The 144179-nt window shown below is 37.4% G+C and overlaps 4 protein-coding genes and 2 long non-coding RNA genes across 16 annotated transcripts; 3 read left to right on the forward strand and 3 right to left on the reverse strand.

Moving 5' to 3' along the window:
* Positions 1-2064: 2064 nt before the first annotated feature.
* Positions 2065-8032, forward strand: LOC117671424 (uncharacterized). Its single transcript, XR_004592856.1, has 3 exons — positions 2065-2147; positions 3115-3238; positions 7609-8032. It is a non-coding gene; the product is annotated as an uncharacterized LOC117671424 (long non-coding RNA).
* A 5388-nt stretch (positions 8033-13420) lies between these two features.
* SDE2 (spliceosome associated SDE2) lies at positions 13421-21386 on the forward strand. The gene is made up of 8 exons (XM_034427932.3): positions 13421-13616; positions 14230-14414; positions 14973-15090; positions 16150-16261; positions 18100-18269; positions 18811-18919; positions 19482-19833; positions 20387-21386. Exons 2-8 carry the CDS (start codon positions 14307-14309, stop codon positions 20600-20602), a joined length of 1185 nt encoding a protein of 394 aa, XP_034283823.1. The 5' UTR covers positions 13421-13616; positions 14230-14306; the 3' UTR covers positions 20603-21386.
* Positions 21387-37118: 15732 nt separating this feature from the next.
* LOC117671369 (left-right determination factor 2-like) lies at positions 37119-44642 on the reverse strand. The gene is made up of 4 exons (XM_034427254.3): positions 44331-44642; positions 41879-42122; positions 40570-40809; positions 37119-39522 (listed from the first exon to the last, which is right to left on the reverse strand). Exons 1-4 carry the CDS (start codon positions 44596-44598, stop codon positions 39183-39185), a joined length of 1092 nt encoding a protein of 363 aa, XP_034283145.3. The 5' UTR covers positions 44599-44642; the 3' UTR covers positions 37119-39182.
* A 6498-nt stretch (positions 44643-51140) lies between these two features.
* LOC117671765 (uncharacterized) lies at positions 51141-58880 on the reverse strand. Of its 6 annotated transcripts, XR_015731500.1 has the most exons (5): positions 58817-58880; positions 57401-57476; positions 56199-56253; positions 55386-55534; positions 51141-53229 (listed from the first exon to the last, which is right to left on the reverse strand). It is a non-coding gene; the product is annotated as an uncharacterized LOC117671765 (long non-coding RNA). The 6 variants fall into 6 exon arrangements; XR_015731498.1 differs by lacking the exon at positions 55386-55534; XR_015731499.1 differs by lacking the exon at positions 55386-55534 and having other exon boundaries at positions 56199-56256.
* On the forward strand, positions 58802-99964 carry TMEM63A (transmembrane protein 63A). 6 transcript variants are annotated; one of them, XM_034427931.3, is made up of 23 exons: positions 58802-58957; positions 61707-61898; positions 62429-62502; positions 62903-62957; positions 65395-65432; positions 66741-66883; positions 71449-71500; positions 72639-72747; positions 74035-74105; positions 77078-77158; positions 78586-78709; positions 79097-79230; positions 79925-80062; positions 81524-81677; positions 82370-82476; positions 85783-85869; positions 89117-89176; positions 90908-91070; positions 92301-92406; positions 95426-95593; positions 96142-96257; positions 96447-96512; positions 99010-99964. In XM_034427931.3, exons 2-23 carry the CDS (start codon positions 61713-61715, stop codon positions 99169-99171), a joined length of 2394 nt encoding a protein of 797 aa, XP_034283822.1. In that variant the 5' UTR covers positions 58802-58957; positions 61707-61712; the 3' UTR covers positions 99172-99964. The 6 variants fall into 6 exon arrangements, 5 of the variants coding, with proteins under 5 accessions (XP_034283822.1, XP_087739271.1, XP_087739270.1 ...); XM_087883145.1 differs by having other exon boundaries at positions 58820-58957; positions 61704-61898; XR_015731497.1 differs by having other exon boundaries at positions 58950-59689; positions 95426-95523.
* Positions 99965-111395: 11431 nt separating this feature from the next.
* EPHX1 (epoxide hydrolase 1) lies at positions 111396-141920 on the reverse strand. Its single transcript, XM_034427926.3, is given in 10 exon segments — positions 111396-112081; positions 114431-114556; positions 117624-117732; positions 121603-121678; positions 121680-121818; positions 124117-124246; positions 125082-125309; positions 126418-126598; positions 129757-129944; positions 140981-141920. Coding segments are annotated over 10 exon segments (1419 nt in total). The 5' UTR covers positions 141009-141920; the 3' UTR covers positions 111396-111867.
* Between the last annotated feature and the right edge of the window lie 2259 nt (positions 141921-144179).

Genomic DNA, 144179 nt, shown 5'->3' on the forward strand with positions numbered 1-144179 from the left:
CTGTGGAGTCTTAACTCTTATGATACTGTTGGAAGAAATATCCATCTGGTTCAGTTCCAAGTGGGGAGAAAGACATGTAGGCTGGTTGGAAAGATGGTTTAAAGGTGAAGCAGAACCACCAAGCACGTGTGATTCTGGGTAGCTGACTACATGGAGTGGAGAGTGAGGATTATTTATACCCTCTCTTGGGCCTTGCCCTTGAGCTTCCTGTTTCTGTGGCAAGAGTATGTATACTATTGGCTGTAGTCAAACTCCCATGGGGCCATGTGGAGTCAAGTTTGTCTGAATCAAGTTTGGTTGAACCTTGGATTGATGCAGTGTCCCTCAGGTGATTTTGTAATGTAGTGAGCCCTCCTGCTAGATAATCCTATTATGTCCTGGGGAGTCATGTCTTAACCCCATCACCCTGGAGCTGAAGGTCTTTTGTTTTATAGATAGGCTGACCCAGTCCTTCTCAATGGGCACCAAATATCTGCTGGGGGCAGGGAGCTGAGGCTCTGAGTTTCTGTCTCCCTTAAGATTTCTATTTCTCTTTTAGGGGAAATATAATATTCTGCCTTTTTAATATTTCCTAAAATATTTCATTCTTCTAGGAGAGAGGAGGGTGCTAACTTTCTGCAATACATTAATGACTTACAGCACAATCCTCCACAAATCTACTCAGAAGTAATTCCACTGAATCCAGAGTATTATTCCCAAGTAAATGGTTATGATCCTAAATACACCAGGAAGCAAATCCTGTAAGTTATAAAGGCACTTATTACTCAATATATTCATGACTCTACTTTAGTGTACAACATAAGCTCAAGCTTCAAGAGCCTTGGTAGTACAGTGGTCTAAAGCACCCTGTTATTAAGACCAGCTGCCTGCAATTACTGCAGATTCGAATCTCGCCAGGCTCAAGGTTGACTCAGCCTTCCATCCTTTCTAAGGTAGGTAAATTGAGGACCCAGTTGTGGGGGCAATAAGCTGACTTTGTATAAATATACAAAAGGATGAAGGCTATTGCTTAGTGCATTGTAAGCCGCCCTGAGTCTCCGGAGAAGGGCAGCATATAAATCGAATTAAAATAAAAAAATAAAATAAATAAGCTTCCTGCAGCTGATGTAGATGCTGGTCTATGAAAGCACTTAACACTAAACCAAGATGTTCCTGGATTCTTGACAAATATACTATCTATTTCTTCTTTACAAACTGATCAGATGTGTATTTATTGGGGGGAAAGAGGTAAATGCAAATCAATGTCTGTAAAAATAGGAGTGTTTATGAATATGTCTCTCCTTATGAAGCTAATCACAATTTAAATCTATCAAAATAAAATAGGATGTCTTTTAAAAGAATACATCCTGAGCCTTTTGCATTTAATATTCCTCTTGGTGATGGAAAGAATCCAGTTTATAAAACAGTGCCTTTTAATATCCTGGTCTCCTTAGATATCCTCTTGCTTTTAGAGACTTTGTTTAGCCTAGGACAACTGTAGCCTTAAAGCTTCCTAGCTGGCTTGATGCATTCATAGTAAAGCGTAGTAAGGAGTGAGATTTAAAAATAGAAGAATTCCTGTGGGAAGACATCCCACTACAGCTCAATCTGCCAGCTTCCTTCTATTGTCAGGGAATGTGATTCCTCCCCCCGCTCTTTACAGTCTTCACGGGGGGTGCCTCTATTCGAGATTCCCGCAGTCACATCTCTTCAATTTGCAGGCCCCTCATTTCCTCCCCTTGGTTGACCTCTGCAACGAAGCCGTCCAAAGCTCCTGGAACAGTCTTTCCCGACTGCCAAGCAGCCAGTCATTCAGCAGAAAACCTGCCCCACATTAGAGCACAGCGAGCCCATGACGTCACCCGAGGGGTTACTTTCCATATTAGGACATCGCCCTGGGCGGAGCTTTTCATTCCGTAGTTGCTCCAGCGTTCGGCAGGAGTTTAGCGCAGGCGCTTGGAAGCCTCTGCAGCGCACGTTTATGTCTGCCTCAATAGAGAAAAAAAAGCGATCTCTGACAGGCTCAGAGGAAGTAATACAGCCTCCGTTTATCCTTGAATGAAAACCGTGGCGCACAGGCTGAATGCAATCGTTAGTTTTCCGACATTCCGGGTTTGCCGGAGATGGAAAAGAACTGCTAAAATATTTCAGCAGTAATTGTAATCAAAGTATGATTAAAAAACAAATAAGCTCCCTTTCTATCTCAGATCTCTGAAGTTCCACTTCACAGAAAGGGAATGTCTCCATATTGCTGTTGGAAGCTTCTTCGCCCTCATAGCTTGAATTATAAATTACCGAGGGGAAAAAGTCTTGTCTGTTTCTGACCTACACCAGAGGTGTCGGCCATTCTAGCTCAGTCCCGTTTCTCAGCTCTGCCAGAAACGGGAAGGGCTGCTGGTTCCAGATGCACAGAGCTGATTGTAAGGGAAGGTATTTAGTACTGCAGGGAAAACAATCCCACGTGATGCTGGTATAAACATGAAAAAAACAACAACCCCGAGCTGAATGTAAAAGCTGAACACAGAAAGGATAGTTGCAATCTGGTGTTGCACAAACTCAATTCAAACAGCTTATTTCCACCTAAAGATGTATAGGTAGAGTTAATGTGGTATAGTGATAAGTGAGATAATTAACATTAATAATTTTAAGCATATCTAATCTCACAAGGGATCTGCACTTGAACTCCTGAAAAATGAGGCATAGTACATTTATTCCTGAGAAGAGAAGGTTAAGGGGGAATGTGACACTGTGAATGTAACACATGTGAAAAAGAGTTTCAGACAGACACTATCTATTCAGTATCAGCCAAGAGCAGGATTCTAAATAATAATTCTGGGTTATTAAAAAAAAAAAGACATATTCTGTTTGAATGATGGGGAAAATTTCCAGGCAGTTGGGTGTTTAGAACCTAGGAAGAAGGTGGTTTGGTTTTTTTATTTTATTTTTTTGCTGGCTGTGTACAAGCTGAGGTTGGGCAGCCATCAGGCTTTGATGCTTTAATTTGCACTCCTGCATTGAATAGTAACTTGGACTTTGTGGCCTAAATGATCTCTTCCAGTCCTATGATTCTGTAATATAGGGGCTTCCTCCATACTGTACCAAAATATAATTAGACTCATCCAATAACTTTTTCAGACATACACAGCTGAGGAGAACACCTATAACACTGGAATGAGTTCCAGAAAATGCAGCCGCAGTCTCAGAAAACATAGAGATTCAAATGTTGACCAGAAACTCAAGGAGAAAGAATAATTGAACTGTAAGTTGTAACAATGAACCTATGGTTTAGGTACAGTACTGTATTTTGAACAGATGATGTGAAGTTAAGAAAAATTGGAAAAGATTGGAAAAATGGAAAGCCATCAGAAATACAACAAGGTAGCAAGATGACCCTTGCTATCATAACAACCCAAGCAGAAGCTTAGATGTATTTGAAACAGTCATTCTTCAGAGGTAATCTTGGCAAAATTATTTTCATGTGACAGAGTTGAAAGAGAATGAACCATTGAGCAACAATTAACTGTAATTTAATTTAATTTAATTTAATTAATTTAATTTATATGCCGCCCTTCTCTGAAGACTCAGGGTGGCTCACAATACATTTTAAAAAATCATTATAAAAAAACATTGAAAAATTAAAAACATTAAAAACTCATTCATTTATTTTATTATTCAAATTTCTATACCGCCCTTCTCCTTTCGGACTCAGGGCGGTGAACAGCCAAAATAAAAACATCTATACATAACATTACAGTTAAAAATAGAGTTAAAATAATTTATAAATTGGCCCATGATTTAAAACCTGTCAATTTAAAATCAATTCATGCCATTTATGGCCGGATCTCACCAGATCACAAGAGCGAGATCCTCTGTATGTCAGAGGATAGAGACAAAAAAGTCAAGATAGAGGCTACAATCACCTAAGGGTGTCAATAAGAAGTAACCCCCACTGGCTCCCCACAGAGTTTAGGCCTCCTCCCCAACCTCTATCATCCATTGCGTTCTTACCTTTTGAAGATCCCTGGAGCTTTCCTCAGCACTCTACTGACACTATTAGGGAATCAAAATGGAATAATTCATCCATAGACATGGCATGGGGCCTCCTAAAAGTGGCTGCCATTTCAGAGCAACTGCAAGTAATTGTCGATAGACTGAAAATGACAGCTGTTTCTGGGAGACAGCTACGCAACCAAGAGACGAGTGGCCTGCTCTCCTTCCCCAACATGAAGTCCACAGAAGTTCAAAAGGTAAGTGTGCAATGGGTGTTGGGGGAGTGCGGAGCAGGCCCAAGGCCTGCAGGGACCCAGCAAAGCAGGATGAGGTTGGTGAGGTGGGGGATGCGAGTGACAGTAGAAATAACTTTTAAACAGGGTCATAAGTAGCTTTTGGGTGAGCTGTCATAAGTTTGAATGGCCGCTGAATGATTGTTAAATTATGACTATCTGTATTGTATTTATATGGAAGATAGGATCATGTCCAGCCATTTTATATTTCTATGAAGTTGGTATTCACCAGATTTTTTTCACACATAATTCCATATATGGAAATTATTTGCACATTGAGAATTGTATAATCTCTCCAATTTCAGTATAAAAAGTGCTATCTTGTAGTCCTCACTTAATTACTGCTCAGAGTTACAATGGCTTTGGAAAGAGTGCTTTTTAATATGTAATAGTATTCTTTTTTGCAGTCATTACAATGTTTGTGATATTACAATATAATCTAATCTTATAGAATATATATTATACAGCAGTGGTCCCCAACCTTTTTATCGCCGCGGACCAATCAGCCTTTGATAATTTTACTGTGGCCCGCTGAGCGCGCGCAGGGGTGGGGGCTTTGGGCCACACGTGCGTACCTGCGCGGGGCTCTCTTCCCTGGAGCCTTTGCGCACGGCCCAGGAGCTTTTGCGCACGGCCCAGGAGCCTTTGCGCTGCAGCGTTCATGTCCCCCGGCCGCTGTGCGGCCCGGTGCCAGGTACTCCATGGCCCGGCACCGGTCCGCGGACCGGGGGTTGGGGACCACTGTTATACAGCATATGTAATAGCATTTAGCCCAAACTAGCTTATTATCAGAAAGTTATGAAAGATAAGATCAATTTGGATGAGAAACCATTAGGAAATCGCAGGGTTATAAACTAGGCTGAGAAATCAGAAAAAACCTTCCCTGAAGAGGACAATAGCGAACCTCTTGTACTGCTGCCAAGAACACTGAATATGACTTGAGAAACTTTTATAACTTTATAAGTTTTAGTTTGTGTTGTTTTGCTGTTTATGACAAATTGCTGGCAGGAGGCTTTCTAACAATCTATTTTCCTTTTCTTATTTGCAATACTAGTCAAAGACTGTAATAATAAAGACATCAAAATTTCCTATGTTTGCCTCATATGAGTGTATTCTGTATACACACAGACATTTATTAGTCCCAATCAATCCACTGCAAGAAGCAGTGGCAAAGCAGTGGTGCCCTAAGCACTGACAAATCTTGGTGCCCCCCTCCTTTAAACGAAGAACCAATCTTAATTGGTTTTTTTTTCTTTCTCAACTTTGTGGTGCCCCCTTTGGGCCTGGTGCCCTAAACATGTGCTTAATCTGCTTAATGGTTAATACACCACTGAATTGAAGGTAATTAATAGTAATATTAATATTTCTGCTTAGTATCATTTAAACTATAGTTATTTTCTGAAAAAACTTTGTATTTTCATTTCTCAACTTGTTTTTATGCTGAAATACATATAAAAGATTGATTGGTTATCATCCCATCAAGCCTATTAGTTTTGTAATTCTAGTGATCATAGGGAAATTCCACTTCAAAGGGTCCAGATACTGAAAGAGTAAAGGGAAATTAACTGACCTGTCCATCCAGGCTTGCTCGCTCATTCACTCATACAACCCACTCCAGTCCCAAAGAACTATATACAGCATTTAACAACAGAAGCAAAATGTAAGAAGAATATAACGTTAAGAGGAAAGGAGGCCTCCATGTTGCCTTTGTCCTTTTAGTCTTGTATTTTTATTTCCTGTGAGGCTGCCAAAAAGCAAGGGAAAAAAAACAGGGCTAAAAGTCGTGAAGTTGGGCAAAAAGCTAGAATCGCTTACTTGGTATTCATTCTGTTTTAATTTATGAATTGAAATATGGGCCTGTAATCCTGTTTTTTTTTGGGGGGGGGAGGAACTAGGGATTGAGGAAATAGATAGACCTTGAGCTAAAAGCAAAATTAACTTTATCAGATAGCAATTGATCATCCCTTGTTTTTATTTTCAAATTTCTTCTGAGTGTCTGACTGTATTATTTATAACTAAGATGTAAATTCTTAATGAACTAGTGGTGTTCATTCTGGGAAAGGGATCTAGCCTGTAGCATGTGCCTTCCTGCAGGGTCAGGCTATTAAAAGAAAAGTGGGGGCACTTACCTTTTCCCTAATAAAGTGGAAGTGATTATTTATTTGAAGTAAAGTGATTGGTAAAACTTTATTTAGCCAGTTCTGCTCAGGAATTGCAGGAAGGGAACAGCAGAATTGTAGGAAGATTTGGAAATAGGAAATGCAAGACTCCAGGTCATATCTCATCCATGTGTATACTCCGTTATAATAACATTATTAAAAAACAATTGTGTTTTTAAAAAGTCAGCGTTGTATTCAGATATGCCAAACAGCCAGGGGGATGAGTCAGAAGCAGGTAACAAACTATTGCCTCCAACAAGTACAAGTGAGCTGTTGCAAAGGTTTGGCTGCTTGGAAATGGATAATAGCTGAAAGGAAGTCAGTGGCTGATGTGGGAAGGAAATCAAGTCCTCCCACCATATAGTCTTCCTGCCTCAAAGAGGAGAAGATTTAAAATCACAAATTAGAATAAGTCTAGACAAAGATTTAAAAATGCAACAGGAAATACCAATGTAATCAGGTGAACTTTCCTCTCTCTCTGATCTTAATCTGAGATCTCTTTGATCAAATAAGAAAAAAAAAGGCCTTTCCTCAAAGTGATTACAGTTTTCAATTGACAAATGCTGAAACCACAATTCAGCAGGATGTCTGACTGCAGAGTGCCACCTCTGAGAATGCCAGCTAAGTGCACTCTCATGGAATTCCTAGAGTGTGCTTTTGCACACTTTTGAGGAATAAAGGCAAGTTGTCTATATACTACTAAAACTCTTGTGTTTGTACAATCTTTAACTGGGCGAAATGGAGCAAAACATTTCCAACTAAGGTACTTCAAATGAGCTAACTTACTGAATGCTGAGAACCATTATACCTGTGGGAAATAAATTCTGGAAAGCTGTTGCCATTTCAGTGTCAGCAATGTGCTGCCAGGGTCACATGATACTCATTTACAACATTCCCTGATACCTTCCCACAAGTCAATGAGGAAACCTAGGAAGCTGGCAGGGAGAAAGTCAATGGGGATCACATGACTGTAGCTGATGGCAAGAGCACAGTGGTGAGTTTGGAATAAGAAATATATCTAAAAGGATGACCAAACAGATCATGGGTTTATAGGTCATCATAGTCCTATATAAAAGGCTTATGGGAGACGACTCGCCACAGCCGCCTCCAATAGCTGATTGTGTATTGCAGTCTCGGAATAAACTTCACCTCTGATTCAAGTAACTGCCTGCATTCTTTATTTCCAGCTTGGAAATGAACCAGGTAAGATTTCTTTCTAACATTGTGTCATGGCTATCTCAAGACGAAGAAGATGAAGAAGAACATCAGCCTCAGGAAATTCAGCTGGAAAAGTTGCCTAGCAACCAGGAGAGGCAGCTATTGCTGGGCTCAGAAGATCAAGAGGCGGAGCTAATATTTTCCCCAATGCAAGGGCCCACTGAACAAAGGTGCTCAGTAAGACTATTGGCCAGAAAAAAATCTGCCCCATAAAAAGGAACATATCAGTGTCACATATCCCCTATATAAGGAGAGCTGTGTGCCTCACAGATCCATTAGTGACTACTCTGTTTATCTCATTGTATTCAACTCCTTAGCTGTCTTCTTGTTTGTTCAAACTTTGTGCCATTAGAGTTCTGTTTCAAAACCTTTGAAATAAAGATAAAAGACTTACCTGTGTCTGTGGTTTCTGTGGACCAGGAAAGGACACGCTGGAATCAGATTGGGCTAAAATATAATTGTTGAAGCACAGTTTACTGAATACATCATAATTCAAAAATCTTGTTTCAACTTCTAAATTTAATCATCTTGAATTCAAGATGCTTCTGAAAGGATTGAAACTGCATCAGAATATTTTGGTAAGGTTAGGACAATTTATTTGATATCCAAAGATCTATTTTGAGAAATTTATTTTGCACACCTCATGCTATACTAACCATAGTGATTTAGTTCATGTAGTATACTGTGCTCTTAAAAAACAATATGATAGAATCAAGGTTTTGCAAGAGGCCATTTTGATTATCAAGTCTAATTCCGCTTACTGTAGGAATCCAGATCCAATCCCATGCCAGTTTGGATAATCATTATTACTGTAGTATGTCATATGAACCTGCCACCTGTTGAATTCAGCAGTCTTTCCAACTTCTGTACTACATTCATCTAAAAATAAACTTCATTGAACTCTTATTTCTGAATAATCTACTTCATTTAGGTTATTACATCTCTAATGATGAATACAGTGCTATTAGATGCATGCCCAATTTCTCCGTTCATAAAGATGATGCTTTTTCAATTTACATGACAATGAAGAACACTTTTTAAAACTTTAACCCCCAATTTAGAAAATCTTTGATAGTCAAACAAGTCCAACTATGTTTGATGGGACTTACTCCCAGATAGGTGCACCTTCAAGCTAAACATTCCTTTTTCATAACTTCAATGTAGACGAGTTTTTTACATCATAGTCTTTGATTTTTTTTGGATTCTGAGTTACATTTCATTAGGAAATTATAAATTACGCTTAGCAAATATACAATATTTTATAGATGTTTCAAATTCAATGACATTTATCAATGTTCTACCTTTTGCAGCTATGCTGTGTAAATATTGAAACCATTAAGTATAGAATACTGTGTTAAAAAACTTGATATTTGTCTCATTAACAATAAAATTTTGCACGCTAAGTAATTGTCTCTTTACCTGGTATATTTCTGCTTAATCTCTGTAAAGATAATTCAAAAGCAAAAGCAAGAAGGGAGAGATCTAAACCTTTCATGTAGTCTTGGTTATAGAGAATAATTGGGATTGGCAATTCTGTTAAGTGCTGCAGTCACTAAGGTAAAAAAAATCATATGACTGCATTATATTATTTTTTTCTGTTAAATGAATCACTACAGTTGTTAATCAAGACAACATGTGACTGCAATTTCTGACTTCACTTTTGTGTTCTTCATTAATTTGTTGTCCAGTCACTTTATAGGAAAAATGGGTGGCAAAAAACAATAATTAATAAATAAGTCTGCTGTTGGAAGTTGGTTGTGAAGATTGCAAATGGTGATCACATGACCGTGGAATGCTGTGATGGCCACAAGGATAAGCTGCAAAGATTTTGTTTTCCATCATTGTTTCAGACAGTCATTAAACAAGACAGTTGGTAAGCAAGGACTACATGCATTTATCCCAAGCAATAGGTTATTAAGTATTACTTAACTTAACTTAACTTCTTACAAATAGTTTTTAGTTGTATGAACATAAATGGATGTATGCAGCCTTTCTAACAAATAGACCAAAGGTGCTGTTTCAAGAGGCAACTGGACCTTCTTACAGATACTTTTGCTGTTTCCACAGAAATAATGGAACATAAGGAAATATAATCCATTCTGAAATTCATGTCAGGCAGTCAGTATGATGGTCCCAAAGGTGCTTTTTCAAGAGACAACTGAACTTTCTGGATTTCTTTGAAGACATTTTGCTTCTTGGATGAGAAGTGAAACTTCTTCAAAGAAACAAAGAAATACTAGAAAGTCCAGTTACCTCTTGAAAAAGCACCTTTGGGACAACCATAACCTGGATGACTGAGAATCTCCATAGACATTTAGCCAATATGATAGTACATCTGAAGTTCAGACCTGCTAGATCACGTTTTGAATCCTGAAAATTATTGAATTTAACCCTTGACCTTTTAGTGGATCATATATAATTCCTTCCTTGTTTATGCCAGTTCAATGTGATGAATTTTAAAAGGTTTCATTTAGTTATTAGTGGACACAAGCTGACAACCCCCACCCCCCCATAAATGAAGCCGTGTGCAATTAGAACATTTAAGCAGTCATATATTGTAATTATTTTCTCCACATCAAACTTACAGGAAACCAGTTTGTAAAGTTTGTAGATGAAGTTCCTTTGTACAATACTGTTCATTGGTCATTGAATTACTGTACATATATACTTTCATGCATAAGCATACACTTCTTGGGTCAGTTTTTCAAGAAAAGGTGAAAAGATTTAAATGTTTTAAACTGACAGGCAAACCCAAAATTCAATAATTTATTTATTCAATTTATATGCTGCTCCTCTCATCAATAAGGCCATTCTGGATTGCTTAGAAACAGTACTTTAAAAAAGATAAATATTGAATCAATTAAAATTACACTTACAATACTATATAAAAACAAGAACCATGGAGATGGTGACATGGGGATGAGCTCTTAACTCATCAACCATTTCCACCCTTGGGGCCCCAAGCCAATTGGGAAATCCAAGTTTTGATACTGTTCTGGAAAAACAGAATGATGGGAGCAGTTCTCAGTTCTGGTGGTAGAATATTCCACAGGGCTGGTGCCACAGCTTTAACAGTAACAGAGTTGGAAGGGACCTTGGAGGTCATCTAGTCCAACCCCCTGCTCACACAGGAGACCTGTACTAGGGATTTGAACCGCCGAACTGCCAATCTTTCTGATCGACAAGCTCAATGTCTTGATTCTAGCCGGAATTCCTTACTGAATAGGATCCACAGCAGGCCCCTTCTGCTTGAGTGAGTGGAGCAGGCTAATCCCTTGGGGTGTCATGGGCTCCTCAGATACACCATTTAAGAAAGATTAGTGAAATTATATCTCCATTAAACAATTCCTTATTTTGGAGACTTCTACATGCAGGGAAGGAAGGATGATAAGATACTCCACATGTTTATGTATAATCTTCCCTCACATAACTTCTCATAATAGCTAAGTAGTTAGGACATTAGCAATTCATTTTTTTTTTTTGGTAGAAAGGGGATGAGGTTTAATTATTGGCTTATGATTGCGACACTGATTACTTTTGCAAGTTAGTCAACTGACTAACAGGACTGAAGGAAATGAAGGAAAGAGTTGGCTCTTGGCAATCTCTACATGTACTCAGCGTTTGAAGACTGGGAGCAATTATTGTACCAACTTCAAACAGCTATGGAGGGCTAGTAGTGGTAATGATGTGGAAGTGATCTATGAGGTGCGAAGAAGGCTTTTTTCAGATATTTCTGGAACAGAGAAGCAGAGTGAAGTTATTTACAAGGCTATTGTGTTTTACCTTACAATTTTAGTAACTTTAAATTGTGTGGATTTCAACTCCCAGAATTCCCTAGCCAGCATAAAGTTTAGCAACTTGGTCTTACTTAGTACCCTGTTTCCCTCAAAATAAGACATTCCCTGATAATAAGCCCAATCGGGCTTTTGAGCATATGGCAATAAGGCCAAGCACTTATTTCAGGGTTCAAAAAAATATAAGACAGGGTCTTATTTTCGGGAAAACACGGTAGTCAATAAACTAATATAACATATTATCTATAATCTCTCTCTCTCCCATTAATTCTTGTGAAAAGACAGTTATGAAGCTCGCAAATGGTGATCATGTGACTGTAGGATGCTGCAACAGCCATAAATATGGGGATTGGTTGCAAAGCTGTTTTGTACGATCACCATTTGTGAACTTCATAACTCTTCAGATCTTCCTGAAATGTCTGATATTGTCTGATATATTTTCATGGTAATAAAATACATGACATGCAAATCCTTAGATCAGGGTTGTCAAACTTGCACTGTCACGGCAGTGTCATGTGACATATCGGGACTTTTTCCACCTTTGCTAAAGTGGCCGTGGCCAGCATGATGCATCTGGCCCATGGGCCGCGAGTTTGACAGCCCTGCCTTAGACAGACTGAAGAACCAGCCCCAGATCTTTTATTAAACACCTCAAATAGATAATACAGTATTCCTGAGATGTATAGGTACTCCTATACAACTTCATTTATTCATATCAAACGTAACTTTTTAGAGACTTCTTGCAGTTACAATGACACTGAAAAAAGTGACAACTAGTCCTTGTACATATGACCTTTGCAGCATCCACTTAGACCAGGGGTCAGCAACCTGCAGCTCTGGAGCCGCATGTGGCTCTTTCACCCCTCTGCTGCAGCTCCGTCGCTCAAAATATGTGTCACAACCGCCAATGTGTGACACCCACCGGAACACTATTTATTGAGCTTTTCAACCCCCGGTAGCCCAACCATGAATAAATCCAAGAAAAGTTTCAGAAGAAAACAGAACATTTAATTCAACTACATATGCTAGTTTTGTGGCTGCTCAAGAAAGTCAGGCACAGGAAGGGTGCCTTGTGGCTCCTGGTGTTTTCTTTTCTGTGGGAAACGGGTCCAAATGGCTCTTTGAGTTATTGGCTCCCTGACTTAGACACATGATCAAAATTTGGGCACTTGGCAACTAGCATGTATTTACAATGGTTGCAGAATCCGGGGGTTAGGTGATCACTATTTATGACTTCCCAGTCGGCCTTGAACAAGTAAAATCAATGGGAGAAGCTGAATTTGCTTAACAGTATGATTTATTTAACAACTGCAATGATCTGCTTAACAACTGTGGTTAAAAAAAAATCTTAAAATCAGGTGTGACTTGCTTAAATGCCTTACTTAGCAACCGAAATTCTGGTTCCAATTGTGGTCATAAGCACAGGACTACCTGATTAGATTTGGAAAGATTAATAGCAGGTCAAGATTTTCAGAGTCATAGTATTTATTTTATATGACATATTTATTGTTGATTAGATTTGGAAGGATTAATTCTAAAATGATGTTTTCAGCATTAGAACTTGAATCTTTCCTATATTTGGTAACTAGACTGGCTGTTTTGAATAAGTGTATCATTGTTTCTTCCTACACAGTACTCAGCAATATAACAAGTCTTCATTATTTTAAGATCAACTTTTAACTGCAGAGAGGGCACCCAGCCACACCTCACTAAAAGTAGTCTTTAGAAAGTTAGTCTTTTATCTGCATATTGTTCTACTGCCCTATAAAACTGCACACTACCGTGCCCTGCTTCATTGTTTTAAAACCCGAATGGCCGGGCTTTACATGCTCGGGATTTGCAAAGAGGAAAAATGACGGGATGAAGGAGGCTCATCTTGGCGAGCGCAGCTGTGTAATTCGAGTTGTACGCTTTCCCCCATCTGTTTACTTCTTCGTGCCTTGGCGTTTAAACTGCCTCCAGGAAAGGCGGTTAGTTAACACACGCCGACAACTTCGAGTCAGCAGAGCATATGCATGGCCTCCCAGACGAATGCAATCATTTCTCCTGTCGCCGTTGCAACTGGCAGAGTGACACGAGCCGCCTCATTCGCTATGCTACCGCCTGAAGAGACCGAGAGTGGCTGCTCCCAAGCTGACATTGGTAGAAAATATGGCGTTCGCAAACCAACATAACACAATGAAGTATGTGGGCGCAAGGGCGGTGGGGAGGGAGGAACAGAGCGCTCCACTGCAGGTTTATAAATATCACAACTGCCCTAATTTTCTGCGCCTGAAACCAGGGGGAAAAAATTACAAACGTTCGTACGCTGGGTTGCATTTTCAATTCAGCCTCAGCTTGGTCACTTTTAAGAAGCAAAACGTCAATGACGATAACGGCACCGAGGGACTTTCCCGCCTTCTGCCTCATAAAGCAATGCGAAGTAATTTCCCTGCGTTGTAGAGCAAAGGAACGAGAATGTAAAACAGAGAAGGTTGATGAACCGAATCTGCCAAAGAAAACCAGGCGGATAATATCCTGTTCTGAGCTCAGAAGGGCAATAACTTGAAGCGGAACGGTGAAGCAAGAAAAGCGGTAGCTCCAGACGCTCAGCAGCGCCATTAACCCCCCCCCCGCTGTTAACATTCCCAACCCCCACCATCTTTATTACTCTCCTTCAGGCAGGGTCCACGGAAAGTCCCTACGCATGCGCATACGCAGCCCCACCGCTCCCTGTCACGTGGTTTGAGGAGAACCTGGAAAGGAACTCTTCTGTTGGCAAAATTTGTAATGCCCGACTTCCTGTTTACTTCGTAGACGTCACCGGGTTTTTCCTTTCTTGCGTCTTGCCGAAAAGCAGGGAGTTTGCTCGTGTCGTTATAGGAAGTCAGAAAATGGTGGTGTTGGTGAGGAATCCGTTGACCTCGGAGCTGCAATGTGTGACGTTGCCGGCTGAAGGCTGGTCGGTTGGGGATTTTCTCCGTTCCTGGTGCCAAGCGCAGGTAAATAATGAGCGTTCAAATGAAAAAAGTGGGTGGCGTGGGCTCCCCACTATACAAGAAGTGGGTGTCTGGTTTCTTATAATTGACGTCTTTAGAACAAACAAGTTGGGAGGAGTAGTTTTGTTTTCTCCTTCGCAGGTGAAGCGGATGCATCAATCACCTTTCCCGAGCCTAGTATTTATATATTTGTTTAGCAAATGAATATAGATATTCTCGATCCGTGGCCATAGTGATCGTTGTTGATGGGACACTGCTTTTTATGGATTGTATACATAAAACTCAAACGTTTTCGAGGGGGTTTCCTCCCCCCCCTCTTTTTGTGATTTGTGAAACGTGGCTTTGTGTACAAAATGTATTGTTCACGGTGTTCTACGTAGGTGAACTAGGTTTTGTACAATAATCTTTCTTTTACTGTTTAGTGATTTGCCAATGTGCTATTTAAATAAACAGTTTGAAATTAATGCAGTTGCTCTTTCCTATAGATTAAATAGGTCTTGAGATAAATATTCTAATTTTAGTATAATTCTCTTTTCCTTTTTAAAAAATAATTGTTTTTAGGCGCTTCCTCAAGATCACTTTTATGTAAAGTGTAATGGTCGATGTATTAATTCTGAAGGTGTACTACAAGATGGAGCTCTTTACAGCGTGGAACCAAGATTATGTGGTGGAAAAGGAGGTTGGTTCACTACTGCTTCTGCATACTAAACAATATTGTGTGTTTATTTGTTAGACAACTATCTCATCTTTCTTATAGATGACAGATAAAACAACTCCAATGTTTCCACATCAATAATTATGTGAAATTGGCTTGGATGAAAGTTAGTGACTGACTCCAAATTATCCACTGAAGTTCCATGATTGAGATTGAATTTGTTTCTTTTAATTATAATGCACTCAGTCCTGAAAAATATAGTAGTGGATCCAGATTGTGGATCCCCATTTAATGGCTACAGACTTGGAAACAATCCAGACTCGCCAATATATAATACATTGTACAATACATAAAGGGTGGAAGATACAATGCATCAGTGCAGTGAGGGAAAAAGAAATAAGTTAAAAAGGGGAGAGGGAAATATATTGCCCATATTTTTATGCTAAAGGTCTTTTATGCTAGGTTTTTATGCTAAAAACCTGTGTAGTTTGAGATATTATGACAATAAGAAAACAAGATGATAGTCTTGTACTGGCTAGTTTGCCTTTATAACTTCCCATTGTCGATTATTTTCTAGTAATTAGTGCACAGTTCTAAAACGTTTAGAATCATCTGAAGTGGACCTCTAATGGGGTTAAAAGCTTCCCTTTCATTTGTATCTTTGACTTTTTTTTTTTAATTGATTTATATGCCGCCCTTCTCTGGAGACTCAGGGAGGCTTACAATGCGTTAAGCAATAGCCTTCATACTTTTGTATATTTATACAAAGTCAGCTTATTGCCCCCACAAACTGGGTCCTCAATTTACCTACCTTAGAAAGGATGGAAGGCTGAGTCAACTTTGAGCTTGGTGAGATTCGAACTTACAGTAATTGCAGACAGCTGGTGTTAATCACAATGCTATTAGTCTGCTGAGCCACCAGGCCCTTGATTTTATCTAATGAAGGATTTTTGAATCTGGATAAAACAGACTAACAACATATAAAAGGATTTATTTTTGTGTTGCATCATGTTGTGATTCTTGGAGAGTCAATGTTTCTTACACTTAGATTCCTGTTACTGATCTATTTTAATTACCTCTCAGGTTTTGGATCTATGCTTCGAGCGCTTGGTGCTCAAATTGAGAAGACAACAAACCGAGAGGCTTGTAGAGATCTCAGTGGAAGGAGACTTCGAGATGTTAACCATGAAAAAGCGTGAGACATTTAACTAAGTAGAAAACACATGTATTTTGCTCTTATTGCATAGATTTATCAAAAATATTTTTATAATGTATCCATCCATAGATACCCATCATGCTATTGTTTGTTGCAGTAAGCAACATTATGCAGATATCGGAAATGGAGTAAAATAAATTGAATCAAAGAAATTAAGATATTGAGATAAAGAAATATAAATGTAAAGATAAGAAATATAAATATAAATGAGATAAGACTCATTTGCACCAATATTATTAACTAATCAGCTTCATAGTCCCTGTCCTTGCAGACTATAATTGCTTTCAACATATTGATACAATACAGTACTTCATGAATTACATTTTGTTCTTTCAACCACTGATATTGGATTTCTTTTTGAGAATCTCAGCTTAATGTAATCACAGCTTTTTCCTTTTCATTATTTTCCCTTTTCTTCAACCCATTCACTTTTCCTTCATATTCTTGTCTTCTTTCCAGTTCTCATTTATTCTGTTTCTTATGACCAAAGCAATTTAAAGTACTGTTCATTCACTTTTGTATTCAATTCACATTTATTCAGCAGCTATTCTGTTACGATTTTATCTTACCACATCATTCCCACTACATTCAACTTACTTTTTTGTCTCCTAACATACTCAAGTTTCACTTCTACATAATAAAATGGGCAAAAGCATACTCTTACATATTGTCATTTTTACTTTTAATGACAATATTCATTGCTCACATACCATATGCCCGTGATGGCAAACCTATGGCATGCATGCCAGAGGTGGCATACAGCTCCCTCTCTGGGCACCTGAGATGTCGCCCCAGTTCAGCTCTGGCCATATGTGCGCATGTCTCTGGTCCATATGTGCGCCCCAGTTCAGCTCTGGCCCATATGTGCGTGGCAGAGACCCTGGTCTTCGGGTCTCTGCCACGCATGTGCATGGGGGCGTGTGGAGGGGCCCCCGTGTGCATGCGGGGTGCAGGGTGCAAGCGCATGAGTAGGGCGCATGGGCGCACTTTGGGCACTCGGTCTGGAAAAGGTTAGCCTTCACTTCCATATGCTATCTTTTCTATTTGTATTTGCATACATTAAAAGTATTAAAAAGTATTTGCATGTATTAAAAATTCTTCACCTGATTTCCCCTATGACTAAAGTATACACATTCATTTATTTTCTGTTTTTACTATATAACTTTAAAATCCATGTCATATCTTAGATACATGAATGTTCATATCATCAGTTCTTGTTTTCAACTAACAGCATTAAATTTACCATTTTCTGTTTCTATATATTCTTGTCTATTTTAGGCTTTGCTATTCCTTGCTTTCTATTATTTTTTTTTACAATTATCTCTCTAGTTGTTGTGTCATGAAGATGGTGTTGACTCGTCATGGCCATTTAGATAAAAGTTTCTCTGTATGTACATTAAACAGTATGTGTTATTTTCATTTTTGCAATAATCATTCTTCAAAAATCTTTAACCTGTCTTTTTCTGAAAATGTTACCATATATATGAGGCATAGGATTTAAATATGCCACATACGATAATACTATAAAGTAAAATAATTGTAATAAATCAAATTAAAAATAACAGTGAAATGAATTAAAATGAATTAATGTGCAGAGCAAAAAAACTCTGCATCTTTCTTTTCAATGCATGCATAAATAACCTGGCACTAAATTGTATTCATACTGTCACTTGTCAAGTTTCAGCATCAAGGACTTTCCAAAGATAGATGATCTCACTCATTGTACTGTACTGTTCGGGCTTCTTTGTTTTAGACTTCATAGTTGAATTCACCCATTGAACTAGATCCAGTTTAATATGGATCCTTCTTTCTTACAGGATGGCCGAATGGGTGAAACAACAAGCAGAACGGGAAGCAGACAAGGAACAAAGGCGTTTAGAAAGACTGAAGCGCAAATTGGTGGAACCAAAGCATTTTTTTACTAACCCAGATTACCAGCAGCAGTGCCATGAAATGGCAGAGAGACTTGAAGATTCTGTCCTGAAAGGTAGCGCTGAAATAGTTTAGACTCTGTCCTGCATTGCACTTTTGGATTATTGGGCCCTTAGATGTTTTAATTAAATGCTCTGTGGATAAGATAACCCTAGACATTGAACATCTTCTGTATTTTTCTCCTTTTGTTTTCAGGCTCTGACCTCTTGTTTTCTCTGCCTTTGATTACTTGCCTGTTTCAGTATCATCTGCTTCCATATTAAAGCAATTTGGCCAGTCTGATATTCTCCATAGATACTGGATTTTAACTGACCCCTGCCATGAAAAGCAGTTGTTAGAAAATTCAGCTTCCCTGAATAATATAATGGAAAACCCTCTCCCACTCCCCATCCCTCAATCATGTTTGCATTATGCAGTCAGCTGTGCAGATGATTAATAATAAATTAAGCAAACAGTCAGAAGTTACAGATAAGCTTAATTTGAGGAATGAAGCAAAAGATTAAAAGTTCATCTTTTCCTTAAATTCCTGGTTTTAATGATTTAATGTTTGTATTTCATTTAACATGCTGAAGTCTGATTGCTTTTACTATTTTTAGGTATGCAAGCTTCTTCCAGCACAGTGGTTTCCCCAGAAAGCAGTGAGAGTCGAAAAGGGCCCGCTGATTCTGGAACCGGACCACCATCAGAGAAGAAAAGGTGTTTATGGTAAGCACCACAGTTTTAAGTATAACCATCTGATAAAAATGACAAGAATAAAAGAGTTGCTTTCTTTAACATTGGTGGCTCTCGCCTTAAAAATTCTAAATGGTAATCTACTTGTGGAATGGGATTTTCTTGCTTCCTCTGCTTGCTAGCATATGTTATTGGAATTGAGGCAATAATTATTCTAAAGCTGTTTAGTACACTGATTTTTTCTGTTGATGTAATGTATTGCAGTGAAACTAGAAGCTAAGCTGTGTTAAAAAACCAGGAGTATTTTACTGATATACTCATTTTCAATATTGGAATTCTCAATTCAATATTGAAATTATTGGAAAGAGTCTTTTGGCATTCTTTTGCCAGGCAGAATGCTTTATCCTGATTGTTTAAAAATATTTTAAAATTCCATATAATGTAAAAGTTTACCACTATTGTACTTAGATGGATTTCTGATATTTGGAATGTCTGCCTCTTCCATAATTACGGGGCAGATTTGTTCTTTTATATCACCAATTTTGTTTAATGGTGAAATTATATTCATGTTTTAAAATTCACTTAAATGTGACAGGTTAGGTATAGAAGGGTTGGACGATCCTAACAGTTCAGAGTCTAATAGCGATGAAGAAGATGAATCTCCTGGGACGTCAGGAAAATGCTCCACATCATCTGGCAGCCATATCAGTGTGACTGACAATTTAAATGAGTTTCCCAGGAATTCAGAGGACTCTGTAAATTGCAGTTCAGACTCTGATGAGAAGTCAGAAGATCGAACAAAGAATGCTAAAAAAGATCTACAAGAAGATTCAACTTTCAGTAAAATTGTAGCCAATGAGAAACATAAAACAACACAGATTCTGAAAGAAGAAAAGCATACAAATGCCTCATGTAGTGAAAAAGCTGCAAGTCCGCTTCAACATGCAGTAAGTATGGTTGTTTTTGATTAAATATATAATTCTTTTTCTTCCTAAATCCATTAGATATCTTTATAAATAGTGCATTTTGAAAACTTCATTCTGGCAGTTCATTATCCATGTCACTTTACAATATTACATCAAAGAGTAACATTAAAACCAAATCAAAGTACAAGAAATGCTGTTCAAAATTTAAACAACCCCATTTCCTCTTCATCTCCCAGTCTTTTCTTTTTCTTTAACAGTTAGACAATATTTTGTAGCCATTGAGCATATACATTCCTCACTGGAAGAGTTTTTCCCCAGTCTCTAAAATGGAGACATAAACTGACTAATTTATCAGTATAAGAATTAACTGAATTATATTTAGTTTAGCCCCATATGCAGGAATATTCTAATTCACAAACTTTTAAAAAATAAGGCATATACACCCTCCAAAGCCATTTTGTTGAAGAAGTGGACATTGCAGAATCACTTAATATTTAAGTCAAGTTAACATTCAAAAGATCACTTTCTTCTTTTGAGATATATATTTAAAATGTTGTATGTTTCTGATTCTTAGGATACTACAAGAGTCAATCTGATGGAATTCAATTCTGTTGCGGAACTGGAAGCCATAGGACTAGACAAACTAAAGTTTGAACTATTGACTTTGGGATTGAAATGTGGAGGTACTTTGCAGGAAAGAGCAGAACGACTTTTTTCGGTGAGAGGTTTGGCTAGAGATCAAATTGATCCTGCTTTGTTTGCTAAGCCTTCCAAAGGGAAGAAAAAATAAAAATGGTGGAATGATTTGTTTTTATACTCCAGGTTTTACAACATTCTTTTCATTCTGCTGCTTTATATAATGTTATCTTTCAAAAGTGAATACAGTGTAAATTTGTATACTCCTTAATGCTTTTAACAATATTTTTTGTGATAATGTTAAAAGTACTTGTTCAAGGACATCTATTTTTTTTAAAATTTGTTATTGTTCAGTAAAATATTAGTATATTTTATATTCATGTTTAAGTGACAAACATAACAGTATACGTTTATTGAAGAAGTCAATATTTTAAGAACATTTTTGCAAGGCTTAATAAAATTGTAATTGTGTTTGATAAAAATTAAATACAATATTCTAATACGGATAATTGAAATCAAACATGGACACTGTTGAACGTATTCCAATCAATACTTAACTTTGTAACTGCTACAAGAATTCAGATGAACAACTTATTGCTATTGGTCTGGGCAATTGCCCATCAGGCGGCTTCTATAGTAATAACATTCAGACTTTGGAAGCAAACATTGTTCAGGCCTTTTTAAACAGTCAAAACTGGATAGTTCTTTCAATAAACTAAATTGGGATTATATATAAACTCTTCTTTTTTGTCAAATGTTTATTAAAATCTTAGTTTGCTCATAACAAAGACTGGGCACTTACTTTTTGAATTATCCAAGGGTTGATTTGCTCACAATCATATAAATGTGGATTGTATTAGGATAAACTACATAAACATTCTTATCTCTCTTCTATTATCTGTTCAATAAAAGCTGGTACCATGTCTAAAAAACAAAAACAATGTGATGAAGGTCTTGAATTAAAACTAGGGATATCCAAGTTCATATCCCCCTTCAATGCTGACTTCAGACCAATCACTCACTATAAGCCCAACGTATCTCACAGGATAATTGTTTGGAGAAAAGTGCAGGGGAGAGTGCTTTATGTGCTCCATGAGCTCCTAGAAGACAGGAGGGTGTAAATAGGATTAAATTATATAGAACAGACAAAGTTTATTGATCCTCTCGCATCCTGTTTTCTAATAAAGTTAGAATTGGGTTACAGGGGTTCTCAAATAGTTTTCCATCCAGCTGCACCCTGATGGTGATTTTGTTTCTCAAGTCATCAATTTGTAGCAGCCGTATCGATAGTTTTTCTTCATGACAATATGCCCAAAGGTGCCTTCTTGCTTTAATTGGGCACCTTTATACCTTGGCTGATCCCGTTGGGAACATACATTTTTGGCATATACTCCCAACATTTTTCTCTCGACCCTCTCAGGAACTCAGTGAGGTAGTATAGCAGGACTTGGGTGGGGGATGCTCCGTATAAGTATGTATGTATATATGTCTGTATAGAATTCTGTTTTATGTTTGCTTCTAATAACAGTGATAAATGTGTACAATTAAGTTTATGTCTTGCGAATTGGCTGTGCAAACAACACGTGTTTCTGAAGCTAGTAGCTGGAAAGCTGCATTCAGAAGAGGCCTACATGCATGTAGATAAACTTGCCAAGAAGAAACCAGCAATGCTTAAAAGAGGCAGACAACCACTGTTGCTTTATAAAAGAAACATGAAGTGCTGCTTTCGTTGGACAAAACTGATTTCCTCAGAGACTGCTAAAATGTGAATTGACTAAAATACTGTTAGCAGTCTCCAAACAATGGTTTGGCACTGAAATAGTTTAGGTGTGGCAATTTATAAAAGCTGTTTGGGAGCTGGATGTGACACCCTTCCCTCTCCCTCATCAAAGGACAAGGTGAAGAGCCAGATCTTCATGGCTCTTCTAAACAATAATAAATAATAAACAATAATAGAACAGAATGGTGGGCCATCCAGATCTTGGGTGATAGGAGTGGAGGAAACCTCATTCCAGGCAGCAGGTGCTGCTACAGAGAAGGTATGCTTCCAGGATTCCAATAGATGATGTTTAATTCAAGGAAATCAGAGTGCACCAACCATGCGGGATCAAGTTGACTATAGTGATATTATGGGAGACAGGTGGATCTTCAAGTAAGGGCCTTATGCCATATAAGTAATGCGTTATAGGTAACAATCAGCACCTTGAATTGCATCTAGAAGCACATTGGCAACCAAAGCAACTTGTGAAGCAGAAATGTTACATGGCATACATGTAACATTTCTAGATGAGAAGGTGTTGTGACCTAGGCTTCCTGAGTCATTAAAACACACGAGTAGTCCCAAAAACCCCTTTTATTGCAATAGCTGTGAATTATGTTCATTCACAGCTGAGTTCCAATTAGTTGCAAAAAGTCCTTCGGGAGAAGTCCTTCGGGATAATCACCAACCTTTATCTCCCTTGACACTCTGCCAAAGATCTATTGGCAAAGCCCCACGGAGTCCAGAATCAAACAGATGCCGACTGGGAACAGAATTAACAATGTTGCTTTCTTGCAAAGAGCCCACATGCCTTTGCTCCTCTTTTAAGCCTTATGGGAGGGGCCAATCAGTCTTACTCCCGAGTTGTCCCTTTAGTTTTAATTGTTCTTTCCTTCTGGCAGCTCTGCATGCGCGCACTAGGAACAGGCTCCTCCTGTTCCTCTGCCTCTCTGATATCCGACTGGAGGCTCCGGAATCCACACATAACTCTCAGATGGCCCTGGCCCCATCTCTGCCTCCGACACAGAGCCCTCGTCCGAACCTTCCCCAGACTCCAGGACTGGCCCATGTTCCTCCCCAGCCTCCTCAGTGTCTGACTCTGCTGCCAGCTCCACAGGCTGCTGGCGGACCACAACAGAAGAGCAGAATATAGGATTAATAAATAAATTCCAAACCATGATCATACTGTTTGTGCTGCTGCATTATGGGTCAGTTGAAATTACTGGGTGGTCTTCAAATGCAGCTCCATGTAGGAAACATTACAGTAGTCAAGCTGTGAAGTGTCTAGGGCAGAGATGTCAAGCTCAAGGCCCAGGGGTCGGATGTGGCCCATGGTGTGCTTAAATCTGGTCTATGGGGCCGCCCTGGAAACAGTGAAGAACTGGTCTGTGGTGCCTCTACCAGCAAAAATGGGAGTTCGGGAGGGCTACTTGCGGCCCTCCTAGGCCCCATTTTCAGCCATGATGGCCTGATGCAGCCCTCTGCCAGTGAAGACCTCCATTTTTGCTGCCAGAGGGCTGCAGGAGACTGTAGCAGCTGTAAACAGGACCTGGGGAGCACACATGCCACCCCCAAGCTCTTTTCGCTAGCAGAGGGCTGTAGGAGGCCATCACAGCCGAAAATGGACTCGGGAGCCCATTTTCGCTGGCAGAGCACTCGGGCCACCACAGGCACTCCCGATACGAGTGACATCAAACTGGCCATGCCCACCCAGGCCCCTGAGGTCAAACATAACTCTGATGCAGCCCTCAATGAAATCAAATTTGACACCCCTGGTCTAGGGCGTGAGCAACTGTCTTAAGGCTCCCCCATTTTGGAAAGGGTCAACTGACATACCAGGTGGAATTGTACAAAGAACTTCCTTGCCACAACTAACATCTGCTTTTGAACACACACACACACACACACACGATTGAAGAGGGAAGTGCAACCCAATCCTGGATAGAAAGATGGAATATTTCATCTGAAAATTTCAAACACCCACAGCCACTCAGTCTTGGTAAGATTGAGTTGGAAATGATTCCTCTCCATCCAAACCCATACAGCTTCCAGCTACTGGGACAGAACTATTATACCATTTGCAATAAAGGTAGATCTAAAACCAATTAGAAACAGTTGGGAAAAAAATTTCAGCAGCTTGTGCCTACTTATGTGTGCATTTTTGATACTTTGTATACATAAATTCAATACACACTTGTATGTACAGGAAAAAGTGTAAATTGACAAAGTTTAAGATCTAAAGATTGGATGAAATGGGTCCAGACATTAAGAAATACAGATAGAATTTTGATTTATAAATTGAAATAAAAATAGAGTTGTATATATTGGAAATTAAGATTTGTGATGATAAAATAGTAAGGTAAATACTTAGATCAAGAGGATAAAATATTTCTTAAATTTGTGTTTTGATATTGATGTTAAAAGAAGTAATGGAGAAAATTTAGGAAAGAGTTAGAATGCACTTTGATTTATATTTGGATATAAAAATGAGTGGAGTTTATTTGGGAATTAAGATTTGTGGTGATATAATAGTATGGCCTAAATTAAGATGTTAGAATTTATGTTAAAAAAATTTGTTTTGATTTGTAATTTTAAAAGATGCAATGAGGAAATTTTGAATGGAGTTTGTTAAAAAATGTAAACGATTGTACCTATTTATGACCGGATCAAGACTTCATTCTTAAAAGATATATTTTATGTTTATGTTTGAAAAAAAAAATATTTTTTTTTAAAAGAAAAAAAGAAAAGAAAAGAAAAGAAAAGAAAAAGGGATTGGCAATTTCTTTCCTGGAATGGAAGGTGGGAGTTCCCAGCAGTAGGAAATTACCTAATTCAAGGATGTGGTTGCCTGCTGTTCAGATCTTGCAAGCTCTTGCATATTGTCTCAATCTACACAAATTCTTAAATTGGGTTAAAGATATCATCAAGCATAGGACAGGAGCAATTTAAAGTAAATGAGAATATGCCTTTGGAAAAGTCCAGAAAAGGAGAAAGAGAAGCATAATGTGAGAGCAACTCAAAAAGCAAACTGTACCCCTTTCTTATGGAGAAACAGTTTATTAGAATCTACAGATAAACCTTGATGTACAACTATTCATTTAATAGCCATTCAATATTATGACAGTACTGGAAAAAATAACATGACCAGTCCTTACAAAACCATCACAGCAGCCTTGCAGTCACATGATCAAAATTCAGGCACTTGGGAACTGACATACATTTATAACAGTTCCAATGTTCTAGGGTCATATATTGTCGTTTGAGACTTTCCCAGAGCACTTCTAACAAGCAAAGTCTATGAGAGAAGCTGGATTCACTTAACAACCATGGCAAGATGATTGTATAATTGAGCACAACTCAATGCATCACTTAGCAGCAGACGTTCTGGTCTCAATTGTGGTAAGTTGAGAGCTACCTTAATTGGTGAAGGATAAAGAAAGGGAAGGTACAAGGCAAAGTAGCTGGAAGGAATAAAAACTGCAAATAAAGACTTAGGAATCACTGCATGAAAAACAGAAGGAACAGAGTGACTGTGGTGACTCACAATAGCAGTTAAGCAGGGGTGGGTTCTAATTTTTTTTACTACCGGTTCTGTGGGCATGGCTTATTTTGTGGGTGTGGCTTGGAGGTCATGTGACTAGGTGGGCATGGCTAGCTGGTCAGAGTCATTTCTGGAAGGTCCTCACATTTATGACCAGTCCTCGCACTTACAACCCGACTCATTTGCTTTTAACACTGATCAGCTGTATGACGGCCCTTTGAAGCCCCACGGCAAGAGTTTAAACAGTTTTTTTCCCTCTAGTCATCAGCTGGGACTCAGGAGGCAGCAATAGATTGGGGGTGGGACCAAATAAAAGGTAAGAATAATGGGGGGTGGAAGGGCGGGGGGAGAACCGGTTCGGTGACGTCATATCGTCACCGCTACCGGCTCGGCCGAACCGGACCGAACCGGGAGGAACCCACCACTGCAGTTAAGTATTTATGGAAGAAATTGTGATCAGAACATACCCAACTATGAACTGTCTGGCAAGGAAAAGACCATTCTCCCCTCCCCCAGTATTTAGCTCCTTTATCAAATTATTGTAATCATTACTGTTTCTCTAATGTTCAGAAAGGATCTACCCTCTATGCTTTAACCACATTAGATCAAGCTCTTTTTTTTTAATTTACTTGCCATATGAAAGCCATTCCAACAGTCTTTGAAAATGTTATCATATTTCCACTCAATCTGACCTTGTTATTCTTTAAGGGGGTTGTGAATCTATAAATTTACTAGTTTGATTATGAAAAACTGGTTTTTTTGGTTAAAAATAAAATATTAACTCAACTACCAATGATTCAGCTGATAATTTTTATTTTCACCTGCATCCTAATACTGTACACAGATCTTAGATCTGACTTTAAATATGATAGCAGTTTTCTGCCATTAGAGGGCAGTCAGCACCTGCTGAAGCAATGAGCTGATATTTGGCTGACAACAGCTTGATCGAAATTTATTTTCAGGGGCGAAAGAGTTTGTCACTTTTCCGTGACAGGACCTGGGTTTTTGGAACCGGTACCTTGTTGAGATCAGGATGGCTCCTATGGTGGGCTCATATCAGAATATGCTGATGGAATTCTTCCGAAGATGTGTGTGCGTAGGTTTTTGTCCTCTTGACTTGGCTTCTGACTTTGTTATGAGATGTTATTGGTTATGGGTTTCTTCTTTACAGTTACCATGAACATTTTACATTATGTATTTATTAACTGCCAAGTATCCCAGTGTATTATGTGATTTACTTGCCAGTCAGTCAAATCAAATAACTAAATAAATAAATTCAAACATTAGCCTACTATTATTTACTCAGAGCTAAACATTTGATCTGCCTGATGAATATCTTTCCCCCTTTACTTATAGAACTACGGTAAGTTGTTTATAGTATAAGACCAGACTATTGCAGGGTAAGATTGATTGATTGATTGATTGATTGATTGATTGCATGTTTAAACTTTCATATTCCACAGGGAAGCTTAGAGGCGAAGAAAAATATTCAAAGCAGAAAAATAATGTCAAATAAAAGGAAAATATTTACAAGTCTGACAACTGATAAATCTCATTTTTATTGTTAAATATGAGTCATTAAAAAGCAAACAAATTGATGACCTAAAAACTACACACATAATTTACACAGTATAAAGACACATGAAACTCAACTTTTCAGTCTAATGAGATCTAAAGATTAAGAGGATTTATCTTCCTCCTACAGTTTCTGTTCCCTTACAGCTATTAGGAATGTTATATCTGGACACTGAAATATCTAGTAATTCTAATGGTATTTTAATTGCTAATTTTAACTGTGTTTACTGATTATAATCTCTTTTGAGTGTTTTTTATGATTGATGAACCAATTCAGCTGCTAGACATTTAAATATCAGACCTACACAAAGAAGTAAGGCCCATTCAGTAATAAATGTTATGTCTTCTACCTACTGCTAACTAGATATACCTTAGGATCCCAGCAACAATGTAGGAGGGATTGCTGGATTAGATGCTCCATGCAAGCACCATACAGTAGAGACAAGAGTCCTGCCATGCAAGGATTCACAAGGATTCCACCGGGGGTGTTATTCAGCAGGTTCTGACAGGTTCTGGAGAACCAGTAGCGGAAATTTTGAGTAGTTCGGAGAACCAGTAAATACCACCTCTGGCTGGCCCCAGAGTGGGGTGGGAATAGAGATTTTGCAATATCCTTCTCCTGCCATGCCCACCAAGCCATGCCCACAGAACCGGTAGTAAAAATATTTGAATTCCACCACTGGATTCCACCTTTCCAGGTTCCCATTCTTTGCCTTTACCAGTTTTTGAGACCACATCCTTATTTTGAACTGTTAGGTGAATGAAGGACATTCTCTTTATTTGGTATATTGGCCACCTCATGGTTGAGTTCCTATCTAGGCTGATGGACTCAGATGTGGTGGAGTCCTCAGAATTTCTTATCTTTAATAATAGCAATAGCACTTAGACTTATATACCAGTTCACAGTGCTTTACAGCCCTCTCTAAGCAGTTTACAGAGTCAGCATATTGACCGCAACAATCTGGGTCCTCATTTTACCGACCTTGGAAGGATGGAAGACTGAATCAACCTTGAGCCTGGTGAGATTTGAACTGCCAAATTACAGGCAGCCAGCAGTCAACAGAAGTAATCTGCAGTACTGCACTCTAACCACTGTGCCACTTCAGCTCTTAATCAGCTGAAGGCTACTTGATGGTGTGATTAAGGATCTTGTGGCTGCCATGGAGTACTTGAAACAAGTCAGACTTTTGATCTGGTGTTAATTCTAGAGGAAAGTGGTTTTTATATGGGGCAGCATTGCCCTAGACAGATTACTTAGTGAATGTTGGTTGCTGCAGCATGCTTTCCTCAGATTGTTCTGCTTCCGAGAAGTTAAGGTTTCCAGTTGGCCTCAGGTGGTCTGAGAATTTGACTTTCCACTCTATCAGTACTCTAGCTGAGATTATAATACCAAAACTGGTTACAGTGGTTTCCAAGTACTGCATGTTTGAAATCAGAACCCTTATGATCTTATGATATACTGTGCAGTTTGGGGTAATGAAATGGGATGAATCTGATCAAACTTTTTGTGGGTGCTATTATTTTGCCTATATTCCAGTGATTAGGTAGGAAAATAAGGAATTGGTTTTCTTTTCTTCTTAATTACATTTGAAGATATCTGGCAGCTTTGTGAGCAGATTGCATGGTTCTTCACAGAAGAAATCACTTGAATCCATGCCAAGTTGATGCCCCTCTGGGTAATTCTGTATATTAAATACCTTATCTAGCATATTGTTATGTTAGAAGCCTAAAATCTTCTCAGTTTTGTAACTTCTCTCTTGAGGTATACATTACCTGAAGTCAAGGAACACATTACCTAGATTCTTTGGCAAACAGCTTGAGTCATTCAGATGAATAATATATACTAAAAGAGAGACAAGAGAAGTACAACCCCTCTCCCCTTCTTTCTTGGTATATGATTGCTATAACTGAACATGATAGATTATGGGAGCACTTCAAAACCTGGAGATTAGAGGCATCGCTTTATGGTGATGCTACTCTTCCCTGTCTAAGAACAATCAGAAGATGGTATTGGGAGACCAATCCTATAGTTGCTGGAAAGAATTTTAAGTGGTTTGGGAGCTAGTTGCCATCCGAATGCTAAATGTCTAGGTGCTAGTTGCCATCAGCTATATTTTTCTTTTCTTATGAGTCCAGGATTGAATATTTGAAGAGCTTCCATATGATAGTAGAATAAGATGAATCTGAACAAATTATAGTTGTTGCTAATACTGGGACTGGAATTCAGGAATTGGAGCTATGTCTATTTTATTTATTTATTTATTTATTTATTTATTTATTTATTTATTTATTTATTTATTAAATTTATTGGTTGCCCATCTTATCATAGGTACCCCCGTCTGAAGCCAGTCGGGCTTCAGACAGGGGTACAGCACGGAAACGGCATTGGTCGCATTGGTGGATGATCTCTGGAGGACTCGGGACAGAGGTTGTTCCTCTGTTCTGGTCCTATTAGATCTCTCAGCGGCTTTTGATACCATCGACCATGGTATCATGCTGCAGCGGTTGAGGGGGTTAGGAATAGGGGGCACCGTGTTGTGGTGGTTCTCCTCCTTCCTCTCCGACCGCTCGCAGTTTGTGTTGGCAGGGGGGCAGAGGTCGACCTCGAGGCGCCTCGCTTGGGGGGTGCCGCAAGGGTCGGTCCTCTCATCCCTTCTGTTCAACATTTATGTGAAGCCGCTGGGTGAGATCATCCATGGTTTTGGAGTGAGGGTACACCAGTACGCTGATGACACTCAGCTGTATATCTCGACCCCAGACCATCCCAATGATGCCCTTGACGTGATGTCCCACTGCCTGGAGGCTGTACAGGTCTGGATGGGGAGAAATAGGCTCAGACTCAACCCTTCCAAGACCGAATGGCTGTGGCTACCGGCGTCCCGGTATAGTCAGCTGATGCCATCGCTGTCTATAGGGGGTGAACATACAACCGAGCTTCTACAGTAAGATAAATTGCCACTTCATAATGGCAACCCCACTCCTTATTATACTTTAAATTACAAAACCATAGCTTTTTTCAAATAGTTTTTTGACAGTTCTATATTGTTTAAGGAAATTATTGATGTTTTACATTTTTGTAAACTGCCTAGAGCCATTGAGATAATTCTTTGTCCCAACCTAGGCAATTTTCAGATTGCTGAACTCTAACTCTCAGATTATGTGTAATGGCTAAACTAATTGGGGAATTCTTGGAGTTGAAGTTGACACATCTGGTCATTGTCCAGGTTGGGTAAAAAATATCTTAAACAAATAAAGAAATGGTCACTTGATAACCTTAATCTGTATAAATTACACAGTGAAATTATGTTGTTGTTAGAATTTTGCAGCATTTCAAATTCCATTCCCCAGAGATTTAGAAATGTGTTTTTGAGCACATCGGGCATGAATATAGTCTTTTTGCAGACTCACATGGCATCCTTCGCAGCTCCTATGAGATCCTGGGAAAAGAGAGTGGCTTTAAAATGTTGCAGACATTGCTATTTTGCAAACTCTAAAAGCAATTTTTTTGAAATCAAATCCAACACATTGTACAATTTTAGTTAAGCAACAGCAGAAAAATAAAAATTCCTAATTTGTACAATTATCAGTTATATCAATTAATGCCTACTTGATTTCTTAACATGTGTATGTACAATACACAAGAGATATGCAGCTCTCTTTCAGGAAAAAAACACATTTTGTGAATTTTAAAGTTTAACTTATTTATTTTGTTATCGTTTATAGCAAAATAATGGTAATTTATTCACTGAGGATAGCAGAGAATATTACTGATTGAAAGGCACATCTTCCAAATGAGATACTGTAGAGTTTCAGCAATTTCATCTTTGAAGATTATACCTTTCTCTGATATATGTGTGGATGACAGTATCAACCCTTCAAGGGTATGGCATGGATTGCTGAATTGACTTTATTGGAATAAATCACATTATGACTTAATATGATATAGGCATCATGTCAGAGCTATATGCTTTTCTTTCATGCTAGTGAACAACATATTTATTTATTTATTTAAAAGGTAAAAGTTCCCCTCCCACATATATGCTAGTTGTTCCTAACACTAGGGGGCGGTGCTCATCTCCGTTTCAAAGAAAAGAGCCAGTCCGAAGCTGAAGACGGCTCCGTGGTCATGTGGCCGGCATGACTAAATGCTGAAGGCACACGGAACACTGTTACCTTCTCACCAAAGGTGGTCCCTATTTTTCTACTTGCATTTTTACATGCTTTCAAACTGCTAGGTTGGCAGAAGATTTATTTATTTACATTCCTTCTATTTATATAGCTGCCCAACTCAAACCAGTGATTCTGAACAGCAAACAACAATAAAAATAATTAAAACATGATATAAAAAGAAATTAAATAGAAATAGCAGCCAAAAGGTATTTTAATCCATTGGTGTCAGCATAATCAGGAAATTGAGTCCTTGGCTCATTCAGGACCCCAGGTAAAGGCATATAGCCAGGTTTTCAAGGCTTTCTAAAAGGCCAGCAGGGTTGAAGCCATCCTAATCATAGCAGAAAGAAAGTTTCAGAGGGCAGACTCTTAGCACAAAAGGCACCCCTCCTGGTCCCACCATCTGACATTCCTTGATTGATAGGATCTAGTAGTATATTAATTCTTAATTTGTTCTAGAACTTAAACAACACATTTGGGGATCAAAATCTGATGCCCAAAATTTGACCTTTATTTGCACTATATTCTTTTTCAATGCCTGAATTTGCACAGTTATTAAGCATAACTTATTGAATAAGCTTCATGGTTGGATGTGTTCTTCTAACACAAAAAGCAATAAACTATAGTTGGCCAGGTATAGCCACTGGCTTCATATAATCTACTAAACTCCAAACAATTGAATCAAGCCCATCACTGGATTGATTTAGAGTCCAGAAAACTGAACTCAGCTCAGGCATCTTGCTGGAGCAACAATTGTCTGTCCCTCTTTGAAGAACTTTACTCCAGTGCTTGGAGGATCCTTGAAATCTTCCAGTTAACAGCATCATCATACGCAGGCATTCTTGCAAGTACATGTTACTATATTCAGTGGCACTCATGCACCAGTGAATGACTGCAGTCTTAATGTGTATGTGAAAACTGAAAGTGACAAATGTCAATAAAGAACCCTAAAGAGAAGGAAATGCTATTTGATGTGTAAAAGTTCAATTAAAAAAGAAAATTGTTCTTTGCAATTCATGACATCCCAGTCAAAGAGAAAAGAGACATGTAGCAATTCTTACTAAACGCTAATAATCTTTTACTAATTGCTTTATTAGTCTATTCACTAAGGCATTATACGTCACTAGAACAATAATAGTTCTCCAAGCAAATCTCAGTGTGCAACTGAAGGATAAAAGGAATTGTAGCCCAAACAATCTGAAGGCACAGAATGAGTTTGCTCATAATGCATTTAAAAAAAAAAAAAACTTATTGAAGGACTACAATATAATCCCCCCTTTTAACTGTTTGAAAGACAATAATATGTCAACTTGACAGCAAAAGATTTTCGAATCCTGAATTAAACTACATATAACATTTACATATTTTAGTTAGGAGAACATTTTAGCTAGAGCAACCATATCTTAGATGCAAAAAAATAGGGTAACTATTGAATAGGAACAAGTTATTTATTTTCAAATATCTTTGCTTCCATTTAATGGTTATCTGGATTTTTACAGCCCAGATTTTACAGCCCTATTTAGCAGATATAGCAGACTGATTCACTCACTTAGGTTAAGCCATGTCTTGTGGTTTAATGTACAGGAATCCAAATATTGGTTTGTAAAATATGGTTTAGCATAATTTCTAAATCATGGTATTATACTTTATCCAACTAAAATGTTTTTAAAAAATAATCCTGATTTATTTATTTATTTATTGGTTCGATTTATATGCCACCCTTCTCTGGAGACTCAGGGCGGCTTACAATACATTAAGCAATTAGCCTTCATACTTTTGTATATACCTGCTTAGTAGGGCTTTCGCCTCCCCCTAAGCGGTGTTCTTTTTTATACAAAGTTAGCTTATTGCCCCCACAATCCGGGTCCTCATTTTACCTACCTCGAAAGGATGGAAGGCTGAGTCAACCTTGAGCCTGGTGAGATTTGAACTTGCAGTAATTGCAGGCAGCTGGTGCTACTTAACAGCACTTTAGTCTGCTGCGCCACCAAGGCTCTGATTTAGTATATCGGCTTGACCCATGAAAACAAAATAGATTAAGAATGGATATTCAACTGGGAGTATTTCCAATGGGAGTCCTTAAATACCTGGAGCCAGCTGCTAATTCACTTTTTGAGGTCTTTATCTTCTGCCAACACCATAACATGTTACTCAACTGGAAAAAAATTTGAGCAAGAAAAATATATTTTTCTCTGTTATTTTGTAATAGAAAATTATTGTCTCCTTTGATCAAAGCAATACCAGCATACATATCTCTCAGACAAGTTCAGGTAGGAATTTTGTAATTATTTTTCTTCCATAAGGGTGTTCTAACTACTTCTAAGAACATTTCAAGACAGTATTTTGAAAAATCCAATAACATGCCTTTTAAAACAAATGCACATCCTGAAATGTGTCCAGCCACACATCTTTTGTTTGCCCTGTACTTTTGCCAGAACTCCAGCTGGTTTAAACAGAAGCCAAATGGAGCCACCCTGATTTCCACGTTTGTTGGGATGTGGATTCAGTATTTGTTTTGTGCTCAAACTACTCATTAGAGCCACTGCTGGAAAGCAGGGTGCCAGACGGGGTTGGCAAGGTTTTGTCAAAGGAAGAGAAATGGGTTGGGGCAACTTTGATAGGAAAAACCTGATGTCCACCTCCTTAAAGAAAGACTAAGGCTTTTGGCAGAAGGGTGAGAACTTTGAAAAAGTAAATTAGCAATCCACTCCACAACTGGAGGTAACTCAAGGACAACATACATATATGCTTCATACACTTCATTCCCATTTCTTCATTACTGTATATTGAAGAAGAAAAAAGAATAGAGACTAAGGCAAAGGCCAGAAACAAGTAACCATGCCAATCCTAAGGAAAGAGTGTTAAGTGGTTGAAAAATATATGTGGCCTTGTTGCTTGTGTTGTTGTGTTAAGTTATTTAGTATTGTAACAATGATGTGAAAAGAAATTCTAATTCTGCCCAACCCTGCTACTGTTTCCTAAAATGTTCATAGTGATATAAATCACTGGGTGTATAAATGGAAAGACTATTTTTAAAAATACACATAGTTTTAGAAACAAATGGTTTGCTAAGCTGCTATACCCTTAGACATAAAGAGCAGGAGTGAAATGCTCCCGGATCGGACCGGATTGCCTGGTCCGGTAGTGATCTTGGCCGTTGGTTCGGCGATTCTTAGTGATGGCAGAGCAAAGCTCCGCCCACCCACCCGGGTGTCATTACTTCCTGGTTTTAACCAGGAAGTAATGTGTTTTTTACCTTCTGCTCATGCGCAGGTTTTGCGCATGCGCAGGTCTGCACGTGCATGTGATACACACACATGCAAGTGAAGCAAGCGTGTGCACGGCGCGTGTGTGGCACGTGTGCTTCTGAACCAGTAAGGAAGATAAGTAGATTTCACCCTGATATAGGGTAACAATTCCATATATAGGATCATTTCAGGAAATGTAGGTCAGGCTAGCTGCCTGGTACACTCTAGGCAGTGTAGTGTATGAACTACAATCCCGAAAATTACTAACTAGCAATATCTTTCTAGTTTGAGAATTGTAATTTTGAAACTGTAGGATATATTTATATACACTGATTACATTTACTAGTAACCCCCTCAGTTCAGTGGTGGGTTTCAAAAATTTTTACTACCGATTTTGTGGGTGTGGCTTGTTGGGTGTGGCAGGGGAAAGATACTGTAAAATCTCCAATCCCACCTCATTCCAGGTGAAGGATACTGTAAAATCTCCATTCCCTCCCCACTCCAGGGGAAAGTTACTGCAAAATCCCCATTTCCTCCCGATCAGCTGGGACTCAGGAGGCAGAGAATAGATGGTGGCAGGGCCAGTCAGAGATGGCATTTACTGGTTCTCTGAACTACTCAAAATTTCCGCTACTGGTTCTCCAGAACTGGTCAGAACCTGCTGAAACCCACCTCTGCCTCAGTTCCCTTGAATGTTAATCCATATAGTCAAAATGGTTCTTCTTTACATAGGAAGGAGTAATGGAAAAAGCGGGAAACAAAAACAGTAGGAAGGAGCAAGAATGGGATGGAATATTCTGAAAAGGAGCTCTATGGGCTGTAGTAGTTTTACTACAATTCCCTTTGCCAGTTTTTGATAGCAAACCCCAGAGTTTATTTCTAGTATGTTCCCCTTTCCTTCAACAGTATACAAGGTTCTTTCCCCCCATTTCACTCGCATGGTGACCTTATTAAGAGAGTGTTACTGAATTCAAAACAACTGGTTAACGGGTTAAGAACATTAGTCTCCGGAGATTTAAGTCCTGGATTTAAACTGCCGCTATAGTAGCTGGATGGCCATATTTTCCTAAGTCATAGAGCTAATTTGCTAGGCTTCAAGGCAGCTTTCTGATTAGGAGATCATAATTTAGGGCCTAGTAGTGCATTATCTGAATGAATTCAATTGTGACTTATTCAAGAAACTATGGTTAACAAACTTGTCAACCTGGCCAATATTGATCAGATATCTTCAATTGTATGCTCTCCAGTTGGTACTATGCTGTGAATTATGGGAGTAGTAACTCTGACACCTTTTTTTTATTCCTTCCTATGTATAGAAGGAACTATTCTGACCATATGGATTAACATTCAAGGGAACTGAGGCTGGAGAATATCAAATTGAGGTCAAGCATACTGTGAGGTCAAACATGTGGCTTTATTATTTTGTTCACTATTTGTCATACTCGGCTGTATTCAGGCAGTCATACTAAAAGTATGGTAGGTTATGAATCAGTCCCAAACAGGAGTTTAATAGTGTCCTTCTCAGTCCAATTTTTAAAGTTTTATAAACATTATATACTTTTCACTAAAAGGAAAACCATCCCTCATAATTATCTGAAGTTCAGTCATAAAGTGAACAGCAATCCAGCAAATGCTCTGTTCCATTGTCTCTGTAACCAAATGTTCTAACCTAATATTTGAAATAGGTGAGGGGATATTTCTCTAGTCCAGCTTTTTAAGAACAGATTAATGTTGGAACTTCAGAGTTACACAGATTAAATTTTGAGGTAAACTGAAAATGCAGTTGAATTTTAGACATAAATAAAGCAAGACAGTTCTGATGTTATTTACTTCTGATTGTGATAATTCATGTTGGCTTTAAAGGACAAGAGCACTCATAGACTATTCAAATATCATCCACCTCTTCCCATTTCCTCCAAAGTCTAGCTGTCTTGATTGATGAAAAGATTTTGAAAGTGAAAATCTTCTATTGTCATAACAAAGAGATTGTTTCAGTGTGGATTTTTTGTCTGATGATCAACATAGTCATATGTTTTCATATTTTTGCTTATTGATACTCTCGGTATGCTGCCCAGAATTATAGTTGAATTGAATGGCCATATAAATGCTTTAAATAAGCATACAAAGCTGTTCTTCTTGAGACACTTTCATGTGACTGTTTACTCCTTGAGTTACTTTTCTGCTAGAACTTACTATAATGATCTACCATTGTAAAATTACTTTACTATTAAATGATACATTCCTTAGATGCTTATGAAAGAGGAAATAAAAAGCCCCATTGTGTTGATTTTATATTTTATTTTATATCATTTCACATATGTACAAATTAAGAAAATTCATCAAACATAATTTGTACATTAAAATAATACTACCATCAAAAACATGCTTAAGCAAATATTTTTTTACATGTCTCACATAGTATTTATGGTTCTATGTTTAGTTATTAAGCACCCGGACTCTGCACAGTCCAACAATAATTCAGAAATACTCAGGATCTCAAGAGAGCATAGCTCTGCTATTCATTAAAGCAGCATAGCTGTTTCAACCTGTTTCAACCTTCTGTGCAAGCCTTAAAAAAGACACAGTAATAAGTTGTCTCTTAAAATCATCTGCACCTTTATTTTCAGTAGGGGGGAAACGTTGGGCTTCTTTAATGAGCAGCAGGGACTGAGAGGCAGTGTGCTTATGCAAAATTGGACACATTTTTCTTTTTTTAAAAAAATATGCTTTGCCGAGATAACACATATTGGTTTCTAAGAAGACACATACATGAATTCTGCATTATTTACAGATAAGTGCTTGTTATTATAGTTACTGATTATGAATCAGATAGAAAACTCAGCTCTCTGTTCAACTGTAGTTTGATTTGTAGTTAATTATATTTCATACTGAGCATATCTTTGTCCTTACTTAGCCAACATTGAATAGTGTTGTCTCATTGACTACAGCCAGAAAGAGGTAAGTAAAGATTTAATTCTTCCTATAAAATCAGTTGGACTTTAAATACTAGATGCCATAACTATTGAGGTCTGTCTGTGACATTTATTTATTTAAGAAATTTATATGGATATACAGTAAAAAATATAAAACAAAGACTATTAAAATTAATTATTATTATAATAATAAATATTAAACATCCATTTAAAGAGAGACATTTCTTAATGAAGAGGACCTTATGGGATGCTGCCCAATGAAACTGAGTAGCTTGATGTAGGTAGTCTCTTCAGATTACCTTAGTGAGTGAGGAAGAGATCTTCCCACAAGCACTGTTCTTTCTTGTAGTATAAACACAAATAATCTCCAGCTTTAAAGGTAATAAATAGCACTGCAGATCTCAGTTGGAAACAAACTGACAGCCAACATAAACCCCTCAGAACAAACATAAGGTGGTTAGTTTTGGTATATCTGGTACTGTATAAAAAGATCTTGTCTTATAGAAGGCAATACAATTCTGGGTCAATTTTTAAACATGATAGAAAATCATGTTAAAGGTAAGAGATGAAAGGAAGGAAGCTTATGGATGATATCCGTTGTGATTCTCCATTACTAAGAACATATAGATTCCAACATCTACTCTTTTGGTATTCTTGAAATGCTCCTTTACTCTTCTTATAGGAAATGAATAGCTGCCATTCATATCAATGGGAGAAAATCATACTGTATGTAGGACAACACAGGTAAACTTGTCTTCTGGCACTTAGGATCTGATCTTTTCTGACAAAGATCATTCAGGAGAGTCTGGTGGGAGAGTATACCCTTGCCCTTGTTAATACAAATGCAAGAGCTATAAAGTAAAAGACCCATCTGTCTCCAATCTTGTCCCAATACTAACAGTTTTACATTAACATTAATAATCTGTTCTGCAACAGGACAGCAGCTCTCCCTAGGAAACTATAGCCTCTGTCAAAATTCAGTTAAACTGTATCTTCTTCTGAATACTGTTATTTGGTCGAATTAAACCAATCTGAAGTTGAACCAATTCTGATAACAGCTGCAATAGTATTTACTGTACATCTGGGAACAATCACTTGCTTGCTTCTTTGTACCAGCCATCTAAGGAGCAATTCTGAAGGAACCTAAAGATCAATAACCCAGAAAGAGCTCAGCTTGAATATTTCCATCTTCTACATTCCATTAAACTCTGATCAGGCAAAGCTTTCGTTTAATTTTCCTTCTCTCCAGTTCCATTCATTTTTTCTAGCATCTTGCCTCATGAAGAAATCTGAAGATCTTTAAAAAGTTTATATCTTTGAAGCTGCCTAATCCAAGCGTTGCCCCAAAAGAGATTTTGGAATTGTGCAATGAATGGGTCTACAAGATTAGCAGCTAGATTCAATATGCCACACGTGGTTTGGATTCTGAGCAATAAGTATTAACGATTGCAGTTATTGTGCTGAAGCAGAAAAAGATTTTCTTGTAACTGACCAGTTGTGAACGTTTATTAGATCACAGCTATATTGTCCATTATACAGCCACATTTTTCTACAATCATATTAGGAAACTCTGCCACTTCAATTTCTGTGTAGTTTCCCTTTTTGACAAGATACATCATGGGAAGAGGAGAACTCTCCACCACAGCACAGGATCTCTCTCCATAGCCAAAATGATGCAGCAAATTCTTCGGCTGCCAGCAGCTGCCCATACAATGGTAAGCTTGATAGCCAGCTGGCTCAATAATCCAGTACTGAGTCCAGGTCAACTCACGGAAATTGATATAATGTTCTTGCCGGCAGCAGGTAGATCTCTCCATCGTGCTTCCTTCTCCACAGTCCCCAGGTCCTCTGTTAAAAAGCAGAATCAATATTCATCTAAGATGTAGGACTGGAGTCACTGGACTCACTTGCTGAAAGTTTTCAGCAAGAAGCCGACTGACACATACAAAACTTTAGGCAAGAACGTAAATATATCTTTGGTTGTTTTAATGATGTTGTCTGTTTATTGATTACATGCTCAACTCTCTTGGCTTTTGTCTCACACACCACTTCAACATGTTCCATTTTTTTTCCTCTAACAGTTGTCCCAAAGGTGTTTTTTCAGGAGGCAACTGGACTTTCTTGTTTTTTTCTTTGAAGATGTTTTGCTTCCCATCCAAGAAGCTTCTTCAGCTCTGACAGGACAGTGGGGAATGGAAGCCAAGAAATTCCAGTTGCCTCCTGAAAAAGCACCTTTGGGACAACCATGACCTGGATGACTCTCTACAGACTTTCCTCTAATAGTTATGTCAGGCAGATTATAATGACTCGTCTAACATTACCTGACTTACTGCTTGATGATCAAGAATTTGTACTGTAAGCCACTCTATATTCTGCATCACATTCATTTAGTGTGTGTGTGTGTGTGTGTGTATACATAAATTTACTATATACCTGTAGCAATTATAGATTATATTCCTCTCTGATAAGGTGTTATTTTAATTAATCAAAGACAGACTAATTCCAGATTTTTCCCCACTAGAAGCACTCCCAGATGCGGTTTGCTGAAGTATTACTGTTCATGTAAAGTGTTTGTACTAGTTGTGAAATGAGAAATGATCTGTATGCCACTGTATGAACATTTATTCCGAAGCAAGCAAGCAAAAATTCAAAGTCATGCCAACTTTCTTGAGAGTCTTGTTGAACATGGACTTACTTGCAATTGAACAAGGTAAAGGACATACTAAACAGCCACTATCTTGAATAACCTAACTCAAAATCCAGTTGACTTTAGCTTCAAGTAAACATTATTCAGTATAGGTTGGAAGCTGCCAAATTTTTGCCTGGCATTTTTTTTTTCATCATGAAAGACAGAAATGAAACAATGTTAGTATGCAGAAATAACATGACACTTACCCATATTCTTCCAAGTTAAGAGTGTAAAGGACCAACTCTGGTTTGCCTAGTGCCTTATCTGAAGGGTCCTGTGATGTAAAACGCACAACTTTGGCCATTTCAGAGGCATAGCTGCCTAATCTTTCTCCTTCAATCCAAATCTCCAGGAGCATTGGTCCAGAGGCTTTTGTTTTCAGCCAGAAATGTACAGCCTGAGTAACATCAAAATTCCTCCAGCCAGACTCCATAATGGGAATTAATCTAAAGTTTAAAAAGCATGAAATGCTTAGCTGAGCTTAGAATATTTTGGTAATGCAAACATACTATGAATAGAATAATAATAATGAGAATGCTAACAACAATAGCTTCTAACATAGACTTTTACTTTAACTTCCTTTTTCTAGAAAATATAAAAAAATTAACATTTGGACAGAATAAAAATATACTATATTCAAATAAATTATGGGCAAAATGCACAAATGGTACTGACATAAATAAATGAATGACAAGTAGAACAGTTATTAAATTAATGCTACAGTATACAAAATAGTATAAAACAAAGAAGAATCTGGTTCCTATTGTAATTCCTGCTACCAATTAAACACAACTGATAAATCCAAAATGTAACATATATTGATCTAGACTGGGAATAAAATATTTTTGTGATCCTAAATTTTCATTATGTTTTTAGAAACCGTGTGAGGCTATCTGAAAACCATTGAAATATCTACGTAGACAAATACCTTATTTTATGGCTGTTATATCCAAACTGCAAAACCTGGATGACCCTTAGTTGGCACTAAGGAGACACAGAAAATTTTAACTCTTTGCTACTGCTGAGTGGTTATTTTGATCTCTGAAGTCCAGAAATAGTAGCTATGCCTTATTTAGAATCTATTTTGTATGGCTAGCCCAATATTGTGGATGCTGTCCTGATGCTCTTGAGATTGAGATACCAGCTTAAACTGTTTCAAGGCTAATATCGTAATTTCTCAGGAGAACAAGTGGCTGCATTCACATATCAGATTGAATCATGGTATTATAGATTACACGGTTTACAGCAACATAGATGCATACATTGCTACAAACTGTAAACCATTATTTATTAACAATAGTAACTGAATTCACACACACTTACATTAAGCCAAACACAGTATGTGAACCAGTTTATATATTATTAAGTTCTTAGAAAGTACTAAAAAAATAAATTGCAGAAACATTCTTTAAATTATATTATGTTGACTATACAATTTTAAACTGGCTATATTAGAGACAAAATAATATTCCCATGCTGTAAAATACTCTGAGACTGTGGACTCTCCTTCCATACCTGGAATCAATTAAAGAGGTCCGGTTAGTGCCATTATCTTGAAGTTGCACCCAGTACACGGTCACCCTTGCATTCATGACTGGCCTTTGTGACTGCCTGCTGGGCAGATGTTTCTTGTCCAGGGGCTTTTTGAAAAGCTTCAGTTCAGCCATGGTGACTTCACTGTTTTCTGGAATCCTGCCCTCCATGTCGAAGATCAGGTTCTGACGGGTGGTGTCTGAATAGAGAATGTCTCCTGAGATATCTTTGTGGATGGAAACAGAAGGAACACTTTTAAATAATTATTTCCAACTGCCATGTCCTAGGAAATACAAGACATTATTTCTCTGGAAGAGTGATGTTTCAATTATCTGGTAGAGATTGTACTGTATAATACAGCATATCTGAAAGACATCTGATTATTGAAGGCTGTTTTAAGTAATAATAACATGAAATAGATCACTTATTGATTTCAAAATTTATATGGCAAGGGAGAAAACCTAGAATAAGATTAAAAACTTTACAAGATACCAGGGACAGAGGTGGAGTAGCCCTTCCGGAATGGGAGATCTATTATCAAGCAGCATGCCTAACATGGTTAAAGGAATGGATGGAGTTGGGCCTGGTGGCTCAGCAGACTGATAGCATTGTGTTTAACACCAGCTGTCTGCAATTACTGTAAGTTTGAATCTCACCAGACTCAAGGTTGACTCAGCCTTCCATCCTTTCTAAGGTAGGTAAATTGAGGACCCAGTTTGTGGGGGCAATAAGCTGACTTTGTATAAATATACAAAAGTATGAAGGCTATTGCTTAACCTCCCACCAACCAATACGCTCTCACAGTGTAGGCCTATTCATAGTACAATCATTAAAACAATGTCATCTAGTAGTTCCAAGGGAGAGAGCCTTCTCTGTGGGGGCACCTACTCTTTGGAACAAAATACCCCCTGGAATACGAATAATCCCAGATCTTCGCACTTTCCGACGTGCCCTGAAGACCTTTCTGTTTCAGCAAGCTGGGCTAGCATAAACATCTAAATTCTATGCCAAGGTCTTAGCAGATACACTAAGTTGACTCAATTTATTATTTACTGTTTATAAAAAAAAATTATTATATGTATATGAAACCTTATTCTGTTCACCGCCCTGAGTACTTCGGGAGAAGGGCGGTATAGAAATTCAATAAATAAATAAATAAATAAATAAATAAATAAATAATAATAATAATAATAATAATATAATAAATTATAATATAAATGACTGGAATGTAAAGATCAAGTAAAATCTAGATGAAATAGAGAAACGTAGATAGCAATATGGAATAAGATAAAGTTAAAATATGTATAAATAGTAAATACTAAGAAATGATCACTATGAAAAAGCTGTAAAAAAAGTTTATGGATATAAATGTTGTATGTTTGTGTTTTTTTTAAATGTGTTTACAATAAAAATTATATTAAAAAAAGGAATTCTAGAGGAAGACAGATGGACATCCAATTCCTTCTATTTTTTGTTAGCATCTTGCACTTTTCAATCCTTCCTTTATATAAACACAGTATAAAAATTGTAAATAGTGATTAGTAAGACCTGTGTCAACCACCCATATTTTAATCAGTGAAAAACTTTATGGTATTTGTTCATGACAATGCTTTCTACTACTAACGTTTCAAATGGAGGTCATATACTGTCATCTGCTATAACATATATTTAGAGAAGATAAATCTACTCATGATTTTTCCCCACAACTTGGTACCCTCCAGATACGTTAGGGAAAGAGTTTCCAGACAGCATAATTGTTTTACAAAATTGCTTTAATCATCAATGTTTTTTTTCTCTCAAAATGCATCTTGTATTTTCAATACTTTAAAAATAATACATGTACAACTTTCATAGCAAATTAAATCTCTTTTCCTTTGCCAACATTTCTCATTGTTTGAGCCACCAAAAATTCTTTCTTTATATAGTGAGAGCCATAACATGGGACTCCCCTTCATTTGTTTTTAAATAGCAATTACATAGTTCGTGATTATGTTTTCATCTGATATTCAACAAAGTAGGGATCAGCCTCATTTAGGAGAAAATGTGCTTAAATAGCAAATATTTTTCTCAGTAATCACATTTAAGATTGTATTACAGTAAACAAATGCAATGTATTCATTCTTTGCAAGGAAAGTAACATAACTTTATGAACAATACTACAATATAATAATATCTAGGTTAAGTTTTAATCTTTAAAACTAGCTATCAACACTACCTCATCTCCCCGTTATGAGAAATAAATTAAATTTCAAGACAAGCTCTGAACTTCAAATTTCACCTTTGTGGATACATTTAGCTTAAAATATTTTAGAAATCCTGTCTTCCTGTGGTTTGGATTAAATCTGTTAAGCAGTTGGCATTGATGAAGTTTCCAGATTTCAAATGGGGATGAAGAATTTGCTTTTAGCTTCATGCAAACATAGACCAAGTTTACCTGCGTTGCCTGGAACTCCTCTCAAGATCCCAGCTAAACTTGGCAATGCTCTTCGTTTCACTCGGTGCCGCTCCAGCATGGACATGTATTTATTCCTTATATTCTCTGGAATCACTAGATTTTCCAGGTCAGTCATCTGGAGAGCAGGGACATCTGGAAGTTTCAGTTTCTCCAGCAATATTCGCTTGAGTCCTTTCTCACTAAATCCAGCAGTGGTGGCAGCTAGGAACAGGGCAGAGGTTAAGGCCCAGCTAAGATTCACAGCCATCCTTTGCCAATCAATCAAATAGGAAAAGACTCCCTAAATCTCTCTTTCTCAGCACAAGTTTTTCTTGGCAGAGAAGAGATTGTGCTTTGAAGCTGCAGGCTGCCTGAGTGGGAAGGAGAACTCATAGGACGTCTTTATATAGTGAGTAGGATATCATTGGCATAACAAATTCCACAAGCTGAAGTGAGGCAGAGGAAGTGGAAGTGTTACATCTCCTTGGATACATCCAAGCCATGGTCACACCTTCCGACGTTTAAGTAATAACATAGGAATATTGAGAAGCTTAGTGTTCTTACTTCATTTATATTTTTCGCCTTAGGTAGCCCCATTCCAGAAAATATATCCATACAATGGGAGTTATGTTAGTCGAAGAGCCTTTTGTTCTTGGAGTAAACACATGGATTTGCAAGGTGGTAGGGGAAGTATAATTTAGCCACCATTCAGAGGAACAGCACACTAATTATATTATATATGTTATATAATTATTAGATCCTATTCCACCAACTGCAGATTGTTGTGAAATCAAATGGAAATTCAAATTCCATATCTATGAAACTTTGGGTACAAACTATGGCATATATATATATATACCCCAAAGGGTGTTCTTAGGCACTACCAAACTGCTATGCAGGCTGAAGATTCTGTACGTTTATTCACAGTACCTCTGGAAAGTTCCAAATAGGAGAAGATTTCTGTATCTGACTAGGAAAATAAAACATATCTTTTGTCAAAAGAGATATGTATTAAAATAAACTTTTCCAAAGTAATCTCTCTGATACTCGGGTGCTGGTAACTATGGGCTGTTATTTTGTTGTTGTTAGGTGTGTGAACATTGTAAATGACATTGTTGCCAAATAGTACTTAATTGTGACACCATATCTTCCAGGCCCTTGCATAATACTTTTTAATTTCTAAAACCTAAAAATATATAGACCAAACCTTTTGAATGTGTATTTGCATTGTGTTTGTTATGGTTTCCTCTAACTTTAAGTATATTATATATACTTAAAAGCATGTTTGTCCTATTTTGCAGATGTAATTTGTTGTTTCACAAAACTCAAGCCTGTAAAAATGTATTATTGCAGTAAGACCAATCACTACAAAATTACAAAAACAAAAAGTAGAGACCCCCCCCTCTACTTTTTCAATTTAGGAAAACTTATCTTTTTGTCTTTGTACTGAAATATCTAAAGTTATTTGCTCTCTCCAACTTTAAGGCATTGAAAAACAATAAGAACAATTTCACATGGAAAGCTACTCTAACATTTTGTTCCTGAAGATGTACTATATATCAAAAGTCATCAAGCATGGCCTAGGCCCTAGGGTAACTGTTACCTCTCCATAATTTTTCCAGGAGCTATGAAATCTATTGCTCATAATACATTATCATAATGACTATTAACCAGAGATTGCCTAAGGTATTACAAATTTCTCTACTTCTTTTTTAAAATCATCCAACTTGGTGACCATCTCATCCTTCATCTAATTGTGTAAAAAGACATGGCTACTTTAAAGTTTCAGAAAACTACTACATTTGATATTTGATCCTGGATAGACTACTGTAGATACAATGATTGTTGTGACTTATGGTACACCAGAAGCCATTGTGGACTTTTGGGGAATGAAATACAATAAATAGATTGCTAATAAAGGATTTAGAAATTTAATTTAGTTATTGGTTTTACCTGTTAAAACATAGGTTTTCACATACTAGATAGATGTCAGGCTAAGTGGGTTAGGTAAATAGTGTTGTAGAAATTTATAAATTGTGTGCCTGCTTCACAAGGGGTGGAGTTATTATCTTTGAAATATATTTATCAGTATTCAACTAGAAGGGACAATTTATGTATATGTCTGTTTTTCTTTGTTTATGCACTTTTTGATGTGGGCTTGTTTAGTGTTTTTTTTTTCTTTCTTGGAGTTTCTATTTGAATGATTTGCTTTGAATAAAATTTAAAAAAATGTTTTGTTTTTTTTAAAAAGAAAACTGTTACATTTACTCTCATTCCAAAGCAGCATTTTGGGAAATATGCTGGATTGGCATATTGTTCCACAATGGTCAGTCACATGTCTAAGAAAAGCTCTCTTCCAGAACATGAGTATAATAGACAATCCCAGCCACTGGCATTTGGAGACAGGAATAATTGTAAATCCTAAAACAGCACAAGGCCATCATGCCTAATCGCTATTAATCCCCTATCAATTTGTTTAATCTTTTCTTAATCCCTACGTCTTTGCACAGGAAATTAAGTCATTAGCATGCTGAATCTACCACCATTCAGTGGGTGGCCTAGCTTGTGCAGTTACAAGAGAGAGAGAGAAATCTTCCTATAGAGTTTCTATAAAGAATACAGTCTCCGAGTTGCATTCAACTCCTGGAGACATCACAAAGACATCAATGTAATTTTCCTGGTAACAAGAAAGGGATTTGCTTCCCTGTAGAAGAGATTTATTCCTGCTTTTTTCCAGAATGCTGGTTTGACTTCCTGGTCTAGCCTGCTATCCTGATATTCCTTGATGGTCTCTGGTCAATTTAATAACCAGACCCAACACTGCTTAGGAGCCAAGTCCAGGTTGCCGCTTCCAGACTGATTTTACCTTTACTGTGCAGAATTTCACAAACTGGTATTCATACCTTTCCATCAAAATAGCCCTAACCTGGCAGATGCTCCTTTCCAAACTTCAGAATACCCATTTTGAAATGAAAGTGCCAATATGCTGAACAAGAGTGCTGTTGTACATGTCTTTTCTTGCTTCTGGATTCCTGGTCTAGCCAAGCAACAGCTGCAGCTGAGCCTGAAATGGAGAAAATAAGTATACAGCAGCATTCAACTCTTCTAAAACCATGATTAAAAATTCAATAAAATATAATCACAGTCAGCAGGCAAATATAAATAATACCTCCGTTTAATATAGCCATTGCCAAGGCTCACCACTCCTGCCAGACCTACAGGCAAAATAGCCTAGATAAATCTCCAGGCCCTTCCTGAATAGGATGTCTTTATATGAATTTCAGTTCACATTTATTACACAGAAATATTTGCCTTGCCCAGAGCATTATCATGGACTAGTTTCAGACATCATGCTATCATGGTGTTTGGCTTTATTTGGGTAAGCATATTTGAAACAAAACAAAGCAATCATTCAACAATATCCTGATCTATTATGTGTTAACTTCATTAGCATGTTCTCCAGTTTCCATACAAATAAAATCTAGATAGGCTTCCAATCTGAAGCAATATATTTCCTTGATTAGAAAAATCAAGATGGGAAATGAAAAGAAAAACCAGACAACACAGATATCAGTTATTAAACTTAAAAGGTTGTTTTTAAAATCTGGTGTGCCTTAGTTATAATCATATATTGTATTACAAATATATTACAATTGCTGTGATATAATTGGATGCTGTTTCATGTATAATTGGTTTCATGTAACTCATATGTATGTGGGGAACATTTTTGTTCTCATGTGAACTCTTTCCATGGGAGGATTTCACACAGTTAAAAAAAGCAATTTTTTTAAATAAAAAATTTATAAATTTTATTAAAACACAAATTAGACATTTACACAACATATGACATATAAATAAATATCTTATCCTTTTTAAGCAAATTTTTATTTGTATAATACCAACAGCACAATGCTGACATTTTAAAATCTGTCTGGTGCTTTGATTTTTGCAAGTAAAAAGCAAGCAATGTTAGAAGAGTAACACTGGCAGGTTCTTTCAGAGAGATGATCAAAGAGCATTTTCAATAAAAAAAATCACTATAGAAAATTTAATACTTAATGTATTCAGAGATATTTAAAATGAGAGATTAATTTGACCTGATGTTTTCTGTAGCTACTGGTATAGTTTAACTGCATGGAGTTATTAATCCAATAGGAGAGAATAAGCATAGCTGAGCCTTGAAGTGTGAGTGTCATGATGTTATCTAATTAAGTAATAAAACATCTGCAAGCAAACAACCAAGCTCAAAGAACACCATAGACTCCATAGAGATTTTGTTTCTTTTTCTTTCAGTCATCAATCTGTGTGTCTTCTGCACCAGATCTGGAGGAATCTAGTAGCACCCTTTCAGACTCACAAATGTTATTGAAAACAGATCAGCTTTTGTCAATCATCATAGACGAACATGTTTTTCCCCCAATAATTCACTTTCATTTATCTAGGCCAGTCCATTCTTTCTTTTTTCTTGTCTTACTAATTTATTATTATATATTTTATTCATTAAACATGAAACTCAGTCAATTGAACATTCAAAAATGTATCACAAATATCATTGACTGGTGCTAATGGTTGATATGGGTTGCTGCTAGGTATCAACCAAGTACCTTCTTAAGATATACGATGTTCCAAGTAGCGTAGTTTTTTGCAGTTCCGCTGGTGTTATTGCAAGAAGCTGCAATTTGTTGATGTATCTTATAAAATTCTTGGACATGGTACCTACTACTACTACTACTACTATTATTATTATTATTATTATTATTATTATTATTATTATTATTATTATATAGTATTACTAAGGTAAGATTACATTTTCTTCTAATTAACCTAGCATATGCTTTGTATAGAATCCAAGAATATCACAATCCATATTTCAAAAGGTAAATTTCAGTTATTGTTTCACTTGCATTTGAGAATTATTATAAAGTGATTTGAATCAATTATCCAACAATCTTTGAAAATGTACATAAGAGAAGCATTTAATACAAAATTGGTAACTTATTCTGAGGAAAAAAAGATGTTTGTGAATTCTAACATTTATAAACACAAGCATTTAAGAGGAAGAATAGTACTTTATATCAATAAAAAATATAAACAAACCTATTTTTATTACTGATAATTAAAAGGCAATTATAGCCTTCTGAACAGATTTTGTTAAGAAACACTGTTAAGAAAATAACAGAAAAAAAGAAGAAAGCAGAAAGACAATAATATCTGCATAATCTCTTGAAAAATACTGCATTCACTGAGGGACAATTGCACAATAGAAGCATTTTCAGAAAATATGCAAACGTAGACCAATTATTGCTGAGAAAAGCTGGTATCTGCTTAAATTACTGTTACTAATATACCTCTTTCCTGGAGTACACAGTTCTAAATTATCTCCCCCCAACCCCCCAATTGGCTTGCACGGTAAGTAAAACCAAGTCTTTGGGGAATGATTTTTGCATCTGGAGTCTCTAGATTAGAGATTGTTTTCTCCTCTGCGTGGTGTCTAGTCTAATAGACTGAAATCTCTTTAATGTTAAATGTGTATTGGAAGCAGATTTATGACCACCACAGGTGAAATAAAATTATTAAACAGACAGCTGAACTCAATTAGAAAAAATAAAATGTGGATTGAAGAGGATTTCACACAATGGTGATTATCTACTCCAATTGCTGGATTTACTATTCCTTTTTTGTCATGCAAACAAGAAAAGGCAAGCATTATGTAGGTGAGCTTTCTGAGCAATGTGGATTGGAACCTACATGGTGGATTTAAAATGTCAGACAAGGGATTTAAAGTGTCTGCTTAGAATGAAATATGAGAGAGAAAACGAGAATCTCATTTTCAACCAAAACTGCAGGTTAAGTTTGCATTGGTCATGCCTGTAAATAAAAGATTATTCTTTGATTGTGTAACTGACACTTATAAAACTCATATGTATTATCTGTTTGTTGCATAATTAACAACATGCTCTTTTATCACTAAACCTAGGTGTTAATAAGGAATTGTGATTGGTTTAAGTCTAATTGTAAAGCTGGTGCAAGATAAGCATGGTGCACATTTTACATACATTTAAAACAATAAATTATCAGATCCCATCGGTAAAAGAATATCATATTGTGGGACCCAGGAAAGGGGGCTTTTTTGTCTTTTAGAACAGTGTTCTAAAGGTCAGCTCTGACCTTGCTGGTTTTTGGTAAAACTCTCAAGATGTGAATGTGTTCCTAGGCATGGGGGTCAGTGAAACCCATTGTGGTTATTTAAATGTTGTTTGATTCCTTGACATGTTTGTATTTCTTGTGATGTTATGGTATTATTTGTAAATGATGTGAACTGTCTAGTTCCTATTATGAGATGGGCTTCTGTCTAAATTGAAAAAATTAAATAAACAATTGTAATCGGGCTATTTTTTAATTTATTGTGTATTTCAGTTTTAGTTTGCTTTTGCTGAAGATTTGAGTTTACCCCCCTTTTCCATTTTTACAATTCTAAAATAGATTAGACTAAAAGAATGGGTTAACTCCACAAAATGTATTAAACCAAAAATTTTGAAGTGATGATTCATTGAACAATGATCTGGATTGCATATAATGTTAAGCCTTAATGGGTGGAATCACATATCACACTAAGCTAAAAACACCCATGAAATCTCATCATGGCTGAATTTTATGTGTGAATCAGATCATACCACTTGGTACCAAAGCTTTCAGTAATCCTCCCATCTGACTAAGAATAAATTCTTCCTGCCCATGTCTGACAATCCCTTGGACCATATATGGTAACCTTAAAAAAAAGAAAAGAAAAGCAACATGAAATTTCTTAAATAAAAGGAAAGCATTTTATTTCACATAGATTCAAGGGTTACCGTTAGTTGGGCTCCCAAGTATTCATTCAATAAACAAAGAATTTACATTTCCATCAACCAAAAAAAGGTCAATGATTAGAGAACAACAAAGAGATAATTTCCATTAAGTGCCCCTTCATATTTATGCAGCACAGATATAGTAACCCTATTTTAAGAGCTCTCAATACTGTAACAAAAAATAGCAGTGTGTGTAAAAGTGACTTAGTGATCATAGAATTCGAAGGAACCAATGAGACCACTGATTCTTCCTGCTTCCCATAGGAAGACAATCAAAGCATTCAGGATAAATTGTTTTCAGCCTTCCTGCTTCCCTCAGTTACTGTTGCTTCCATCTTTATATGGCCTGATAAATAACAGTTTGCCAGGATTACATCTCAGCAACTGTGTATTTTTTGGGGGGTTGGGGGTGGGGTAGGAATTAATGGTTGTGAAACTATCTAGACACATTTTCTGTCGGCCTCTTACATGTGCCCTTCTTTAGGCATCTAAAATTGCCCACACATGGCTGTGTTTTGAACCATCTGAAGCTTCCAGATACTTTTCAAGGCTAATCCCATGTAGAGTGCATTGGAATAGGTTGGAGATGATCAGGGCATGGATGTCTGAGAGGAAAGCCTATCCAGGAAAAGGAGTTACTGTGTACAACATGAAGCTGAGCAAAGACCCTCGTACCCATGGCTGCCACCTGCTCTTCGAGCAAGAGCTGTTAAATCCAGGAGAAGCCCCAGATTATGCATTGGGTTTGTCTGGGGTAGGGCAACCCCATCCAAGACCAAAGATGATAAACTCCTGGATAAAGAGGGGCCACTCATAGCTGGGATTCAGCTAAAGTCTATTGTTTCCCATCCAGCCAGGCCTTCACAGCCTCCAGGCACAGTGAAAATCTTATTTATTATTAAGATTAAGCCATATTTAACTTTAAACAGAAAAAAATCCTTTGATCTCATCAGTTCATTCTATAGCATGTACGGATTGGCTGTGTTTTGGAACAATATAACTCTGTCAAGATTTCTGTGAACACTAGAACTCCTGGATGCCAATGAAAGGTTGGAAATATAGTTCAATTCCTTAGAAATCAAATTAGTTTGTTTTTGACTTCCTTTGAATATTGTTTGGCTCATGTCAGGAGCTAGTTTGATCTAAGTGGTTAAAGCACCAGGCTAGAAAGTGGGAGACATGAGTTCTGGTCAGGGGTGGGCTTCAAAAATTTTAGCAAGGAGTTCTCTGCCCGGTTGCTGGGTGGGCGTGGCCATTGTGGGCATAGCCTAGTCGGCCTCCTGCACCATCAGGGGGGGGGCGTTTTTGCCCTCCCTGGGCTCCGGAGGCTTTTATTGAGCCTCCGGGAGGGGGAAAACAGCTTCCCCAGGCTCCGGAGGCCCTCTGGAACTTCCGAACTTCCTGGAGGCCCGGTTTTTGTCCTCCCAGAGCCTCTGCGCGTGCCCTGCACTTACCTGCATCCAAAAAGGACAGCATGGGGACTCCTGGGAGGGATGGGATAGGTGGGGCCAGCCAGGAGTGGGATTTGGGGGTTCTCCAAATTGCACAGAACCTTAGCTAGAGGTTCTCCTGAACCCCTGCGAACCCCAGCAGCCCACCCGTAGTTCTGGTCCACTTTAGCCATGAAAATCAGTTGAGTAACCTTGGGCCAATAGTTCTCTCTCAGCCCAATTCATCTCACAAGATTGTTGTCATGAGGAAAATAGGAGGAGGAAGATTTGTTGGATACATTTTCTGCCTTGAGTTATTTGTAAAAATAATAAAGGTGGGATATAAATAAATAAATATACACATACATATCAAAACTTGAATTTTATGACTCAGAAATTGTACTGCACAATTAAACTACATAAGAGCATAGGACCGCAAATATACAAACTACAATGTGGAATCTGAACACATTATTAAAACAATACTATGAGACAATATTAAGAGAGTTAAAATAATTAACATTAAACCAATGAAGAGGCTTGAGTAAATCCCCTCCTAAACTGTAGCAAAGAAGTGGCTTGCTTCAGCTCCAATGGTGCTTTTCTCCATAACTTGGGATCCTGCAAAATTAATGGCAGATATCAATTAATCTGAAGTGAGATTCACAAAAGATGTCCTCCCGTGATCTAATTATGTGGTGTATGTGAGAGCAGTCAGTCTTGCAAGTAGGAAGAAACAGCAGTAAGAACCAGGATAACTGAAATATTTGTATCTCCTTTCATAGATCTGCCTCTTATCTCTCTGTCACAGCAGGCTCTATCTCCCACAATAGGAACTGAGATGCCACTATGCATTTATGCTAATGTATTTTAGAATTTCTAGCTCTATCATAGACCTAATGATCCACTGAAATATTTAAAAAGTGAGTAACACAGCAAAATAAAACACCCATCAGGAAAAGGCAAAATAGTTTTACTTAAATTCCACTACAATCAGGAGATTTGTTATACTTCCAATGATCTCTACTCCAATCTTTGATGGAAGCCAAGAAGTTTGTCTTCTATTGTACCAATCTGACTTTCTTGGTTTCTCATTGCATTTTGTAGCTTCAGTTTGCACAATTAATTATGCAGTGTTCTGAAAACAAGCTTTTCCCTATAATTTCAGCTCTGTTGACATTTTATTTCCCCCCAATTTTATTTAATTTAACCATGGGACAGCAGGGGCAGCTATACTTTAAAGCTCCTGCAAATAGAACAGAAGCTTCTACAAGGTGTTATATGAATGCATTAATAAAGACCTTCAAAGGAAATTGCTACAAGCTGCATGCTAATAAAAGACAAGTAATTTGCAATCTCTAGAAGGTGTCTTCTCAGTCAACCTTGAGAAAAAGTTCAGTCAGAAGAAGCATGGCAGAAAATGATCCCTGCTAAAGATCTGTGAAGTATTATTGCAAAACCAGCTTAGCTTCCCTTCTAAGTCTGCAAATTAGAGAAGAGGTAATATTTGAAGTGATCTGGGTGAAAATCAATGGCAGAAGAATATCTACAACAAAAATAACAGTAGTATTTATACTATGTCATGTACAATTAGCAGTAATATCTGTTTATATATATAAAAAATAAACTTATTTATCTATTCTAAGTTGCTGAAAGCAAATAAAACCAATGGATGCAATGAACTACAGTACCAGTAATTATAAACTCCTACCCTATGACACGAAGGCACATATATCAGTAGGCCATGTTGCAAACAATACAATTTATATAGGCACCAGATATCACAGTGCAAATACTAAGCTGTATCCTTTGCACAGCGATCTAATGATGCACCAGTTATTATCTTGACACCATTGTAGTTGGATACAAGGATCAATTATAGTTACTCTCCATATCAAGAATACTGGCATCAGATTTTCCTGTTTCTTAAAGGCTGCACTAGCCACTTAGATACTGATGGGGTGGGGGGGGGAGAAGGCGGAGAGGAGAAAGGAGAAAAATCTACATGAAATGTATATGTTTGTTATTTGATATAATGAATGCAAATGTTAAAATAATCCTAGAATTTAAAAGAAATACAATAATAGGAAAGATAATCAATTTATCTTATCATTCTTAATCACACTCATAAAAAGGCTAAAAGGGCACTTTTCTCTATAATATGGGACACATGGCCATCTTATTTAGATTGGAGGCAGATTCTGGATGCAGGAATATCTATTCAAGTAAAAAAACCTTAAGTATGCATATTTGAAGGTCATTGCCTATAGATTCCACATTAAAAAAAAATACATACAAAAACACTCTGCACTCTGCAATGGAACTCAGTGCAACATGCCAGAATTTTTGTCGAGAAAACTTTGCCACAAAGCAAATACTCAGAGTAGTAAGTATTTGTTTAAATGATTTAAATAAAAAGGTTTTATACCATAGAAATAGTTACTGTTATTACCGTAATTCATTTGAATTAGTTCAAGTATTTGAATATGTATTAAGGCATAAATTGCTGATTGCAAAATATTTTTCTTCCCCTCCTTCTGGCTGAAGTCTGAACACAGATTACTCAACCCAACCAATCTATTTACCATGTTGATTAAAGATATGAAGAAATTCTAAGAATTAAGGGCTTGGAAACACCACAGAAAAAGGAAGATAAGAACAAAGGATTTATTTGAAGGACGTGGAGAAAGTAACAACAAAAAAAGGGAATTTTTCTATACTTTATCAATATAATTCATGTATTAACTTTTGAAAAAGTATAAGCATATTGAACATACAGATGAATAAGGCTTCCTTATTTATTTCAAATCTTCCTGTCCCTTCTTTTTTTCACATGGAAATCTAGAATTATATGAGTTCCTATTAGGTGATCTGGGCGGCATAGATAATTAATATCAGTCTTACTTTGGAATATACAGAAGGAATTCTGTAGATAAATGAGAGTTTAAAACAATTTAATATTTTTGAAAATAAAAATTAAAAATGGAAGAAAAACATTTTCAAATCAGAACCTTAAAAACAGATTCTGTAAAAAAATGTACAGATTATTTAATTCTAATTTAGTTTAGTTTACTTTATTGTCATTGCACCTTGTACAACGAAATTAAATGCTATCTTCAGTGAACATTATAACTATAAAAATAAAACATAAACACATATCCTTCACATTCTACACAATTGAATTGAAAACCCGGTATTGCATTAATATTGCACTATACAGTAGAATTCAATATAGTTATTGTCCTGTTACAGCCCTAAAGCTGTTTTTCAGCCTATTTGTCCTTGTTTTTATTATCCTGTACTGTCTGCCAGATGGTAAAATGTCAAAAAAATTGTGCCCAGGATGAGATGGATCTTTAAGAATGTTTTGAACTTTCTAAAAAGCATAACATGTGAAATAATTTTCAGAGGAGAAACATTTAAAAGGCAGGCACTGTTAGGAAAGTGAATTAATCGTAATAACTAGAATTTTAACAAAGAGGCATTTAACAGATAATCTAATCTTTATTTCACTTTCACCACTGGAAGAAAATCTGTAATGGAAATAATACAACCACAGATAGATGTTATGGGACAACACCTCATACCACCTGCTGTCTCAAGGATATATGTGTTCCTCGGGAAGATTATCCATAAAGGAAAATCCTGCTGGGAAGCAAAAGAAGAAGCTGAATTTACTCTTTAGGAGTGTACCGTGGCTCACTAATTGAAGTCATGTGGATACAATCACACATGTAAATGTAAGTAATTGTGCACCCTAACTCTTGGGTGTTAAGATTACTCAAGTGATAAGTGGATTATACAAAATATAATGAAAGATTTGAATAGTTGATCCGTATAATTAGATTTTGCCTTTAGGTTTCCATTTATTTCTAGGACTATAAAGTAAATGTTTGGTAGTTACTGAACCATCTATATGGCACCACCAAGCTGACTTTTGCCAACTCTGGAAAGGTAAACAAGGCCAAATCTAGTTATACTTGGATGGCAGACATAGATACTTTTGCTATTCTACGCTTGTAGTCTATACTGAGGAATTGAGGCAATGGGAAGGCAATATCAAACCATTTCCAAATCATGCTTAGAGGACTGCAAGGACATGAAGTCACCAAGAACTGATTCAGATTTGAGGGAGATTTTATCTTTTCACTATAAATAGATACTGAATTTGCCAATAGTATAACAAGCCATTCAGTTCAAACTCCAATTTATAAAGTCAGAAATGGAAAAAGACAGATGTATTGGTAGAATTGTTTCATATAAAAGCTTTTATGCACATTAGTGAGAAAAATTCAAAACCAATCCTAACCAAAGTGTTACTTTCACCTTAATAAATAGATAGTAAACTAATGCAATGTTACAATAGCCAAGTAGATCTCTACATGTTCTCTTAGAATTACCATGCTGAGCTTATATTTCTATGTGTTGCTAAGCTTTGAGCTCATACATTAGCATATTCAGTGTTCACTATGGTTTTTGAAGCTACAGTGGTGCTTAAACAATTATAAACCCGTCTGAATTTTCAATATTGTTGCATTAACATGACCTAAAATATGATCTATTTTCCACACAAGTGATAGAGAAGTCAATTAAAGAAATGAAAGATGTATACTTGTTCATTAAAGAAAATATATGGGAAAACAAATGAGTTAGCATTACAATCAGAACGTATCATCTGATCCACAATCCTAGTTTCCACCCCCACTATAATATTCTGCAAATAAGTTACTAGTAGTCAGGTATTAGTTAGGTAAAAAGGTTATTAACGTACGTTGCCTGTTAGTAATAATACCTTTTAAAAACTGTAAAAAGATAGACCAGTTTCTGTAGACTCTTGATATTGTGGCAAATACCAGTATTGTTAATATCTACAGGAAGAGAGCAGCAAATTAGAAGGTGTCTCTAGATATCATCTGTTTCTGCACTAGTGATTTATAGCATCACTTTGCCATCCCTGGTTTAAAATAGGCTTTATGTTGCCACAGAAATGGCTGGGTAACACAATAAATCATTGTGGACAGCTGAAAATGAGTGGACAAACTAGAAATATTAAAAAGATCTAATATGCAAATACAATACACAAAAAATACCTTTTACCTTTTTAAAGGAGAGCTATTTTTTCATTTGAGAAAATCCAATACTCTATGTTAATCTCTTAGCCAACTGTTGATAAATTGCCCATGTTATGGGAAAAATGCTTTTTGAAGGTAATTCTTGATGCATCAGTTGGTGTTTTGATAAAAATCTCTATCAGAGAAAATGATTAATCTTAAACAAGGGACAAATTTCTTTAAATATTTGATTTGTTAGATTTGCATACTGTTCATCTCACAGAGTCTTTATCCCTCTAATATCTCTCTCTAATCTATTGGTGCTGTCTCTGTTGATTTACAACTTTTAGGAAAAACACTATTCCATTATTGTAACATTGCTTAAGCCTTTTAGTTTAAGCCTTACCACAAGGAGAGATTGTGGGAAGGAACCTCTCCAGCCTTTGCTTAACCGTGTTTCTCAACCCAAAGTGCTTTTTCAAGAGGCAACTGGCCTTTCTTGTTTTTCTTTGAAGACTTTTAGCTTCTCATCCAAGAAGCTGAAGAAGAAAGTCCAGTTGCCTCTTGCAACAGCACCTTTGGGACAACCATGACCTGGATGACCAAGACTCTCCATAGACAGGAGTTTCTCAACTTTAGTCTTTTAAGCCCTATAGACTTCAATTCCCTCTCGCCTTCGACTGGGGACTTCTGAGAGGTTGATGTCCACAGGTCTTTAAAGTAGCCGAGGTTGAGAATCACTAGCGAACCAATTTTCAAATCCAACCAAGGGCAGCCAAATAGGGAAGTTGGAAATTTAGAAAAACCCGTGTCCTCCACTTTTGCCCTAGTAAATCGCCATCTGTCCACTGCCTTTCCCTTATCGCTACAGATCGTACCCCGCTGATCTGTGCCGTATTAAAAGCAGCTGTCTGAAACCGGGCTTCTCACGCCGCAACTGAACTATTAAAAGTTTTGCCATCCCCTTGGGCTCTAAATATTTTAGGATTCAAAGACCGCTGACGCCAACGCCGCCTCCTCTGAAGGCTGCATTCACCTCGAAGAGCGTTAAGTTTACGGATTAATCTCCCAAATACGTCGTGGGGGGAGGAGGGGGGAGAGAATATGCCCCACGTGGCAAGCAGGTTGAACCACTGTGGAAACACCGTCCGACGCACCTAATCTTAAAAGGGAGGAAGGCAGTTCCATCTACTCCGTCCTCCGGAACGGCGGCGCATGCGCGGCTTTCCGAGTCGCCCCTCTTGTTTGCTTTAAGAGCGAAGCAGCTGCGCTGTTCCCTATTGGTTTTCCGTAGAACGGTAGGTCGGGGGCTGGGCTGCTGGTGGCCGAAGCCGAGGAGAAGCGGGGGGGGGGGGGGGCGAGAAATACTCTCGTTCAGGCTCTGGTTGGCCGCGCTGGCCAACCTTGGGAAGCGGGAAAGCCAAAAGTACCCAGCAATTAGGAGTGCGGGAGGAAAAGCGGGAGCTGAGCGTCTTTGAAAAAGCTGAGCGAGAACGGCAACAGCTGTTATCGCTCCCCCTTGGCTGCCTCATCTCTCCGCCGACCAGCTGCTTTGGGAGAAGGGAGCGGACGGAGGGAGCGACTGGCTTGGTCTTGGGTCTTCGAGACCTCCCCGCCTCCTTAAGCGACTCCCATAATCTTCCCAATTTGCCAACTGTTGTCGTTGTTTTGTTCCGAGGGGATTTGTCGTGTATCACTTTGCTTCGCCCTCCTGACTGTCATCTTGCCTTGGTCTAAGAGCTTAATTTATAGAGTGCTCCCCGATCCGGGGTGCAAAATCCGGATGACCATTAGATGGCAGCCAAAAAGAAAATCCTGCCTCTTCTCTATCGCCTTAATAGTCTGCCAGATTTTTGCACCCTAGATCTGGTAGGTCCCTGCAGCTTCTCCTGCTGCTCCCTGTTGTCCCAAGTTCAGTTTTGACAGTTGCTTGAAGTTCAGAAAGGAGAATTATTGATGCAGAAGACCACATCTCTTGAACTTCAGTTTAGTGAAAAATGACATTAAGGAAAGAGGAAGTGCAAAGCAAGGTTAGGCCTCTATTACTTTTATATAGTAAGAGAGAATAACGTTCTATTCAATATTCAGATATTTTATGCAGTGATCTTGAGGTTTTTTTTAAGTCTGTCCAAATAAGCACAGGCATTATGAAAACTTTAGTAAATTATCTATACCTACATTCTAAGACTGGAAATATTTCAGTCTCAATTATTGGTGGCAAGTGAAAATGACTCCATTCTGCCATCTGCAGGAATTTTTGAAATTGTTTTTAAGAAACAATTTGAAATTTCAGAAAGGAGAAGTATTAAACTATGTTTTATCTGTTATGGAATTGTGATGACTAAATTATTTTGCTTTATGGATTCTGATTTCCTGATGGAATAGTTGGAATCTTATGTTTTTATGACAGGGAAAAACTGCATTTTCTAATTACATCACCAATCAATTTGCCTATAATTTATTTTGGGCGAATAGCCTTGTTCTAGCCTGATTTATACACTCTTTCAGAATTCACTGCATTAATGTCTGGAAAAACAAATGACTGAATCGGAGGTAAATAAATTGTAATTGCAACTGTAAAATTGGGTTAAAGGAATGATAGTTTGTACCTCTTAGAAATATTTATTAATTTATTTTATTGGGCTTATAGACCAATCTAATTATAGTGTACATCTGCAATGGCATACATCCCAGCTGGTCTAAAAACAATATACACAAAGAATATATCTCTATATCTCTATCTTCAACAGCAAATAATAAAACCAAAAATGGGAAAGGAGGACAATACACTGTCAGAAGGAATAAAATTCTAGCCCCAAAGCCTCCTAAAATGACCATGCTTTAATGGTCCTTCTGAAACTCAGTAGGGAAGGTCCCATTTGCCTATCTGCAGGATGCTGTTTTACATGGCAGCAACAAGAAGGTTCACTTCTAAGATCCCTGGAGATAATGTTCTTTAAGTGAAGGGTCACAGAAGAACACACTCAAACAAATCTTAAAGGGATTGACAGAAGCTATTGGGAATAAGTCCTCTAGATATTCTGGTCCTGAGCCATAAAGGACTTTAAATGTGACAAACAGAAACTTCCATTGTATCAAAGAGCAAATAGGAAATCTGTATAGCACTTGTAGCAGTGTATTATATAAAAAGTCCAAAGCATACCTTTCAAATCTCTGCATTCTGGACCAGATGTACATTTTGACTCTCTCCAAGGGTAGCCCCAGATAGATGACTGTATATTGTAGTAATCCAGTCAGATGATGTCAAAGGCATAAATGACTGGAAGTAAACACTTCTGTTCCAAGAGGGGTCATAACTGGCATACAAAATGGACCTGTGTAAAGGCTCCTCTTGGCACAGCTGCCCCTGCTTATCAAGCATAATTTTGAATTTTTTAAGTGAACAACTCTTTTTCTGAAAGTGGTTTATAAATGACCACTTTATAGCTTTAAAGGCAATTTAATACTTGTAGATGGCTGGAAATGAGCAAGTTTCTTTCATGCTTGAACGGCTATGAAAACTGACTACAAATAGACAAACGCTATTATGTCAAAAATTTTAGTCCTTCAATTTAAATAGATTAGGTAATTACATAACCTAGGTGTCAGAAAGTACACTGGATTAAAGCTGTAGGGCAGGTTGTAAAGCTAAAATATGGAGATCCACTTACTTAGTCTGTCTCATGAGTGTTCTATATCTTTGAAAATATTAAAAGTAAAATAAGAGATTCTGTACCTGTGCCGCCTTCCAGTCATAATTCTTATTAACCCTTATGCAGGAATATTATTAAAATGTTGCCATGCTAAAGGATGTTTATTTTAATCTTTTTTTTTTTTTGAAATATTTAATGAAAACTTCTAAGTATTGCTTAAAGTTAAATACGGTAGTTTTTGCTCAAAGTAATCTTGCTTCCCCCCCCCCGAACTGTAAAATATAAGATTCGCTTCAAAATGAGATGGGCGGCAAATAACTTTAATAAAATAAAACAAAAATAAATAATCTGTAAAAGTGTATTTTTCCTGCTATGCAATTTCTTTTTCAAGTAGGACAACATGATTCCATTCCTGACTTTTGATGTTGGTCATTCACACATGGTTCACTTGTTAAGTAGAAGAAATGATACTGAGTCTCAAAATGGGACCTACTGTTACAGTTCTGCACCAGGAACTACTGTACTTCAAGGAGTAACCTTTGGTGGGGTTCCTACTGTCCTGCTGCTTGATGTAATCTGCTTTTTGGTAAGCTTGATTTATTTTTTTTGTAGCTAACTGATCTTTTTTCTTCCACATTGTTGGCTCATGGCAATTTGAGGAGTGAATAAATAGTTTATTTCATTTTGCTGAAATATATATATAAAAGAAGGGCTTCAATATTCCATTCTCCCTGCTCCACTAGAGAACTGTGCTGGAAAATAGGGCTTGCCATGCTGATAGGAATCCTACTTCATTCTCTTGAATCTGAAAAAATTTGTACTGTTTGCCAAGCTAAAGGGTAGTATTTGTTTGTTTGAGTGTTTTTCTAATGCAATTTAATAGTATTCATTATATTTTTATAATATAATAATATAATCTATGCAACTATAATATTTAAAAAGAGCATTCTTTTAACTAATGCATCTTCCTTACCAAATATTAGATTACTTTGTGTTGATGTTCTACTTGATTTTGAAGTTTTTATATTGTCTAAACTAAAAGCAAAGCAAAGTGGAGGAAACATATAATTCAAAATGAATATTGAACCTTTAATTGATCCACTTTTTATTTTCTAGGTGTTGGTGTTGATATTTTCCTTTATTAGAAGAAGATTTTGGGATTATGGTCGCATTGCATTAGTATCAGAAAGGTAAATATAAAAAGTTGGTATTGTATATCCTAGTGTGTTTAAAAACTTTAATCTCTACTGTAGAGCATATTTGGCAGGGTAAATGGCTGAACAGGAAGGTCTGCTACCTAGATCCCTGAAGGTTAAAGAGTAACAGAAATTTGAGAAATGATATAGGGATAAATAATTTTGAAATCTTACTCTGATCCTTTCAGGTACTGTAGTACTGTATGTGTGTGCCTATTGCTTATTTTTGTCCTTTTCTGGGCCTTAGGATCTTTTACTATAAAAATATTTTTTACTTCAGGTATTTTTATAATTAAATGCCTTTAAAAATAAATGTTTGAAGTTTTCAACAACTATTATATTAGTATAAAATTCTAACATTGAAATCTGTTTTTTTGTTTTCTACTGAATCTAGGTATTATGAAGTAATTGAGTCCACTTCTGTTCTTGAAGAACCTCATTCTGAAGAGGTCAGTTGCCTATTGGATTAAGCATATGACAATTTGCTATTCATAAAATATTGCCACTTAGTATTTTTAGAAATATTTTAAAATTAATATTTGTATAGCTCCCATCTTATTCCAATACTTTACAGACTAGTTTGTGGAAGTACGGAAATTTTCTTTAAACTTTAATATTTTACAGATAAAGAATCAGTGTTGTAAAGAAATGTCACTGTGCAGTTATGTTAATACTTTTAAACTAGGTAAATGCAGAACTCATTATTTTAAGAATGGCATCCTCAGACTGTTCTGTTTGTTCTTATTGTATATCTTTGAGTGTCTGTTTATCTCCAGGACAACTGTAAACCCATTCCCAGAGTAACCTATTACTTTTCTGAAGCAAATCTTCTAAACTGGAAGCAATATTACGGTAAATGTTCTGCAATGGTCTGTCCCCAAAACAGCTCTGTTTTGAATAGACTACTGTGTCTGCAATAGCACAAATTGCTTCCAGCCTGCAGGATTCACTTCTGAAAAATTGCCAGTATTTCTCTCCTTGAAATGATCAGATCATTGGTATCGAAAGGAGATTTAATGTGGTCCACGAAAGGAATTGCACATTCTGGAAGTAGAGAGATCCACTTATTTTAAATCATAAAATGGTTGAAATATTAAATAAAATTAATACCATTTTATGATTTTCCTCTAAAATAATATAAACAGTATATTTATCCAATAATGATTATGACTGTTTCACATCATGATGTGCAATTGATTCCTCCTCCCCCGCCCCCAAAGATCCTGTTGACTCTGAGGAATATGTATTATTAAAATATGGAATAAAGGGCACTCTCTTTGCAATTAGACAAATGGGAGACACCATTATAGACTACATCTAACCAATTATTTTATTAAATTTACTCGGTAATTACTGGGGCAATCCCATCTTTTTGGTGTTTTCCATTTCACTAAAGATTGTAAGTTCAGGAAATGTGATGATCCATGAAACTTCCATTTGACAACTTCTCTTAAATATTGGCAGGTAAGAATGATCCAAGAATATCCCTTCGCTTATTCCTAAATGGTCACAAAAGGCAATTTACAGGGATCTTTGGTGCCACCAATTCATAAAGTTTTTTTTTTTTAATCTCCTGATACCAGTTTGGGTCATGTCAATTCCCTTATTTGAGAAGTGCAGAATTTAAATTGCCTCGAGCAGGGGTGTCAAACTTGCATTGTCACGTTGTTACATGACATATTGTGACTTCCCCCCCCTTACTAAAACGGGGGTGGGCGTGATCAGCGTGTGATGCATCCAGCCTACGGGCCATGAGTTCGACACCCCTGGCCTTACTACAATTATAGCTGGAAAGAGCAAGTGAGAGTCACATTTTGCAACAGGATTATTGCTAATAATTATTTTTATTTTATTTGTAAAATTTATTGGCCACCCATTTTACCATGGAGTAACTCTGGGCAGCCTACAATATTAAAAAGATAAAACTGAGCCCTAACTAAAAGATGGAGAGGGAAGGAGTAGGGTGAGAAGGGAATGAAGTGGGATCTATTATTAATATATCAATCACTCCCAATATGAAATCCCTCCATTGGAGCCTCAAGTCAACTGTCAGAGCCAGATCTTTAAGTTTTTGTGGAAGGTCAGGAGGGTTGGAACCGACCTCACTCTGGGGGCCAAGATGTTCGAAAGGACAGTAGCAATAGCAGAGAAGGCTTTTCTGGACCCCACCAGAATACCCTGGCTGATGGAGCATGCAGCATGCCTCCTCTGCTGGCATGGAGGGGGAAGGGAGGGCAATCCCAGTGGGGTGAGGCAATCCGTCAAGTAGTCTGGACGGATGCCATGAAGGGTTTTAAAGGTGATTACCATTACCTTGAATTACATCAGAAACAAATCTGTAGCCAATGCAATTCACACTTTGCACCAGCGGTATCTTCTGAATGCTCTTCAAGGATAGCCCCATGTAGAGTGCTTGCAATAGTCCAAGTGTGAGATGACTAGGGCTTGAATGATTGAGCACAGGGACTTGGTGCAGCAAAGGCTGTCCTAGCTATGATTGCACCAGCTCTTTGAACAGGTGTCACAAGTCCAGGAGAACCCACAAGTTTCAAACCAGATCCATCTGGGGTAGTGCCACCCCATCCAGAACTAAAGATGACAAAGTCTCAGAGCTTGGGGCTCCGCACACTCAGAGCCATTTGGTCCTACAAGAGTTCAGTGGAAGCCTGTTGTTCTCCCATCCAGGCCTGCACAGCCTTTAGGCACTGTGAGAGGGCAGCAACAGCATCACTTGGGTCACCAGGGGTAGAAATATAGAGTTGGGTATTGTCAGCATACTGCAGATACCTCAACTCATGGTGATGGATGATCTCACCCAGAGGCTTTGTGTTATATCTAAGACTGGTTTATTTTCAAAATAACAATTCTGTAAATATTTATTTCTAGGGATTTTGTTCTTGGATGATTTCTGCATTTCGCATGCAGTAAGTATATGCACTAAAGTTGTGATCTGAATATTTTGTTTAATATTGTTAAGAAAATAAAAAAATATTTGCATTTTTCTCAATTTCATTGTCCTGTTTGCTGACTATTTTATGCATTAGTGTTATACATTCAGTAAATAAGAACTGTAATTATTAAAGGAACTATATTGCCCTTCATATTATCAACTCATAGTTTTGATGTTAATTTTAAAATTACCGTATTTTAGACTTAGGTTTTCCCTTAAAATATGAATCTGCTATGAATTCTCTCAGGTTAGAACATTATAATATTTTTTCAATGAATGAATAATTAAAGATCTAGTAATATACATGCACTAAATTATGTGATTAGTATAAAACCTATGTGCAACTTTGGATTTTGTAACAAGAAGTGCTGTTTTATGGTTAAGTACTTTGGTTAATGTTCTACAGAAATGCAATAACTGTTCTGAATCAGCTGCAAATTAAATTGAAATTTAAAATTCTATGATCAGTATTGCTGCATTTTTCATTAAAGAAAAACAACTATTAAAATGCTATATTCTAAAATTTGAGTGACATTTCTGTTTTTATAGCATCCAATCAGTTTTTGAATTTACAGGATTAAGCCTAATTGTTCTATATTAGGTAGTTCAGTTTTAAATTGGAATTTTATTTTACTTTTGTATGTAAGACTACTTTAACCTAGAACAACATTTTAAGAAGACTTTCATTTACTATGGAATAATGGTTGACAAGCTTAATTTAAAAAAAAGCAGGAGCAGAATAGGCTCAAATTTTTTATACAGATGCACTTTTACTTGCATCTTAATTATTAATTTTTATGTTATGTAGTAGCATTACTTTGAGTCTCTAAAACGATTTATATGTACAGTGACAACCCTGCAATTTTAAATAAGGATCACTCAGAAATAAAAACCAAAATATTTAAAACTCATGGTACATAGGAGAAAAGTCTATTAAAATAAAATAGTATTTAGAGAATAATAGATGGAGGCAGGATCTATTGCATTCATGGGACAAACCATTCCATAAAACGAATACAGCTGTTGAGAATACTTTGTCAAACATGCTTCTAAGTAGCTGGAATACAGAAGGCATGAAAAATAGAAGATTATTAAAATAAGGGTGTATAACGTCAGAAGCAATAATTTGAACAGTATCTATTGATCATTTTTATGTTTCCATTATGTTTATATTATTTTATTAGATATCACAAGCATTTTTGATTTGTTCCTATGTAGTAATTTCCTTAAGGTTAAGCAACTTTCAAATTTGGTGATTGACTTCTCTTTATTTGTGGTGCAGTGATGATGAGATTTACGATCAATGTGGGCATGATGCCATTACTTATCTCTCCTTTCAACGCCATCTCATTTGTCTAATGATCGTGGTCAGCGTGTTGTCTTTGTGTATTATACTTCCTGCAAACCTATCAGGTGACTTGCTTGGTAAGAAACTTTTTTATGATTTGAATTGCATATGTGCAAAACTGAGCAATCTGATTTAACTGTAGCACTGTAATACAAGTGTTCTGTATTACCTGAAATGCCTTGAAGATTATCGATATAATTCATATGAGACTACTGAAATAGCTAATGAAAATTACTGTATTTTTCGCTCCATAAGTTGCACTCCCTCCCCCCCCCCCCAAAAAAAAAAAAAAAAAAAAGTGGTTGGAAATGTCTGTGTGTCTTTGGTGAATAGTAGCCGGGCCACAGCAGGCTACTACTTTTACAGTGCTGAACCCCACCTCTTCTGTCTTTGTCATTGCCGGCCTCTTCTGTCTCTTTTCCGCAGTTCAGGAATCAATAGGCAGAGCTGGCACATGAGAAGACACCTATCTGTAGTCCTCTCAGGCTCTGCCTGAAAGTTTTTTGTCTTGTTTTCTTCCTCTAAACCTAGGTGTGTCTTATGGTCAGGTGCATCTTATATCTTTTATAATCAAAATGCCCTATTCTGTAATTTAATTTGCTAGATTTTGATCTCCTGAAATGATATACAGTTATTTAAGTACAAAACGTACTTATAGTATAATCTTTATTGAACGATACATTTGTTTTGGTGATGACATGTTACTTTTCTTCCAAGTTGTGCTTAGAGGCAAGTGGATATGTACATTGACATTAAGTAACTGGAATGTTCTCCTGTATTTCAGAAGTTAGTTGCTTGAATTGCTCAGTTCACCATCATTTGGAAGAACAAAACCTAGGCTGTAGGCTAACTATTGATAATTGAAAATAAGTGAATTCTGTCAATTTGTTCATTCCAAATACAGAAACTGTAGCAGACTTTTTATTTTAGGACATCATTAAAATGGAAAAACTTTGAATTTAGTACAATCCATATTTAGCTTTTTCAGTATATAGACAGGTCTGGATTTAAGGGATTATATTTTCCTGAAAAATATTATTTTTGCCATTTTCTAATAGTTCAGGAAACTGAAACTGCCAAAGTTAAAATATATGTTTTTCTTTTTCTGCAATGCGTAAGGATTGCCAAGGTTGTAAGAAATCAGTAAGTATAACAAGATAGTTTGTTATGAACAATATGTTTTAGATTGGGTTTTGTGAAATTGTTTTTTCCCCAGTATTTCTGCATAAAGCATCATAGGAATTGATATATTTGCAGAATGTTATATTGTAATATGTCTAGGTGGATTATCGATGTAATTCTTAATGGACAGAGAAAAAAAGATTGTCTTTTTATCCACAGTTACTGCTCCTCAAGGAAAGCTATAAAACTATAGAGACCTTGTGTTCCATCTATTCCTGATACTTTGGGAACAGAGTGGCAGAATAAAGAGAGAAAAAAACTTTTCTCTCTCACAACGTTGTTTCCAAGTTTTAAAAAGTATTATATAGTTGTTACAAAAGTATTGGGTTTCAGAATAATTTTCACAATTGTTCAATTGCCACAGAATTTTGCCAAAGTAAGAAGCACAACACTGAGAAAGAGATCCATATTTATTGCAATGACAGTTAGATACCTGCTTTACAAGAAAGATGAACCCTGAACAATGGAAAAGCAAAGTTCTTTTAATTGAAGTTGGGGGCCACAAAACAGGAAATCCTAAGGTTTCTGACCAGTTTGGAGAAGCTTGACAGGTCTTTGTCTCTGTAATTGAAGTAAGTTCTCTTGGTAGGCAAAGTGGACCTTTCCGATGGACAGCAGAGATGAGGAAGTTCATTGTAAGGAAATGGAATGCTGAGGTCATCAGCTAATAAGATGGAAGGCTGGGATTTTTCTAGGTTGCAACTTCCAATTTGTTATTGGGCCATGCTGTGAGCTGATAGAGAAGCTTTTACTCTTTGGTCTAGATGGGATTGCACAGGAGCTTTTTCTGGGACAGAGAGGGTCAATTTGAGTCTGATAGGATTAGGCAAACAGACACACTGGGTTTGACCTTGGTCATATCCAAAAGAAGAGGGGAGATGGGACGGGAAGGAGGATAGTCACCATTTAATGTTCTGGGTTTATCTTTTCCATTATACAGATATGATTCTTTCATATCTGTGCATATAGGGAAGAGCCAGCTGGTATAAATTCAGTTACTTGTACTTTTTCCAAGGAAAGAACAGAGAAATGTAGGGCTAATGACATCTATAAATCTTAAGGGGAAAAAATGGGTGGCAAGAAACTCCTTTCTGTTTAATTCTGTGTTCTCTTCAACATGAGCTTCCATGATAGTGCTGCTGTTAGAAGAATCCTGAACCTTTAAAGTGCACATATTAATTGCCAGAAGGACAATTTATATGGAGATGATCCACTGTATTAGAATTTAATTCCATTTTGTTTTCTAGATTTTTACTGGTTGTAGAACATTGGCTTGGATGGTGTATTTGTCACTAGCACTTTTCTAGTGTATATATCAATACTTCTAGTTAATCAGTTTCTTTTCCCATTGGGAAGCACTTTTTTGCCTCCTTGAGTCAGCAAAAACTATACTGGCATGACATGTCCTGTCTGCATTGTTGCCTCTATTCTGCCTAGATCAGAGGCCAGCTGTTGGCTGGCTGGAGAATTCTGGGAGTTGAAGTCCACAAGTCTTAAAGATCCCAAGTTTGAAGACCTCTGGCCTAGATTGTTTATATATAAAGTTACTGAATTCACCTGATGTCTCTCCAAAACAATGGATGTCAAAGTCTAGCATGTTTTCAATAACTTATGGCTGCCCTTTCACAGGATAGACATAAGGAGAAAATGCTATTTTAATGCTGATATTGCTAAGGATGACGTGACTCTGTCTTGATCTTGGGCTGAAGATGAGATGAAAGTTAATGTAACAGACATGTATCTGAAAAAGTAGGTAGAAATTGATAACCAAAGAAAAAATAAACATGCAGAAGAATTAGTATTGCTGAAGGAAAGTCAGCATGGATTCTGCAAAGGTTATCCTGCTTTATCAATTTTCTAATTTTTTTTTTTACAATGTCAACAGACACCTGAATGGAGGTCACCCTGTCAACACAGTATACTGTATTTGAATTTTCTAAATGCTGTTAACAAAATTTCATCAGAAGTTTGACTAACCTAGTGATCATGGGCTAATAGGGCCTGTCTTTTTATGAATTACTTACTGGTTAGGAATCAGAAAGAGAAGAATACATAGTTTTATCACTGGAGGATAGAAAGAAGTAGAGTACTTCAATTATTTGTGCAAGGACCTGTGCTTAATTCTGATTATAAATAAACATAAACAATGAGCTGTCCGAGTGAGTGGATGTTACCAAGCTACTCAGAGTATTTTAGACCACAAATGATTTTGAAGATCTTGTGAAATATCACTTTAATTGGAGTGGATGAGCAGCCAAATGGCAAATTTGGCAAGTTTGGTTTCATTAAGTGTAAAATTGAGGCATAATGCAACAAAAACCCCTAAACGTTGTATATACACTGATGGGGCAGAGCTTCCTGGAACAACAGTTAGTCCTCGATTTACGACCACAATTGAGCCCCAAATTTCTGTTGCTAAGTAAGACAGACATGAGTTTTGCCCCATTTTATGACCTTTCTTGCCACAGTTGTTAAGTGAATCACTGCAGTTGTTAAATTAGTAACATGGTTGTTAAGTAAATCTGACCTCCCCATTGACGTTGCTTATCAAAAGGTCACAAAATGTGATCACATGACCCTGGGACACTGCAACTGTCATAAATACGAACCAGTTGTCAAGCATCCAAATTTTGATCATGTGACCATTGGGATGCTGCAATGGTCATAAGTGTGAAAAATGCTCATAAATCACTTTTCAGTGCTGTTGTAACTTTGAATGGTCAGTAAATGAATGGTTGTAAGTTGAGGGCCACTTGTAATCAGTAAGAAAATCTGGTAGTCACAGTGAGTAGTTCAATGAAGATAATGACAAGGGGTAGGGTTAATTATGAAAGGCAAATTCCATCCTAGGAATCATTGCGAAAAGAATTGAAAATAGAACTGCTAACATTATAATCCCATTACAGGAATGTAGTGAGCAATTGTGTCTGGAACACGATCTATAGTTCTCATCACTTTGTTTAAAAACAATACTATAATAGAGCTGGAACAAAATGTAGAAAAGGCCAACCAGTATGCCTTTCTTATGAGTAAAGGCTAGAATGTCTTTGTAAAAAAGGAGACAGGTGAGCATTTTTGAGCTGCATAAAATTGAGATTCATTTTTTTCTCTTTCTTTAAAAAACTAGTACTAGGATTCATCTGATGAAGTTAATTGGGAATAGATTTAGAACAAGCTCATAGAAGACAGGTCTATCGTGGGCTATTAGTCTCTATATTGGAGGCAAGGGGACAAGGGCAAAATAAAGGCCTGTATCCATTTTCTCCTTTTAGATGGATCCTGTTAACCATTGTACTAGACTAAGATGACTCTTGATTTGATTCAGTGGAGCTATTTTATGTTATGTTCATCTTAAAAAGCAGCAGTAATAGGATAACCAAGCTGCTGTATTTGTATAATACTTAATTGTTTGCAAATGAATGAATAAAACATACTTAAAATATTATTTTCTGCTTCTTAGATAAAGATCCTTTTAGCTTTGGAAGAACTACTATAGCAAACTTACGAATAGGGTAAGTAATCATGAGATGTTTGCATGCTATATACACAGAATACTTTCCTTGAACATTCTTTACTTTTCAGTTTGGACAATATTTTTAAATCATGTAGTAGAAGAGAATAAGATGTGCTAGACATGCACTGAAAACAAAAATGTAATGACTACACAGTTATCAATGAATTATCTTTGAATCCTAGAATGTAACTTGTCATGAAACTTGGGAAATGTAATTTCCAAAGCCTAAGAGTAAAATGGAGACATATTTTCATTCCCTCCCAACAGCTGTTTCTATAGGCTATCTGCATATGAAGAGTGTAGCTAAGTGGGCTACCAGTGGAGGAATACTATTTGAATCTGAGCTGTAACTTTTGGAGTAAACTAAGGAATCACATATATACAAGTAGTCCTTGACTTATGACCATTCATTCATTCGGTTACTGTTCAAAATTAAAAACATGCTGGAAAAAAATGGATTTACAACTCATGCCTAAAAATTATAGCCATTAAAGCACCCACACAATCACATGATCAATATTTGGGTGCTTGGTAGCCTGCCCACACTTAGAACCATAGGGGTACTGCAATTCAGCCCCCCATCTGGCCCACCAACCAGACCCACTAGCATGGCATAAAGCTGTCTTCTCCAAAGGCCTTGACTTCAGCCATAGCTCTTCCACCAAAAGTGCAGTTGTGCAGGGTAGAAAAATGGCATAAATGGGTGGGTGGGAGAAGGGGACTAGGAGTTGCAGTGCTCTTGCACTGGTGAACTGAGTGGCCAACTGAGACTTCCCAAGTTGTAACAACTTTGCACTATGCTGATGGGCTAGGTGGCTTGCTGAATGGTAGTGACCCTGGAGTCATAAGTGCAGGTGGGCTGCCATGTGTCTGAATTTTGATGAAGATGGTGCAACAGCCATAATTTAGGCACAGGTTGTGAGTCTATTTTTTTCAATAGTGACATAATTGCAGTCAAGTACTACCTGTAGGGGCACTTGCTGAATGTGTCTCAGAGGTGAACAAGCAACTCTGAAAAAGTCAGGCAGAGGCATCCTATAAGTAGAAAATAAGTGAGGCCATGATAAATGTAATCAATGCAAATATTTTGCTCCAATTATTTCATTTCTAATTTTCTGAAACATTCTACTTTACAGGAATAATCTTCTCTGGTTACATACAATTTTTGCTGTGATTTACTTGATTTTGACAGCTATCTTTATGAAACAACATGTGGGTTCCATTAGATACAAAAAAGAAAGCATAGTAAGTTTCTATGAATTAAAAAAAATACTTAACACTTGAACAGTTAAATTAAAACCAAAGGGATACTGGATTGTGAAAATTGCTTCTTGGCATATTGTACTTATCACTGAGAGTGTGATGGGAGGAGTGGGTCTCCAACATGGGACAAACTAAATTGCCTATTCCATGATACAGCTTTGTAGAGTCTCTCAGCAGAGTTAATAGAAGGTCTATTTAAATTGAGAATAATGTTTCTTGCTCTCACTTTGATTTTTCCCTATTAACAAGTCACCTAGATTTTCTCTGAGACAACTGTTTCATAAAAATGTAGCTTTTCAAACAAAATGTAATTGAAAGTTTGCAAAACTGTATGTTTGGAGAACAAAGTGGTCACAATTCCCATCACCATCCCGCTTTTTATTTTATCTGTATTTCTGATGGGGGATTAATTTTAAAGTTATGACATCAAGTTGTTGCTAATTAAAAAAACATAAAAATAACTATAATAAAAGTGAGTTTAGATTGAGGACAGTTTGTTGGATTTTATTTGCATATATGTTAGTATGGAGTTTTAATGTTTTTGTATTAAATTATGTAAAGAAAAGTGAAAACGAGGTTCAAGCTGATTACAAAATCTGAATTTTCAAATATTCCAAATTATTCACTGTGATTGCAAATTTATACATGACAGACAGACAGAAAATATTTATAATTTTTTTTGTTTAACATGAAGTTTAAAGCTCAGAAATAACTATATAAAGGCTTATTAATTGCTTTCAAGCTTTAAATTGTCAAAAAGAAAGTGAAATAAATTGAGTTTTTGTTTTGTTTTTGCTACTCAATATCAGTAATTATCAGTAATGTTATCTCTGTGTGTTCTCTAGGAACTGTAAAAGCAGGTTCAGAGCTGTGGGGGGCTGAAGTACTGCTGAAAAAAATACATTTTTTTTTTTTTTGCATTCATAGTAGCTTATCTGTGTCCCTCCAAAGAACTTGGGGTAAGATCAGATTCAGATCTGGTCTGCTTAGAAGGAATACTAGTTTGACTTACTTATCTCTAGGATCCACATTAGCCTATATAGATATAACATGCAATGACATTTAATAAATATCCCTGGTAACAATTTAAATACTGAAGCTAAATATAATGTAATTTATAAATGTGTTAAAGAGAGAATTGAATTGAAGTCAGTCATAGAATTTTACAAAGAAAGGGTTAGGAGGGACTTTAGAGATGATCTATCACTTCAGTTTTCCTTTCAATCTTCCTGGTCAATTCACTGAGAAACTCTTATTTTTTATATGTAGGTAAAGCGCACATTGTTCATAACCGGTCTTCCCCAAAATGCCAGTGCAACAGCCATTGAAAATCACTTCAAGTAAGTTTTTTTAAAAAAGAAAAACCTAAATTTCTTTTTTTATAAAAAGATTTGCAAATATACTTTTTCTTTGTTGCAATAGTTCAGTCAGGTATATTGAGAAATGAGTATTGTAATTCTTTTGTTTTCCTTGAGGATATGTTAGTAACTGGATTAGTCCTTCTCCGTGCACAGGCAGGTGCAATCCATGGGACGGACCAGCTTCCATATCCCAAAATGGACCTCTGTGACATTGGCTCAGAAAATTGGCGCATAGCTCTGTGCAGTTGTGTGGTTATTTTAAAAGTAATGCCTGTTTTTAGTCAGAAACAGAGTTGTACACATGGAAATAGGGAGGTAATTATCTTTTTTAAAAAAACCCTCTCCTGAGATTGCTTATCTTACTAAAAACTTTTAGTAGACTATATCACCGTATTTTGATCAGAATCCTGTGCTGAGGTGAAATGTAAAATTTGTTACTACCGGTTCTGTGGGCGTGGCTTGGTGTGTGTGTGGGGTTATGTAACTGGGTGGGCGTGGCCAACTTTTTTTTTTTTAACTTTTCAAAGCATTTTTTCTAATGCTTTGAAAAGCCTCTGCCAATCAGGAAACTCAGCTGGGATCATCAGAGAGGCATTTAAAAAAATACCTCTCTGCAGATCAGGAAACTCAGCTGGGATCGTCAGAGACTTTTCAAAACATTTTTTACCACCCTTCGGCCAAGAGGTTGCAGAAAAAATGCTTTGAAAAGCCTCTGACTATCCCAGCTGAGCCATGCGATCATCAGAGGGTTTTTTTTTTACTTTTAAAAGCATTTTTTCATCGGAAGAGGTTGTAGAAAAAATACTTTTAAAAGTTAAAAAAAAAGCCTCTGATGATCCTGCGGCTCAGGTGGGCATGGTGGGAGGGGGGGTTGCAGGGATTTTTGCTACCAGTTCTCCGAACCACCCACCGCCATTGCTAACGGATCGGGTGATCCGGTCCGAACCGGGAGCATTTCACCCCTGCCCTGTGCCCTAAAATTCTCATAACTTATTTTCTATATTTCGTATAGGCAGAGGGTCCAGGGTGAAGTGGATTAATCTGTCTGAATGGAAAGCATTTGATCTGATGATATACTAATTCTCAAAGGCATTTGGTGAGATGTTCACTATGCCAGCAATTAATACTAAGGTTATAGTTCTCATTCCCATACTACACCTTCTTCAATATCAACAAAACATAAAATCCTACATTACTTGCCAAGAACAAGCCCATTCAACTCTTGGCAGTAAAATAATATCTCATTGACTATATCACGTCTTGATTCCACTGTCCTGCCGGAGCATATCCAGGAAACAGGCCCAATATAATCTCTATTATATGGAACACCTAGACACAAAGAAGGCTTTGATATTGTACATTGAAAATTTTGGAACAAATTTTACTAAATATGAATTTCTTCCATTATTATCAGTGGGATCAAGATTTGGTATTCTTGTTTCGAATAGAATTAGTAGTTTAAATGTCCTCTGTAACTCATTAGAAGTATTTTCTCTCTAATTTGGAATGAAAATCAAGTTGCTCAACTAGACACACTGATGTTACTTTAGATATATCTATGATTGGAATTAAGAATAAAATATTGTATGCTTATAAAGGGAGGCAAGAAAGGCAAATTATGGAAGGAGGTCAGGTTGTGGCAATGCAAGCTTTCTCTCTTTTGTAAGGATGTCATGAAGTTTCATGAAGATATGAAAGGGGCAAAATGTATATGGGACACTGTTTCATCATTTTAATCCAATTTTCATTTCTGCAGATAGTTCTGAGCTGTAGTGTTTTCTGCAAGTTTTATGCATTTCTGTTGATGCCTTAGGCCAGTTTCTTCCTCTTGTTTATGTTCAAGTCTTCCCTTTAAGATTTAAACGTTGAGGGGATACGTTAAATAAATCCAGGCTCTTTCAGGGAAAGAAAGATGCAATTTGTCTGAGCCTATATGATGGCGGGAGAGAGGCTAACAGTTTTAGAATGCTTTCCAAAGAGGACTGAAAACAAGAATTCATTAAAAAGGCTCTTTTTACCTCAAAATTATTTTTCTTAAAAGAAATTGGCTTGAAGAGCTGAGTATTCGTATTTGATTCAACATTAGTTAACATTATACATGTTCTATCTGATATCTCGGTGTCTACTATACTGAGGCAGTCATGGATAATCAAATCATGGGATTCCTCATTTAAATAAAAATTATCTACATTTTTGGAACTGGAGAAGATTAATCATTCTTTAGGTACCTCAGATGTAGTCTGAGAAAAGCAGTTTCGTAGCCTAAGGAAAGGTGTGAGATGCTGTATCTTGACATAAATCTATGTCAAACAATTTGTATAGTTGAAAAATAACAAGAGAAGATTGTTTTATAATTTTCGCATGGCAGGTATAATAATTATTGATGGTGTAGATATGGTTGTGCTGTAAGGAAGGATATAGTTCTCAGTATTACACCTATGCAATAATATTAGTGGTGAACCAACCCTTCCTTTTTCAATTTTGGTAATGATTTTGATAAAATGATTTGAAATAATTCCACAAGTTTTCCTTAACCCATGACCCTCCATATTTGTGAATTGCAATTCCCATAATTCACAATGGGTTTTGATTGGACTGATTTGAAATCTTGGGAAATGTAGTACAGTGCAGATGGAAGACACTGGGTTGGAAAATGCTGCCCTAGGAAATCAATCTTAGTAATATAATCCGTAGCATAATTAGAGCCAAATTCCACCATTGCAATTTCTGAGGTGCATTGTCCTCTCATTTACTATTTCTGCCAGCAGGTAAGGTTTCACAGAGCTGGCAATGGTAGCAGATGACAGTAAATCTATTCTGAAATATGTCAGATTTGATCCTGTTCAAAATGGGCTTGAGGCTAATTTTGTATTATAAGCATATTCTTTTGAAATGTTGCTTATCCTCCTATAACTAATCTGTAGTAACAGCTATTTTTTTTCCTTTTGCAGAGAGGCATATCCAACTTGCATTGTGCAGGAGGTGCAGTTGTGTTATGATGTAGCCAAACTCACATACCTGTCCGATGAAAGGTACCTGTATTATGGAGAAAGCATCTTAGTTTAAGTATAAAATATGTTAACTACAATAGGCTTTCTATGCCATTATCATAAATATTGAAACCCGTGCTGTAAAACTTATTAAATACTGTACATGCACAAATACTCAATAAAGAACAAATTGGTAGGATGTCATAGTAGATCACAGTAGAGTGATCTCATTTGTTAAATGTCTGATTCTCTCAGTGAAATAATTCATACATTTTGACTCTTGCTCTGAGAAATTCCAAGGAAGTGCACCTATTGGGGATGCTACATTGTGTGTACTGAATTTATTTAGATACAAGATGGCCTGATCACTTAAGGAGTTTGGTGAATAAAACTGGTTAATTTTTTTCTCATCTTACCATATTTATTTAAAGGGTTTATATTCTGCTTGCTGACTAAGATGCAATACAATATGTTTCAAAAGTAACAAAAATAAGCAAATTATTTGAGAAAGTCAACATTTGCAGACTTCATCCCAAGTTTATGATGTTGCCTACAGCTTTGTTTGCAGATCTCTGAGGAAATGACGCAACACTAAGTGGATGCTCCTCTCAGATATTTCAAAGGGCAGAATTTCCTCATCCAGGCTGCTAGGGCTGATTTAAATATGGCTCTAGGTAGCAGATGCAGTGGAAACGAAGATGAAAGAAGGGTGTTTACAATTTTCAATTGTACCAAATGCCATTGTTGTTCCTGGACTTTGGACACTTGGAAGGCAAACACTTTGTCCAAGAAATGGCTGATGGAACAATTAGATGTTTCATTAAGATGCTGTTATTAACAGTATGTCTGAGACAATAATGTAAAGAATGCCTTTTTAAACATTATGTGAGGTCTGGAGCAAAATGTCCATTTCACACCCTACCTAAATCACTGTAATTTTCTTCCCCATTTTTTGATCCATTAAATCCAGTGCTGTTTTAAACAAGAATCTAAGGTTGTATTTTAATTTATTGTTTGATTATTTTGAATCCTGAATTTTGAAGAGAGTTGCTTTCATTGGTGTCCTGTAAAAGACCCTGTTTAAGACTCCAAATGTTTAAGCACATTAAATATTAATAATATTAAAGATGATCTCTTAATAATTTCTAATTCAATAAAAGTGTACATCCTTTCAAAAACTATTACTATAAGGACTTTGAAGATTTTTCTTACCTAATTAGGTTCCTCTAATTAACAGAATTAACAGCAAAGCTTAAAAGTGAATCTTATATAAATAGTATCTATATGATTAAGCTTGCATAATTAAAGAAGTAGAAATATTTGGAATACCTATGATATGTATTATCCACTTAAGTATATTGCTTATCATGTGAAAATTATTTGTGAAAATGAGTACGTATTTTAGATATACACTTCATTTTAATAACAAATTCCTTGTCTTATCACATTTATGTATGTGTTTATACCAGAAAAAAGGCAGAGAAGAACATGGCTTATTATACCCAAGCTTTTGAGCACACTGGTAAAAGGTATCGCATAAATACAAAGCCATGTGGTCAGTTCTTTTTCTGTAACATCAGAGGATGTGAAAGGGTAAGAAGCTGTTGTGTTTCTTAGTTAAAATGTTAAATCATTGCAATGTTTAAAATTAGGTAAGGTTTGCCATATTTGCTTTTTAGGAAAAGACTAATAAGAATTTAAAACAGAACTGCTTTCGCAAGTTCATTCTCCTCAGCAATTGAATCAGATGCAGAGTTAAATGATTTATATTCCCTAATACTTGTCATGCTTTTTTTTTCTAAATATACTTAGATGGTAACTCTTTTTTTAGAAGTTTGATTTATTATTACTGAAATAATTGCATGTGAAACTACTTGACATCTAGGGAAGGAAAATAAAAAGAAACAAATGGAACAGTGAAATAGAATTATATATAAATACTTGAATATTAAAATGTAACAGCACTCTGCTTTTCAACAGGAAGATGCTATAGATTACTATACTGGAGTTTCCCAAAAATATATAGAAGAATACTTGAAAGAAGAAAAACTAATTTGTGATAAACCATTGGGAATGGCTTTTGTAACATTCCAGAGGATAACCATGGCCTCTCTGTGAGTGTGTATTTTTAAATTTTATTATTACTATTAATTATTTTAAATGAAATGAAACATCAGTCTATTCCTACGATTACTTCCAATTCAAAGCAGCTCTATTAAATCCTATTCGAAGGCAATGCATAGAAATCCTGGTGATGGTCCCGGTGACCAACCCAGATTGGATCCCTCAACACAGAAATCCTATTAAAAGGCATCTGTGAGTGTATGTATGTATATATACCATTGATTAGTAAAATGGATCTCTTGATTGGACTACATTGCTTTGAATAGATCAATCATTACATCTTTCAGATAGTAATAGTATAAACATTTTATTATAATATGCTTTATTTGTGTGTTTTTGACTTACAACAAACTTGAGAAAAGTGCTTTATGACTCAAAAAGCACTTCTGGCTGTCATAAAATGTTGCACTGTCCCCCCTCCCCCCACGGTCTTATGACCACATTTTGCATGTTTTACAGCTGGTTCTCATTTATAATTGTTTGCAGCATCCCGCAATCACATCAAATTTACAATATTTTTTGCTGGTTTTCAGCAAAAAACACCCATTTGGGGGAATGGATTCTGACTGCATGATTCACTTAATGCCCGCTGTAAAAACAGTCATAAAATTGAGGACAATCTTTTATGTGCAGTCTTGTATGCTGAGTCAACCATAAAAGCTAAAATGCTTAATTTTACTGTAGCATTCTCAAAGATTACAACGTCTGTAAATGTCAAGGCTTTAAATGCAGAGGAGAACCTCAACCATCAACCTATAGCAAAGATCTTCAGATTTCCAAATGGAATATTAAATACGCTACATATCCTCAGGATATTTGTTGGTAATGTATCTTATTTTCCCCTCTTATTTCATGTGTAAAAGAAATGAAATTCGATACCATTATTTTTTCCAGAAGATGAATGAAATTTATCTTAGCTATCGTCTATATTATTGTCAGAGTATTTAATTATGAGGCCAGAAATTGATAGAGCATCTTGAAAATACAATCTCAAAACAATTGCATTGATGTCTAGACTAAAAATATAAACTAATTCAGTGCACAGTTTTATAAATGGTTTAAGGTACAGTGTTGCTTAAAATATTGAAAATTCAAAAGGTTCACAAACTTTTAAACATCACTGTATTTTAACTTTTTAACTTTTTAACTTTTTATTTGATTTATATACCACCCTACTCCTGAAGGACTCAGGGCGGTGAACAGCCAACAATAAAATACATACATACAAAATTTAAAAAGCAGAAATAAAATCGAATTAAATAGTTTGGCCCAGACAGATTAAAACCCCAATCAATTTAAAACAAATTTAAACTTTGAATATTAAAAAATATTAAAATTGTTTAAAAAGAGGGAGAAAGTTAGGCCAAGCCCGCCTGGTGAAATAAAAAGGTCTTTAGAGCGCGGCGGAAGGTGTGCAGATCCGGGATCCTCCGTATCTCCGGGGGGAGCTCGTTCCAGATAGTAGGTGCCCTCACAGAGAAGGCTCTCCCCCTGGAGGCCGCCAGTCGACATTGGCTGACGGCACCCGGAGGAGCCTCTCTCTATGAGAGCGTACTGGCCAGTGGGAGGCTATTGGTGGTAGTAGGCGGTCCCGCAAGTACCCAGGTCCTGAGCCATGGAGCACTTTAAAGGTGGTAACCAAAACCTTGAAGTGCACCCGGAAGACCACCGGGAGCCAGTGCAGCTCGCGCAGGAGGGGTGTTACATGGGAACGCCATGTCGCTCCCATTACCACCCGCGCGGCCGCACTCTGTGCCAGTTGGAGCCTCCGGGTGCTCCTCAAGGACTTTTGCAGGACTTCTATGTTCTACTTGAACAATACACATGTCTTACAGTCAAGACTGAGCATTCAAATCCTTATTTTAAACTATTGTAAAAAAACCTAGCCAATTTTTATTCATGAATCTAGATGATCTTAAGAATTTGTCTCTTGTTTGAAACAAGCTCTGTTCCAGAGATAGAGTTCTAGAGTTTATCAGAGTTCTATCACTTCTTGGTAAAAGTTATTACAGTGGGGACCCTGCTGAATTCTTCAGTAAAGGCAAACAAATGCTACATTGTGAAGAAATACTGGGGAGGTTGGGGTAGATTATTAGGTTGCACTCGGGGAGGCAGCAGGCCAGGGAAAGGCATAAGCAATCTCTTGTCCATTTAATCTCCACTTCAGGATAACCACTAACTTTCTCATTTTTACATATTTTTATTTTGAACAAGACAGATCATATTCTTAATACCAGTTTGGAAAATAAGCGCTGTTACTGCTTCTCTGTTTTTGCTTGACAGGAATAATCTCTCAATTCAAGGACGGGATTGGTGGGGTAGATGGTTTTTTATCAATTTACTCCTTTTTGTTGGTCTCTTTTTCTTGACAACCCCTTCCATCATCATTTCAACAATGGACAAGTTCAATGTAACCAAACCAATTCAATATCTTAATGTGAGTAATAATGCACTATATCTGATTTTAATCATCTCTGCTTCTTTATGTTCTCATAAAAGATTTAGCTCTGAGGTTAAACTTAACTACCATTCTAAGTTATGTAAAGCAAAGAAAATATAGATAAGGTGAAATACAACCACATTTAATAAACACTGACACGTATTTCTCAAATATAGGCAAGCAACCTTCATCCTTTAAGTCCTATAGTTGTGTTCCCTGGTACATTTTCTGTGTTACTGCCAGAATTCATTCTTCTGTCGTGTTGTGATAGGAAACACAAAATTATATCCTCAGTAAGGACAATTGAACATCAATTAAAATTCTGCTTTCCCAAAAAGGAGACATTCCCAGCATCATTCACTTTGCATCATGCCAATCTTAGCCCTTAGACATGTCAAGAATTAGTCATGTCAGTTCCTTGCCACTAAAAGTTGTTCATCTTGTTTTAAAGGGTCTTGTTTGGAAATGGTAATTACCAGGGTTTTTTAAAATGAAATCTTTGTTTTTGGATTAAGCTGCTAAGAGATTTTGATCTCTTTCCAAATCCTATCTGCTATCATTATTCTTTTCGTAAGACCAATTTTATTTCAATGGTTGTTAAGCTGATATAATAAATATGTTTGGCTTGGTTGCATTTGTGGTAAATGCACAAATAGAACTGGTTATATTTCTCTCTATTCTTTCCCCAGAATCCTGTTATTAGTCAGTTCTTCCCAACAGTCCTTTTGTGGTCCTTTACAGCTTTGCTACCAACCATCGTCTATTATTCAACAGTGTTTGAATCACACTGGTCAAAGTAAGAAGACTCTTTGTTTTGGCTCATCAAATTACATTGGAGGATTTAAAAGATAGGAAAGGCAAGGGATAATATTCAGAATTTGTAGTAATGTCTACTTTTCCCACATTCTTCTTTTGCACAGCTCTGATTTTAGCTTTATATAAAGTACAAAATAATATTTATATTAAGTATTATTCTCTGTTCACAATAAAGTCACAGCTGCCATTTCTTTAGCTTGTGTTGGCCTTCATATGTATTGAGTTCTTCCCAAAACCCTAGGATATCGTAATGTATCAGTTAAATAGGGGGTGCAATGAAGAGGCAGGATGTGGACAGTCATTCAGTACCTTTATTGTGGACTCGCAATCAGAACAGACTTGCCAGCAGGCTGCCGGAGCGCTCTTTTTAAAGGGCTCCATCAGCCTAGCTGGTTACTGACTGCGGTTTATTTTTCCTGCCGCTAGATGGACCAATCAGCGGCGGGTATGCAAATACGGTACTCCGTATGTGCATACATAACACCCCTCCCCTCCTAGAAAGCTTTTACCCAATCATCTTTGTTCTAAGCACGTATTTATTTATTTATTATTTATTTTGTCGCATTTCTATGCCACCCAACTCCCAAGGGACTCTGGGCGGCTTACAACAAAGAATAAAACAATGTGAATAATCCCATAAAAATGTTAAAAAGAAAAACATTAAAACATTAAAAACTTTAAAAATGTTAAAACACATGTACGTAGTCACGCAGGTAGGCAGGGCGCTTGAGGATGCACCCGGACCTGCACAGTTCACTTGTTCCAGCAGCGGTGACCTGTGCAGTCAGGCCTGCTGCCGCTCCTTAATCCTCGAAAGAAACCTCCTGGAACTTCTCCCTGGGTGTGGTGGACTCCGCCCCGGCCTCTTCTTCTTTGGTTCCCAGGTCTCTTCGCTGGACTCCTGCAATAACTGTGGAAAAGTGCCCTTTTCCTGTTGTCGGGGAGGTCTTGGTAGTTGTTGGCTTCCAGGAACATTTGGAAACGACCCATGTAGATATGCCATTCTTCCATCTTTGGATCATATGGCGCGGGTATGGGTGAAGTTTGTGTGGTCATCTTGGGTTGGCCGCTGCAGAGGTTGTCCCTTGCAATAAGATGGCTGCAGATGCCACAAGATGGAGGTCAGCTCTTTGTCCACCTTTGTCCTCTTCAGTATCCCACCTTTGTCACCAGTGTTAGATAGGGGGCACAATGAAGAGGCAGGACATGAACAGTCATTCAGCACCTTTATTGTGGACTCGCAATCAGAACAGACTCACCGGCAGGCTGCTGGAGCTCTCTTTTTAAAGAGCTCCATCAACTTAGCCAGCTACTGACAGTGGTTTATTTTTCCCTCTGCTAGTTGGACCAATCAGCGATGGGTATGCAAATACGGTACTCCGTACGTGCATACGTAACAGCATCAGCATAATATATGTCAGATCCAAGCAATGTGATCTTTTGCAATTGATGGAATTGTTATAATTATTTGTTTATTTATTGTCCAAGACCAAATTTTGGGTGCTTAGTAACCAGTCCACATTTACAGCCATTTGCAGCACCCTGCAGTCATGTGACCGTGATTTATCGTGATTTACAATGTTTTTGCTGGAAACAGTTTTTACTTGTCCAGACTGGTCATGGTTTTACTTCTCCAGACCGGCCTCACAAGTAATTGTGGGCTCCATTATGGTCAAAACAACTCACTATTGCCTTGAGTTTCCCAGGTCAGTTGACACATCCACGTTTTGAGAGACTTATGGAACGTTAACAGTTGGTGAATTGGAGAGGGCCAGCCTCACCTTGTGGGGGATGATGTTTCGCAGGGTGGACGCCACAGCAGAAATGACTCAAGTTCTTTTTCTTTCTTTTTTTAATTTATTTTTATTCGACATTTACATCTTTAAAATCTTAGTTACACTTTTACAGCTTTCCAATACCAGAATCTTTGCTAATATCCATTTTATCCTTCGGCCAATTATATACATATGCATTTTGTTTGTTACATACTTATTCATATAATTCATATAATCACTACATTATATACATACTTACTACACATTCAATAATGCATTTATTCAATGGAAACGATTTATTACAAAACATGGAACAGATGGTATAATTAGCTGGAAAAGAAATCTAAAATCAATATATAGTGACTGTTAAGAGAAGAAATTATAGTGAAAATGCATTATTCAAGTTCTGAGTTATACTAGATGCAACTCCTCAGAAGACAGAACCTGCAACATATTTCTTCTGTCGGACTTGATGGGATTGGCAGATGTAATCAGGAACAGATAATCAGATAATCTGGCCCCATGCCTTGAAGGGTTTGGTCAAAGAACTAAAGTCAAAACCAGCACCTTGAATTGGATGTGAAAATAAACTAGGAACCAATGCAGCTCACAGAGCTGAAGTGTTACTTATGTTGTTCTAGGACAGGGATCTGCAACCTTAAACACTCAAAGAGCCATTTGGACCCGTTTCCCACAAAAAAGAAAACACCAAAAGCCACAAAACCCTTCCCGTGCCTGGCTATTTTTTGAGCAGCCACAAAACTAACATATGTAGTTGAATTAATCGTTTTGTTTTCTTCTGAAACTTTTCTTTTCTTGGATTTATCCATGGTTGGCCTACTGGGGGTTGAAAAGCTCAATAAATTGCATGCCGGCAGGTTTCGCACATTGGTGGTTGTGACACATATTTTGAGTGACAGGGAGCCTCAGCAGAGTGGTGAAAGAGCCACATGCAGCTCCAGAGCCACAGGTTGCTGACCCTTGTTCTAGGGCCACACATAAGTATCTGTGCCACTATATTATGTACAGGCTGAAGCTTTCAGGTACTTCTCAAAAGCAGCCCCATGTAGAGTGCACTATAGAATCCAAACGGGAGATGACCAGGGTGTGAGTGACTGTGAGTAGATCCTTCCTATCCAGGAGATGTGCTATATTTTAAATTTTGTGACTTGGTCTTGGATCATAAATAAACAAATCATTTTTATATTTAACATATTGGCTTTTCACTGAAAGCAGTCAACTAAATGATTGAGCAAATAATATTTATTGTATAGCTGTTGGATCCAGTTCAGTATTTGACTTATGGATGCTTGCACTAAAGGATTTTTTTTTAGGTAGAGCTGACAGAACCCAGTGTAAAAACAGTCAGTGTAACAAATTCCAGAGTAATCCAAAATCAATTTATTTCCAAATTTTAATTTTAAGCATTTTCATTTGTAACTACTGTATCAAACTTAATAACGTTTGACAACATGCAACTATTAATCAATCATTTTCTTCTTTTTTAATAGGTCTGATGAAAACAGAACAATGATGCACAAGATTTACTCATTTTTGATCTTCATGGTACTAATATTACCTTCGCTTGGTTTGACTAGGTAAAGACTACTGTAAAATTCTAGCTTTCTGAGTATGACAGGGTTTCTTTTCTTTTCAATTTTTTTTAAAAAATTGCAGCCTTTAAATATCTGAAACAATCTTTGCCATGCCAAAGAAATAATTTCTTTTTCTTCCTAATTATTTTTTTCTTCATGTTTTACTTCTCCTCTGCAGTACAAAATTTATATAAACTATGTAAAAATAATCAGCAACTCTCTACATTTAAGTGTTTGAGAGGTAGAATTCTTTTCACTTGCTTATCACATTTTGGTCTATGTCTGTTGTTTATATATCTATGTCTTCTTGCTGGTGAAATTCAGAATTTGCCCAAGGGGCTTGCCTTTTTCTTCTACAGCTTTCCCACACCTTAGAAATCTTCTCTGGGTGTAATATAGTGAGTGGACAATTCACTCATAAACTTCTAGGCTCTGTTAGGAGCTATAGGAACTATAGCAACCAGGGCCGGATTTTCCTATAGGCTAACTAGGCTTCAGCCTAGGGCCTCAAGATCCAGAGGGGCCTACACAGTGTGGGATTCTGGGTGTTCTAGGTGGCTCCGCCGAACCCTTTGTTAAATTGCTGGCTCTCCCGCCCCTCCGCACCACTATTTATTGCCAATAAATAGTGGTGGGCGAGGGGCGGGGGAGCCAGCAATTTAACAAAGGGTTCGGTATTTTTTTGTAATGTTATTGGCCCCCGGAGCTTCAGCATAGGCTAATTGGCCTCCCGGCTCTCAGCTGATTTGTCTCCGCTGTTTTGCTTCCTTCCAAAGAGTGCTGATTTTTTTTCCCCTAGCTATACTGAGAAACGAAAGTGAAACTGCTTTGCTGTTGCTGCAAGGTTGGAAAATTAGGCAGGCAGAATTCTTTTCTTTTTCCTCACCAAAAAAGGTAGTGCAGACAATGGGAAATTTAGGGAAAAAGAGAAGAGTTCAGGATTTTAAAACACAAAAGAAAAAAAAGCTGTATTTAACTAGGGAATTGTAATAATTGAGATACTATTAATTGTATATTTCTGAAAGCAGAAATGGTTAAGTTGTGGTTTGGAGGAATATATGGGGGAAATTATTTGGTTTATTATTATTGGTAAATATAATTAATGGATTTGTAAGAAATTGGATTGCATGGAAATAATTGGAATATTCATGTTCATATTGATTAATATACAAAAAAGGTAGTTATATAACTAATTGATTTATATTAAAATGTTGAATTTATATTAAACAACTAATATTACATAATTAACCAATGTGAGGATGGATATAAAAATAGATGACAATGGGAAGGGGTATAATATAGAATAGAAGGGAAAAATTGAATTTGATTAAGATTAGAGATGAGGATGAGGGTAATATTGGTTTTTTACAAAAATAGATGAGGAATAAATATGGCAAAAAGGAAATATAGAAATTGTAAATTTAATTGAAATGACTAAACACTGTTTAAATTTGTGAACCGGCCAAATACTCTGTTCAAAGAAAATACATTGTATGTTTGTATGTGTGTTTCTAATTATTGTTATTTATTCATATTTGTTCTCTTTTATTCTTTAAAGTTTAACAATTCATTCTTTATTTTAATATCTTTATATTTGTTTGGGGTTGGCTTTCTTCCCTTTCATCTTTTTTATTGTATAGCAATCTTTCTCCTCAAACCTACCACCTTTCTTTTCTTTCCTTCTTACTTTCTCTTCCTCCCCCTCTTCTTCTCCTCCCTACTTCCTCTTCCTTTCTCCTTCTCCTTCTCTCTTCCTCCCTCTCTCTCCTACTCTAATTTCCCTTCCCTTCCTTCATCCCTCTCTATTGCTGTATCCTTTTATGCATATGGACTACTCAGAGGGCTGAAAAAGTTATTTCTGACTGGTCCTTGCACTTTTGACCAGTCCTCGAACTTACGACTGTCCTCACATTTTACGTTTTTGCCCTATCTTGTCACCATGGTGAAGAGAAGCAGTTGTGAAATGAGTGACATGGTTGTTAAGAAAGCTGCACGGGCATAAATGTGAGGATGGTCATAAGTGTGAGGACCGGTCAAAAGTGCGAGGCCCAGTCAGAAATGACTTTTTTCAGCCCTCTGAAAAGTCTATGCACATAGCCACGCCCACCTGGTCACATGACGAGCTACCCACGCATAGTCACGTGACCAGCTAGCCACGCCCACCCAGTCACATGATTGCCAAGCCACACCCCCAACTAAGCCACGCCCACAGAACCTGTTGTTAAATATTGAATCCCACCACTGGTGAAAGGGCCTCATAAGTGGAATAGCCTAGGGCCTCTTTCAATCTAAATCCGGCCCTGATAGCAACATAACCATCTTACATTTCACCCAATAGTTTTTTTTCCTTTTCCAGGGATACAGATACAGGGACAGGGGAATAATTTTCTAATAATGGCATTTCAAAGGTCACTGTTAGTCCTGTTCCAGTGTGCCTTCAGCCCTAATCGATTTTTTTGTCATGTCCATCTTGGGGAGGGGAGGAGATTTATTTATTTTATTTTATTTATTTATTTGTATGTATAAGATAACAGATATAAGTATAAACATGATTATGAATACAGGAAATGGATACGAATAAATGGGGACAGTAGGACAGGGACAAAATTTTGTTAGTTTTACTTTTTACACCATTTGAATAATTCCACCAAGAGCAGAATTTCATTGCATTTTATTCAAAACCTGTTCTATTTTTATTTCATTTTAAAATTAAACACATTATAATTGATTTTAATTGGCTAAAAAGTTCAAAAGAAACACAATACAGGAGTTCTCTGTTGTAAAGCTCAATTGTTACATGATTGCGCTGCTTAGTGACAGCAATTCTAGCAATCCCAATTGCCATTGTTAAGTGAATCCCTGTGAGTGGTTAAGTGAGGATGTCATGTGCTCATCACTTGCAACTTCCTGCTGGTTTCCCCAATAACTTTACTTGTCGAAAACCAACAAAGAAGATTGCATATGGTGACCAAAGAATATTGTGATGGCTGAAATTCTGAGGACTGATAAGTACCACTCATTCAGTGCTGTCAAAAGTTTAAATAGTGGCTGAACAAATGATTGTTAAACATGGACCATCTGTAGCTTGGGTTTTTTTTAATAACTTTTATGTTTTCATAATATGTGTGGGGATAGACAGTGAAATTATATGCAAGTTATTTGAAACTATTAAATTTATTGTACTCAAATTTTTCTTTTCTGTTTGATGTTGTAGTAAATTGAAGAAATTAACACCAAATATTTCTTTCAGTCTGGATTTCTTCTTTCGCTGGGTATTTGATAAAGCATCTGAATCTAGAGTTAGATTAGAGTAAGTATCTAAAAAGAAGCTTTCATCCTTTTTCTAACTGACTCAGGATATGCAAACATGTCTTCAGTTACTATTTTATTTATTAATCATAAATTGATACCACCCAGTGGGAAGAACTGAATATGAAGATTCTTATGTGATAATTTGTTTGTCTTGGGAAATGATTTTGAATAACTAGTAAACATTGCTCCTTGTGTCTTCAGGAGCGCTGCTCCCCAAAAGTGTGACCTAAAGTTATTCCATTGAAAAGGAAGGCATTAAATAATAAATAAATAAATAAATAAATTATGAAGCCAAAGAGCTGTACAAGCGCTGTATGGCTTTTATGCAACTTTAGAAGGAGTGTTGATGGAGAAAGTTTAATATCACTTTCTAAAAATTAAAATTAAAGAGCCCTGGTAGTACAGTGGTCTAAGGCACCCTGTTATTAAGCTGGTTATTAAGACCAGCTGCCTGCAATTACTGCAGGTTCGAATCTCGCCAAGGCTCAAGGTTGACTCAGCCTTCCATCCTTTCTAAGGTAGGTAAATTGAGGACCCAGTTGTGGGGGCAATAAGCTGACTTTTTATAAATATACAAAAGGATGAAGGCTATTGCTGAGCACATTGTAAGCCACCCTGAGTCTCCGGAGAAGGGCGGCATATAAATCAAATTTTAAAAAAAACACCTCTTAAACTTATCCTAAAACCCCAGAAAAAGTGGAGCTATCCACACTTATAGGTTGTCTCTTTTACTTAGAACCATTGTTCCAGTCACTGCAGTCTTTCTGTTTTTAGTGCAGCCATTGGCTCCAAGTACATCACGTGCAGTCATCTATCAGAGATGTTCAAGGCTCAAGCCACTGATATCTTGACAAGGATTTAAAAATCACAGTATGACTTTGGGCTGGTCATTCTGTGTCAACCCAGTCTATCTAAGCTGTGGGGAAAAATTGGAGAAAGGGCTGCTATGTGTATGGCAGCCAATGTAATTAATCAATAGATTTTATTTACTATGATGTTCACCCTTGACTGATATCTTCTGGAATATATTTCATAGGCCATGAGAACTACTGCCTCCTCAGAATGAGTCAGAGCAACTTTTTGAGGAGGCATGAGTGGTAAGGAGAAAAATACTTATATTAAGTCTTACAAAAGCAAAACAGGTACCTTAAGCCTCTGCAAATCTCATTCACAGCAGAAAAGCATTGGAAAAAAATACTTTGTTTTTTCCAAGTTTGACTGAGAACTTCCTTTGTCTTCAGAGGAATTTGCAGTATTTTTAAAGTTCATCACTTTTTTGTATTTCAAAATTCTTTCAGTTGTCTTAAAATAAAAGAGTATGTGGCAAAACTATGGGTGTGTGTGCAAATCATTGCTGGATTGATTTCATATATTGTGAGTCAGTGGTGGGTTGCCCCCAGTTCGCACCGGTTCTATAGAACCAGTAGTAAAACTGGCGGGAGGCTCTGCTCATCGACCCCGACGTCATCAGATTGCTTCTGTGCATGCTCAGAAGAGCGCACATGTGTGCGAGCAAAGCAAGCGTGCACGGCCCCGTTGTGAACCGGTAGTAAAGGTAAGTAGAATCCACCCCTGTTGTGAGTGGACATCGAAGACAATACTGGTTCCTGTTTTCACTGCTTCCATTCAAGGCAGATGTGCAGGAGAGAAAGAAAATGCTCACTTTTCACCATGGTCTCCAGATGGGTGAAAAGGAGATTAGATTACATGCCTATTTTTTTCATTGCAGGTGTGTCTTTTTGCCTGATCAGGGAGCTTTCTTTGTGAACTATGTAATTGCCTCAGCTTTTATTGGCAATGGAACACAACTGTTGCGTTTCCCAGGCCTTATGATGTACACCATTCGTATGATGATGGCCAAATCTTCTGCTGAGAGGAGAAATGTTAAGCAGGTATCAAATCTTTCTATCATATAACACATTTTATATTTAATTCTTCCATTGGAGTGTTTACATCTCTACCCATTGGGTTTGCTGCCCTTCATTCTGAGACTCTTTGAGCATGAAACATCACTACTTACCAAGAAAGCTTCTTATTATTACTGGGTAGAAGATATCCTTTACTGAATTTGTTCTTTCCACTTAAACCAGAAGACAGAACTTTATATATAGTTATGGCAGGATGCATCAGCTCCTAGCTATGTCACTTAAAGATAGAAAAATGAATAACAGCAACAGTAACCTACTCAGAGAAAGAACATACAATGATATATCCTCCCCTGGCTTCCATACCATAAGCAATACTTAGTTCAAGGACAGCTGGATGTCAATCATCCATTGTAGAAAGAAAATTGTATGATAAATGCTAACATTTCACTTTCCTATTGTGGTGGAGGGTACCCTTCACAGCAGGCAAATCAGAGTGGTCTTCATATTTATCATGGGAGAGGAACATGCTGAATGTGACATGCAGCTAAGGAAGGAACCATCCTTTCAGGCACCTTCTCACAGAAAAAGCTTCAGCTAAAGCAAAAATACATTATATAGAACAATTAAGAAATATACAGACAGTGTGGCCATCCTGAATATTATCTCCTAAGGACGTATTGCTGTATTGGTCAGATTAGCCACCCTCCTAGTAGAATGAGTAATGGCTACATTTGGAATAGTAGCCAACTGAGATTCATAGCCAAAGATATGCAAATAGGGAGATCCAGCGTTCTTTTGTCAAATTTTACAGTGAAGGATTCCAGATGCTATGTGCCATTCTGTTTGGACAATGAGCTTCTCAACTGTTACCGCCAGAATGTTTAATTGGTTCTTCAAGAGCCTCTTCAGTGTAAGAGCTGGGTATAGCCACTATCAAAGAGAGATCTCCACCACCATTGTGACTTTCCTGAGCAATGATGGCCTAATAAATTTAGGATATGAGGAATCAGCCTTTGCCCATGAAATGGTATCTGTGCAAGCAATGTTTAGTTCCTGAAGTCTGGGGGATGTTGCAGTATGTACAAAATGTTCCCATCTGAATCTGAAATTTTTATTACAAGCCTAGATTTCGCATATAATTATATAAGTGAGGAATTGATTGTTTCTGGAGTTGATGTAGATTTGCAAAAACCAGTTTCCTTAGAAATTTATGTAAGCTATTTTCATGCTTAATGTATTTTGATTTCCTTGTAGGAACAAGCTTATCAATTTGAATTTGGAGCAATGTATGCTGGGATGTTATGTGTATTCACGGTCATCATGGCATACAGTATTACCTGTCCTATTATTGTCCCATTTGGTAAGTTGATAAATTAATTGGGATTGTATTTTGGGGCAAACTGAAGTGCCAGATACTTGGCTTGGAAATAACATTGAAATGAATGCATTAATTACTTAATACTTTTATCCTTTTGTTTTAGATGAAGTGAATATTTCATTGCAAAGATGCTTAAAAGGCTGTTTAGTCTAAGTTTGGTAGGAAGCCTTGCAAAAAAGAAAAAGAAATTTAGGGCATCAAATCACTCAGATTCGGGAAGGCTTGGTCTCTGACTGGGTGGGTACAGACGGGATGATGGAGGCCGGTCTTGAGAATGTCATTTGGGAAGAGTTCGACCCTGTCACTCCCGAGGACGTGGACAGGATACTGGGACGGCTGAACGCGACCACATTTTTATTGGACCCGTGTCCCTCCTGGTTGGTGCTGGCCTCCCGGGAGGTTATGCGAGGCTGGCTCCAGGGGATTATTAACGCTTCTTTGAGTGAGGGTGTCTTGCCATCCTCCTTGAAAGAGGCGGTGGTGAGGCCCCTCCTCAAGAAGCCCTCTCTGGATCCGGCTGTTTTGGCTAACTACCGTCCAGTCTCCAACCTTCGCTTTGTGGCGAAGGTTGTTGAGAGTGTGGTGGCACAACAGCTTCCTTGGTACCTGGATGAAGCTGTCTTATCTAGATCCGCTTCAGTCCGGCTTCAGGCCTGGGCACAGCACGGAAACAGCATTGGTCGTGTTGGTGGATGATCTCTGGAGGGCTCGGGATAGGGGTTGTTCCTCTATCCTAGTCCTGTTAGATCTCTCAGCGGCTTTTGATACCATCGACCATGGTATCATGCTGCGCCAGTTGGAGGGGTTAGGGGTGGGGGGCACCATCTTACAGTGGTTCTCCTCCTATCTCTCTGACCAGTCACAGTCGGTGTTGACAGGGGGGCAGAGGTCGACCCCAAGGCACCTTGCTTGTGGGGCGCCGCAGAGGTCAGTCCTCTCACCCCTCCTGTTCAACATTTATGTGAAGCCGCTGGGCGAGATCAGCTGTGGTTTTGGGGTGGAGTTCCATCAATATGCTGACGATACTCAGCTGTACATCTCCACCCCAGGCCATCCCAACAATGCCCTTGAAGTGATGTCCCGGTGCCTAGAGGCCGTGCGGGTCTGGATGGGGAGAAACAGGCTTCGACTCAACCCTTCCAAGACCGAGTGGCTGTGGCTTCCGGCGTCCCGATATAGCCAGTTGGTGCCATTGCTGGCTATTGGGGGCAAGTTACTGGCCCCCACGGAGAGGGCTCGCAACTTGGGCATCCTCCTGGATGCACGCCTGTCTTTAGAAGAGCATATGATGGCCGTGGCCAGGGGGGCTTTTTATCACGTTCGCCTGATTCGCCAGTTGCATCCCTTTCTGGATCGGGACTCCTTACGCACAGTCACTCAGGCACTCGTCACTTCCCGCCTGGACTACTGCAATGCTCTCTACATGGGGCTCCCCTTGAGGAGCACCCGGAGGCTCCAACTGGTGCAGAATGCGGCCATGTGGGGGATTATGGGAGCGATAGGGCGCTCCCATGTGACACCCCTCCTGCGCGAGCTGCATTGGCTTCCGGTGGTCTTCCGGGTGCGCTTCAAGGTGTTGGTTACCACCTTTAAAGCGCTCCATGGCATTGGGCCTGGGTACTTACAGGACCGCCTTCTGCTGCCGATAACCTCCCACCAGCCAGTTCGCTCCCACAGAGAAGGACTCCTCAGGGTGCCGTCAGCCAGGCAATGTCGGCTGGCGACCCCCAGGGGGAGGGCCTTCTCTGTGGCAGCACCTGCCCTCTGGAATGACCTGCCCCCGGAGATACATAGGATACCAGATCTCCGTGCTTTTCACCATGCCCTCAAAACTTTTCTATTTCATCAAGCTGGGCTGGCGTAACCCACTCCCTCCCTTAGATATTTTTAATTGTAAATGGATTTTAGTCGGGAGGTTTTAAATTTTGGGCCAAAATTTGTTTAATTCTTTTAAAATTTAAAATTTTGTATTGGGATGTTTTTTATTCTGGGCTTATTCTGAGTCCAGCAGCAGAAGGACGGTATAAAAATTTAATAAAATAAAATAAAATAATAATAAAATAAAATAATAAAATAAAATAAAATAAAATAAAATAAAATAAAATAAAATAAATAATAAAATAAAATAAAATAAAATAAAATAATAAAATAAATAAAATAAAATAAAATAAAATAATAAAATAATAAAATAAAATAAAATAAAATAAAATAAAATAATAAAATAAAATAAAATAAAATAAAATAAAATAAAATAAAATAAAATAAAATAAAATAAAATAAATAAATCTACATAAGAGTAATGGAATGAGTCTGCTTACCAACATCCATGAATCTGAAGCCATATCTAGTAGTTCCATTGATAGAAAAAGAGAATGTCACTTATCATTTTACATTAAACAGTTATGTTTTAAGTTATCTGAAAGAAGTTGGGGTTTTTAAATATTTAACAATAGCATTTGATGGTGTAGTGGTTAGAATTCAGTATTGCAGGCAATCTTTGCCATCGGCCCGGAGTTTGATTTTGACAGGGCTTTAGGAGGCAAAAATGCCCTTTTTAAGTGCTATTAATAAAAAGTTGATCTTACCTTTTTAAAGCTTCTAGTGTATTACATCTAGCACTCATATTTTATTCCCATACTCAGAACATCTTAACAGCATGCCATAGATAGTGGGAACTTATATTTAAAAGCTGTCTGTAATGCTTGTGTAGATAGTAAGGAAAGATACCCAGGGTGTCAGTTTTTTGCATTAGTTGTTAAATTGCATTTTAACATTGTGCACTATTTATGTGCAACATACTGAGTTTTAAATAATAATACATGTTAAGAAAACAAGAAAATGTTATAACCATTCATTATACCTTTGTGTTAATTTTTTAGACTTATTTTATCACTAGGAGTGGAGGATGAGTTGAGGGAGTTTTTTGGATGTTGATATAAATTTTTGCTAAACTTTTTTATAGTCATTCTTAGTAATTCTGTCATATTTTTCTTATTTTCAGGGTTAATTTATCTATTGCTGAAACATACCGTTGATCGCTACAACCTCTATTATGCATACCTTCCTACCAAACTAGAGAAGCAGATTCATATTGCAGCTGTGAGTCAGGCATTAGCAGCTCCCATCCTCTGCCTTTTCTGGCTGTTTTTCTTCTCACTTTTAAGATTAGGTAAATATCTCTGCTTCTCCAAAAGAGAATGCAGACATTGCAGCAGATAAATATGTTACATTATGTATCATGGGTATTCTGTTAATCCACTGATAATACATTTGGATAAGAGCCGAGGAGAACAATATCCTAAAATGTAAAGACACAGGAGTAACCAAAGGGGTGGTTGTTTGTTGCTGTGGTCCTTGGAGTCAATGCAGCAGCAAGCCCATGTAGTTTTTTCTGGCAACATTTTTCAAAAATGGCTTACCAATATCTTCTGCATAAGATGGAGTGCAAGATAGAGATGGGTGAGCAGCTCTGAGTGTATGCTCTCCATTTTTATTCTTCTATTTTAGTAGTTTTACTCTCCATTTCTAATTTTTAAAACTGTATTGCTTGAGAGGTCACCTATCTGCTGCTCCAGTTATAACTTAATAATTTTTAATCTGGGATTTAAGAATGGGGAAAAGGAAGAAGAGACACTATATCCACTTCAACACAGACCACTGCCTAGTCTATCATGCTTTTAAATTTAAGTTGACAGATTTTTTCTCTTTCTCTTTTAGGATTTAATGCACCTACAACATTACTTACGTTCTTAGTTGTATGCATAACCATTGTTGTTTGCATAACATATACCTGTTTTAGCTTGTTCTGGTATCTGACCCCCATGCAATACAAGGTAAATGAATCAACACTTCATTTAATTTTAAAATAGCTGTATTTTAGATATTAACGTAAAACACATAAATGATCATTAAAGAAAAGCAGTTTCTATATGTTGATAAATATAATAGTTATTTGTAGAATTATAAATATATTGTGCACATATTTTGAAAATTATTTCAATTTAACTTTCTTTCATTTATAGGAAGAAAAATATCTGTCCAGGGATAGAGAAAATAAAAGTGATTTTGTAGCAGCTCCAAAATCTTCTGTAAGTATCAGATAAATACTATTACATGGGAAAATAAATATTCTAAGAAAGGGCTTGTGTCTATTAGAGAGTTGCATTAATGATTTCAGTATTAAGAAATACTGAAATACTGTGTTTTGAATTCTGACCTGTTGATAAAACATTTCTTTGCAGATAAAATGTTATGGGCAACTGAAACAGGTTAAGACAACTGCTTGCGACATAAGAATATATGTGATGTTCAATTTTGGTAATGTTTTACCTAGGAGTCATACCAATTCTTGATTTGTATAATATTAGAAAATACTGTTATTTAGAAAAACAATTAGCTAGGTAGATGCCATTGAATCAGATATAACCATTGCATAGTAACTATGCAATGATAAACACTTGCTATATGTGGTGATAATCCATAGTCCTCTCAAGGAATTCCTTTGATCACTTCATAACTTCTACCTTATCTGCTGTCTCTCGATTTCCCTCAATGTATAGAGTCTTTTTTTAATCTACCATCTGCTTTCATCAAGAACATTAGTTTCTGCTTGCTGGTCACTGCCCTGAGACAGCAATCAGTCTTTATTTGTTACTTTATGAAGTTCATGGAATTTTTACTAGCTGTAATTCAAAAGTGTCTGTCTTCTTTCTCTTGTCCTTCAGGTCTTTTCTGTAGCCATATATTAGCACTTGAAATAATTGCTTTTAACTTTTGATTTTTATTATTGTCTGTATACAGAACTTTTTCTGATAGTCCTGCTGTAATTGATGAATAAAAAATAAATCTCAAAATATTTTTCTTCTCTCCATTCTTCATTTTATATTAACTATGTGATCTCGTGTCCATCTACACTTTCTGCAACGGTCCTTTCCATTTCGCATTTTTCTTCATCTACAATTGCATATATGAGTGCAAGATCAGAAGACTTTGCCTGCATGAAGAATTAATAAGGCAATCATTTGTATATTTTCTTGCAGTCCTACCTCCTCTATCTTCAGAACATAGTTAAATATAACTGATTTCCCCCCCCCACCCCCAATCACTAGGCCACATATTTCTTCTTCAAGAAATATGAAGAAGACTACTGTACTTCTTATTTATTTATTTATTTATTTATTTATTTATTGGTTCGATTTATATGCCGCCCTTCTCCGGAGACTCAGGGCAGCTTACAATGCGTTAAGCAATAGCCTTCATACTTTTGTATATACCTGCTTAGTAGGGCTTTCGGGGGCCCCTAAGCGGTGTTCTTTTTTATACAGTCAGCTTATTGCCCCCACAATCCGGGTCCCCATTTTACCTACCTCGAAAGGATGGAAGGCTGAGTCAATCTTGAGCCTGATGAGATTTGAACTTGCAGTAATTGCAGGCAGCTGGTGCTACTTAATAGCATTTTAGTCTGCTGCACCACCAGACTATTTCTCGAGATAGATCTGTTGTTACTTTAAAAGGCTTCTTTTGCAGCCAAAAACAGCTCAGTGAATATTTCATCTGCACCTGCTGCTTTCCTATTTCACAACTGGCCTTTTGCTTGTTGCATCTCAGTTTCTATTTTGACTGGTTCTTGAATATGCTTTCTCTCTGCAAATGCTTTGTCATTCGTAATTTCTTTCTTAAAGATTTAACTATAGAGAACCAGTTTGGTGTAGTGGTTAAAGCATCAAAGTAGAAACTAGGAGATCGTGAGTTATTCAGGGCATAAGTGCATATGTAAAGATGGGCTGATAGTAATCCTTGAAAAGCATGTAATTAAGTATATAGTTGATTACACATTCACATTCACTTCATTAATTCCTAAATTATTAGTTTTAGTAGACTTCATTTCCAATCTGACAATTATCACTTTTTCTTGTTCATGCTTTTCACATTATATGTGCCCTTGTAAAATGAAGACTTAATTTTGATACCATCAGTATCAAGGTTTAGGTTTGCGACTTTGATGTGGCCACAAGACCAGATTCAGCTTTTCCCCAGCAACTAGAAGGTCTCAGTGCTTGGCACTCATGCTTGTCTAAATGTTTTATCCATGTCAGTACAATTTTGGGACATACAATTTTACAGAAGCAGAAGTTTTTATATTACCTTATTCTGGGTTTGATTCTAGAGTTTCTTCTAGGTGGAATAACTTTCTTCCTTTTTGCAGAATCTCATCTGCCCTCATACATGTTATGATTTTAGCTTCACTTCTCCCTTTTCAATTCTTCCAGTGAGCATGAACCTGTCATGCTTCTCCCCATATCACTCTCAGGATCACTGAAGCTATGAGTTCTCTCACCATATCAAGTTAGTAACTTCATGAGATGGACAAGAATAGGAACAGGATTTAAATATGTTTGGCTTAAGATTTGTGAGACATAAATGTACATTTAGCCTGTAGAATCGGAGTAAAGAAATTTATGTGTTTGTTTTATTCCTATAGAAAATGGAAGTAAAGTATGGACTGAATTAAGATTAAAATCTTAGATAATTTAGAATTATAATTGCCTTGTTATTTAATTATGTGAAAACCTCTTACCATTCCAGATCTATGTTCCTCGTGTTCTCCAGCGTACTTCTACCGAAAAGACTGGTTTATCTTCCTCAGGTCGGATATCCTATGGAGCTATATCAGGAATAGGCACAGTGGGGGAAGAAGATGTCATCTGTGTCTCTTATGCTGAGGAATCAAGTATCGGAGAGATGTGAAAAATCTTGGTATCATGAACTAACACAAGATGGCACACTTAGCCCTGTTTCAAATAGCAGATTTCACAAATGGATTCCTGTGTTGCAGTGCAATCTCTTTAAGAAGTATGACCTCTTCATGTAGAGAACCAGAATTTATGAAGCTACATTCAGGGATTTTCACAAAGATATCTTGCGAGTAGGTAATTTTTTATAGGTAATGACTTCTGTTGTGCTTTGCATACTGAATAAGAATGCTTAGAACACAAATTTGAGCATATTTACTTATTTGCCTTTATAGAAATATTTATGGGCAAGTGCAAGAGCACTGGTTGCTAAACACTTGAGGGTTTATGTCTGAAGGAACATCTGTTTTTATTAAATGTAGAAAAAAACAGATAAATATAAGATGGGGAACATTCTGATTTTCTTCTAGTAATCCCATAGTTTATCAAATCAGAAGTATTTTTTCCTTGTAAAAAGATTTTTCTACAAAAAGTAGAGAAAATATGTGTCAAAACCTAAAGGACTTGGGGATGACAGACTATATGTGGCCGAGAACTCTTATTTATGTCACAAGGTTAAGGGCCTCAAACAAAAGAAGCTAACGTGTCAAACAATAAAGGATGTAAACATTTTATTATTTTTAATTTCTAAGGTTTATTTTTTTAAGAATCTTTAAATCTGCTAAAGTATCACAAATATGTTACACTGTTTTTGAATTATGAGGTAGATAAAATTTTTTGAAAGAAGTAATGTTAAATTTAAATGTAATTAAGCAATCACTTTCAATAAAACACTGGATTCAAATGCACATTTACCACTGTTCTTATTGAATTTTGAAACTACCTGTTGTAAAATATTGCCAAAATGTACATTGTTGAGATCGACACCAGAGGTATTCATGGACTTATCCCTTATTTTTCATTTATTTATTTATTTATTTATTTATTTATTTATTAATAAATAAATAAATAAATAAATAAATAAATAAATAAATAAATTAGTTATTTATGTGTGCTGCCCACCCTACCATAAGTCTACTCTGGGTGGCTAACAACAATAAAACAGGAAAAAATGATAAAAAGTGTAAACATAACAACAACAAGGCATAAAACAATCAAAGAATGGAAGTAAAATCATAAGAAATTAAAAAGATAGGCAGAGGGAGAGCTGGAAGCACAGGAGGGAGGTGGGGCCAACTAATAAGTCCAGTAACCATCTCCAGTGATGTACTCCCCTATAAGAGCCAGGTCTTTAGGCCCTTACAGAAGGATAGGATGATGGGGGCAAATCTCAACCTTGGGCAGGATGTTTGAGAGGGTCAGAACTACAGCAGAGAAAGCTCTTCTCCTGGATCCTGTCATTTGGAGTTCCTTGACAGAAAAGGATTCTCAGCTGACCTTCTTTGCCAGCACGATTAATGCGGGCTTGTGTTAGCAGAATGTGATGGTTTATCAAGTAATCTGGACCTATGCCATGGAGGGCTTTGAAGGTCATAACCAATACCTTGAACTGCATCTGGAAGCAAATGGCCAGCTAGTGTAGCTTGCAAAGAAATGGTGTAACATGGGCCACTCTAGGGGCCCTAAGAACTGCCCATACCACTGCACTGTATGCCAGCTGTATCTTCCAAATGCTTTTCAAAGGTAGCCCATGTGGAATGCTTTTCAGTAGTCTAAATATGAGATGCCTCAGGGCTTGAGTGACTGAATGCAGGGACTCCTGATCTAGGAAAGGCCACAGCTGGTGCACAAACCAAAACTCTGTAATGTCTCTCCTAGTCACAACTGCTACCTGATCTTTGAGCAGCAGTTAGGATCCAGGAGAACCCTGGAGTCCAAAAAACCCTGGAACTGGTTCTGAATGGGATAGTACAACCCCATCTAGAACTGAAAATGTCAAAGACCTGGATCTTGAAACTCCATGCACCCAAAGCCACTTGAAGTCTTGCCAGGCTTCAATCGTAGCTCATTGTCACTCATCTAGGCCCCTACAGCATCTAGGCACTGATTATAGACTATATAGTATACTCTATTTCTCTCTGGGAAACTGATTTTTATGAACGTTTCCAATTCTCTCTTATGGTCATCTAAGTTACTGACCATCCCAATATCTTGTAATAAAGTTCACAACCTACCTATGCACTGGGTGAACAAGGGCAGTGGTGGTATTCAGCTGGTTCTATCTTGTTCGGACGAACTGGTCGCGGCAGCTGCGGGAGGCTCTGCCCACCTGCCTAGACGTCATCATGTCCTGTTTTTGACACTGTGCCCATGCAGGGAAGGCTTTGAGCATGAGTGTAGGTGGCTCGAGCGAGCGAAGTGAGTGCATGTGCGCGCACTCACATTTTCAAACTGGTAGCGAAAGTAAGTGAATACCACCCCTGAACAAGGGGTTCTGTTGTTTCTATATTTTCCAATCGGCTTGATTGAATGACTCCTGGTCTGAGTATTAGAGCAAAGGAAAAATTCTCCCTGTCCTCTCTTTCCACACTAAGTTATATTTTATACATGCAGATAACAGTTTTCCCTTAGCCTTTTTATTTCAAAAATAGGAATCTCAACATTCTGGATTTTTTTAGGGTAGGGAAGGGGTTCAACCTCCTTGGTTTACTAAGGTTGTCATTTTTTGCATTTTATTTCAATACCTTTCAAAGAGTTTAATAGTAACATCCATAGGAATTCAGCGGCCGCAGTACAATATAAGCCTTGTCCATTGGTACACACAACATTGGTACACATGGAAAAGGGTTGAGTCTTTGCTCACACTGCTGCAACCATATCCTTGCTTATTTTGGCATCCCCTCCCTCCCCCAAAGGATAATTCTAGAGCTACTTTCTACTTTCCTATGTTCATAAGCAGGGTCATCTTTTAATGCCCTAAGGTTGCACATATCTTTTAATTCTGTAAACAAAGAATATATGTAAACTCTTTGTCTATTCAAATGTATGCAATCACAGCTTTCATTGCCTCTTGCTTATAAATAACTATTCTTCAATTTTTTAAGCAGTGTGTACTTGAACTCTGCATAATACACTTCTGTCATATTATTATTTCACATTTGAATTTGTCTTGAACTTTGGAAACATTGACTTGAATTTCTGGAGAAGAAATGGTGAACTTAGTATAGTTGACAACTGTGGTGGATAACCATGGTAGAGTAAAGAGTGAGTAGATTCATCTCCACACAAGGAGAGGATTCGAGAACCCCACAAATGCTCCACAAATAGTATAAGAATTGCTCCTTGTCTCTGGCAGGTTTAGAGCTCCAGGAGATGAGGGAATAACTGTCTCCCTCAATCCATGGGCAGCACTTTAAAAAAACCACTAGATTCACATACTTCCCTTTTTAAATAACTTTCAGAAATTACTTGTTAACTTTTTTAGCTGTTAGGAACCTTTAGATCAACCAGTTTTATAGCACTGAGCTTCCTTCAGTCCTTAGCAAAAAAAAGTTTTAAATATAAGTTTTAAGAACCATTTCTTAATAAACAGCAAAAATGTGATTAGAACTTTGATTTTGGAAATGAATATTCTCAAGGAATAATAGATATCTGCCAAATGTAATATGACCTAATACATTCCGGCAAATATAAACTGCAATTTATCCCTGGTAATTTCCATTCCAAATGTTGGGGAGTATTGTAAAGTTAAATCTTTAAAAAAACATTTGATAAGTAAATTGGATCGCAAGCCTTTTTTTTTTTTTTAAGAAGTACACAATTGGCTAGAAGGCATTTTTCGTATTTTGTAACAGCTGACCCCCAACTGCTTTGAATAGTTTTGACCAACTGCAAAGAAGTAAAGCTGAGACAGCAAATAACCCGAAAGGCAACTGCCCTGAAAACTGTCTTCTAATTTTGATACATCAAAAGTATCCATTTTGTGTAATTATTCTACTTATTTCAGACATGTCAAGTAGCTACTGCAGAGGACAATCTCAGATCAGTCTGTGTTGGATACAAAGTTCTCCAGGGGCAAATTCAGCCCTCCCAATTTCTCTCACACAGGCCTAGCAATAGAGCTGGGCCTCATTTCCATCCAGCCTGTAAAGTGATCTCTTTGGAAGCATCTGAATGTAGACCAGCTGTCTTTCGATTGCCTATACAAAGGCATATTGAATCCTTAGGATGGAATGGTGATGTGAAGGGTGTATACAAGGGTGTGTGAATGTCTATAAATGAGCTGCCAATGTGTAAAAAAGACTCCTGTTTTGCTTAGTTCTTTTCCTAAATTGTCTCAGATATGAATGGACTCATCTGTTCCATTACTAATGTCAACTAAGTCATTAGGACTTGGGTTTGTTTTTTTTCCACTTGATAACAAGGACTGCTATGGCTCCTTTAAACCCCTTTTAGTTCCAAGTGATCAGGGATATATTCAGGGAAGGGATTAAAAAAGATGGCAGCCACAACTATGTAACCAAAGCCACACCCTTTTTTTATCACACATCACAAGTTAGAAAGAGATGAGGCTTTGATTGCAGTGTGTCTGGCCTCTTGCCTATTTTTTTACTTCCCTATGGATATCTCTGCAAGTGATTCTAGAAAGTGCTATTTTTAGAGTGAGGCTAGGATTTCTGAACAATACAGTATGCATACAGCTGTAGTTCTAACAGAATTTTTGATACAATGTATGGATCAAACTACAATTTCTTCTTTCTGAAAAATTATGTTTTCCAATTCACCAATATATAGAAGAGTAGAGAATCATATCTTCCTATTTAATAATTTCTATATTGAAGGATCCATTTATTTGAATACAAAACAGATAAAGCGGTTTCCCTCTATGGTACTAAATCCCCATGAAATCATTTTTGATCATCTGTCAGTTAAATAGTTCTAATTCTGGTCTGGAGGAAACTGAATTTCTGTTGTAATTGGAATTGGGAATTTCCAGAGACTTATGATTACAATTGCCACTATCTCTCACTATTGGACGTGGTGATCCTAAATATTAGAAGATACAGTTGAACAAATAACCAACTATAGGTTCCTTCTCCCTACTCTAAAGGATCAGGTGCATAGCTTGTGGATTTATTATTGGTAGGAACACAATTATTGTAGTGGCAAAAAGAAGTTCCTATCTTTAGATCATGACACTCCAAGTGGTTTTACCTTAAGGATAATACCATCACAATTGAAGGACATCAGTTTGGGGATGACTGGATTAGCCCATCCCTGCTCAGTGTCATAAATTCTTAGCATGGTCTTTGCCAACTTTTCTCTCTTTCAACTTCCATAGATTCCTAGCCAATTAGAGCAGTTGTCACCCAGTGCACTCTGGAGGGCACTAAGAAGTCTGCCTTAAAATCTTAAGGGCAAAGGTTGAACGTCTTTTGATTCAGATATAGTAATAGTATTGAGTCAAGATTAGCTGTCTTTCCCTTGACAGGTATTTCATCCCACAAAGGAAGATAATGCAACACACACCTACAACTAAATAGCTTCAACTGTTTATGATAGAATTTACCCACAATAGCCAATCATCACCAGCCAAAAACTTAGTGAAATGGAGAACAAATGTGGAAGAAACCATCTTTAATGGATTTGTCAATTCTCTAAGGAGCAAGCAACCAAAGTTTAGAATTAGAAACCAGAGGCAGACAAATTTCATGCAGACAAAGGCTACAAGAATGGAGCAATTAGAAATGATCTATTATGTCATAGAGATGTTTTTTCTCCTGATTTTCTCCTACACTTAAAAAAACAACTTACGTTAAATTATGGTAGCTTAAAACACACATATTATATGGTTTGACAGGAATTGTAGTATTCTGATGTTTAGAATTTCTAAATGAAGGGCACTGAGAGATCAAAAAAAATCAAGAACTTAACTGCAACCACATAATTGAAAGTGAAGCATCATTTCAGATGCCTCACAATAGATATAAAATGCTGCAGCTCTTTAACCACATGGTCACAGCCACCATCAACTTCTTACATTTATTTCTTGCTTTTGGAAAAACATACAAATCTTTAGATACCTAAACAGAAGAAATAAAAATAAGAATGGCAACCATTTTTAAAACATATGTGGCACATCTTATTAATGAGATAGTGACCCTGAGCAGGACATTCTCCATCCCATAAGGGGCCTCTCTTGCTGGCCTCTTTTAGAGACAGAAGCCCTTTAAACCACAATAGAATATTAAGGAGAGCCCAGCAGCCAAACGTAAACATGTCTTCATGCTAAATCACCTGATTCTGCAATGATCACATGTTGACTGAACTAATTAAATATGAAAAGGTTAGGAGAAGTATTCCATGTTGAATAGAAAAAGCATGATCTTTTTATGAGAAAGTTCCTTCCCTGCCCCATGTTTCAATTTTGGATACTGTAACGCATGTCCTTGAAAGAATCAGTGAAGAATTTACAGAAAATGTGACTCAATTAAACATAGCTCCACATGCCCAAAATTGCATTCTCTTTTTGACACCTTGGCTTCACACATAAAAAGGGGGCTCTGCCACTTCTTCCTTCCTATGGGACTTGCTTAAAGCAAAACTCATTACAGAGTGGAATTACAAACAGGCTTGGGTTTGATTAGTCTTGAAAAGAACAAAGATGATTTTGTCACTAATCTAGTACTTTAGCCCCTTGCATTTTCACTTCTAAATTTTCAAAGACTGAGATGTGGTCCTGCCAGAGCTCCAGTTTGGTCTTTAAAGTCCAATAGTCCAATACCAGAAAATAGCAGATTTCCCAGGATTTAGAAATTATGAAAATTCTGACAGAGAAAGATGCAGTATCTACCCAACCATATAATATTTAGCACAATTATTCTCAAGGACATTTTTTAAAGGATAAATCATTTTAAACTCTTAAACTTCTGCCTGCACTCAGAATGGACCAAAGATTTGAATCAATAGGATTTCTTAATCATGATTAATGCCTCATGAATTTCAATGACTACCACAATGACTACCTTGTGGTAGTCAACATAGATATGCCATTTTTAAATTACTACTGGACCACCTTTCTTTCTTTCTTTCTTTCTTTCTTTCTTTCTTTCTTTCTTTCTTTCTTTCTTTCTTTCTTCTTCTTCTTCTTCTTCTTCTTCTTCTTCTTCTTCTGCTTCTGCTTCTGCTTCTTCTTCTTCTTCTTCTTCTTCTTCTTCTTCTTCTTCTTCTTCTTCTTCTTCTTCTTCTTCTTCTCCTCCTCCTCCTCCTCCTCCTCCTCCTCCTCCTCCTCCTCTTTCCAAGAAAAGCATTCAGTGAATGTGTATTGGATTTCCCCCTCGTCTGGGACCCCCTCACCTCCAAAGAGGTTGCTGCTGAAGGCATAAGACGAAAAGAAAGCCTCCCACACTTCATTGGAAAGCAAGTCTGGCAACCATCATTCAGTAAGCCTCCTTTCTACTTATTTTGTCTGTAACATGACAGATTTGTCTAGTAGGAAACATTAATTTTATTTATGCTGTGGCTCTGCCACATAACCTTAGCATATGTTGACATATGTTTCAGGAAGGTGACCTCATGCCTGAAACAGATCACATATAGTAGATGGAGCCAAAGAAGGGCAAATTAAGGTTGTGGGAAAGTCAAGAACAGAAAACAAGACATAAACAGAAAAGGCAATTTCAGATAATCAGAATCTATTGCTTTATTAATTTGTCATATCAGCCATTATGATAGAACAGTGGGAAGACTATAGGAGAAATGACACATACAGGATACTATTTGATATTAAACGTGTTCATTAATTCATTTAACTCAGTATTATCACCATTGGTGGCAGAGGCTCAGGTATTTTTCCCAACCCTAACTACAAAACTTTGGGACTGGAATAAAGTCATGAAATGACTTTACTTTCACCAAAATAATACACATTCCTTTAAAAAAAATGCTGCTAAGAACTTAAAAGATTTTATAGCAGAGCTGTAGTGGGACTTTAATCACAGATGCCATCTTGATGTTTTTAACCTCCCCACCAGCTTTCCTGAAAGCGTTACCATTTTAAAAATGCCTACTGCCTTCTAGAGTTTATTTTCCTTTATTTTTAGGAATTACATTTATTGCCATATGCATGTATTCATTGTTCCTTTAAGAACAAACAAACTCCAGATTTTGAGTTGCCCCCCAATACACATAAATAAGATTTATTTACATTTATTCACATATAAAACCGCCTTTCATTCATCAAAAAGCACCTCCAACAACCCCATTATTCTGTGATACAGGATGATTATACTAAAATCATATATTTATAACAGTGTCTGAAACAACAGAAATATTAACCTCTGAAAATAACAGAATTCAAAATCTTCCTCCTTTGGCTGTTTGGCTGTGACTCACAAGGTCCTATAACCAAGATATATAAAAATATAAAACATTGAAGATGAAAAATAGAAACCTGACACCTTAACATCCCTGAGTTTGTAGGATAATCCTCAACACCACTTATCTATGGCACACAAGATGCTACTTCTTGAAATATTTCATCCTCACTCTTTGAATCGTGAGGAGGAGGAGAGAATGGGCTAACCCAGGGGAAGTTCCTCCTCTCTATTTTAACACCTGTCTTTTTGTTTAGTCTGCTTCATGAACACATACACAGATGCAACTGAAATGAAATGCACAACAGTGCTAGTTAGGATCTTTGGCTGTCAGAATTTTCCATTAAAATCTTCTTTAGATCAACACCAGATTAGCTGTTATTTTTGCATGTCATTTCTGGCATCATTACAGTTTACTAGAGCACCCCATTGAACAGTGTAAAATCTGCACAAATCTCTCTCATTTTTTATCTCATCAAGATCTGTAGAAATTCACCTTGATCTCTCTTGAGCTTTTGAACGGAAAGACTTCTCTGAATTTGGCTAGCATGTGATTTGAAGAAGCTATATCAGGCTTAAACACTGCAAACAATTACACACAATCATTCAAATCCCCCCCCCACACCATTTTATCATCACAAACTTGTGGCACAAAATGGAATGAAAGATATTTCATTTTTAGAAAACAAAATTCAGAATTTGGAAATAAAAAAGAATAAGAACGCAAAGCTACAGGGAAATATCATCGTATAATAGTTGGGAATAGATATACATGAATGTATATCTTTGTATGTCTTCAAAATACAAAGTACTTGCTCATTATTTTTGTTGATTCAAAATAACATCTAAACATCCAGCATTAATCTTATAGGGAAAACATTATTAATATTGCAATAATATTTTGCTATATTTAACCTGCATTGAAAGTTCATTATTTTATTGTGTTAATTTTTCTACCCACAGAAAACAGGTTTTTGCTCACTTTTGAATAGCACTTTAGTGATATTTAGTGAAAGATTAACTTTATATTTCCAGTGTTTTCTATAACATCCAAACAGCTAACAGCAAGAACTGAATCAATTTCTTGTGTTACATCAATTTATATGCATAGGAAATCTGAACATAGAATTCATTGAAGAAAATATTGTTGGGCAATCTCTTAATTTCTTCAAAATCTTTCCACTTAAAACACTGCCTTTTGAGCTTTGCCACTAAAGTTGGTAATATGGACCAATTTGTTTAACCCTCGCATATCTTTAAAAAATGACAGTTAATATAATTCAATTTTAATTGAATAAGCCATCTATGAATTATTGTCCATAGTTAATTCTTGATGATTTATTGAAATTGTTTTAAAAGGAATTCAATTGCACAGAACGTTGTAATAAGATTTATGAAGATCAAACCCACACTATCCTTCCTGAAATATTTAAGATTTTCAAGGGACCCTCTTGTTTTATAAAAAGGTTTATGAGATTCATTTTCTATTTTAAAAAAGTAGACATACACTATATTCTGAATATTTCAATTGGATTTACTCAATTAGCTACATATTTTATGAAGGAATGCAACTATTACATTTGTAAAATCTCATTAGCCAAAAAATTGGCATTTATTATTAAAGCATAACTGTATAAAATATTCTATCTTTAAATTCCATGATTTTTAGCAATTTATAAACCTGAAACTTTTAAATTGGCAAAGGGTATAAGTTTGAAGACAAATATTATCTTAATTTTTCCCAATCTCTAGAGTGAATTTTAATTATGTATTTAGATGACAGAAATTTTCTTTTTTAACTGTCAGAAAGGAACAAATGCATTCAGGAAACTAACAAAACTTGCTTGGAGACTGATAGCTTCTTCTGCTGTTTCTTTGTTTCATCTAGTATATTTCAATATACACTCTAACCATAATAACACAGTGGCCTGCACTGATTCTTCCCTCATCCTTCAATTCCCTATATTACCACCAAATCTGCTTTATTGTTTGAAGAACTTTTGGGAATTTATGAAGGTGCTAGTAAGATACACTTTTCCACTGGGGAGCTTACTGAGTGGAATTGTAATCAGGAAATGCTCCTGGCTAGTGAAAAATAAATGAGATTCAAGTCTGTATTGGCTACATTTGATGACCAAATAGCATAAATCAGAGATGCTCTGTAAAAGAATTGAATTCTAAAAAAAAAGATACATGTGTGAACAGTGTGAGAAGCACTCATCAATTAACATAAAATTAGAAATACTTGGGTAGCTTTTGATCTCTGTTCACAAGTGTTGGAAGAAATATCCATTTGGTTCAGTTCCAAGCTGGGAAAAAGACACTGGAGACAAAATGGAGGCTGGAGGCTGATTGGAAAGAGGGTCCATTTATTGAGGAAACAGAACCACCAAGCATGTGTGATACCTTCTCTTGGACCTTGCTCTTGAGCTTCCTGTTACTGTGCAAGAATATGTATTCTATTGGCTGTTGTCAGACTCCCATGGGGCCATGTGCAAATCCTAGGAGTTTGTCTGAGATAAGTTTCGTTGAAGCTTGGGCTGATGCAATGTCCTTAGGAGATTTTGCAATGCAGTGAGCCCTGCTGCTTGATAATCCTATTATGTCCTGGAGAGTCATGTCTTAATCCCATCACCCTGGAGCTGAAGGTCTTTTGTTTTGTAGATAGGCTTTCCTAATCCTGCTGGGGCTATTAAGACAGGTGAGGGCTGCTTTCCAAGAGTATGTTTCTCCTTTAGGGATATATAATATTCTGCCTTTTTAAATATTTCTCAAAATATTTCATTCTTCTAGGAGAGGGGTGAGTGCTAACTTTGTACAGAAGCAAGACAGAAGTTCTAGAAGATGTGGTTTGAGATTGAAAAATATTGTTAAAGCTTTGAGTTCTGTACAATTCCACTACTCCATCCCTACAACCACCATTTTAGTTCCTCCATTCTCTACTAAGCTTATTCTTCACTGCCTCTATCTTTGACTGTTTTTTTAAAAAAAACCTCAGCTCCTGGTGACATCGGGCTTCAATTATCTTGGTAACAAGTGGTTTGTCGTTGCCCTCTTCCATGATATAATTTTTAAAATAACAATTGAAAACCTTCTCTTGATGGTCAGAATTGTTCCAAAGAGATGTAATTTATCCCCCAAAGTCAGTAAACACAATTTACATTCATTTGTATAATTTACTCTGGGGCCAGAACTGAAACTGTGGACCATAAGATTGATTTTATATGCCTTCAAAAATGCACAAGCTTGACTTGTTGGCTTTCAGTTCATATAATTTTTGACAAAGCACAGAATCATTAAATCAAAGCTGAGGACATGAGAGTTATTCCATCGGTCTTTCATGCCTTCAGTTTATCAGCTGGGAGGCACATTAAGTAACTGACAAAAGTATCAGACAATTGGTTTAACAACCTTAATAATTGTTCTTAGTATTTCATGCAAAGCAAGGCTGTAAATCATGCAATCCCTTTTAACAGGTCCAGCTAAATTATGATTTATTAATGTGACAAAAGAGAAATTATTAGGAATTATAGGAGAAATAATTATATTAACTGTGTTTTATTTATTTACATAAAGTTTTAAATTCAATGACTTTGCCCCTGCTTATTTTTTTAAAGGACAGTCCAGACAGGCCATTAAGTATAACTTAGAGCAGGGGCATCCAAAGAGAGCTCAAAGAAGTCAAAATGGCAGGTGTGACTGCACAGTCAAAGACTTGGCCCTTAACGTGCATCACACATGCATTAAAAAGCAATGGGATTTTGATTGCATGGTCATGCTTGCCATCTTGATATTTTTTGACACCCCTCAATACCTTTGCTCAGCCTGAAATAGATTATGTGCTCCTGGAATGCTGCAGTTTGCATATCCAGTGAGCACCATCTATATTATCTGAGTAAGGTATTGTAAGATAGGCCAGTGTTATCACCCCACTGTTTCAAGAGTTTTTTAAAAAGAGGGAATATTTATTTATTTATTTATTTGTCAAACATGTACAAGATAGCAGGTATAGGTACAAACATAAACATAAACAAAGGAAGTAAGTACAGATAAATGGGGTCAGTAGGACAGGGACGGTAGGCACGCAGGTGCGCTTATGCATGCCTCCTTTATGTACCTCTTAGGAATGGGGTGAGGTCCATGGTAGACCGTTTGAGGTTGAAGCTGTGAGGATTTGAGGCTGTAACAATGGAGTCGGGTAGAGCATTCCAGGCATTGACCACTCTGTTGCTGAAGTCGTATTTTTTGCAATCGAGTTTGGAGCAGTTTATCTTGAGTTTAGTTTTCATCAACTAACATAAGAAAAATCAGAGCTATAAAGTTTCTAAGAATAATTGGTAATAGTTTAACCCAAATCACCTTTTCCCATATTTAATCTCAATAATCCTGCACTGAAGGTTAAACTATTCCCATTACCCAATCAGAACCTTTCTTCTTTATTGGACAAAGGCGGCTTTTTCTACTTTATCTACAAACTGTAGGATGTCTGCTGCAAGGAGCTCTGGTTCCTCAAAAGCTGCAAAATGACCTCCTCGAGGCATGAAATTGAATGAAACGATGTTAACATACTTCTTTTGAACCCATGACCGAGGAATGTACAAGACTTCATTGGGAAATGTGGCAATTCCTGTGGGAACTTCCACAGGGAACCTGCAAAGCAATGATGTAATTGCACAATGAAAGGCATGCTCTTCTCCCAATAATATTACTTTCTTGAACCAGAAGCAAAAGATAAAGAGGTACAAAACAACTCTGTCTACACAAGACAATTGAACTGAAATTAGTAGGATTTATTTCCAGGAAAATGTGCCTTAGGGTTAAGAGTGGGCAGGAAGTGAACAAACTGCGGTCCTCTAGATATTGTTGGGTCTCAGTCCTGATTATACTGCAAGATGGAATTGGAAGTTTGTTATTATTTATTGAATCTGTATTTATTATTTAATTCAGTGTCTGAGGGCTGTTGGGACCTGGATGAGATGACAGAGTGGCTGTATTTGGACACCACCACCCTGAGACAAGGTTCTTCTATCTCTAGTCTTGGATGGGATTGCACAACAGACTTCGTACACAATCTGGGGGTCCTTCTGGACTTGTGGCTCTGGCTCAAGGAGCATGTGGTGGCCATAGCTAGAAAGGCCTTTGCACATTTTTGGGTAGTGTGTCAGTTGCATCCATACCTGGACCGGGAAGTCCTGCTCACAGTAACTCACACCCTTGTAACCTCCAGGCTAGACTACTGTAATATGCTGTACAGGGGGTTGCACTTGAAGACCATTTGGAAACTCCAACTGGTGCAATTGGCTGCACTGGTAGTAAATGGTGCCAGATACATGGCACATGTAATGCTACTCCTGCATGAGCTGCACTAGTTACCAGTGTGTCTATGGAAATTCTCAGTCATCTAGATCATGGCTGTCCCAATGGTGCTTTTTCAAAAGACAACTGGAATTTGTTTTAACTTGAAGATATTTTGCTTCTCATCCAAGAAGTTTTTTCAGTTCTGACTAAATGGTGGAGGATGGAAAGATTTACATTCATTGCAATCATCTGATCATTAGCATTCTCACTGAGGCTACTTGGAGGTTTATCTGTGCCCTGAGGGTCACCTGAATAGTGCAATTGGGTGTGGACCTTCTTGGAACTGCTGAAAGGACTGTATGTAAACAGGAGTTAGGTGGTGTTGTATCCCGCCCCCTCTGTTGAGAGAAGGCTGTTAAGTTTTAATGTTGATGGCCTCTTTGACCCCTCTTTCAAACCAGTGGTCCTCTCTGTCAAGAATATGAACTTTGCTGTCTTCAAAAGAGTGACATTTGTCTTTCAAGGGCAGATGGACTGCTGAATCTTGTCCTGATGGGTTTGTTTACCTACGTTGTGCCAGTTGTGCCATGCGTTTGTGAAATACTTGTTCTGTTTCTCCAATGTATAGATCTCTACCTGTCTCACTGAATTGTATTGCATAGATCACATTGCTCAGTTTATGTCTGGGTGTGTTATCCTAGGGGTGGGCAAGCTACTGCCTTAGTGTATTTTTGGGTTTAAAGCATGTATGTATACTTTGTTGCTTCAAAATATTCCTGAGTTTTTCAGACATTCCTGCAAAGTATGGAATGATAGTGTTGCTTCATTTGTTTTTCTCTTCTTTGTCTGTTATGGAGGAGCTCCTGCTAAGTCTCACCACTCACTGGAGCATAAAATGGGATTGAAGAGAGAACCTTATACCACCGGGCTGAAAGTTTGCCTACTAGCAAAGATGGAAAAGAAAAAGAACTAAAACACATCAAGGAAGCTTTCAGAACCCATGGCTATCCAACTGGGCCTTCATCAAATCCAAAAAAAGACCTAGCAGGAGCTACTCCATAACAGACAAAGAAGAGAACAACTGAATTACACCTAGAGGCAAACTGACAGCCAATGCAGTTTGCAGAACAGAGGTATAACATAGATCATCCTAGAGATACATATAATAATCTTCGTAGCTGAATTTTACACCGGTTGCAGTTTCCAGATACTCTTCAAGTTCATACAGAGGGCATTACAGTAATCCATTCTGGGGATGACTAGGGCATGAGTAACTGTGAATAGAGCCTTATGGTCCAAGGAGGGTACAACTAGCACATAACATAAAGTTGTGTAACAACCCTACTCAACATGACTGCTATCTGTTCCTCAAGCAGGAGTTGCGAGTTTAGAAAGACTCCCAAACTGCAGTGGATCTGGCAAAACCCCATCCCATTATCAAAGATGATAAAGTCTCAGAAGGCCCCAAAACAGAGAGCCACTTAGTCTTGCCAGGGTTTAGCTGAAGCCTGTTGTTTCTCACATTGTTTCTGAGATACTCAGTGACTGCAGTAAAGAGTTTTCTTAGGATAGCTTCATCATACATTCACATTTAAGGTGGCTGGCACATATATGATAGCGGAATAGACTTCAGACATTGTACTAGTAGGAATGCCTGCTTTAGAGCAAGAACTCCAAAATAGAAATATGGCAATCACTTACGTTTCATGTTTTTCTACGCCAATACCTTTCCAAAAAAGTTCTTTGTAGAAGCGCATTGAAGAAACCACACAACCTGAAGCCCAATAGATCATTATATTTGTGAGAAGGTCATCCAGAGTGAACTTCCTGAAAAAATACAATTGGATGCATTGCAATTAATCTCTTTTCACAAACTGTAGCTAGTGCAACTCACAGGAAATGTAGGCAAGTTGCCTTCTGACTTTACTCTGACTCATAATAAAGGGCCCCTATTGGGTTTTGCCAGCCCTTTCAGGCAGTACAATTGATATTCCTCTGTCCCCTCCTGGCATCTAAAGCACCACTAGCCATTTCACTCTTCCTCAACTGTTAGATTTAGCAGAGATCGCCAAATTGACTGCTTTGATCAAAGAAAAAAATGCAATTATTTTTGTTTCTGCTTGGAAACCACTTCTGGACTTTGTGGTTGATGTAAGAAAAAATGAACTTTGATTTTGGGATTTACTGATTAATAGGTTTGTTGTTATAGAAATGGCTAGTTTATATTATGTAAAAGTAAAATGTTGAGGTTTGATGCTATTATCTTATTCAACTGCACCAAAGGGGGTCGGAAGTCAACACCTTTTCTTTCTTTTTTCCCTTTGCCCCATACTTTTCCCTTCCCTTTTCCCTCCTTACTTCCCTTTTCCCTACTATTTTCTTTTGGATTTTTGTATTTTATATTATAAACTAATAAACATAATATGCCAACAGGAAAAGAGGTGTTAGATTTCAGCTCCCATAATTTCAGGCCAATATACTAAAGAAGTTGAAGTCCAAAATTACTGGAGCAACCCTATATTGGGAATGGTATTTTCAACATGAAAATGAAACATGCTGAGGACTTCCATTGCTAAATATCCTAAGGCTGCTTTTATGTCTCTGGAATCTATTTGGGGCTTGTTGCCTTTTACATTAGCCAAGCAGTTGTGTACAATGGGGAAGCCTTCTTCAGCTTCCCACCTAGGTGTTACATTTATCTTGCTTGCAAATTTCATCACTTTATTCAATTGTAATCTTTTAAAAATATCTTCCCCGAGGGAGTAAAATTATTATATGGCTAAGACCCAGGGATGAAATCTACTTACCTTCCCTACCGGTTCGGAAGTGCGCATGTGTGCATCATGTGCACGTGCCAACCCTCTGCACATGCACAAACCCTTCTGTGCATGCGCAGAGGGTAAAAAACAGGTTATTTCCTGGTTAAAGTAACCTGGCAACTAGCTATTGTAGTCCAACACATCTATGGAGCCCTGGAGTGGCTGCTATGCAAACCTATCTGGGAATAAATCCCAGTGATTTTATTTCAGATGTAGATGTCCATAACGTTTGGTATAAAGAAAATGAGAGAGAGCAGAAACATCTCTTACACTGACTTTGACAATCACATTATTCTTTTTGGCTGTGATTTTTTAGTCACTGCTGTTTTCTCTCCAGAATGGTAAGAGCAAATGAGTAGTTTGTGATATTTATTATTCATGAACTGAATCTTACCATATGCAATTAATAATATATTAGTAGGAAGATGACAAAAACATGAGCAATTACTGCCTATTAATACTGCATCTGTCATTCAATGCAAAGAAAATGCATTCAAATATTTCTGAACTGTACTCACTTTTAATAAACACCCTAATAAATCTCATCGCCCAGTATACCATTGCTTTCAAGGTAAGCTACCAGCTACTACCATCCCAAGCAATTTTTTAAAATTAAGGTTTGACTGAAATGAAATAATTTGATTTAATTTCATTCTAATCAATTCATGTGAAAGGAAATCATAAGATTTTAAAAACAGAGTCATAATCTCTCAAGTGCTCTGGGTGGGTTCTAGTAACAGTAATAACACATTAATAAGACGTTTTAAGATAAAATTTGTTGGCATCCAAAATTAATTTGACTCTTTAGGATCAGGGAACATAACCTACATCCTAGGAGCAAACATGATTTTTTCATGATTTTTTTATAGCTTTCAACCCTATCACCAGCAGATTTCTTTACTTTAAATCAGGGGTCCCCAACTCCTGGGCCACAGCCCACTACCAGGCCTTGAGCCATTTGGAACTGGGCTGTGGAAGTGATGGTTGAGCATATGTGCATATCCTCACTAGTGAGAGCAGTGAGTGAGGAAGTGCGTGTGCTCCATTTGCACCGTGCCCACCTCTCATGCAAATCAAGCTGTGTGTACCCTTGCCCACCACTCACGTAGAACCATCTTCTCTTTTCTCCTATTCCCCCCCCCCCGGTGGTCCACAAAGCCGGAAAGGTTGGGGAACTCTGCTTTAAATGAATAAAACTGAATCCTAATATTAGATGTTATAGAATGCAGGTCAGAGGGAACTAATGGATTCATTCCCTTTCTGTGAGCAAGTAGTTGACCAGAGTAAAATGGAACACTAGATTATATGGATCTATAATTTGATATATCACAGATCGTAGTATCTCAATTACCTTATTTTGTTAAAATTATGTTTTAAAACATTTTAAAATTATCATAGATCCTTTTCCTTTTCAAGAAGTTTTTAGCAGAGAGATTCCATGAGGATTTTGTGCAATGTAAACGAAAGCTTCATCTGTCTATCTCACAATGCCATAATGTATTAGCTCTGTAATTTGCAAGCAAGTGCACAATTTATAAACAGCTTTATAATAGGGATGAGCAATCTATACTAGTCCCAAGACAATCAATGTCTCTTATTGAATTTCATGGGGCATCAACTTGGAAGCTGCTAAAACAATGCTTCCTATTCATTCATTATTTATAATTAACCATATTTTAAAAATTAGTCAAGTAGAGCAGTGATAAAGTACATAGATATCTTATAGATATTCCTGACTCCATAGCTTATGCCCCAGGAAAGATGCCCCACAAATTAAAAGTAGGTTTTGCACACTGTAAAAGTCACATTGAACTAAGAATTAAGTTGGAACATGGGAGAGCCAAGTATTTCTGTTCAATAGAAGTTCTTTTTTATCTAGTTCAATAAAATTACAATCATCAGCAGAACTCATTGCATGATTAGTCCTCAGAGGAACATTGTGGAGCTCCTAAGCCATCAGTTTTTAAGCATATGAACACATAGCAGAACAGCATAAAATAAATAGATACAATATAGTTTGGGACAATTAAAGTCAGCTAAATTACGATGGGGGTGGGGTGGTAAATAACACCTACTTTTCTAATCCTCCATCTTCTAGGTTTTTAAAACTGGGATCAGTCCATCTAGAAAACTTTTCCAAGATATATGCAGCCAATCCCACAGGAGAGTCATACAAGCCACAGCCTGGAAAAAAGAGAAAGTTGCGAGTTTCAATTTCGATAACTCTCAGATCAGTGGTGAAATCCAATTTTTTTTACTACCGGTTCTGTAGGCGTGGCTTAGTGGGCATGGCAGGGGAAAGATACTGCAAAATCCCCATTCTCACCCCACTCCAGGGGAAGGATACTGCAAAATCCCCATTCCTTCCCCACTCCTGGGGGAAGGATATTGCAAAATCTCCATTCCCACCCCACTCTGAGGCCAGCCAGAGGTGGTATTTGCTGGTTCTCCAAACTGCTCAAAATTTCCACTACCAGTTCTCCAGAACCTGTCAGAACCTGCTGGATTTCACCCCTATCTCAGATGTTACTTTTATAATGGAATATTTTATTTTGAAGGTGGGGTGGATTGCTGCCTAGGGAACTATTAGATAAAAGATTGAGAAGTCCACAACTGGCAGAAAAAGAAATTTGGAAAGGATCCGTTTTAACTTATTACAGTATGTGGTAACGAGAAACAGTGAGAGATTTGTCATTTCAGACGTGTAAGATTCTGTTAATGTAGTCTTACGTTAACAGAATCTTACAAATCTGAAAGTATACATCTCCCACTGTCTCTTTTTACCACCTGATTTCTTTTTCTTTCTTTTTTTCTTTTATTAGATTTGTATACCACCCTTCTCCTTTCGGACTCAGGGCAGTGAACAGCCAAAATAAAAACATTTGTACACAAAAGTTAAAATAATTTTAAAAATAATTAAATGAAATTTGGCCCATAATTTAAAACATTTCAATTAAAAATCACTATCAAACTTTAAAACCAACATGGAATCAGGCCAGCCCGGCTAACTGAAAAAAGTAAGTTTTTAGGGCCCGACGAAAAGTCCAGAGGTCTGGGATCACTCGTATCTCTGGGGGTAGATCGTTCCAGAGGGTAGGTGCCACCACAGAGAAGGTTCTCCCCCTGGGGGTCGCCAGCTGACATTGTCTGGCTGACGGCACCCTGAGGAGGCCCTCTCTGTGGGAGCGAACCAGCCGGTGGGATTTCATTAGTAATTTCATTAGTAATTTCATTACTAATTAAGCAGAATTAGAAGTAAAATCATCTTGTTGTGATTCCTGTTTAATCTACTTGTGAGACTGATGGATACATGATAAATTATTGTCTCCAGATGACATTTAATAAACAGATTCATGACAAGGAACATTATGGGAGAAACAGCATATATCAAACACCCGAAAAGAATTAAGACACTGCATACTGTTTACCAACATTAACAGTTCACCATTTAATCCAATGTTTTAATAAAGGGAAAACCAGAAGTTTAAGAATGTACCCACTGGTATCATATTAACTATGAGACTAAGTCAAGACTTGTCCCTGCCTTGTCAGCCTGCCAGCTTTCCCTGAAAGCAGAACTACTACTTAAGGAAAAGAAACTCATTGTGTTTCTCATCTGTTTCAAAGAATGCTTTAATTGGATAAATGGCAGTGCTTTTACTCATATATACTAGTACAGGTTCCACAACTCATGGCTTACTAACCACTAGAAGCTCCAACAGTTATCCACAGACCTCAGTGACTACTGGAGGTTCCCTAGCCCCTTTTGTGGAGTCCTTAGAACAGATTCATCTACAGAGGTCAAAACATAGCAGACCCAACAATGCATTTGAAGACCTGTCTTGGCATGTCAAAGAACAGAGCTTTGATTGCACCATTGCAGGCATTTTTGGGATCGCCCCTAGCAATCATCCGTGAGTCAGAATCCCCAAGATTACACTTCTTTAATTGGATGTCAAATCTCTGAATTACAGTGGTGCAATTTTCCAGTTAGTTATAAATGCCAAAATAAGCTTAAAATGTTTATTTTACTATTTTAAGGCCTTAAAAATGGGAGTAGGAGTAGGTTAGGGTCTTGAGAAATCTCAGGGCAGATAGAAGCACATAAACAAATATATATGGGCACAAGCTAAATCCTCTTTAGTTTTCTAAGGAATCAAAGTCAAAAGAGAAAGAAAAACTGTAAAGTTTTTCCTTCCTCACAGAAAGAAATGATTCCAAACAATTTATAATGAAAAGATGCTGAGATAACCAAGTAATAGAAGAATGTTAGCATGATACAGGATGAACTTCAGAGGCTTTACCTTAGAAACAAAGTAAGGAGTAGGAAAAATAAATTAATTGAAGCCACAGAAATTAATCTGACAATATGTAAAGATGGTAAGGACCATAATTTGATGTTTTTCATTCCATGCTATGAATGTGTCCATCATTGTCAGCTTCATCCACAGCTATGCAAAAACACACTATAGATTGAATGTATTGTATAGAAACACTGGCAACTGAACTTGGAGAGGCAAAAGTGGAAGAAGAAACTGTAATTATCAACCTAGGTCAGCCAGATCCTTTGCTAAGAAAACACTTGTTTAATGGCTCAGACAGTTATGAATTATCTGTCTTTATTATATCTCTTGATTGCCAGAAGTATGTGAGAGGCATTTGAGAAATGAGACTCATCATTCTCTTTACTATCAACACATGAATATGACCATATTTACACATGTCTGGACATGTCCTGACAATTTGGAGAGAAGCAAAGGCGCCCAGCGATGTGCAGATGTGTGCTGTTCCTTTTTGCTGAGAACCATATTTCTTTATTTCATTGATTTTGTAATCAGCCCCAATCTTCATACGCTGAGCAACAGTCAACAGTGTGAAAGTACAGAACACAGGCAGTCCTCGACTTACGATCACAATTGAGCCCCACATTTCTGTTGTGTGAAACAGAACAGTGAAGTGAAACAATTGTTATGTGAGTTTTACCTTTTTTACGACCTTTCTTGCCACAGTTGTTAAGTGAATCTCTGCAGTTGTTAAGTCAGTAGCACAGTTGCTAAGTCAATCTGGCTTCCCTATTGATTTTGCTCGTCAGAAGTTGCAAAAGATGATCACATGACCCCCGGGACACTCCAACTATCATAAATATGAGTCAGTTGCCAAGTGCCTGAATTTGGATCACATGACCATGGGTAGTGTAATGGTCGTAAGGGTAAAAAACAGTCATAAGTCACTTTTTCAGTGCCGTTGCAACTTTGAACGGTCACTAAATGAACTGTTGTAAGTTGAGGACTACCTGTACAAGAAGGCAGACATTACAATGAATAGAAATCCTCTATCTCAGTGTTTCTCAACCTTGGAAGCTTGAAGATGGGTGGACTTCAAATCCTCTATCTCAGTGTTTCCCAACCTTGGAAGCTTGAAGATGGGTGAACTTCAACTCCCAGAATCCCCCAGCCAGTGCTGCTGGCTAGGGAATTCTGGGAGTTGAAGTCCACCCATCTTCAAGCTACCAAGTTTGAGAAACACTGTTCTATCTGGTTAAAAGCACAGTGAATCAGTGTTGCTTCCCATGAGGAAGGGACTGATCATACAGGGCCACACAGGATTTTTGCTTCTTGTCAATGCTCACATTGTGAGCCTTCATCTTCATTCGCATATTTGCCAGAAACTTTTAAGATTCCAGGGCTACTACTTCACTAGAAGAAAACTTAAGTCCAAGTACCAATTTCCTGGAGGCTTCTTGCTGCTTAGGAAAACATATAGGCAACAAGTCTCCTTTTGAGTTAGCTTTGACTCTTACCAAATATGCAGAAATTATTTTCTGTTTTCTCCCTATTTTTTTTAACCTCTCAGTTTAAACTACACCCTTGGGATTTCACCTACCTTCTAACTAGCTTTGACCCTGTTTAGTTTTTTGGTTCAGCCAAGGTTGTCTAGATTAGATCCTAGCACACCCAACTCTAAGTAAAAAAACAAAAGTGCATTTCCTGATTCTATAAAGACTTATCTGTAAAAACAAGTGCATGCAATGGTCAAAGCAAAAGCTTCTCTTACCTACAGTGTCTGGCTTTGTAGCTTGAAGGTGGAGATAGCCACTCTCTCGAATAATTCTATAGAGCACTTTTTTTTTTGAAAGGAAAGATCTTTTGAATTTCTTCTGCCTGGAAGCCAAATAGTTTTGGGAAATATTGTCCCAATAGAATGGAGAGTAGCTGCTTGAAGCTGATAGTGCTCAGGAATACTATATTTATGTGAATGCCTTTCACATGGCTAAAACAATTGTTTAGAAAGAAGTCAGGCACTTTAACAATAACAACATTGTGATTTATTCAAATTCATATGTTTATGTCTTATCACTAAAAATGTCACACTTGATTCTTTGGGATATTACAGATGTAAATACATCTTCCACAACTGAAATTTTGGGGAGATACTCATGTGACTCAGCCATCCTTCTTTAGAGTGGTACCTCCAGATGTGATAAGTTACAATATCTATCAACCCTACATAACATGTCCATTGGCTGAAGAAGATGGTCCCTGCAATTCAAAAGGTTGAGATGATGATTTGGAAAGACTAATTTGGTTTAAGAAATTAGATGTTCAGTTCATTGGCAGGCCATTATTGTTCTCAGTAATTCTTTTTCCCAGACCACATCCATTGATAGGTCACTGCCTCTGTGGACAACTCCTCCCTTTAATCAAAAATATATCCCAGAGAAAAGAGGCTCTCTTACTCTGCAGGGCCCTCTTGAGCTGCCAACTATGTGCTAGAGCCGTGATGGCAAACCTATGGCACGCGTGCCACAGGTGGCACGCAGTGCCCTCTCTGTGAGCACGTGAGCAGTCGCCTCAGTTCAGTTTTGCCACGCATGCACACGCCTCCCACCAGCCAGTTGGTTGTCAGGTCTCTGCCACACATGCACAGGGCATGTGTGGGGTGCACATGCGTGAGGGGTGTGCGGGGAGGGCTGTGCACGCATGTGTGGGAGAATGGCATGTGTGCAGGGTAGGGTGCGCATGTGCAGGGCACGTGGGGGCGTGCATGCATGCACAGGGGTGTGTGTGTGTGTGGGATGGGGCGCATGTGGGCAGGGCATAGACGGGATGGGGTGCGCATGCATGTGTGCGGCACATGTGCAGGGGCAGGGTGCAAGCACTGAGCCACATGTGCATGTGCGGAGGCCACACGCTCATTGCATTTTGTAGGTTCCGGTGCATGCGCTTTGGGCACTCGGTCCAGAAAAGGTTAGCCATCACTGTGCTAGAGTGTTAAGATGGGGATGAGGTAGGAAGCCCCATGGATAATTTAGTTTCTGTTCTCATTATTGACCACATCCCTCCAATGCAACATCTGACAAATTTACTGAGCACCTTGTTAAGGGATATTAAAAATACAATGTCAGTAGACACCCATCCATGCTCATAAAGGAAGAGAAGACAATAAAGGAACTAATATTTCCTAATAGTCCCTCCATTCCTGGGCTATGTGGCATCATCCCAGAAGCAGTTGCTATTTTTGGAGTGCCCCCAATTCAATGAAGCTGCCATGAAAATGGCAGCCATTTCTGGGATTGCACCATGTGACCAAGGAACAGAGTGGCCTGCTCTCCTTTCTTAACCCAGCCTCCAGAGATCTTCAAACAGTAAGTGCACAATGGGTGATGTGAGATGAGGAGGAAGGCGCAGGGCCCAATGGGGTGGGAAGCAGGCCCAAGTGATGGGAAGCAGAGCATGGGCTATCTCAGGGAGTGTGGGAGGCCTTTGGAGGCCTGGGGCAGAACCTGTACTAGGCCTCCTAGGAACTTCCCCATGGCCCCTGAGGCACCCTGTGCTCTGCTTAATGACTTGCTTGTTTAACAACCATATTGGGAAGAGCAAGGAAGGCGGGGTCATAAGTGAGGTGATCATGTGGGTGCTTCACTTAACGACCATCATGACTTTTGACTATAATAGTCAGGCTCCATTATGGTCATCAGTTGAGGACTAGCTCTACTATGTATTGGGAGGCTTAGCTTTTTTATTCTGAATTATCTTTGGAAGGTAGAAAATTGATTGCTTGTGAATGCAGACTCTGAATATAATTGTTATAGTGTAGCATGAGTATAGTACTGCAACATCACATACCATTTAGATGGAAATAACATAAAGAATAATATTAATAATAATTTTAACAACAGCTATTAATGAAAAAAGAAAATAGGAGAGAACTTTCCATAAACTTATTCAGTAAGATACAAAAGTGTAACTTGTGAAAGATTCCAATAATCAATCCAGTGCTACTTCTGTTGTAATAATCCAAGAAAATGGCATTTACATTTCATGATCCAAAATTTGGTCTGGTAAGACCCTGTTTTCATAACCTTTTTCAACAAGAAAAATAAGTTGAAATCTCTTGATGAATAAAAATTTATTGTTCTTTCCAGCGGGGCTCTGTAAAATGAATTTGTCTACGGTAGAATGATACAGTGCTATTCAACAGTCTAAAGCAGAATAAAGATACTTCATCTTTAAGCACTGCTTAGACAAATCTGATTTGAATTTAACTGTTAGAAAGATAAAATCTCACCGTGGAGCAATCTGAGCCATATTTGTGCATATCAGAGACCCATAGTCCCCTCCCTGAATGTAGAATTTATGAAAGCCCAATTTCAGCATTAACTTATAGAAGACACGGGCAGCACACATAGGATTAAAGCCTAGGGGGGAAAAGGAAGAAAAAACAAGTAAGACAATTTTTTTCTAAATTCAAATATAAGCAGGCCTTGCAATTGTTCTTTTATTCATATTTAAGATTGTTAACATTTTCCCCTGTAAATTTTTTACCAAAACAATGAGATCACAATTACCAATACAGTATTTCACTGGAAACTCCTTCCACATGTTAAATCTTGCCAGAAGCCTCAATAAACTCTATGGAAGAGATGCCTAAAGGCTTGTACAAAATAGACCCCCTACTCTGCTTTTAAATAAATTCATGCAGATAACACAGGATGTTTATTGAACTCGGGGGGGGGGCTGTTACATGTGATTGGTGGCTTGTATTGAATAAGGGTGGTGCAATTCACAGCAGCTTGGATCCCAATCAGTCACTACACGGCCGACTAGAATACAGGTAGTCTTCGACTTACAACAGTTCATTTAATGATTGAAGTTACATCACTGAAAAAAGTGACTTATGACTATTTTTCACATTTACAACCATTACAGCAGCCCGATAGTCACATGATCAAAATTCAGATGCTTGGCAACTAAATCATGATGGTTCAGTGTCCCAGTCACCATTTGTGACCTTCTGACAAGCAAAGTCAATGGGAATCCAGATTTATTTAAGTGTGTTATTAATTTTACAAGTGCAGTGATTCACTTAACAACTGTGGCAAGAAAGGTCGTAAAATGAGGCAAAGCTCACTTAACAAATATCTCACTTAGTAACATAAATTTTGGGCTCAATTGTGTTCGTAAGTCGAAAAGTACCTGTACCTTGGGCCTTTTATTTTTACTTCCTTTTTTTCCCCCAAAAAAACCAGATACCTTTTTTGTGAGGAGCCTCTGAGAATCCAAAACCAGGGATGGAAGGGCAAATCATCTCAAAAACATGGTCACCATTCAGGCCATGGTTTGCAGGGTCAGTCAAAAGAGGGATAATTTTGTACATTTCATACACTGAGCCAGGCCAACCATGGATCATCAATAAAGGCTTAGCAGACTGCCCTTCAGACAAGTGCGGAGGTTTTATATGAAGAAAATGGACATCAATTCCTACAAGAAGAAAATATAGACACAGAATCATCAGTAATAACCAAATAGATAGATCAACATAATATAATTTTCTGAGAGTCAATAGAGTGCTGGGTTGTGCCCTGTGGATTTCAAATTAGTATCTGTATTCTCAGAATAAAATTGACCGCAGCCTGAAGCAATGGCCTCTCACTCTCAAAGGTTTCTGGAGAGCAAAAATGTGGTTTCAGTTGCTTTTGCCTTATTTTTAAAAGTAATCCCAGTTTTCCGACTCCAGCAAAAAGGGGGAGTTGGGGATATCCACCTGAGTCTATGTTAAGAAACATTAAAATAAACATATTTCCCTTGTGTTCAGTGGTGGGTTGCTCCCAGTTCGGCCCGATTCGGAGAGGCGATCGCGTGCAAACCGCGCGCACAAAGAGAACCGGTAGTAAAGTCGGTTAGAACCCACCCTTGCTTGTTTATGTTTATTGGGGATGTTCTGAAAAAAAATGTTTTATCTGAACTTATATGCAGGAAAAGAGCCATGTTGTTGAAAGCATCCCTCTGTGCAAGAGAAACAACCCTGAAACTGCCTGATTAGCATGACTAGGCAGAAATACTTAAGCCAAGTTCAATTTAGTTCCCTCACCATCCAAAAAAGGATATAAGAATTGCAGTTCTCAATCCTTCCAATCTGCAAAGAGGCAAACTGATTGGCCCCATTCACCACACATTGTTTCAGATAGCCAGTTGGCCACACTTATAAAGTTCCCTTATAAGCATAACAACATTCACAGCTGACTAAGTCCTTTTTCAAGGACATGTGGATATCCATGGTTATCCAGCTTACTCCATCTTGTTCTCTCCATGTCCTTGGCACAGAAAAAGGAAAGATAACAAAGAGAGGAATGTTGACAATTGAGAGAACAAGAGGAGGAAACTCTTGTATCGGGGAAAAGTATGAAATATAATAAAGTTTTGTGTAAAGATTCCATCTAACTGTTGTGTGTTCACTCATAACTTAAAGGAAGTACCAGAATGTATTGACTGGCAAACAGGATATGGCAAAGTTCAGGGATGGATGCTAAGAACACAAATGGCTTAAAATACTCTATAGTACATACTATAGTAATTATTAGTGGCAAACCTTCAATCTTTGTTTTGAATTGTGGGAATTGGTTGAGAATTTCCACTTGTTTCTTCCAGTTGAATTGGTTTCTCCAATAAGAGACAATTTTCTTAAGGTAAGTTCCATTAAACCCATAATGAAAATAACTGTCCTCTAATGGCTCTACAAATCTAGCTTTGTCAAGTCTTTGATGTAAATCCTAGAACACAAGCAAAGTGTGTACAGGAAAAAGAAGGTAAAATTAAAAAAAGAAAACTTGGATATCATGTAATGTCCTGTTAATGACTGCAATGAAGTTAAGTAAATATATCATGTATTGTAAGCTATATATAAAACATGGAAAAGGAACACAGTGAACTACAACACAGATGCAAATCTTCACAAAGATGCTGTAACTTAGGTAGAGATTATAATCTTTTCAGATTGGGTAGAAATCCCTCTTGGCCTGGAGACTGAATGAATGAAATGACAAGACTTTCAGTAGTGTTTTTACTTCAGCTGTGGCAGCCCTACTTTTTTCACGCCAGTGCTGACTCAAGGTTGTGTGGCATCTGAGCCCACACTGACTGCTGGCACTGCCTCCTGCTGATGTGAGCATTTAGCATTTTTATAATAGCCTTCCTTTTCAAAAGAAGGGATGGTGTTGGCGCCCCTAATTTTTGATGTCATCAGCCAGTTTCTACTTGGCCTTAACATAAAGCCAACCATGCACATGCCATCATTAAGGTGGGGACAAAATGGAAAAAAAAAAGATCTCCATGTCAGCTGCTGGATAAAAACTGAGGTACAACTATAATAAATACATTATAAAATCCTTTGTGTTGTTAGTTGCGAAGTCGTGCCCGACCCATTGCGACCCCATGGACAACTTTCCTCTAGGCCAGTGTTTCTCAACCTTGGAAGCTTGAAGATGGATGGACTTCAACTCCCAGAATCCCCCAGCCAGCGCTGCTGGCTGGGGGATTCTGGGAGTTGAAGTCCACCCATCTTCAAGCTTCCAAGGTTGAGAAACACTGCTCTAGGCCTTCCTATCCTCTACCATCCCCTGGAAACCATTTAAGCTCACGTCGACTGCTTCAGTGATTCCATTCAGCCACCTTATTCTCTGCCGTCCCTTTCTTCTTTTGCCCTCAATTGTTCCCAGCATTAGGCTCTTCTCCAGTGAGTCCTTCCTTCTCATTAAGTGGCCAAAGTATTTCAGTTTCATCTTCAGGATCTGGCCTTCTAAAGAGCAGTCAGGGTTGATCTCCTCAAGGCTGACTGGTTTGATCGCCTTGCAGTCCAAGGGACTCGCAGGAGTCTTTTCCAGCACCATTGTTCAAAGGCCTCAATTCTTTGATGCTCAGCCTTCCTTATGGTCCAACTTGCACAACCATACATTGCAACTGGAAAAACCATAGCCATGACTATATGCATTTTTGTTGGCAGGGTGATGTCTCTGCTTTTTAGTATGCTGTCTAACTTTGCCATAACTTGCCTCCCCAGGAGCAAGTATCTTTTAATTTCTTGGCTATAGTCCCCATGTGTGGTGATCTTGGAGCCCAGGAAAATAAAATCCTATACTGGGAACATAGTGTAGTCTTAATGAGAAATGGGCCGTAAGCCAAACCAAATCAGACATTCTGTATCTAGCTTCTGGGTGATATTATCCCCATTCTTCAATTTCCCCCCCTTCTGAGGACTTGAAAAAATATCACTACTTTTTTCCTGTATTTTATCCTACGCATGGAAGTAATCATTAAGAGTTATTATTTATATTTCAATTAAAAGTTATAGATTATATGTCATTTCACTAAAAAGCTTTTCTTAAAATTTGCTGTTTCTGTCAACAATATGCCATTATCTGTATATTATATGCCTAACTGAGGCTTCTTTAATATCACCCCAACCAGTAGTGGGTTTCAATTTCGGCCACTACCAGTTTTCTTGTAGGCGCGCTCGCACATGCACGACACTTCTGCACATGCGCAGAAACTTCTGTGAAGAGATGTCCGGGCGGGTGGGCGGAGCCGCCTGTCGCCACTGCTACCAGGATGAACCAGTAGCAACCCATCACTGACCCCAACCAACAAATCTATATATTTACTATAAGTACATTCAATAAGGACATCGCCCATTCTCATCTTATTGCGTGATTAATGTTGCTATGCTTTCATTTTTTTTCTCTACTTGCATCATATATTTCATTCAAGAAACTTCTAATTATTCAGACAAAACTTGTCACAATTCAAGTTATTTGTATTTTGTCCCTAAATCTACAAATCTACAATATACTTTTTTTACATTCATATATTTCTCAATAATCTATTAAAAAACAAAAATCTGATCTGCATATTCTGCCCAACTTAAACTTTCCAAATTTTATTCAGTGACTTCTGCCCTCTCAATTAGTTTGTCATGAACTCACTATGTATAAGTTGTCATTTTAACATAATTGGGATTTGATGTCAATCTTGCTGACATCATTGATGTCAATGTCCCATACATTCCTGTAGGACTTTTCCATATAATCTTATTGTTGAACAATAAATCACATACATTTCTTATGTATCATCATAGTAGTTAGTACTATGATGGGGGAATTCTTTTTTCTAATGGTGTATTAAATGCTTTATACAATGTGTCTGAGAAGGAAAAGAGCATCATGAAACCCTGTTGATTATAATATGCCATGTGGCAAGTAATATTTTTAGAAAGTCTTTCCTTCTTTTGACTCAGAAGGAATGTCTTCTATAAAGAGTTATGGTTGGGGCACTACCACTTTAATTGATGCCTCTCTGTTGTGTGCTTCGTTTAACATTTCTTTCTCTTTCCATTCAGCATGGAAATGCGGGCTCCCATTTTCTATAGATTAAAAGCTGTGGTTGAGCAGTGGTTAGAATGTAGTATTGCAGGCTAATGTTGCTGACTGCTGGCTGCCAGCAATTTGGCAGTTCGATTCTTACCGGCTCAGGGTTTACTCAGCACTCCATCCTTCTGAGGCTGGTAAAATGAGGAGCCAGATTGTTGAGGGCAATATGCTGACTCTGTAAACCACATAGAGAATGCTGTAAAGCACTGTGAAGCGGTATATAAGTCTAAACGCTATTGCTATTAAACAGGGTCTTGCATAGTCTCTCTTTTTTTTCTGTGAAGACAGCAACTTTCTATGCTTCTTATATCAGTTATTCAAATTAAAGTCAAGAGGTAATAGTGAGGTTAATCTGAAGTACTTTACAAGTACTTTAATGCTTTGCCTGCAATTCTAACAAGTATTTGAGTAGAAGTGCTACTGCATTATCTATCAGAAAGCAGGGACAGATCTGTACAACTAGCCTAGCATGTTCTACTGTACTTCAATATGAAAGAGTGTCTTACCTTGATCTCCTCCTCTGAGGTGACCACTTTAAAAGGACGTATCGTTGTATCTTCTTCAGAGTCAGGCTTCTGTCCTGCAGCCCACCATCCATCTCCCATAGGTAGAACTTCCTCCTTTTTCTTAGTCAAGAACAAGTAGATAATGGTCCCCAAAACAGCAGCCAGTATCATTTCAAGCAACATCATGACTACAAAGTCATAATTAGAAACACTAGATTAAAGAACATTTTCATTACAGAAATGACTGACTTCCTCCCCCAGAAAGGAGCAAATAACAATTTTTCCAGTTTTAAGAAGAAGGCTTATATAATTTTAATCTGAACATGAAGCTCAGTAATATTACAGGATTATCTGAAATGGGATTGAAACATATCCTATATGCAAGGAACAATCAACTAAGATTTTGGAGTATACCTGCAATTATCCATTGTATATTAGTACATTATTTATTTATTTTATTTATATCCCACCTTTATTATTTTTATAAACAACTCAAAGAGGCAAATATATCTAATATTTCCTCCCTCCTCCTATTTCTCCCATAACAATAGCCCTATGAGATGAGTTGGGCTGAGAGACAGTGCCTAGCCCAAACTCACCCAGCTGGCTTTCATGACTAAGGCAGGATTAGAACTCATAGTCTCCTGGATTCTAGTCCGGTGCCTTAACAATAGTGGTGGGTTTCAAAATTTTTTACTATTGGTTCTGTAGGTGTGGCTTGGTGGGTGTGGCTTGGTAGGCGTGGCAGGGGAAAGATACTGTAAAATCTCCATTTCCTCCCAATCAGCTGGGATTCGGGAGACAGAGAATAGATGGGGGCAGGGCCAGTCAGAATTTTTACTACCGGTTCTCTGAACTACTCAAAATTTCTGCTACCAGTTCTCCAGAACTGGTCAGAACCTGCTGAAACCCACCTCTGCTTAACAACTAGACCAAACTGGCTCTCTGCCTCATATACATACATGTATAGTGCATGTAGCCATTTGAATTGCTGGTAAAGGCTAAGTAGGAGCACTCATAATTAGCTAGGAATTGTTTCTTTACCACAGTCTTTACCAATTTAATCCCATATATACTGTGAATGATGAGACTTAATACTAATGCAGATAAGTCAGAATTCATCAAGCAAGAACAAAGCCTTTTTTGGTAATTTCAAGTTACACAGCATTTTATAAGAAGTCAGAGTCAGATCTTTCAATGGCAGCACTATAGAATTTATGCTAAAAATCTATTAATGCTTAAAGTACCAGTCTTGTGAATCAAGGAATCATACAGATGTTTGTATGATAAAATAAACTATTGTAAATAAAATGAAATAATCTTATTTACCCTAGTGTTTAATTAAAAAAATGACACTGCACTTTTCTGTCATTGTTTGCCATCGTTTCTGGTTTTTTGGGTGTTTCATAAATAAATAAATAAATAAATAAATGCATTTCATAAATAAATAAGATATTAAAGCTATTTTGCTCTCATGTAAGATGCTGCATATTATCAGAGTTGCTTTATTACTGTAAGTTTATTTCTGTTAGATGTTTCAAAATCATGAATAAAAACAAGTTGTAAATATAACAAATGAAATAAAAAAAAACAACTCCAAAAAAGAATTAAACAGAAATATACAAGTTATTGCCTAGCAGAAATCACATAACTACAAATCATATAACCCACATTACATCTACCCACACAGACTCTTGATAGAGGAATTCACAGGAAATACTAGCTTCAGCAGTTTGCTTTCTGGGCAATATTTGTAATAACCATCAAAGCAGTTACACTATGTACAGGCCAAAGGAGAACCATAATAAGGGTATGTATATTGTACATTAGAATAGCGTGGGAAATAAACATGGAGGATTAGAAATGGAAAGCAAATATGATGAAATAGGAATCACCGAAACAGCACTGGAAAGTTATTATATTCAGAAGAAGCAGTAGAAAGGATGCTGTTATCCTTTTTCACGATATTTTTTTGGGATATGTGGATCCAAAGGATATGTCACCCTCTTTCAAGATACTTTTTAACTTGTAGGCTACTTCCCTCTGTCTAAAATAAGAAAAAGCAATACATCATTTGCAAAAAGATCTCACCTATTAGGAATTTATCCTATCACATTCAGTAGATTATGCCTGGCTTTTCCAATATAACTACAGTATCTTCTAGCTTTAGAAACAGGTTGGAAATTTAAAATACTTGTAGTTTGCTGTCTTTTCTCTTGCAAATCAATGATCTCCTTATATGATATAAACATTAGAACTGTGAAATGCTTCAAACTTGAGTTCTAAAAAGCTATTTCACAGCCTACGAGAATGTGAATGCAGTATCTGTTGGCCACTCATTAAAGCAGTCAGATGATCTTAGAAATAGATGTGATTAATGAGTGGTCAACAGATACTGCATTCACACACTTTCATACACTCTAAGGAAGCAATGCAAAGATTTTTTAAATACTTTTTGTTTTTACGCTTTTTTGCACTCATGGTCAAAATATGGCCAGCTTGCACTTTAGACAGCTTAAGTAAAGAATGAGTTTCTTTAATATTAATTGTTCTGAGATTTTTAAAATATAAACAAAGTGAAGATTATAGTTTACAGAATTTTGTATTTAAACAATCATTACTATCTTGAGAATTATGAATTATTACCACTTCAAATTTCAAATAAATATTCTTCAGGGAAGGCATTATTCAAAAAGTATTTTGCTGTACAGGCTCTCTTGAGTTAGTCTTTCCAGAAATGTTTCACAATAAACAGAGTGGTTTGATTTTGACCTGTTGGTAAATATGACCGTCTCAAAAAAAATATTTTTAAAAAAATGAAAATCACAATACCGCATTTTTTTTATTGTTTTAAAGAATACCAACTTTTTGTTTTTACTCTTTTTTGCACTCACTGTCAAAAGATGGCCAGTTTGCACTTTAGACAGCTTAAGAAAAGTCAGTGCTAGCAAATTTGAGAACTCAAGCTGAAAGGTTAATTAAACAAGAACTTCAGCTTGCTTTTGCTGTTCACTGCAGGAAATGTAACAGAGATCCTCACACAACAGATTTGGTCCCAGATTGGAGCAACTATTATGAATAATACATCAATAAAAAAGGAAGGTAATTCCATTTTCCACATGGAAATCACCAAGTGTAGGCCCTTTCTCCCGCCTCTCTTTCAGAGAACTCTGGAGTGCTCTTTCCTGGTTATTTGGGTATTGGTTGACCCAAGGAGCTCTACGCAATTCTTTCTGTCCAGTTGCTGTTTTTCTTCCAATAAATGTGGTGTCATGGAGTCTTCCATCTGGATGCAAAGGACAAAGTTTGTTGGGTGTCTGCAGATTCTCAGTCATCCAGATCAGGGGTCCCCAACCTTTTGGACCTCAGGGACCATTAAATTCATAATTTTAAATCCCGCGGACCACTAATATGATCTGCCTAATGACCGGCTGGATGGGCATGGGTAGGTGATCATGTGACTGGGTGGACTTGGCCAACTTGATGTCACACATATCGAGGGGCGCCTCGCCAGCCTCTACTTGCCCCTCCCCTCTTCCCCACTCCTCGCCTGCCTGCCCGGGCTACTTAGGGCCCCAACAGGAAGCAGTTGTTGGAGCTAAGCAGTCACCATGAGAAAGAGTTGGCAAAACAGCTGGGTCAGTTCAAATTGGATCTGGCTGAAAAGGAGGCTCAGCAGAAGCACCTCACTGATGACTATGAGCGTAGGCTTTCCTAGCAGAGAGAAGACCAGCAGGAGTGCAAGGCCAAGTGCCAGTGCCTGGAGGCTCAGGGGGCTGAGATGGTCATCCAGTTCCAGGCCATGATGCAGTCCCACTGGAACAAGGCCCCCTGGCTCTTTCCCACCAGCGGTGCTTCCCTCCAGCCTTCGCCCAAAGCCCTGCACCAGGAGGCTGAAGCAGTCCCCAAGTCAGAATTTTTGCCCCCCTCCGACCTGCACAAAAAGACCCTGAAGGGGGAGACTCTCTGCAACAACACAAATGTTCATTGCACGTATTCGTCCCAGGGGCCATAGTTTGAGGATGTTGTGGTCCACCAGCAGCCTCTGGAGCTGGCAGCAGAGTCGGACAGTGAGGAGGCTGGAAAGGACAATGGGCCACTCCTGGAGTCTGGGGAAGGCCTGGATGAGGGATCTGCATTGGAGGCAGAGATGGGCCCAGGGCCATCTGGGAGTGATGCGCAGACTCCGGAGCCTCCAGAGTTGGACAGCAGAGAGGCAGAAGAACAGGAGGAGCCTGTTCCTAGTGCACGCATGCGCAGAGCTGCCAAAAGGCAAGAGCAGCTAAAGCAAAAGGGACGACTCGGGACTAAGGTCAGGAGATGATTGGCCCCTCCCATAAGGCTTAAAAGAGCATCAAAGGCTCTTGGGCTCTTTGTAGGAAAGTAACATTGCTAAATCTGTTTCCAGTTGGTGTCTCTTGTTTCTGAACTTCATGGGGCTTTGCCAAGAAAGGCCTTTGGCAGGGTACCAAAGAAGATAAAAGGTTTGTGATAAGCCCGAAGATCTTATTCTGAAAAACTTGGTTTACAATTAATTTGGACTAAGCTGGGAATGAAGTAATTCTCAGCTGTTATAATAAAATAGGTTTGTTTGGGACTAATTGTGTCTTGTAATGACTAAGTGAGCCTAGGTCACAACAGAGGACCCCGATTTAGTGTAATATAAAAAATGCAAATAATTTTTCTGCAGACCACCAAAATTTTCTTGTGGACCACCAATGGTCCACCGACCACCAGTTGGTGACCACTGATCCAAATCATAGTTGTCCCAAAGGTGCTTTTTCAAAAGGCAACTGGACTTTGTTTTTTCCTTGAAGATGTTTTACATCTCATTCAAGAAGCTTCTTCAGTTCTGACTGAATGGTGGAGAATGGAAGGTTTTATATTCTTTGCAGTCATCTGATCATTAGCATTCTCACTGAGAGTCATTGAGGCCACTTGAAGGTTTATCTGTGCCCTGAGGGTGCAAATGGGTTTGGAACCTTCTTGGAACTGCTGTGTTATAAACAGAAGATACATGGTATTGTGTTCCTTTCCCTTTGTTGAGACAGGGCTCTTCAAATTTTAGGCAGAGGACCTCTTTGACCCCCCTTTCATTCTGGAAGTCCTCTCTGTCCAGAATGTGAACTTTGCTGTCTTCAAAAAAATGACCTTTGTTTTTCCGTTTAACATTTTTATTGTGTTATAAAGTAAGATACAAAATGTGGAAGTAAACAGGAAAATGGTGGGGAGGAATGGAGGGAAGAGAAGTGAGGAAAGATAAGGGAAAAAAAAGGAACATTGACTTCCACTCTCTCTGTTGCAATAAAATAAGGCATTAACATCAAATCATAACTTTTTGTTTTTTCATAAGAGTGATCTTTGTTTTTCAAATGCGGATGGACTGCTGAATCTTATCTTGATGGGTTTCTTCTCCTATGTTGTGCCATGTGTTCATGAAGTGGTTGTTTTGTTTCTCCAATGTATAGACCTGCATGTCTCACTGCATTGTACTGCATATATCACATTGCTTAGTTTGTGTTTGGGTGTTTTATCCTTGTGGTGGACAAGCTTCTGCCTTAGTGTATTTCTGGGTTTAACGTGGGCATGCAAGTTATGTTAGGCACTTGCTTTCTCTGATACACTGCCCTCCCCCAAACCAGGAAAAAAATAAAAGGAGAAAATATATCCAATGGTATTGTGGATCATTTTCTTAAAACCTAATCCTGAAAACTTTATTAACTTTGATCATGGCATAATGTCCTCCTGGACTGTTCCATTCCCATTTTTTAAAAAAAGAGCTTGATTTTTTTAGTCCCACAGGAAATGATCCCTTTGTTCCCATCTCCATACAAATAAAATCCCTTCTTCTTACATACCTCAACAGTTAAACCCTCGAGCTTGACCTCTTTTCTTTCTCCTTCTTAAACGTATCAAATTTGCCATTTTCAGCTCTGATTCTACTTTTCTTTTCTCAAAATATTATCTTCCTTCTTTTTCCTCTCAGGTCTCAACATTATGGTTATTAGAAGGCTGCTTGCAAATAGGAACTCCAGAAGCCTAACCAGCATTTCTCTTTGAGGAATTTTAAGTGTGTCTTAGGCCCTTGCCCTGGGTTGGATCTTATCTACAGCATTTTATTTGATGGATTGATTCCTCCCTCCTTTTTAAAATGCTGCTATTCAAGACATTCTATAACAGAACCCAATGTCTTCCCAAGAAAGGAGAGAAAAATGAAAGGAGAAAATTAGTTCCACCTAGAAGTGGAAGCTAGAAAGTGGAAAACCAAAATTATTTTCTTCTTTTTAATATGTCTTGTTTTCTATCAAAATGAAACTACGTAAATTAGTACTACACATAGTAATCACATAAACGAACAATATATTCAGAAAACCAGAGAACAAAATGAGCTGAAGGCCGGACCTACTGAGGGGGCTCTTGGACTTGTTTTCCTTTTCATAGAACTCATGCAACTCTTTTTAAAGCCTCCTTGCTATGTGTCATGGGAAGATGCTGGAAAATGCCAACACCCTTAGGAACCTGACCAATTATTTGTTTTATGTTAAATTTCATGCAATATCATGTGCCAATTGTTATAGCAAAATGTTGAGAAGAATTAACAGTGGCATGTGGGGGCCTGTTCACTGAAGTAATTGGGTATGTCCAATAGCATGTTCTGAGCTTCCTAAAAGCTAGCCTTTTTTGCTTGAATTGCTCTTGAGGATTTAATCAATCAAAAAAATAAAAATAAAAAAGGAAGGGAGGAAGGGAGGGAGGGAGGGAGGGAGGGAGGGAAGAAGGGAGGGGTGAGGGGTGGGTTGTAATTCAAGTCATGGATTTGGATGAAATTAGCTATTAGAAATTTCCATTTAATGGAATTAACAAATTCAGATTAGTTTTGCCCATTGATTTAAATGTGATTTCAGTTCTAGTAATTTAGCTCATGCAATCCATTACAAAGACTATTTATTTTGCCCTTCGTCTACAGAGTGAAGTACATAGTTCTTGCATAATTATGTCCCAAAGGTGCTTTTTCAAAAGACAACCGGATTTTCTTTGTTTTTTCCTGGCGTTTCGCTTCTCATCCAAGAAGCTGGATAGCTTGGATAGCTCAACAGACAGAGCACTGTAATTTAACTCCAGCTGTCTGCAATTAAAAGTAAGATCACATCTCACCAGGCTCAAGGTTGACTCAGCCTTCCATCCTTTCTAAGGTAGGTAAATTGAGGACCCAGTTTGTGGGGGCAATAAGCTGACTTTGTATAAATATACAAAAGTATGAAGGCTATTGCTTAATGCAGTGTAAGCCGCCCTGAGTCTCTGGAGAAGGGTGGCATATAAATCAAATTTAAAAAAAAAAGCTACTTCAGTTCAGAACTGAAAAGCTTCTTGCATGAGAAGGGACACATCTTCAAGGAAAAAACAAAGAAAGTCCAGTTGCCATTTGAAAAAGCACTTTTGGGATAATTTGCTATGGCAGACAGAAGTTTGGGATACTGAGATTTATGATCCATTCCATTCAAATGCTGGTTGGTTGGAGAAAGTTGTGTCAGTGGAAATAAATAAGCAAACAATAAATATTCTAGCAGCAAAGCACACATGAACTCAGCTATAATCAAATGTTAGATTACAACATGTTTGTAATAAATAGACTGATATTGGTAAAATAGTATAAAACACAAAGGGCTCTAGTAGAATGTTCTCAGCTAGGATATAACATATAAAATTTGCAAAATACAAATAACTTACTTTATATTAAAATCACTGCTGGGCAATGACATGCCTATAAGTACTGTAATTGAAGAGCTGAAGAAACCACAAGAAACCACACTATATTAAAACAAGAGGTTTAAGAAGAAACAAAATGTAAACAGAAAAAAGAATAACGAATTATTCAAAGAACCTGAAACAAGGAAAGAAAACAGATTCTTTCTCTTTAAACACTCATACATACATGCATTTATTCACACAGACACAAACCTGTACCCGTTTTCTGCTCCTTTTTGAAAATTAATACCAAAAGACAAATCACAGTCTCTAATTTAGATGTTCTATATATCTTCTTTTTAAGTCCTAGGTAGTACCCTTGTTATCTGTTTCTTGAGGAATGTCTCCCTCGGTATGGATTGTCTTTGTGTACAGTACCTTCGTTTTTGGAATGTCAGGAATATTCAGGGAATGTCTTCTCAGTTGAAAGTTTAGGCTGAGGTATCAATGAGATCAAGTGGATCTTCTACTGCCTGTGCTCACAATTCAATGGGATGTGATCACTGTCTTGCAAGTTAGGGTGATGATATTTAAATAATTAATATAATCAATTAGCATAAAACTAATATCATAATAGCACTTGAGGCAGAAAGAAACGTGAGAAAAACCACAACTATTTAATTACTCAGGTCTTGGAAAGGGGAAAGTAAGTTCCAGACATCATGCCTTGATGATGTCAACTTAATTAAGTCCTTGACTTAATTAAGCCAAGGGCTGATTCTGGTACACAAAGTCAAGGATTTTGTGTATCAGAATCAGAAGAAATTGACAGACAACTTCCAACTTCCATGCAAGTTGGATCGGTAGTTCTTGATATGTAATGGTGACAAATGACACATGATCATATAGGTATATTCACTTTGGAGAAATATATGTGGACATTGAAACAAAAATGAAAGAACAGAAGTTGCAAGTCCAGTCAAACACAGAATTAAAACTTCTGCTAGAAGATAAATGATACAGATCATCATAGCTGTGATCTTGGCTTCAGAAACACATTTCTGAAGTTCTGAAACCCATTTCAAAACCCATTTTGAGTTGAATTTCAGTTTTCTTCCTAAAAACATGTGGAACCTTATCATTGCTTTAAATTTCAGATGCAAAGCAATCTTATAATGTTCTACATATATAACTCCCAATATATTCATATTCCCAATATATTCAATTATTCCAAGATAAGAATTCACAGCGTTAGTTTTCTTTGTTCTTTAAAACAATGGCCAAACTGTATATACTGAACAAGCTGTATTTATTTATTCAAAGTATGACACAGATTTTCATTAAAATTTCAGTGCAGTTTTCAAGGCTAAGAATGTATGTACTTGTGTAGATAATTTACCCATATATATGATTTTAGATTTTTAGCTGAATAAGTATTCAGAGCTAGTTTAGTCTAGTGATTAATGTACCCAGCTAGAAACCAGGAAACAATGATTTCTAGTCCTGCTTTAGGCATGAAAGCCAGCTGGGTGGCCAACTTGGGCCAGTCACTTTTTCTCAGCCCAACTCACCTCAAAGGGTTATTGTTGTGAGAAAAATAAGAAGAAGTGGTAGGAGTATTAGGTATGTTCATCACTTTGAATTATTTATTAAAATAATAAAGATAGGATAATTTTTCAAAATTGCATTTTTATATCTTGATAATTATTGAATTTTTTATTTTAATATATGTATTGTGATATTATATCATTATATTATATGCAGTATTGCATATATAAGAATATAAACCATTTTTGCAACAGAATAAATTATTCAATAATATGTATAAGATCCCAAATAACAGCCAAAAATGATTTCAAATATTTTCTTTCACTTTGTTTAAATGTCTTAACAGTTGCAGACAAGGGACTGTTGTTAGTTTCTATGGAAACTGAACACCTGCATCTTATTGCAGAGACAATTTGATTCAGACAACTTGATTCAAAACCTGAGAACAGAGGATGGAACAGATCAGTCTGGATTACAACTTTCATCAGGCAGACATCTTTATTTTCTGGGAATTGCTAAGCCGCTGTTGCCATCTGGAGTCACAAGCTTTGATGATCCTTCTTGATGTTGCTGCCTGATCTCTGCCCTCTTTGAACAACTAAAGCAGTAGGTGCCCATTCCCCATTTCATTTCCCAAGCAACCTTACAAGGCAAGTTAGGTTGAAAAATGATGACCACCGCAGTTCCTCAATGAATTTCATGGCCTCTGAATCCCTCAGTCTCAAACTGACACTCTTAATTCCTATCCCATACAAGTCATCTTCAAACAGTAATTTCAGAAACTCATGGAGAAGAAAGCTAGGTTGCCATCAGCCAAATCCAAGAACAAAAAAGTGCAAAAGCTCAGCCTAAAAGTCTTAGTGAAAAGCCAAGGTGGCGCAGTGGTTAGAGTGCAGTACTGCAGCTACTTCAGCTGACTGCTAGTTCAGCAGATCAGCAGATCAAATCTCACCAGCTCAAGGTTGACTCAGCTTTCCATCCTTCCAAGGTGGGTAAAATGAGGACCCAGATTGTTGGGGGCAACATGCTATTTAGTATACTGTCTTTGGTGTAAGCCGCACAGAGTCCTCCGAGAGTGGGCGGCATAGAAATACGAATAATAAAATAAATAAAAATACACGAAAGCAAAAGTGCAAAAATTAATTGTTCTGAGGGGCCATTAGAGCCTTAGAAATTCCCAGAAAATAAAGATGTCTAATGAAGGTTGCAATCCAGACTGATCTATTCCATTCTCTGTTCTCAAGTTTTGATCTTCTGAATCAAAATCAAAAGTCTTTAGAATAAGATGCTGTCATCCAAGTCTGGTTATATCAAGAAACATGGGAAGTAAACTCAAAACCCATTTTCTTATTTGAGCCCAAGGGAAAAAACTAAAGGTTTTGTCAGCTGAAATCATGCAGTTATAAGAGAGGGTCTCTTAAGTTTTTTTTGTTGTGGGAAAAAAACCAACCTTGCTGTTGTCAGGGGATGAAGAATGCATCTTGAAAAATGGCAGTATTTCACAGACTATGAAGGCTACATTTTAATTCTCCTTTTGATCCATGGGGGAAGAGGAACATCCTTTCCATTCCAGATTTCTCCCTCCATCTCTTTTCCTATAGCTCCTCAAATAGGACGAGGATTTCTCAACACCACTGAATTTGGGGGTGGCAAGGTTAAAACAGAACATCAAAAAATAACAGCCTTAACAGGAACTTTAGTGACCCAATTAATAAAATAGAGGTTCGGGTTGATAGGTTTAGCTGACATTGGCTACTTATCTATTTCCAACTTGAGATCTTCGCCGACAATTTAAAGCTTTTTAAAATTGTCACTGGAACCTACATCTTGTTTTGTTGTTTTGTTTTGTTTTTTAAAAAGCATTCGTCTCCCTACCCTGAAATTTCTTAAGTAAATCTTAAATCTCAATGACCGTAGAGGAGGCTGCGACTTTTCAGCCCCTAAATTCTGCTGTCGTTACTTTACAAATGGCATAGAATCGAGTACTTACTTGCACAAGCTGTGGGACTCAAGAGCATAAACTTAAACACAAAATCGGGTAAATGCAAAAAACACGTATCGGGAGGAAAAAGACAATCTTTTCAGACTTTCAGATCGTGTCGTGGCTCAGATACCTACGCCACGCTTCGTTTTCTACCAATTATAGTCCTGCGTTAGGAAACGGTAGCGGGAGATGGACTACCCCACCCATATGCCCACGTTGTTCCCCCGATCCCCTTGCCTGAGCAAGATATGAAGCTCATTTCCACGATCGAAAAGATTCCCCTGCGGCTGCTTATTATTGACGAGCGGTGTGAATGTTGTCAGCGAGGAAGGAATCAACACAGAAGAGAGAATGCACAATATATGGAAGGCTTAAATTTTCATTACAAAGTGAGAGCTCTGTAAAAACCCGCAATCACATCAATCTCTCATCCTTCCAAAAACAGGTCAGAACCTCCCCTCCAGCACCTCCAACCCAAGCCCGGCGCGGTTAAGGCAGGGAACGGAAGCTTAAATCTAAAGAAGCCTGGGAAATGTAGTTCTTAAGAAACTCCTGCTTCGGTCCGCGTTATAAAGATCAGCCCAGGTCTTCACTCATTTCTCCTAAACTCCCGGAGGTTGAAGGCGTTGGACTGCAGGTCCCTATATTATGGCGCAGTACTGCCTGAACCACTGCCCGGTTCACACACGTATGTGAAATTAATACCATAAATTAGTACCATTTTATCCTTCACTGCAAAGCAGCCAAATATCCTGGGGCGGTTTTGATGAAAAGATGGAAAAAAGGAGGATAAAAAAAAAACACAAGGACAGAGAACTGGAAGAGGCAAGAGATCTAAAATAATCTTGTGTTTGTTTTTCTAAATCTTACAAATCCTCTTTCAGCATTGGGCCTTCAGCATTGGGCCTGACCTTGTTCAGTTATAAGAAAAGGTAAAGAAAGATATATATTTTTGTTGTTAGTTGCGAAGTTGTGTCCAAGCCATTGTGACCCCATGGAGAACTTTCCTCCAGGCCTTCCTGTCCTCTACCATCCCCCGGAGACTATTTAAACTCATATTTACATGTTACTAATATTACAAACTTGGCCTATAAATTACAGTGGAAAACTATGAATAATATACTTTATTTTATGCAAGATTGATGGGGGGAGAGAGAAGGATGAGAATGCCTGAATGGGAGGTGTGTTCCAGAAGTGTGACTTAGCATAAGGAAGGAAATTAGATATATTAGCATTCTCATAAACCTATTTCTACAGCAGCATCTGCTTTTTTGAATAGCTGGCAGATTTTTTTTCTCAAAATCATATTTTGTTAGCAGAAGTAATCACATGAAATGAGTATTCATCAATCAAATAAACTGATTTCATGATGGTCTGGAGTATTCAGAAGACTCTTCTCATCAGGTTTCTCAAATTTGTTGCTTTCTAGATACAATGAATTTCAGCAAAAGTGTCAATTTTTGGTGCAAAAATCCACAAAAAGGATTGAGGCTTGTGTATAGTATATGTGTGTGTGTAAACCAATCCTGGAAATTCCCAGCTAGAAAGTAACTTTTCTTGTTGTTGTTGTGGAAAACACTCTAGAGCAGTGTTTCTCAACCTTAGCAACTGTAAGACAAGTGAACTTCAACTCCCAGAATTCCCCAACCAGCATTGGGAGTTGAAGTCCACTTTTCTTAAAGTTGAGGAACATTGCTCTTGAGAATGCTCCAGGATTTTTTAAGCATGCTGAGTGGGCACAGAATGTCGACTGACAGGTAAGGGAGGAAATAAAGGTGAATGGAGTGTCCTGGGAGATAGCATGGGTGATACCAGTGGTGGATTGCTACCAGTTCACCCCAGATCGGGCAAACTAGTGGCGGACCACTTGCCCGGACGTCTCTGCACATGCGCAGGTGCATCGTGGGCGAGCGTCCACGAGTGAACCAGTAGCGACGGGATTTGAAACCCAATACTGAGTGATACCAATTAGAAGCATTACATACTGCAGGTTCCACTTACTGTAAGTTTTTTAAATTAGTTCAGTATTTAAATAGTAAAACAAACTACGGTAGTTAAGAAATACTTTTGACCACTCAAGCTATGACATTTTTTTCCCAAATGGAAAAAGTAATTGAAACTAGTATCTTCCTGCTCGTTTTCCAATTTGAATTTAGTTTCTAAAGGGCAGTTTATTAGTTCAAGTATGAAGAGTGCTTTTCTAGATTATATTTCTTCATAAGCTTATAACAGCATATTTTAGTTAAAGAAAACACCACAGGGGCTCACTTATTTACATGTTCTGAAATTACAAAACGGATTTCACAGCCAACTAGCTCAAGTAGAGTGAGAAACAGTTTCTTATAACAATATAATCATATTGTTATGAATATAATAAACTAAACCCTTTCCCATGCAATGATGGTCTTCAAAGTAATTAAACCAATAGTATAAAGTTATGAGAAACATTAGTTCTGATGTCTCTATATAACTTCCTACTGTATATTCAAAGCAACAATTCAGAGAAATGCACCACAAAAATAGCTGGATTGATAATTCAAATTTTAAAAATTTCCTTATTTCCTAAAACATTTCATCTCTGGAACAGTAAGCTTTGCACATCTCTGATCATTGCAATTCCCTAGAGAAGCTGATAACTCTATAGTAAAATATTGGAGCATTATTTTCTTTGTGAATATTTCCTAGTTTCAGAAAAACAATCTAAGATTAATTTTATTATTGGCAAGCTGTGCCTAACATTTTATACTTTGTATGATTGTGAAGCTTTTGTCATCAACTGTATTTAATAATACATAATCCCATGTATAGACCGCTACTTAATTTAGCATTTGAAAGTGAGAACTTCATATGAAAAGAAATTATAAGACACTTGAAGGCCTTGTTTCTGTAGCAGTTATTTAAAAGTTCTACACATAACTCTATCCATATGCCTCAGGTGTTTCTACAAGTAAACATTAAACCATTTTAACATATTTTGCAAAATGTCTCATTCAAATGTGAAACACAGGTGTTTCAAGCATTGCAGAAGTGTTTCAGTTTTGTACTAGGAGCAGGATGACTCCTGAAATTTTATATCTGGAGCAGTTGAAGATCAAATGTTCTGCACATCTTTATTCCTTTCTATCGTTCAAAATCAAAGTCAATTTGAACTACCGTGTTTCCCCGAAAATACGAACTACTCAGAAAGTAAGTCCTAGCTTGATTT

Source organism: Pantherophis guttatus, chromosome 1, assembly GCF_059756535.1.
Source record: "Pantherophis guttatus breed Tessera chromosome 1, ASM5975653v1, whole genome shotgun sequence".
In the NCBI taxonomy this organism is placed as follows: Eukaryota; Metazoa; Chordata; class Lepidosauria; order Squamata; family Colubridae; genus Pantherophis; species Pantherophis guttatus.

Excerpts from the sequence above, each read along its gene's own strand:
- SDE2 (XM_034427932.3), top strand. The coding sequence starts at position 14,307 with ATGGTGGTGTTGGTGAGGAATCCGTTGACCTCGGAGCTGCAATGTGTG. Across the intron at positions 15,091-16,149 it reads ATTATGTGGTGGAAAAGGAG|GTTTTGGATCTATGCTTCGA; the intron begins GTTGGTTCACTA and ends ATTACCTCTCAG. Across the intron at positions 16,262-18,099 it reads GATGTTAACCATGAAAAAGC|GATGGCCGAATGGGTGAAAC; the intron begins GTGAGACATTTA and ends TCTTTCTTACAG.
- LOC117671369 (XM_034427254.3), bottom strand. The coding sequence starts at position 44,598 with ATGGCTGTGAATCTTAGCTGGGCCTTAACCTCTGCCCTGTTCCTAGCT. Across the intron at positions 42,123-44,330 it reads AGGAGTTCCAGGCAACGCAG|ATATCTCAGGAGACATTCTC; the intron begins GTAAACTTGGTC and ends CCATCCACAAAG. Across the intron at positions 39,523-40,569 it reads CTTAACTTGGAAGAATATGG|AGGACCTGGGGACTGTGGAG; the intron begins GTAAGTGTCATG and ends GCTTTTTAACAG.
- TMEM63A (XM_034427930.3), top strand. The coding sequence starts at position 59,657 with ATGACATTAAGGAAAGAGGAAGTGCAAAGCAAG. Across the intron at positions 92,407-95,425 it reads TCCTATTATTGTCCCATTTG|GGTTAATTTATCTATTGCTG; the intron begins GTAAGTTGATAA and ends TCTTATTTTCAG. Across the intron at positions 96,513-99,009 it reads TAGCAGCTCCAAAATCTTCT|ATCTATGTTCCTCGTGTTCT; the intron begins GTAAGTATCAGA and ends TTACCATTCCAG.